The sequence below is a fragment of the Rhamphochromis longiceps genome, linkage group LG10 (assembly GCF_057381845.1).
Source record: "Rhamphochromis longiceps isolate RC_006_pf linkage group LG10, R_longiceps_female_GT1.1, whole genome shotgun sequence".
In the NCBI taxonomy this organism is placed as follows: domain Eukaryota; kingdom Metazoa; phylum Chordata; class Actinopteri; order Cichliformes; family Cichlidae; genus Rhamphochromis; species Rhamphochromis longiceps.
The window spans coordinates 27,373,036-27,506,805 of NC_140566.1; the positions used below are offsets into that span (position 1 = coordinate 27,373,036).

The following is a 133,770-nucleotide window of genomic DNA, read 5'->3' on the forward strand; positions in this document are numbered from 1 at the left end:
TTTACTTAAGCTTAAAAATATATTTTGTTCACCCCCCAAAAAATTCACAAATCTCTGTTGAGTCCCAAACTTAACTCTATGCAACCCAATCAAGCTTAAGTGCAAAGCTACTACCACAAAGGCCCATTTTGAGCCACAAAGACCCATTTTTTCCAGCTGTACAAGCAGCAGCAGGGAACTACACTACCTGACCAATAAATAAATAAATAAATGAATAAATAAATTATCTGGAACTCTATGTGTCCCAAAATGAGGTCAACTAACTGCCTCCTTCCCCCCCCCCCCCTTTCTCCTGGTCTGTCACTTTAACCCTCAACACACTTTCTTCACTACAAAAGCAGTAAATTCTTTAAAGATTTAAACGTTGTTTTTTTTTAAAGTAAGGTCTTATATTGCCATGAATACAAAAACAGCATACTGTCTTATTGAATCACACTGCTGTATTAATCCCCCAGCTACAAACAGTCCCCAACAAATGCACCATTTAGTCCTGCTGGAGTAATGTTTTCCAAAACTCCAGAGCGCAGCTGTTTTAGGAAAATTATTGAACCTAATAAGCCTGGAGTACAGACATAATGGGGAAATCTCAGTGCACCAAGAAAGAAACGAACATATTTTGATGCCAGAAGAAAATCAGAACATTACCATAATGCTGATTCTTTATCTCTACATTACATTACTCTGTGAAAGGGCTAAATTGTAGTGATAAGCCTCAAGATTTATTAGAATCCTGCTGTTTTTGTTCTCAAAGTCTTTTTTTTTTTTTTTTTTAAGCCTGAAAATCTGCTGCACACTACCTGCTCTGCACCAAACAGAAATGCAGCAAAAGAGCCCAACTTTGTGGAACAGCAAACCCAAAACAGAGCTAAAAGAGACGAGCTGGCCACAAAAGTGTGTCCAAAGTAATGACAGTGGGGGTCCATAAGAGTAGGATGAGTTAACCATTTGCCAACAACCTCATCATATTAATGAAAAAAAGGCAATGAGATGTCAAAATTGCATTCTCAACATACTTTTATAAAAATTTTACAGGTTTAAGATTATTTCATAAGCCCATGACTTTCCAGTATACAATTGGTTTGTAGCTCAGCCAGTAATCAGGAGCTCCAAAAACATTACACCAACACCTCAAGCCTGAACTTTTGATCCAATGCATGATGGATCCATGCTTTCATGTTTTTCACACAAGTCCTTGCTGTTTCTTTTTAACATTTTACATACCTGAATAACAAAACTACATAACTGTTCTGAAGTGGAGGCCAAGTTGATTAACTTCCAGGAGGAAACATCACATTTATTTTTCTCATAACAGCAGTCATATACTGGGAAAAATATAGTCTTTCTTAATTCACTTCCCACACATTAAAAGCCTCGTAATTTGACATAGAAAGATGTGAGAACCAGAGAAAGACGAAAACAAAGCGTCTTCAAAGGAAATTACAAAAACGTTTCTGTGTCCATTTAAATAGGAGTCTCCACATTACATCTGCCCTCCTCCCTCTTTCTTCTGTTTGGGCTTCTTCTTCTTCTTGGCTGCTTTGCTCTCAGACTCCGTTTTACTCTTTTTGGCTGGGTTGGGCTGTGATGCTGTCGCGCCACCATTGGGTCGTTTCTGTTTATTTTTCTTGTCTTGCTTCTTTTTGCCTTGTCCTTTCTCCGTCCCTGGTTTATCTGTGGAGGCCGTGTTGCCTGCTGCCGGCTCCAAAACAGGCTTATTGCGCTTCTTACGTTTTTTGGTTTCTGGCAGAAAACCCTTCTTCTTTGCGGGGCCCGACTCTTGTTCTGTCTCCTTCTCAGGCTTCGTTTTTTCAGCTTTAGGTTTCCTGCAACACACACAAGGTCAACATGACAGATTTTATTTTTAAAAAACAACTGCTGTGGTCAAGAAATAATTTGTTTATGTAAATAAAGTGCTGTATGAATCTACGGTTAAATGTGACTCGTTGTTTAAACTGTCGTCAGCAGGACTAGAAAAGCACTACATAAACACACATTAAGTATGCTAATGAATTTATGGAGTGCAACATTCGGCATCTTTCTTTAAGACACCTTGAGGTGTGGGCTGGAGTACCCAGGGATCGAACCACTGATCCTCCGATTTGCAGTCAAACTGCTCTACCTCCTGAGCATCGTAATCAAAGCACCGAAAACTGAATCATCAATCAATTTGAAACTCTATTAAAACACAGATTAACTACCCCAAACCTAAAACTTCAGAACAGTTTGTCCTTTAAATGTCCTTTACTCAGTATGTGAGGATTATGGAACTGAGGCAGGAACTTCTAATGGACATGAACAAAATTCAGAACAATCTAATCCAAAGAACGAGAAGACACTTAACATTCGTCCTTGATAAAATGCTGCTACTACTAACACTTCAAAATCCTTCCTAGTTATGACTTCCCATTTATTTTTACATTTTATTCTAGCAGAAATTACAGCAAGTCATTTATACCTGCAGCACACAAAAGAAAGGCTCAACTTCTTTGTCCTAGATTGGATCTTTGGATATTAAATACCATCACAGGCTGGCTTTTTTACATCCAGAAAAACCCGAGGAGATATAGAACAGATGGAGGTTTATTTAATCAATACTGGATATTCCCTTTGAGCAAAAAGTAAAAAAAAAGAAAAAAAGTGGATACTTGGCTCAAGGTGTAGAAAAGAATAGTGTCTTATCGCTCAGTCAGGAAATAGTGTTTCTATTACTCAGTCAAAGGGTTTCATAATGGCAGAGAGAAATGCGTATGCTCATCATCTGAAAGTGGAAAAGTGATTTCTCTCTCCCCGTCTCTGTGTAAAAGTGTTTTGTTCTTTCCTTTTTTTTCCAATAATGCTGGTCATTCTCATTTTTTATGCTATCAAATAAAACATTTGTAACTTCAAATGCCTTTAAAGACATTTGAAAATAGAGCTTTAAATCACATCAAACGATACTGGGGTATATTAATAAATGAATATGAGTTTTTACTTTACCATCTTTTCCAATCTGGGCATTTGAACTGAATATCAATCTTATACAGACTCAGAAATTTAGATTGTGGATGGCTAGCAACATGATCCATTTATTTCAGTGTTATTTGCTGTGCTTACTATTCAGCAGCAGTGGCTGCTGGCTGATAGAAGGAGAGCTAACATAGCTTGGAGGAAGCATACCACACTGCTTTCCTTATCCTGCTGTCTTAAGTGTAAAGCGACTTGTTTCATGTCTGCTCCACTCCACACAATAAGGAAGAGAACTACTGCAACCATGATTAAGAGCAGAATGCAGGAGATACTCAGGAGTCAAGATACATTTGGTGAATAATAATGCATACATGCATGCATGCATTATTTTTACACTTTCATGCATTTATCTCCCAACAGAGATAGTAGGTGGGGGGGTCACATCAGGAAGAGCATCTGGTGCAAATTCAGTGTCAAATCAAACATGCAGAGCTACCCGCTGTGACGACCATTTGTGAATAATGGAGTAGCTGAAAGCCGCTTTGACTTTTGTTTTAAAGTCAGGAAAGCAACTGTTATTTGAGCCTTTATTTGATGCCGGATCAGTACTCGGTCATCGGTAGATAAGCTGAGCTATCAATATGAGGATCCAAATTGAAAAAGTTGGATCCCCGAAACTTTAAAGTAATCAGCATATGAAAGGAAACGATGGTTTGCAGAAAGGTTTTGTGAGGTTACAGTCAGCTAGACCTTCAAACACCAAAATGTTATCAGTTCATCTTAAACAAGGGAAGATTTTTGCCATTTATCAACAAGACGACCCATAAATCAGAACTCCTATAATCAGTGCAGAAGCAAAATCATCGCAAGGATGTCCATCATTAAAAAAAAATCTCTGCCACTGAATGAATCTGTGCTGTTTAATACGTGTCAGTATTACAGGTTGAGAAAGTCTGCAAACATTAAAAAACTCCAGAAATACGACTTAGTGCACCGATCTTTCCCACTGAGTCCTTCTTGGGGGTTGGCAGCTATTAAGTAAAAGCCTGAGGATTACAATATGCACCCAAGCATGGTGTGATTTATACTTGTGAGCTCCTGGCACCCATGCGTAGCATTTAACAGAAGAAACGAGGATCGAGAACATACCCTTACATTGAGCTTCATTAATACGAGTTAAAATAAGCGACCCCTGGCACCAAACTGGTGTGTGTGGGCGAGGAAATCTGATTACTCACTTGCTGCACGGACACAAGGACTTTGCACAAACCTGATTTCTTCCTTTAATCTGATTTCTGCACAAGAATCACCTCTATAGCTCTTCATTTCAGAGATGCCGAAATAACTCACGTTACTCCAAAGTGTTTCATCACAGCCCAGTAGGTGTCTTCCAGCTTGCCGGTCTTCTTGAAAGCAATCACGCTGGTCAGGGACTGCAGGACCTGCTGGAGGGGCTCCAAATCCACAGACAGCTTCTACACATAGCATGCAACAGAGTCAGAAACTGGAAACACTTTACCTGCTTCTTCTCATCTCAACACTCCATGCAAACCTACCTGCTGGTGAACGTGCTTGACTATAAACTGGCAGAGCTCCAGAGTTTTCACCGCCTTCTCCTTCACCACCTTGCTCTCAGCATGACCAACTTGTCGAAGACTCTAGAAAGATGATGATAATGGGATTAGACTCATGTCCATGTTGGCCTTAACGCCTGATCCTGCTGTTTTCATTTGCTTCTGATTTGACAGCTTGGCCCATTATGTAACTACTGTTTATGGCCGCTGATTTAAACCTCTTGGTAGGTGAAGATGAACCTAATCAGTCAGCATTATCTTAACCATGTCTCCTGTGTTTATTTAAAACATGAGCTAATCACATATATACACTATACTCTGGGACCTTTTTCCTTTCAGATAATGATGAATGAAGGGGCTGCTCACAATCAGAGCGGTGTACCTGAGAGGACCATTTTATATTAGATCCACTCTCTTGGATCCAATAGTGGGAAAAAAAAACCCCAGTCTGAAAGTGAGTATTTGGCTCACTTGCACATGGCTTCAGTATTTGAACTCCAGCCATGATTAATAGGAGTATCTACCATTATATAGGGCAGAAATAGAGGGGAAAACATAATAGCTCCACTTTAAGTTCTCTCTTTAGTTTCTCAACTCTAAACTGTCTTTTTATTCCATTTCTGCCACAACAAAACACAGTACAGACTATAGAAACCAACTGCATCTCAAACCTCCCCCCACCTCCCCCTTAGAGTACCAGATGAAGGATATAAACATAATCAGACGTCATCGAGTAATATATAAAAATAAGTGGTCATTTTGTTGCAAACCTCACGTACAATAACGACATTATGGTTGCGTGTTAATAATAGCCGCTGCAATACCTCCAACAAAGGATATAAATGGTAGGATATAATTTCCCAGCAGATCGTCTAATGGTGAATCTGATCTTTTCTAAATGAATATGACACATAACGTCTCTAATGGCCAAATGTTAGAGACAAAGAGTCCTTTTCATCTAGAAAGAAAACAGAGAAGACATCACATTCATAACACGCTCACAGTAAGAGAGATATCTAATGGGATCTATGTAGCTTTGTACATAGCCAACATATGTAACAGTGCAGCTCTGGCCCATCTGCATTCGTCACACGTAGCATCCAGGTCTATCTGCATTTCTGATAACCTGACCAATAAAGACCATGTGCAACCTTAAACTCCATTACTGCGTGTCAAAGGCATGCTGAAGACGTATATATCCTCTTTATGACTTTTTTTTTTTTTGCCAAATTGAATCTGGGATGTTTTCCCCAGTTTCCTATTTAATTTAAAGATACTACACTGGTGAGCTGTGCATTGAATAAACGATACATTCTGCTCAAGATTTTCTTTGAGTCCATCTGGCCTTTAAAAATCAGATCTATAACTGACATCTGAGGACATAAAGGGAATCAATCTGAATTAGATGAAACAACTCGAAAACATTTTGACCTGACTTCATCTGGACAGCTGCTTTCTGTGGCACTGAACACTTCTGCTACACTCAGTCTGGCTACATGTCACTGCCTATCCCTTCATACAGATGGAGGTGGAACTGGAAGGTGAGCGGGGACCTTCTCATGCTACCAGTTAGGGCTGGGCCATATTATAACATGGTAATACCGGTACAATGTTAGGCAACGATAAGAAAATGGAATATCGCGATAGAATGTGGGTAAAAGGCGAGTGCCAGTGCCTTCGTTTTCATACGCACACGGCCGAAAAAGCATGACGGCAACGGAGAATGAGAAGGGAGAAAGCGGATCATTGAGTGAAACTGATGAACCAGAATTAGTTTGTAAAAATGGTGCCACTTCAGTGATGTGAAATTGGAATTTGTCCGTCAGACACATTTTTTTGTAGAACATGCAAGGGGGCCGTCATTATTGCCGTATTTGTCGGACTAAGGCGCTCATAAATCTCGGAGTAATCTGGGTCCTAAACTCCCAAAGTCAAACGAACACTGCAGCATCACTGACAGTTAAAAAAAATTGTCTAAATTCTTTCATCTTTAATAAAACGATCAGCATTGCTGCTTTACCAGGTGTAACTATGAAGTTTAACATCCAGGCATCCATAAAAACAGAATTTATTACACTTAAAGGAGTTAGAAGCTAGCAGGAAGTTAGCTCGCTAATTTCGCTAGTTACCTAAGTATGATATAGCATGTTCTGACTGAGAGATTTCTGAAAAAATTCAAACGTACAGCTCTGCTATCACTTCCAACATAAATGAAGACAGGAAACTAAACAGCAGTGACGTTTGTAAGGTTAGTGAAGTTGGGCTAGCTGGTTTATAATGATGTGCTACGTGATCGCTAGCGACACAGCTATGTTAGCATAACATTAGCACAGTGAAGCTGGAGGATGAGCGCTAATATTTTTCCACTCGATGAAAGTTAACGTGAGAGTTTCTGGTGGTTAGGGACAAATGCAATCACATGTCAGGATGCTACAAACGGACCAAACTTCAGTTAGGAAAACAACTGAGATAATCCATCCACAATACGAGGTTAGTCATTAATATACTGCACCAACACAGGAATAGAGCAGCTGCGAGAGAATTCAGCATTAATGAATCAATGGTAGGGAAGTGGAGGAAGCTCAGGTTTCGGCTTTCCCCATATTCCAAAAGTGCTTCGTCTCTTTGCTATTACTGCCGCCCGGCATAATTTGCAGACGATGTTGTTTGTAGCCGCTGCAATGCTTTCGACCAAAACAGGCGCAGCTTGATGATGACACCATCAACATGCTCTATCGCGGTAGAGCGGTATAGTCAAAATCTCTACCGTTGGCCAAATTTATATCGTTTCTACCGTATACCGTTTATACCGCCCACCCCTATTTAAAACACATTATAATGTAAATGTAAACAGCTAAAAGGACATTTTAATGTTTGCTCCAGTACTTTACTATCTATCAAAATAAAAGCCTCCAAGAACAGATTGCAGAGGTTTTTAATTTAATAGACACTTATATTTGAGTACAACTATATCATGTTCCATTACATATTACCATAAATGTTTAAACATTACTTATAAATATTAAAACAGAGGAACAGCTGAGTTGGATAAATGAAAGCCTACACCTGCATTTTTGAAATATTGTTATTATATGATAAATAATTCTTGATGGAAGAGAAAAGCTAGGATTTATGTGCAATTTCTTTGAAAACACTTTTTTTCACGACTAAGTTTCTAAAGTAGTACAGCTGGTCGTGTCGTTTGGTCTGGGAGGAAAAAGACAGGAGGTGGGGTTATTTGCAGAAGACCTGCAGAAGCATGCAATTAGGCATGTCTTCACCCTCCACTCTCTGGAGGACACACAGAGGACAGCGAGAAGAGCAGCGGCTCTAATCATCATTTATCACAGGACGATGCAATCTCATAAACCTTCTGGAATAATATAATAAAAATGCGAACAAGCCTGAAGCATGCTGGTGTATGAATGCCTCTACTTACAGTGAGGACATGATGTGCAGCTATGGCCTCATGCTGCTATACTCAAGGAAAAATGACTTTCAATCAGTTCCACAAGCAGAGGTTTACAGAATTTAAATGAGGGAAAAGGCCTGCCATCGGGTTCAGTGTCTTGCCTGGGGAGGCTTTGTCATGTGAGGGGCAGAAGATCAAATCGCTATCTGTGCGATTAGTGGATAACTCGCTCTACCACCTGAGCACTGGCTATAATGCAGAGGTGTGTTGACTCACCGCTGCCAGCTGACCTTTGACCTTCTCGCAGAGCTCGGTCCACTGAGGGCCGCTCAGCTGCTGCTGAACCTCCCTGCTTTGCATCGCCCGCAACACCAACACACACGCTTGACCCTGAACACACACACACACACACACACACACACACACACACACAAAATGAAGCAAGTAAGACAAAGAATTTAAAGTTAAATTGAGCACTTTAATCAAAAATTAGCATTTATGATTTTTTATAATGTGTCCATGGAATAAAAGGCAGCTCAGACACAATGCTAACAGAAAAATCTCACCTCATCTCATTTCGAGATAAGAATAAACATGCTGAAATGTTTTTTAGTTTATTTTAAATGTGTCAGACGCCACAGAAACACATTTCTGAGAAATGTATTATTCACAAGGCTGGTTATCTAGATCATACTCACAAACTCTTTCTTCGGGCAAAGTTACTTAAATTCCAGGATCTGGTTAATTACAATACATCCATAATTTTGTATAAAGCTTTTACTAAACTTTTACCGGCAAATTTACAAACTAGATTTGAAATTCGAAAAAAGGTTTATAATGTGAGAGGCTTTGGAGAATTCAAATTACCCAGAACTCAAACAACCCGTAAAGGCTTTTGTGTGTCTGTATGTGGTGTGAAAATCTGGAACAGTCTGAGTTTACAACTGAAACAATGCAAAAATATTCATAGATTTAAATTTCTCTACAAACAGTTGGTCTGGTCACAGTATACTCAATGATGGTTTTTAGTGTGCTCTATAATGTCTGTCCTCTTACCATTGCTGGTATGGATTCCAAAATAAAATAAAAAATAAAAAAGTGTGCGTATGTATGTACATATATGTACTTGTGTGTGTAGATATATATGTATGTATATGTATGTGTGTTTGTTACTTGTAGTTATTATTGCCTGTTACCTGTGGTAATGCAATTTATAATTTATATATTCTGTATTCAGTTATGAAGGCTCTAATTGTTGTTTGCGAGCTGCCGCTTAGATGCTTGTATGTGCCCGGGGCTGTTGATGGGTCTGTATGCAATGATGGGCGTAGCTGCGGGAAGTTTATTGTTTTTTTTGTTGATGAGTGAGTATAGGGGTGGGATTTAATAAGTTTTCTTCGTCCCACTCCTTTTTCAGGCAATTTTTGTTTTGTGTATTTTATGTTCAATATAGGTATTTGTTGTGCCTGAAAATGAACAAATAAACGAATGAATGAAATGAAAACAGGAGTGGACAAAGGTGTGTAAATGGGAAAAATTGCCAGCAAATAACATTAAGTCTGAGGTTGTTGTTTTTTGGTTTGTTTGTTTTTTTAATCTCTTAGGATGCAGACAGTAAGTTGATGAACAAAAGCAGATTGCTGTTGTGTTTCTCTTTCGATTACTTTGTTATTGTTGTTCTAAAAAAAATGTGTTAATGGAAAAAAAAACATTTTGACATGACAAATAAGTAAAATGCATAAATTTGGATGATGGCTCAGTTGCTTGAATTTTTTTCCTGTTGGAAAATGACTGCAAGTACTTTGCGGCAACCAACTGGTCATCAAAGGTCAAGCGTGCAACACCGTCAACTTCTGGGGGACAAATTTGGATTGCAGGGCGACTGCGCTGGTTGCTTGGTGGGAGATAATCTGTCTCCAAACAATTGCAGTCTGATGCAGACAGACTGGTGAAGTTTAACAAAATAACTTTCAATTCAGTTCAACTGTTTTTAAATAGTGCCAAATCAGATCAACAGTTGCCTCAAGGGGCTTTATATTGCAAGGTAGAGACCCTAAAATCATACTGAGAGACCCCCCTTGGAGCAACAACTTGTCGACAGTGGGAAGGAAAAAGTCCCTTTTAACAGGAAGAAACCTCCGTCAGAAGCGGGCTCAGGGACGGGCGGCCATCTGCCGTGATCGGTTGGGGGTAAAAGACAGAACACGGGACAAAAAAAACAAAAAAAACATGCAGCTAATTTCTCACATAACTGCTGGCGTCTCATATAAATGCAGACAGATTGACTGATTGATGGCAGCATGTTGGCAGTCTCCACTGATGAGTGCAACTTGTCTGCAGTGAGTCCGTTTGCAATAGGGGCCTGACTCAACTGGTTGCCAGCTGATTGTATTCTGGATATATTCCTATATAAAAGTAAGGTTACGCTTATGTCATTTTCTAGTTAAATCACTGTTTTACAGCTACGTTGTCACTATACTTCTCTTATCCTTAAAGGAAACTCTTTAAAGGATAACTCTGGTGATACTCTAGGAGCAAAACCAGCAATACATTTATTATAAAGCAAGTAAACCCTATATGGTATAGAGTCTGTCGGTGTATTAAAATGATTTGTGATGTCACATGCTTGTTAATGTGCATGGACATGCTGTCCTGCTGCTGTAAATACTTAGTAGAGTGATAAATGTAAATTAATGCTTGCCAAAAAAGTGCAGTTTGCTCCCAGCTGTTTCAGTCTTTATTTATTATAAATATTTGTGAGCTATTTTTTAGTTTTATATCTCATTAAAGGAGGAAAAGCAGGGAGCTACTAAAAACAGTTGACTTTATTGCTTTTATGGAATCTGTTGACAATATAATAAATACAGAATATCACCAGTGCTATGTTTTAATATTGAAACACCATATGGTACAATAAGTCAAGGATCCAAACTCATGAACAGGTCTACTTATTCAGAGTGACACACCAACCGAGGACTGGGCATCACAGCTTTATTTGAAACTTTACTCTAGCAGACAGCACCATATGAGCCATATGTGCTCTAATTGTTTAACTTGCTCATGTGGGAGTTTTCCCAAAGTGAAGATGATCTTAAGTTCTCAATCAGTTAGTAAATGATATCATCTTTCAGTTTTATTCCCATGGCATGATGGGAGAAGAGAACTCTTTCATGTTTGTCATTTAGGATTAGGCTGCTTAACTGTTCCTATAGTAAACAACAAAAACAAAAAACAAAACAAACAAAATTGGGGGGTTTAAAACTTTTTACCTGCTGATGTTCTCTGACTCCAGATGTGATGTTCTGCACTGCTGTGTCCAACAGTTTCACGCATAAAACCTGCAAATAACACACAGGTGTCAGTTACTGCTTCAGAGGCGAGCGGCTGCACTCGGACGGAGGTGTGCGTTTTTACTCACGGGGAATCTGACGAATAAGTCGATGAACATCTGAGCAGTGAGTGGGCTCTTCCTCCGGCTCATGAAGGAGCACAGAGCATCTCTGAAGATAGTGGAGACCCGATCCACGTCGACATTACCCATGAACTTCAGCTGCACACATCAAATAGCAAACAGCAGACATCGGGGTTCAGATGCTAATTTAAAGCAAAAAGAACAAGCCTAAATAATAAAATTAGTCATGGCTGGATTCCAGTTAGCCATTTGTGTTTTTACTGGGAAAGCATGCGATTATTCAAGTAGACGATCGCTGCTACTCGTGCTACTACAAACACTTTCTAGTACAGGGTTGGAGCTCCTTTTGCTTTGAGCACTGCTTTAATTCTTCATGGCGTAGATCAAACAAGGTGCTGGAAACATTACATTTTAGTCGTTTTGATATGAGAGCATCACACAGTTGTTCAATATTTGTCAGCCGAGTACAGTGAACTCACTGAGTTCAAGAAACAAGTTTGAAATTAATGCTGCATCAGAAATCCAGACTCATCAGACCAGGCAACTTTTTTCTAATCTTTGATTGCCTAATTTAGGTAAGGCAGTGCGAATATTAGCCTCAGTTAGCAGCTGAAGAGAGAAGCTCCTGGTGTGGTCTTCTGCTGCAGTATCAGAGATGCTCTTCTGCATATCTAGGTTGTAACGAGTGGTTATTTGAGTTACAGCTGCCTTACTATCAGCTTGAAGTACTCTGGCCATTTCCCCCTGATCTATTGACATAAATAAGGCAATCAATAAGATGGGTATGTGGGAAAATCCCAGCAGATCAGCAGTTTGTGGAATACTCATACCCACAATGATGCCACATTCAAAGTCACTTAAACTGCCTTTCTCCCCCCCCACTCTGATCCTAGCAGTTGTCCAGGTGCATCTAATGAAAAGCAGTCAACTGTTTCATGTAGCCACTTGCCGCCAGACACCTCTCTCCATTACAGGAATTTGTATGCAAGCAAGACTTAAAGACATGACAGCACGACTAACTGAAGCAGCTTTGCAGTACTTTGATCTTGATTATGAGCAGCTGTGCGTAGGCTGCCTACTTGAATATGAGTAACTACATTGTGCACAGGTCTGTGGAGGGAAATCTGCAAGAAAAGAAATCTGCCAGTGCTACCGCGGCTAACATTAGCCACACTCAGCAAAATAATATTTGTTTAATAAAAAATGTGATTAATGGCTTCAATTAAGACTATTTTCTGAGTGCTTTAGAAAAGGTGATTAGTTAGTAGTTAGTTAGTTAGTAGGTAATTAATTTCTTTTCTTAATTAGTTGCTAAGAACAACTATAATTTTCACTTTGGGTATAAATGTGAGGAAAAAGTTGTGAGGTGAAAAATGTGGTGTATAAAATGATGTCAGAAAAAAAAAAATCAAAACACAGAGAACAGAGAACAGAGGTGCCCCCCCCCCGAGTTCTGAGCGCTGAGGATGTTAGAATTAGGACCAGCAGTATTTCAGTGTACAGGCACAAACAAACAGAAACACACTTTCATTTGCATGTTTTAACAGATATTTGCACATCATTTAGATTGAAACTTGACTACTGTCGTGTCTGCTTGAATATTTGAAGAGAGAAGAGCCATTATTTAAAATAAAAGGCAAAAAAACCCCAAACAGATTAACGGTAACACTATTTGTGGAAAAAGAACATCCACTCACTGGTGTGGAGGCGTGAAGAGACAGATATGTCAAAACTGGGACAAACAAATCCCAAACTGTCTGCTGGAACAGAAGCTTATTTAAGGAATCTTTGTCAATACACTTTTAATAACAAGTCTTATGAAAACATCTGACAGCAGCAGCATCACGCAACGCTGGCGACGTGCATGGAACATCTGGTGAATGCCCCCCACCACCACACCACCACCAATCAGCCTGTCATTAAACTGAGGATTCACAGGACTCATTTCATTATTAACAGATCATTTTCTTAATTAAAATCAATATAGACAAGTTGTTTGGATTTAACTTATTGTTATCAAGCAGTCACTGATTTCATGATGTCATCGCTACAGTTAGCACAGACAGCGCTGGCATTAATATTGGCTTTCTGTAGGGCTCATGTTCGTGCTTTTCTCCTGCTGGGTATTAGCTCTCTTGGGATAATTAAGGCTTGACTGCACAACCAAAACAGGAAGAAGAAAAGTGCTTTCGTCTTCTCTGTAGCTATCAGTAGATTCCCTAAGGTAGCTGAAATAATGGATGGTAGAATAAAAGCAGTAACTGTGGAAGTGGCAAGAGGAAAGAGTGCCCCACTGGCCGAGAAAGCAAGTAAAAAATGGAGAATCGAGGAAACTGAAAGTAACTCAAAACTTGACCACAGACGGGCAAACAAGTAGAAGAAGAAAACTTTCTACATTAATGCTAACTTTAGTACATCCTAAATAGTAATGGCTGGTATGGCTTATTTACAGTAAAATTAAAACTGAACTGGTAAAAACTGCCATGAAAATCACAGGAAACAAATGTTTCCAGACAACATAGGAACAAAAATTGTCATTCATCAGGCGCATAAAATGGTTAATGATCCCTCCTGTATCCTTTTTCACGGCACGAGCTATTACCCTCAGGGAAACAGTACAAAGCAAGCAGCTATAAAACAAACCGCTATAAGCTCTCTTTCCTCCCAGCATCTATTGCACTTTTAAATAGGACTTAGCCCAATTTAAAAGCTCTGGAGCCACATCATCGTGTAATCGAATGTTTGCTGGTGTCATATTATGGGATTTATTGTGGGAATGCTGCTATGTTTAGCACTGTTTGTCCAAAAAAAAATTTTCCCACGTGGGAAAATAAAGTTTATTCTTATCTTCTTATCTTAAAAGTTGAGAAAAACAGAAAATACTAAGAAGTGAGTAAGGACAAAAGTTCGTTCAAGGACGAGAGAATAATCTGGTCAAAAGGGGGCCGAGTTATCCAGGACACTCCTCTAACCCAGTAAAGTCCAGAAACAGACCTGGAATCTGGTGCACAGCTGAGCACAACATGAGAGAAAACATAAGAACAGTACCTGCCTGTTGTGTAAATGTTTAATTACCATCTGTCTACTGACCAACTGTGTGACCTACAAGCAAAAAAAAAAAAAAGAAAAAAGAAAGCCTGTCCTGTCCTTTATGTGACTTGTTTTGGGTAAAACTGGAAGAAAAAACACAAAAAAACAAAACGTACACATTCTGATCTAGACAGGCAACCCCCTGCAAGCAGGTAAACATGATGGCTGAAATTAGTGTGTGTGTCTGTGTACTTGTGTGTGAACATACGTCGGCCTGCTCCTCTGTGGTCTCAGCAGGAGGGGCTCCTCGCAGCACTTTCACCACATACAGAGAAGCACTGCAGGGAGAAAACAACACACTTAAGGCAAAAATAACTCTTCTCACACATTTAGAAATACGGTAGTGTCACATCATCTTCTCTTCAGCTCCGTAAAAAAACATCACTGCTGTACCTGAAGTAGTAAAGGGAGACTGAGGAGTCAGACAGCTTCTGGGATTTGGTGACCAGCTTCTCCAGCAGGTCATGGAGCTCCCCCTGTCTGTCACCGGCAGTCCTGCAGTAAACCTTGGACCTGCACAGGTGGTTCCTATAAAAACAGAGACATCAAACACTCAGGAGGACCTCAGGGGAAGCTGTCATTACTCATCCATTCATCCACTTTCTTAACAGCTTATCTGACTTACAGTTGTGGTCAGAAGTTTACACGTACTCGTCATGGGCATGAACGTCATGGCAATTTTTTCCCCTTTGAACTGTTTTTATTTTTTATTCAGATGATTGTGCAGCCTACATCTTTAATGACTTCGAAAACAACAGGGAATTTGAATTTAATATGATTAATTTGGTCAAACTTATACATACACCCAGAAATATGTGGTTCAATGTCCCTTTGATGAGAGGTGCGCATCAACCAGATGCACCTTTGTCGGTTTCCTGGCTTTGTGGCCGAGTTGACAAAACCAGTGAAGGCTGTTCGAGAAACTTAATGTTGGCCTGCTTTATTTATTCCAAAACCAGTTTTAATGTGTTTTTGGGTGCACTGCCTTGTTGGAACACACAAATGTGTTCGAGTTTCAACCCAGCTGTTCATTTGAGGTGAAACTGAATTTTAAGGTACCGCTAGTCCTCCTTCATTACTCCACCATTCCAGTAACACTGGCAGCAAAACAGCCACAGAGCAGACCTACACCATGCTTGGTACAGTGGTAGATTTCTAAAGCCTCACCTTTACTCCTCCAAAGATATCTCTTGTCATTTTGGCCAAACAGCTCGATCTTTATCTCATCTGACCATAAAACATTTCCTGGGTCGTTCCTGAACATCCTAACCAATTTCCTCTCATCTGAGGATGATGCAGTTTGGATCTTCTTCCATATGTTGGCAAATTGGTGAAACATAAGAATAACTTGTACTTAATCTACAGTTTAAAAAAAAGGCTCCAGAAGACCTACCCAACTTCTGTAAATCCACATATCTCCTTAGATCACTTTCCCATCTGAGTATTGGTCAATCCAATGAGTGCTGTAACTGCAGTTTTGCAGGAGGGCTCGAGCAGCCATGTCAGTTCAGAACAGGGTTCAAAGACAAACACACAGAGGGCTGAAACCCTGACTGACCTGAACTTAGTACTTAGATTCAAAGACATGAGCTTGGGCCATGTTAAAATCTATCACCTTGTCTTTTAGATACAAGCTGGGTACCTGAAACCTTCAACCTACTACTTAGCAGGGTAGGGTAAGAAGTGGATGTATGCACACCCTATTAATTCTGTGTGTGGTGGTGGGTTTGGAAGCCATCTGAAACCCCAGAGCAATAAAGTAAATTTTATTAATTTGAGAAAATCTGTTTTGTCTAATTCAGCAGATTAAATTGAAATTTACCCCACTGATGTTCATAAAGTCTGTTATTGTAAAATTGTTCCTCCAAACTGATTTGCTCTGCCCACTTCAGAGATCTAATACAGTTAGAGAAACTAAACGTTCAAAAGCAGCAATAGCCACTGTTGAAAGAACATAAGCTATTATCCTCTGAAATTCCTGCCATCTATGGATTTATAAATTGTCTCTCAGTTTCTCCAAATACACTCAAATCACCAGCTTTGAACTTGAAATTTTACAAATTGCAATAAATAAAATGAAGTAATACAAGCAAAAGTGTTTTGTAGTTGATCTCCAGTGGATAAAAACGCTGACGTGAACATTTCAAATTAAACATGAGACATAAATCGCAACACCAAAGATTTAAAATTAATTATGACACTAACAGTCAGCTCAGTCCACAGCTCACATGTGTTTACCTGAATATGTCTGCTGTCCGGCGCAGGAAGTCCTGCTCCTGCTGGTCACTGCCGGAGCTCATTCCTCGCTCGATAATGGCGAGCAGAGGCTCAACCAAGCCGAGGACGAGAGGGCTGCCAGCCTGCCGCGCCACAAACACTTCAATCAGGTCCAACACCTACAAGAGCAAAACAATGGGATGAGAAAGGTCTGTATTTTACTTCTCGCCATCTCTCCTCTTAGTGTCATGCTGTGCTGGGTTAAAGATGTGTTTGACAGGACTGAGCTTAAGCTACCTTGATCTTAAACTCTCTGACCAGCGTCTTCTCCTTTTGTAGTTTTGTCTTCTCATCCTTCTTGGCCTGGAGCTTTTTCTTCTGCTCTGAGAACAGCGCTGACAGACTCTTATCCAGCTCCATCATGGCTTCATCATCCAGATCTTCATCACTGCTGGCATCCTCCACTGTGGCCTGAATATGAAGTACAACTGTGTTACTTTGACATTGAAGCACTGAATTATAGCTCTAGCCTGAGGTCTCTGAGGTGAAACATCTTCTGTTAGGCTCCACCTAAACTTAAATTATTCTAGCTGAGCTTCAAACACATGTAGTAAAATTAATAAATGGAACTGGGAGGGAGGTGGGTTGCAAAGAGGCTTGCAGTTATGCTGCAACTGAAGTCGGGCTAAAAGAGCTTAAACAGCAGACAAAATACAGAATACTTGCTCAGTTTTTATTGCATCTTTCTAAAAATTAGCTGTTAAACAAGTTACTGGTGACGTTCTGTTGCAATTTTATCTTCCTGCTTTAGGCTAAAGGATGACGATGGCATTACAAAATACAGCCCAAAATGTGGTGCTGAGGAATACAATCTCGTCATCCTAATCTCTAATGAAGAGAGAGGTGGACTAATGACAAGATGTATGATGAATATTAATTTGCAGGATTTTGCTTTTTTGTAGATTTCATGCCGGCACTGTGGACGATGCTGACTTAACGGCTGTGAAATTTTAATTTTGGTCACGTTTTCTATTTACGCACATAAAATTTGCTCCCAGGATGACAAAGATTAATGCACTTAATGACCACGGTGTCTTTACACAGAACACTTTGGTGAATCCTAATGAACACTGCTGCTGTGATGAGCCTCTGCTCGGCCTTAGTGGGCTCTTTGTATTAAAAGTTCATTTGAAATCGGAGCGGACAAGCTGAAAAGCCTGACCACCCACCAGAGCATTCTTCTGCTGGAGGACCTTCATGAGCTCCATGCGGAAGTTCTGGTCCACTGGTTCCTCGTCCATCTTCTCATCTTCCCCTTCCTCCTCCTCCATTGCTTCATCTTCAGAGTCGTCATCCTCGTCGTCGTCGTCATCATCATCATCATCATCATCATCAGATTCATCAGATTTGTCATCCTGAAAAAAACAAAAAAAAAAAACAACTGAATAACTAAAATAAACAACATTTTGTGTCTAAAAGAATAAACTGTAACCGTAAAGATAGAAACAATCGGCATGTGAAAGATAAATAATTTATGTTTGAGTAGAATTCAGTGCATAAGACAGAAAAAGGTTGATAACAGAAAATGCGTTTGACAACAACTGACCTCCATCTCCTCATCATCTTCCTCGTCATCCTCCTCATTTGTTTTCTTCTTTTGTGTTGCGTTTGAGTCATCTTCGACAACCACAGCGGCGTCCTCTTCGTCATCCTTCTCTGGGTCTAAAACCTACACAAAATGTTGTTGTTACAAATAACACCGACTTTGTGCGGAAATCGCTGATGCATTCCTTTTTTGGCTGTTTGGCAAAATTAAGCAGGAAACTCATTATTTTAGGCAGATTTTACAAAAAATAAAAATAAAAAATTGCCGTGGCTAACCAACACATTACTCTTCACACAGGCTGTTTACCTGCAACCAAAGCCTCCACAGGTCAATAGCACAGGTGCAAAACAATCGTAAACAAAAAGCGTCCAATACCAGAAATCTGTTGTGTTTATAGATAAAGGCATAAAATAAATTTGCTCCATGGCTTTACTTCTTCAGGTCTGTGTAATCAAAGCCGAAAATAGATATCTGGCCTAAAATTAGAATAACATTGCTTATCTAGTTCTCTACGTAGCTATTACATAAATAAATAGCTACAGTTAAATAGCTGTTTGAAAATGGTTCCACAGAAAAGGCGTGAAAACACACTAACTTCATCGCAAACACATGTTTTGATTTGGGGGTTTTATGAGCAAACTAATAACAGTAGAAAGCTGCAATCTGGCAGTTTTCCTATTAAGATGTGTATCACCACCCTGGAAATTTTTTTTCAGGGGAATTGGAGATGGTCAGATTGGAAGCATTTGCTCAGTTAATGTGGGATGAACCAAAAGTGTCATCAGGAAACCCTGAAAAACGCAGAAACCCCACAGCACTCTTGGTGTATCTTTGTCACATGACAAAGAAGTGGCCATATTTAGGTCATGTGATGAAAGAAGAACAGAAAAAAAACTTAACTAATAAAAGGCTCTGGTTAAAGTTACATTACACTGATAACCTGACTTATGTTAATTTCATGAGTGTCTACAGGGAATCCCGATAATGACCCCATATGTTACTTACATCTAAGATGGCGGTGAGGGCGGCTGCAGTAACGTGGGGGCAGATGGAGGAGAAGACCGTCTTGCACACCTGTCTGATATGTCTGCTCTGCTGGGAGAGCAGCGACAACAAGATGTCCACCATCACCTCCACCCACTCGGGCTCCTCCTGTTCTGTGGCTGCATTTCAAAACATCCAACACATTCATACACTTAAAAGCAGCACTCGCTTATTCATTCTCTGGCTTCCTAAGAGAAAGCACAATAAGCTAAGAACACAAAATTCTTTTAATTTTAATTGGAATAAGCCGATTATTAAGAAATTCTGCAGAAGGTGAACAAAATTATGCCGAATAATCTGCTTTTAGCTTCGCTTTTGGTCTCCACCAACTGCATGGACATTTCTACAGGGAGTATGAATTAATTTAGTTGATTAATTTGATCAAAAACGGGAGTAATTACTGATACTTAAATACGGAAGTTCAGTCTTACCTTAAAAAAAAGGTACAGCTTACAGACCGTCAAATATGACGCTAAAATATGTTTGGATTTCTAGGTTGTTCTGCTCACTTTCATTTTCTGTGAGGCATATTTCAAAAGTTTGGGCATAGCGAGGTTGTCTGTGTCCTGCTGCTTCGAGTGTAGGAAGCAGTGGGAAGGTAAGCACAGACATGAAAACAATGTTGACCTTCTCATAACTCCTGGCATTGCCAAAAATGCTCAAGCATTTCTTTATATATATGAAAAGAGATGTGCTTCGTGATGCTGCTGCTTTTTATCACAAGGCCTGACCTTCTTTTTTCTTTTTCTTTTTGGCCTTCTTCTCCTGAGCCTTCTCCATACAGCTCTGCAGGTCTTTCATGATGTCCAGCAGCTCCTCAGGGGCCTTTGGGAAGAAAAGTGTTACTACGCTGCTCTTATTCAGCTAATTTAGGTTTAATGTGTACAAATAACCAACTGTAAACAAGCTGATGGATGCTGTACCTTGAAGAGGTGCATGCCAACCAATAGGAAGAGCTGCTGGAACGCGCTGCTCTCTGCTGTTTGGCTTTTCTTTGCCTTCTTCTTCAGGTTTGCCACAGACTCCAGCATGCTGGAAGAAAACAAATCAAAAATGGCACAGGTGAATAAGCAAAACTCCTTTAAATGTAAAGATTACATCATATTCCAGCTTCCCTACCTGTCCCAGGCTTGTCTCTGCTCAGGGCTGAAGGGCTGGCTGCTCTGGACGTGTTTTGGCTGGTTAAGCAGGGCTTGCGCGTACTGAACCAGGTGGTAGATCCACATGGTGCCGTCAGCCGTCACACCCAGAACCCGCTTTTGGCTGACAGCTGCACCTTCGGTTGCGTCCTCAGTGAGCGGCATGTGGTGCATGGACAGGAGAAGTCTGGGTAGCGGAAAAACAGAAGACAGCTGAATGACAGCTCAATTTTTCTTGAAGAAAAAGATCAGAGAAATAAAGTACAGCCATCAGCGGGTGATATTTAAAAGCTGCAGAGAAAATGTCAATTCTCACCCGAAGGAAGAATTAACGAGCACGGCTCTGGTTTTATCGTCGATTGGGACAGAAAGCTTCGTCTTTGTCTCCGAGATGTCGGCCGAGGCCTTCTTGGCGCTGAAGAAAGCATGGAAAAAGACAAACCTGGGGAAAAAAAACAAAGAAACACTAGTGAATAACCTCCTCTTCATCAAACAAAGAACTTCACAGCGCTCAAACAAGTCTTACCTGGCCACATCCATGATGAGATCCTCTTGCTTCTTCACCTGGTGGTTGTCAATGATGGAGGCGAGCCGGGAAACAATCCACTTCCTCAGGCGGAATACAGATTCCTCCTTCCTGAGGAAAGATAATCAACAAGTTGCATTCATCCACTTTCCGTGCCTCTTTTGCCCTGTTCAGCACACATTCTCTGCACGATCTAGCAAAAACAACAGCAGATGCACTCACTGATCTTGTCCTCCCTTGCTGTCCTTCTTCTTGTGAGTACTGATGTCCAGCAGCTTGTCCAGCTGAGGCTGCAGGAATATGTCCTTAAGCCATTCCACATAGCCCTGCAGAGCTGCAGGCTGAAGGTGCTGCACCACCTTCCACACCGACGGCACCACGGGGTAGCCTCTGTTGGTGAGGGAGGAGAAACCCACCATCACTGCCAGCTGTTTGTCTGAGTCCCGACAGCCTTCCAAGAAGTCCGACACAAAGACGTCCATCTCAGGGGCCAGCTTGAAGCGGTCCGGTTTCTAAGAGTGAGAAAAGATGGAAGCGGACCTACATTAGCTTTAATATGTGTGAGCACGGCTTTAACATGGTGACTTGGCACTGATTCTGCAGGAAAGAAACCCTCATCAACAAGCTGGAAGTGATACAGTGCTTTACAAACCAGTGATATTGCTGCTTGGTGTCAACTAAAGTAAAATGATCACATGACCTCTGTGTTTGGTGAAAGACTGTAGGTCATTTGCTGGGAAATTTTCACTTTATGAATTATAGGCATGGCACATTTTACTACACAAATTACTACAAGTACAGTAACACTAGGCTCATTTTAGCAGGTCTTGTAGCAGAAAGCATTGCAAGCAATCTCCTCTAGTGTGCAGATTTTATTAGCTCGTCCCATTAGATGACATTGAAGAGTGGAAGCTGTTCTTTATAGTCAAGTCTAGACGGTGGCACTGACCTGAGCAGACACTACGTGTTCCCCATAGTTCATCATCACCTCTCCAGACAAGACGTCCTTCAGCTGGGCTGTGGACAGCAGAGGGAGGGTGCTGCCCAGCAGACGGAAGCTCATGTAACTGGACACAGATGGGAAAGCAGCAGAAGGGCTGAGCACAATGACATAATAAACAGGACAAATCAAAGAAAAAAGAAGAGTAAATCCTGCAGAAACAGGTGTGCTCTCTCTCCACCTCTGTCAAGTGTTACTAAAGCAAAGCAGCAAAGTGAGCACTAAACACAGCGACAATATAGTGTCAGATTTGCTGTTGCAGATTAAATCCTACACCCTCCTGCTCCAAGTTTGACTTTAAAATCAACACAAACTGCTGAGTTATTAATTTTCATGCTAAATTCCTGACATGAAGATGTCTGCACTTACGTCTGATACAGGATAACGAAGTCAGTGGTATTAAAAAAGTGCTGTTTCATCTAGTGCAGCACTCAGTTGTCTACCACAGTTAGTTCACATCTGATAAAACCATTTCCAGTGAGCATAACAATATTTAATTACTTCATTTTAAAGGGCTAACTGTTCACCGGGCTGCAGGCTCCCTCTAAAGCTGACAGGACTCACTGAGTTGGCCCCGGCTGTTCCTTTAACATGCCATCGGTGATGGCTTTATTCCAGAAGAGCTCAAAGCTGTCTTCCTTCAGAGAGAGCTTCAGGAGGTCCAGGACCACTGCTGGGAGGATGCGCTCCTTCTTCACAGCGAGGGCTGCCGTCTTCAACACTTCTGTTATTCTGCCAGACATCAGATTAGACAGTTCAGTCAGAAGCTGCTGATTAGCAGACCCAGAAGGGGAAAGTGGTGCATAATTATAGGATGCACTTACAGTAGTGTAGCCAGCACAGAGCAGTGCAAGCTAAAATGAACATTCAGATCAGCAGCAGAAGATGTGCGTGTTTGTGAAAGCTTCTTACTTGGGTATGTTGTCAGCGTTGATGATGGTGGAGGAGCCCAGCAACTTCTTCAGTTTCTTGGGTTTGAGGGTTTGTGGGAAGCGCTGCAGAGCTACCAGCAGCAGCTGCAGCTGCTCCGGAGTCCTGAAAGCAGATTCCAGGTCAGTCTGCAGGGCTCCCATGAGGACCTCCTCAAACACCTCCTCAGGGACCTGATGGACAGGATGACATACACTAGAGTCAGAAAACCCCTGAAAATAGTTGAAAAACACTATTTTTGTAGCAGTAACTAGGCTGCAGCTGTCACCTCAGCGAGGATGTCCATCATGGTCTTGGTGGGTAGGTCCTTCAGGTGTTGTTTGTGCTGACTGAGGCTCTGCAGGAGCTGCACACATCCCAACACCACCTGCGGCTCCTGCACAGAAACAAGACAGAGAGCTCAGAGACCACAACGTATTTGACAGAGCATCAGCTGTCCTGGATCTCCTCTGTCACCTGGATCTTAAATCTCTCGTGAAATTTACAACCGCACAAAGATCTGAAAGTGATGATGATGACACGATTGGTATCCCTTAAATATTTGCAGGCATCCTCAGTATATTGTCTCAGGCACATTCTCCTCTTTAATGCAGCAAAATTTTTTCCAAGTATGCTAAAAATGTGAGAAAACTTACCTTAGAGAGGCGGTTGGACTGGTGAAGGGCAAGAACACCAAACACGTTTCCAAACATAGCATTTCTGGAAAATTTCTGAAAGACAAAAGATGAAACAAGTTCAAAGATTGCATTCATCGATTTTGGTGCTAAAAGAGACCAAACACCCAAAACTCACCTTTTTAGCTCCTTGCAAGTTGTGCTTTTCTTTGATTCTGTTGAGTATACTCTGCAGGGAGACATCTTCAAAGGCACTCAAAACCTAAAAATAAGGGAAACTTTACTGCTTAGCTCAGTTATTATAGAGCACTTTCCTAACACTAGCAGCAAAACAGCATTTGTACACACTTCAAAACCCACATTAGGACCAATATATTCAGTTCAATACTCATCTTAAAATAAGGCAAAACTAGCACTTTAAATTGCATGACGCTGTACAGAAGGTGATACACAAATAAAGGGAGACTGTCCATGCTAGACAGAAAGCAAAGGATGATTCATTCAGGAGGTATGTCCATGTTTGACAAGGGGGAAAAACAAATTCCAGTGTACGTAATGACACCCTGGAAACTTCTGGCTACCACCCTAATTTAAGATGAATATAAAGCGGGGCTTTACAGCTGACTGGTTAGCTTTTAACATGATCACATCTACTCCTTAGACTTTTGAATTTGCTCTTTAATGAAGAGTAACAGCAACACATCTTGACCACTTTATTAGGTATATGTGTACATGCTGATGTCATAACCTATTGCTATACAAAGCTTATAGTGACACTTTTGTACGTACAAAAATGTGCCAAAAAAAAGGTGTGTATAAGTCTTTTACACACAAATCATCGCTTCTCTCTCTTTGTCTCTATCTTCTTTGTCTTCTTCATCTGCTTCTGTGACTTCTGTGACATTTGCCTCTTTCTCCTCATCTTCATCTTTGACATCTAAAGGTCATCACGGCAGATCATCTGAACATCCCCCCAGCATCTTCCTCTGTCGTGCCAACGCTCTGCAATGTCTTCCTTATCTACACATCATCATAAACCTGCTCTCTGGTCTTCCTCTTTTCCTCCTGGCTGGCAGCTCCGTATTAAACATCTGTTATCCTTCCTCTCTACATCTCTAAACCAACCTCAGCGTCACCCCTCTAACTCTTTAACATCTTTGAGATCAAAGCAGCTAAAAGCATCTACTCCCAGAAGCTGGAAGAACGGCTCTCAGCCAACGACCCTGCGTCAGTGTGGAGGGGCCTGCAGGAAATCACCAGCTACAGACGCCCCCCACCCACTATTGAAGCAAACAAAGACCTGGCCAACGAGTTAAACACTTTCTATTGCAGGTTTGAGACGGACAGACTCCCACCCCCCACCCTCCCCTCCCCAGGGACATTGCTTCAGACATTGACCCCCAACACACCTTCCACCTCTCCCCCTTCACCCTGCCCCTCCCCAATCAAGACTCAACTACCACCCCCACCCTCCCCAATCCAGACTCAACGACCACCACCACCCTCTCCAATCCAGACTCAACGACCTCCACCACACCTTTCACCCCCCTTTCCTCCTCCAGGAAACTCAGAATACACACTCAGGATGTGAGCCGACTATTCCAGAAACAGAAGCCCAGGAAAGCCCCCGGACCAGACGGCGTCTCTCCCTCCTGCCTCAAAACCTGTGCTGAACAGCTGGCTCCCATCTTTACTCGCATCTTCAACAGATCCCTGGAGCTGTGTGAAGTTCCCTCCTGCTTCAAACGCTCCACCATCATCCCTGTTCCCAAGAAACCCACCATCACAGGACTGAATGACTACAGACCTGTCGCCTTGACGTCTGTGGTCATGAAATCCTTCGAACGACTGGTGTTAGCCCATCTGAAAGACATTACAGGCCACCAGCTGGACCCTCTGCAGTTTGCCTACCGGGCAAACAGGTCGGTGGATGATGCAGTGAACATGGGGCTGCATTACATCCTGCAACACCTTGACCGCCCGGGAACTTATGCCAGGGTCCTGTTTGTGGACTTTAGTTCGGCTTTTAACACCATTGTGCCTGAACTTCTTTCCTCCAAACTCTCCCAGCTCAGCGTGTCACCAGCTACCTGTCAGTGGATCACCAGCTTCCTGACAGACAGAAAGCAACAAGTGAGGCTGGGGGAGATCACCTCTGAAACCCGGTCCCTCAGTATTGGTGCCCCTCAAGGATGTGTCCTCTCACCACTACTGTTCTCCCTCTACACTAACGACTGCACCTCCAAGAACTCGGCTGTCAAACTCCTAAAGTTTGCAGATGACACCACTGTCATTGGCCTCATTCAAGATGGTGATGAGTCTGCATACCGGCAGGAAGTTGAGCGGCTGGTACTCTGGTGCAGTCAGCACAATCTGGAGCTGAACACTCTTAAGACTGTAGAGATGACAGTGGACTTCAGGAGACATCCCTCAACTCTGCTCCCCCTCACCATATCAGACAGCCCTGTGTCAACTGTGAAGACCTTCAAGTTCCTGGGTACAACCATCTCCCAGGACCTGAAGTGGGAGACCAACATCAACTCCATCCTCAAAAAGACCCAGCAGAGGATGTACTTCCTGAGACAACTGGGGAAGTACAGTCTTCCACAGGAGCTGCTGATCCAGTTCTACACTGCGGTCATTGAGTCTGTCCTGTGCTCCTCCATCACAGTCTGGTATGGAGCAGCCACTAAACAGGACAGGAGCAGACTGCAGCGGACTGTACGGGCAGCAGAAAGGATCATCGGCACCCCCCTGCCCTCCATCCAGGATCTGTACCTCTCAAGAACCAGGAAACGGGCAGGGAAAATCATCGCAGACCCCTCACACCCTGCACACAGACTTTTTGATCTGCTGCCCTCTGGCAGACGGTACAGAAGCCTGCAGACAAGGACCACCCGACACAGGAACAGTTTCTTTCCCCTCGCCATCTCCCTTCTTAACAGTTGACCTGTCACACTGCTCCCACTGCCAGACTGCAGCTGCACCTTATGTACATTTTGTAGTATTCATTCCACCTCATTCATTTCTGTATTTTATGTATATAAGTTTAGATTCGTTATTTATAGTTGGTTTACACAGCTTTGTGTATGTATGTGTAATGTGTATATATAGACACTTGTGTGTGTGTGGGTGTGTGTGTGAGATTTACATTGCTGTGCTTGAGAGCCACCATCTACCGAAACCAAATTCCCTGTATGTGTCTGCACATATACTTGGCCAATAAACACGATTCTGATTCTGATTCTGATCTTTGGTTCTGCCACCTCCAACTCAGCTTCCTATTGTTTTGTCAGTCAAAGTCTCCAAACTATACATCATAGCAGGTCTCACAACCATCTCTTAGTACATAAAAGCCACATCCAGGAATTTTTATCACTTATGAAGATAAATAAAGAGGATTTTTGTTATTAAAAGTAGTGTTGAACTCCTGCACTGTGTTTATTACCCCCAACCCTGAAACAAAGAGATGTGGCTGAAGCTGTGGATGTGTGCGCAGAGGCAGGGCTGCAGACAAAGATAGATGGGGATAAACTCCACTCACCTGCCCCAGAGCGAGGCTGAACCCAGGTCTCGCAGTCTCCCGTGTGTGAGCCAGTCCATCCACCAGCCTTTTAAAGGTGTATTCCAACTCATCCTCCTGCAAAACATGAAGAAAGATGATTTAAAACTTTGAAACTACAGACACTTTAACACTGTGTGGAATCATATATATGCTGGAATATACTTATACAAGAAATACTACATACTAAACCTCAGACATTTTTATAAGTGCACTCTTTATGCTTCATCCTTGACCCTTGACAGTAAAATACTTTACTGTGCTTTACAGTATTTCTGCTTGCAGTACGGTAAGAAAAGGTTTACTATATTTTTAAGTAATTTTATTTAATGTTTTGATTCTTATACTGTATACAAGGTATTTTAACAAGTTTTGATAAAGTAGGTAGTTACGGTAATAGTGCCTTATGTTAATAATATAGGCCTGAAACTGTTATATGAGTATTTAAATTCTTGATACTTGAAATACTTCAGTGTGCCAATGACATCCTGTATGATATCCAGTCATATAATCAGTTACATATGAAAACATCTCCACCTCTCCATACGACACTATGTGTACAACTACTACTTCTAAAACTACTAGTGGAAAACTTCTGAGGAGTACATGTGCAGCGGGACCACGGTCCGTCTCTCAGTGACACCGATCGCAGTCTGCCTCACCTTGTTGTTGGTTTTTAGGTACTGTATCAGGTTTTCCACCGCCTTCAGTCGGACCTCTTGATCCGGTTTGGCCAGGTCCCAGAAGAAGTCGAGGAAGACCCGGTTCTGCTGCAGGTTACCGGCGGGCCGGAGCGGTTCCGCCGCCTTCACTGAGAGCTCCACCATCTCTACAGACATCTGTTCCAAATGCCACCACCACCTCAACTCATGTTGCTGCAGGGGGAACACGTGCCTCACTCACGGAAACTACATCCGGGTCAACTCACCAGCCATGTTTTTTTTTTTAAGAAGAAAAAACTTTATTGAGCGAGTCACAGAAGGGAATATATAATATAATATAATATAATATAATATAATATAATATAATATAATATAATATAGTTAAAAGAGTTGTTAGAAAATGAGCATATATAGCCACATATTCAAATAATAATAATAATAAATAATAAAAATGTATCAATGCATTTATTTATTGAATTACATTTAATTAATATCATAAAACATGTTTTTGTTACCATGAGCCTTGTTTTAAGATTTATTTCATCCAAATGGTTAAAATAAATGGTGACTTTTTTCATTTGATTTTCCTTGATTTGTCCATCCATTACATTTTCACTAGAATTGGAACATTTTATTTTAATTTAACATTGCACTTTGTGTGCCTTTGTTTGAATATAAAAAATTCACTTTATATTTTCAATCTTTCATATTTATATTTTCAGTGTGAGTAACAAAACAATTTCCCTCTGGGATCAATAAAGTATTCTGAATCTGTTCTCCACCCTATAAATGACTTATAATTTTTTATATAAACTACTCAAGCCACGCATTACACTGGATCACCCCGTTTTTCTGATTAATATAACAGGCCCATGTCTTGGTCTGAAAGACTGGAAAATAACTGATTAATGTTGTTTAAGGGAATATTATTTATTTTTTTGGTGTTGTTTTACAAAATATTCATTCTGACAGTCTTAAAAAAATACCAAAAAGGGCACAGAGATTCAGAATGTCTTCTATTAAAGCTACAAAAATTAATCCAGACTGCACAATTGAATTAAGATACTTAAGGCCTTATTTTATACCCAAATCCTCATACACAAGCACACTGTAATCAAATATATGCCTTTATTCAAAACAAGTTACAAATTCTGCAAATCCTGAGGATTATTTTGATATGCTTTAACTTTCTGGGGATTATAGGACGCTCCAGACTTCCCCGCTACAACTCTGTTTGTGAGGATCAAATACACCTTCAGTGGGCTGCTAGGATGGACTGAGGAATAAGCTAGTTTTTCTTCCCCAGTTTCAGTGACTTTGAAGGTTATTTTTATCACTCTGACAGATCCGAAGAGGTGGTTTCACCTGTGTTTTCAAGATGCCGGACATCTTGCTCACACTTCTTTCAGTTAGTTGTACTTAAAAGGCACCTCACAATTTACGTTCTGCTCTGAAGTCAAATCCTCTTATGGTATTTGCACTGAATTGTACACCCATGTGAGAGTGCACAGGTGTCAACTGAGGCCTAATTTTTAACTCTCAATAGCAATGCCATTAGATAAAGCTTTAAGGATTTCAAAGAGGAGATTTCCAAAGATTTACTTTGGCTGTAATAAGCAGAAAAGGAATTTTACTGCAGCGCCACCCTCTGGGAAAATATTACACTTTTAACTTTTTTCACAGCAGAAATTTTGACCTACCACAGTAGGAAAAGCAAAGGTGGACATTAACATTAGTTTGTGTTCAAAGTTTCACAGTGAGTCAGCACAGACAACACCTGGACTTGGAAATGAAGCACCCAAACCGACAGTGGCCATTAGATGTTAAAGGGACTGTTAATCTGTTCCTTTTTCCACATAGTGACTCTGAAGAACTATGAGACCAATTTCACAAACTATGACAAATCAAACACAATCACAGCACATCACACTCAGAAGTCCAAATGTCTCAAATCAAACGAAGCACTTCCATAAAAAGATACCTTTTATTAAACTGCATGCAAATCTCATCTTCACAGTCCAGATCATTAAGAGGCAGAGGTGACTATGCAAACAAATGATTAGCAGAGTCTGACACTGTCACATTCAGAGTGTGATTTCCTGTTATTTCTGTTTAGTTGGAGGGGGCAGCGAGCACAGCGTCCAGGGCACTCTGAGCCTCTTTGATCTGCTGCTGCAGTCTCTGCTTCATGGCCTCGTTCTGAGCCTTCCTCAGCATGTCCTGCATGTCTTTGATGGCAGCCCGGTAGCCCGGAGCATTGTGAAACACTCGGATAGCCTTGTCGCCACTGCACACCAAGAAGCGTCCGTTAATGTCAAACCTAAGGTCCGTGATCTCCATGCTGTGGACGCCGTGCATCTCCTCCTCCAGCTTTCCGCTGGCAGCATCGTACATGGCCACGTTGCAGCCATCGCTGACGGCCACCACCCGGCCGTCTGGAGACAAGGCCACCCGGCTGCCTTCAGACGAGCTGCAGGGAACGGTTTTCAGGAGGTAGGGATCCTGCTGCTTTTTGTACTCCACGTCCGTGTTCCATAGCTTCCACGTGCCGTCTTTGGAGACGCTCACCATCCTGAAAAATGAAAAGAAAGTATTACTGCTTAACACAGCAGGCTTCTTTACTCTCACCTTAACGTTTATATGCCATTTTATGTTGTCTCAGCTTATAAACAACCATTTATTTTCCATCTCAAATATTGCAGCGTATTACCTGCGAGAGTCGTTGGAAAAGGCAAATGCGTGGACTCCAGCAGAGTGGCCCTTCAGGTCAAAGGCTCGCACCACCTCTCTGAAGTCTCCTCCTTTGCCGAAGCAAACCTCCCACACCTTCACATCAGGAGTGAAGCCGCAGGACGCGACAAACCTGAGCGAATAGATGAAGCAGGATCAGAGCTCCCAAAGAGTGACACGCAATTCAAACACTTATTTTTATTTCGATTTTTATTTTACTGAATGGAATTTAAAAGTAAAAACAATATGAAGAAATCATCTTACATGTGGGAAAATTACTTTTCAGACCTTTACTTTTCTCAACAACAGTTTAAAGCAGAAGAACCTACAGCTCTTACTGTAAAACATCGCTTATAGACACTTTTTCTGTTTTAATGTCATGAAACAGTAAAACAATAAACTTACAGAGTAGATGTATATCATTTCTAAGCTTTCAAGTGTAAGCTGTGCAGTAAATAAGGAGTGGGACTGACCTGCCACACGGGGAGATGGCAGCATAAGAATTGGTTATCTGGTTCGTGTTGATAGAGGCCAGCACCTCTCCTTTCAGGTCCCAGATGTTGATACAGGTGTCGGTGGAGGCACTCATGATAAACTTGCCTGTGGGTGAGAAACACAATATCAGCCCCATAAACTGGTGACAAATACTGAAAAATCAATAAATCAATAAATCAATAAATAAGGTTTTAACAGATATTCCCTTTTTTGACAGCTTTCTTCTCATGTGAAACTAGAGTCAACTTTTGTTGCTTGTTGGTGGGTCGATTTTTTTCTTAAAACAGTTAGGCTGTCAAGAGGCTGACTAACCCAAAGACTGGACAAATAATCAGAGAGATGGAGCAGATGAATAAAAGAAACATTGAAATGAATTTACTGATTGTTAAATACTAAACCACAAATGGTTTCACACACTTTCAAAAACCCAGCTGGTGATAAAAACAAACCCAGCTGTGTTAACTGCGTTACTAGCCGATACTATAAGTAAAAACTTTTAAGTTATTTCGGCATTCTGTACCTGTCTCTGCGATGCCAATGTTGAGGATGGTGGCCTTGTGCTTCTGTGGGAAGTCCTCGGGAGCAGCTTTGAAGCTCATGGAGCCGTCATCCTTCTTTGTCATTTTGAAGATTCGTATGCAGTCTCCGTTGGCCAACCAGGTGATAAACGCCCTGTAGAGAAAAGGAGAAAATCAGTGAAGATTTTCTGAAGATTACCTCACCATAACTCTGGTTGTGTATAATACTTTGAAAAGGTATTGGTCCACTTACTGATTACTTTTCTTCATATTTTACATGCTTACATGTTTCAGATCATCAAACAAGTTACTTCACAAGTCTTTTCTAAACCTCTTTGACCTGGTTTATGTTAAACTTACACTAGCTCTTGTGTACAATTCACTTTCCTTAGGAAAGAGAAGAAATGCTTTATGTCAGTAAGTGTAGTTAAAGACCTGGAGTCAGGGCTAAACCGGACCAGCGTAGCGTGATCCAGCTCCACATTGGCTCTCAGACACTTGTGCTCGCGGTCCAGGAAGTCCTTGGTGCTCCAGATCCGAACAGTGCGGTCGTCAGCACAGGACGCCAGGTACTTCCCGTTACTGCTAAAATCGAGGCACGTCACATTTCCACTGTGGCCCTAAAAGGCACATGGAAACAAGTACACACATGCTGAAAAATGGCTATGGAGAGGGTGCAAGTGAAACCTTGTTAAATTATTTCAGAACAGCTCACTGAGCTGAGCGGCATCTAGACCAAAACAAAAGCAAGGCTTTTAACTCGCATAACCTACAGTGACTTAAAACAAACCAAACTCCGGTCTCTTATGAAAACTCTTCCTTGTCCTCTGAGGCTTTTACAATGTGTGTGTTTGATGATTGTTTCAGTTTACCTTCAGAGAGGCTGCCAGCAGCGGATGGCTGAAAGTGTGTTGTGTAGGTTTATCCTTGCGGCCACGCTGCTTCTCCTGCTTCTGCTTCTTGGATTGGGAACCCTTCACAGCACTGGCTTCAGCTGGAAGACACACAGGAAAAACATGACCATTGATGCCCACTAAGACTATTTTAAAAGGATATATACAAACTATTACTCAGATGGCTGTATATCAGGAGAATAAGCAGTTCTACTAATTGGAGCTTTGCTGCTTTGATCACTGGCTGCCTCAGTCTGCATGCCAAAGTATCCTTGGGGAAGATAGTGAACCCCAAGTTGCTCTCCAATGGGCTCATAGAGCATAAATATTAGGTAGTAAGTAGTTAGGCACAGGAAAAAAGTGCTTGTGTTAATAAGTCTTGTAGTACAAAGCACTTACAAAACAGAACCAGTCCATTTATAATGCTATATGTTTAGCATTATATAGATAATAACATATCATATAGAATTTGTAATTTTGCACAATTTCTAACATAAATATAAACAAAATACACGTACTCATTTTGTTTTTTAGGTTTCCATTTTATTTCTTTACTTTTTATTATAAGTTTTTCTATTATCATTATTTAATTAAGTTGTGTGGTTTGTGTGGTTGGTCTTCTGTAATTTTACTAACAATATAAGTGTATCTAACTTTAATAAGCAGTCTAACAATAACAATGTACTCTTGTGAGCTGCTATGAATCCGTTATCTCTGGGGAAAAATCATTGATGGAAAGCTCTTGTTTATGGATCTTCTTCAACAAGCCTGCACATTAGCATGTATGTCAAAGCCCAGTCATAAGGAAAAGGCTAAGAACATAAAAAAAAGTTTTATTTCCACACATTTCATTTTAGAATAAACCATTGGTTATGCTATTTCTGAACATGATCTGGGTGTTATGAAGCATTAACAAACAGCTAAAAGATAATTGATGTGTAATTTTCCAATCCTTGGTATCATGACAACCCCCCCAAAAAAAAAAAAAACAAACAAACTCTGGAAATCAGGGAATTAGCTCTGGGAGGTTTTCTATTCACTGCATGCAATGTTAACAGAATGTGGAAAAACACTCTCAGCATGATTATTATAGTGAACTAAAATTAAATTAAAAGCCAAGAAAATTGTGGAAATAAGCTATACGACTGAAAACTAAGAAAATGAAAAAGTAACCAAAATAATTTTTTTTTAAAAACGAATTACTTAACTTCCTCCTTTAGTATAAAGACATACACATTAGGTTAACTGGTGACTCTTAATTGGCCATAGGTGTAAATGTGAGTATGGGCAGTTGTCGGTCTCTAAATTAACCCAGCAACAGAGTGGCAACCTGTCTGGGATAAGTGGAAGAAAATGGATGGATGTGATGGATAAAAATCTAAACTAAAACATCCAAAATAACTCAAACTATCCTCAAAAGAAAAACAAAATTCAAAATGAAACACAAACAAAACCTATTTAGACAACACAAAACTATAATAAGTTACTATTAAAGTGATTAACTCCAAGGTTATAAAAATTATGCCCAGGATTATTACTGTATTATTATTCAATTATAAATCCTATTACCTGGAGAAAAAATAATAGTCTAACTACGTCTTTATTAGTCCAAAATTTAATTTAATGTAAATTCTTCTTCAAACATAGTTAAACAGACTCAACATCAGATGAATGTGCTAACCTTCCTCTGTTTTATAACTTTTAAGTACTATCTTTATACAGTGAGCTATTCTACTTTACGCTGTAAAGCGCTTTGGGGTCCTTAGGGACTAAGTAAAGCGCTATACAAATACAAGCCATTTACCATTTACATGTACAGGAGTGTTGTCATTAACTAATGTTACGTGCTACAGATACCGATTTGAACCTTTGTCATCAATGAAGCGTTAAAAAACAGGCAGTGACTCGACAGAAAGCAGTGCACCCATTGGTCTGTTAATGTGACAGTGACAGCCACTCAAAAGTTACCGTAGCTTGTACTTCTAGCTCTGAGTTCGTGTTAATATCGTTGGCACGGAGCTCTTTTGTTGAATGAATCGATTACTGAGTAAGTGAGTGAGTGAATGAATGAATGAATGAATGAATGAATGAATGAATGAATGAATGCAGTATGACTGACTTGCCGCCTTCTCCACAGTCTCCCCCTTCTCCAGCTAGCTAGAGTTACGTTAGCCTGAGTGGCTCTTACCGGCAAACTCCGCTGCCTGCTCCGTTTCCTCTCTTATTTCTTCTTTCCGTCTGCCCACCGCTAACGCAACCAGAATAACCAGTGCACCCAGTAACAAAGTTAACGCGGCCAGAGCAGCTATCTCCATGTTGACACCCTTCTGCCACGTATTTTGCAACGCTAACGTCTCCTAAACTAACCCCGCACGACTGGGGCACCGCGCGTGCGTCCTAATAGCACGCTTCATCTAAGGCTGCGTTCAGTTTACGACTGCAAATAGTAAATACGAGAATCCCCCGTCCCCAAACATTTCCGTGAAACATATACAGTTTATTTTAAATGTATAAACATTCCGTTTCCATTCAGTTTGGCTTGCATGATTTTAACATGACGTTAAAAGACAACTTAATCTCTTAGATTATTCGTTTTCGTTTTTTTCTTAGTTTTAATGGCGTTACCTATCGTAACTGCCACAATTTTCACATTTCCTGTTCTGCGTGTAGTCATGAATGCAGCACAATCCGGGTATCAAATCGTCTCTAATGCCACCTAGCGGACTGGCGTGTGTGGAATGTTTGAAAACTTTTCAGGAAAAAGGTTGGAGCCATGCTTCCACGATGTTTACACCAAAATTTATATCCTACCATCTGAGTATTTCTGTAAAAATCAAGACTCACCAGACCAGGCAAATTTTTTTCCAGTTTTTTACTGTCCGTTTTCTGCGATCCCGCGTGAAGAGTATCCTGTGTCCTTTTCTGAGCTGACAGGAGTGGCACTGATTGTGGGGTGTCTGCTGCTTTAGCTCACCTACTTCAAGGTTTAACATGCTGTGCATTCAGAGATGCTCCTCTGCATTCCTGTGTTTGTAACAAGTAATTAAATGAGTTTTTGGATCAGTTCAAAGTTGTCAGGCATTTTCACCTTTCAAAGTTTCTTAAATTACCCATCCCCATGCTGAGTTGAACTTCATTTTGACCATGTCTACAAGCCTAAATAAATGTGATTTAGATATTTGCATCAAGTATACCTGAAATATTTAAAGTAAAAGCATGTATTCTTCAGGAAAGTAGCCATTTACTGTTCCGTGGCAAGTGGTAATACTTCCAAATATGCTTTAAAACGCAGTGTGATTATTTTCTGAGAAGAAAAAGAAGTTTGGACTTATATCTAGTCTAACGTTATATTGAATCTGATTTCAACTCCAGCTTTCTTGAAATTAAATCACTTAAATTTATTGGGACTAACTCGTAGACACAGTGCCCAGTAAAACACTACTTAGATCTCTCAGAGTATGTTGGATATTAATTCTTGACATTCTTGTTCTGTAAGCAGCATGTCATTAACAAAGCATTTTTCCAATGTGTTTCATGTTTTTGGCAGGGGAGAAACCCGAATTCAGAAGAGAAACCCACAGAAGCTTGGAGAAAAAAAAAAATCCAGACTCCATAAAGAATCACTTTCCCTTCTTGCTCTGCTGTTCATCCACCATGTGTAGCAAACCCCTCTTTAAGGGGCTCTTCTGATTGGATGCCCCTCACAAAGAGAGGTGTTAAGGATTACTCCTCTCATAAACATCATACAACCAGAAGTAGTAGAAGAAGAAGAAAAAAAAAAAAACTATCAGAAACTGTGCGTTTGGAGAAGTTTGACGCCTGACAGGGTTTACTTGTTCATAAAGTGAACAAATTACTCAAAACTCTGGCCAAGTTTAATACGAGGATCCACTATTGTAACAGTATATACATGACAGAAAATAAGAACAATCATAACAGGTCCTCTTTAACTTCCTGCAACATTACTAAGCAATACTTGTATATCCACTACAAAAACAGCATACTGCTAATACACAGTATGAAGTATAGCCTCCACATCTTGGGAAGAAAATTTGGCGATCTTTAAAGGTTTAATGTGGAACATCCACAACTCACATTTTTATTTATTCAAATTTGACCATCCAAATAAAAAAAATTTAAAAAAAAAAAAAAAGAAGAAAAAAGAAGAAACAAAGACAGACCCCCCCCCAAAAAAAACAAACACAAAACCCAACTGGTAACGGCTCACTTTTCACAATAAGAGGTGATTATTACTGAGAACAGAGATCATTTGAATAAAACAGCTGACATCAACTGCTTTACTGTCCATGTTTGCTGCATGCTCAAAAACAAAAATAATAATAAAAACAAAAACGAAACAAAAAAAATCCCTGTATCGCTGTGAGAGATCCAATAGAACAGACTGTAATTTTAGTAAATCTGACATAAGGTAGCAGTGACATTTCTGAAGTGGGGATGTGTTGCTGTGCAGATATTTAAAAACTCACCATTTATCACAGTTACATGTGCATTAACAGCAGGTAGGCTGAAGGTAAAATGTAACTGATTCTAGCAGATTTGTTACGTTTCAGTGAATTAACAAGGATTCAGTGCCTGGGCGCAAAGAGAGGTAGTCTGGCACAACAAACACACACACAAGCACACTCTCATCTCAAGATTCTTTTCACAGGGAACAAGCTGAAGAGTTGGCTTTGGTTTGTCAGCGCTAGTCGAGTACTCATCCTACTCACATACTGACCTGCTAATTCAATCAGTTGGCAATCACTATCAAAAAAGGCCATCCACAGGAGGACTCTGGGAATGCTTGCAATGACAAAGAGTACGAAACAAGAACACAAGGGTCTGCACAAACTACGTTAAGACATTTACTAAGTCACCCTTTTAAGTGCAGAAACACATTATTCATTTACAGGGTCAGAGAGCCAATTAAAAAAATAATTTAAATGCAAACTTTACATTTACACTGCAGTGTTGTGTACCTTATCTGAATTGACTGTGCATTTCATCCCATTCAGACTCAGTCAGAGAATGTATTCAAATATCCAGGTAACATACAAACCAGCGAGCGTTTCACGTAAAAAAATAAATGTCTGAGCCGCAGCTCCACCTTTAGCTCGACTCAACTTTCTCCTTAAGACGAACCAATGGGAGTGTCCGTGTATGGTAAAAGGAAAAAGAACTTTGGATATGCTTATGTTCAGCATCTATCAAATAGTCTTTTCTCTTTCAAGTATAGTACATAATTGTGGTTTCTCTCTCCTTACTGCTGCATTCCCTCACTGGGTCATGGACTCAGTAGGCTAATGTGCTCTATCTAACTCGTCTGCAAACTTCGGGCCAGCACAACCCACTGGAGGAGGAGAGGGAGGAAGCAGAGGGCATGGTGGTAGCCTGATGGGGTGGGATGTTGGGCTTAGAACAGAGCAATGTTAGCCAGGTTAGCCATAGCAGCAACAGCTGGAGTCCTTCCGAATGCGTTGTTGGAACGACGTGGCAGGCTACTTCTTCCTGTTGTGTTGTCGCCTCGCCTGCAGCCTCTGCCGTGCTCCGGATGTTTTCGATCCAGCTCCGATTGAGAAGGAAGGAGTTGCTGGAGATCCTAAACAAAATAAAAAATATATGGATATGTAACAATTTCTGCTACAAAGTATCCAGTTCTTAACAGTGGCATCAAATTTTCAAACTTCAAAACTGCCTCTTAATTTCATCTAAATTAGGATCAATATCAGGTCTGACAAGGAATTCTTATAGTGAGGCAACATGCTTTTAAGTATTTGGCTCCAATAAAAATTCCCATAAGCTTGCCTCAAGCCCACCTTTAATAACAGAACCCATGTGTTTCCACTTCGGCCTCACAGCAGTAGATAAACAGGCTAAATCCCACTACATTGCAATGCATAATGCTACAGTGTAGCATCCTATTACCAACAGAAGAGGTATAGAGTAATTTAACAAATTTATCAATAAAACTTTGTGATGGTGCTGCACTCTCACTAAATAAAATCAGAAGACTAATTTGTTTAAATCACTGGGTTACAGCTCCTTGAGAGCAACCATCGTTTAAACATCTAGCCACACATCCCTACTAAAGCCCCAGCTGGGCATCACCTCTAAAAAAAAAAAAAAAGAAAGAAAAAAAGAAAAAGAAAATTGATGCCTCACCAAACTGAACAGCATTGAAGCCTTGGAGTGGAGTTCCAGGACTTCCAAAGGGAATTGGACCTCCAGCAGCACTCTGGCCAAAAGATGGTGTTGACGTTCCTGCAGGGAAAACAGCATGCAACTTCAAACACCCAACACCTAAAACTCTGATAGACCAACATAGTAACCTAACCACAGAAATCTTTCTGTCAGTGTGTGGCACAGTAGGAAACCAGCACTCACACATAAGTGCAACCATACAGCGATGTAAACAAACAAAAATGCAGCCCACCCTCCCCACTACTGAGACCCGTTAATTCAACTACTGGTTATGTTTCACATACCAATCATTTCAATTAATTTACTATCATTTACTGGTAATCAAAACTAAAATTATTTTAAGATATTCGCAACAGACAAAATTAGTGTAGTGGTTAACATCTTTGCCTAACACGAGAAAGATCCCTGACTTGAGACCAGGAGGAGACACAAAAAGGTCACCCGGAGTAAAATCTGTGCCAAATCAAATGTCTGGTGTGATAAAAACCCTTTCAAGCAAGGGAACAGCCAAAAGAAATAGCTAGCCAACATTACATTCATTGCTTGAACCGCTCTACAGGTGGGCTTAAGACATAAACAAGCAAAACAACAACAGTCTTAATTCCTTACCAAAAGCTGGTTTGTCTGTAGCAGCAGCCCCAAAGTTGAAGCTTCCCATCTGTGGTGCAGGATTATTGGAAACTGGTGTTCCAAACTGAGGGCACGGCATTCCAGAGCCAAAGTTAAATCCACCGGATGCTGGCTGAGCTGGTCCAGAGGGAGCCGGCTGAGGAGCTGCACTGCCAAATCCGAAGGTGGGTGTGGAGGAGCTCTGAGCCTGGGTTGCTGCACCGAAACTTGGTGGAGCTGAGGGTGCAGCTGAGGGAGCGGCAGTGCCACCGAAAGCAAAACCAGCAGTGCTGGCTCCAAATGCTGGTTTAGCTGGGGTACCAAAAGTGGCTGCTGTGGTGGTAGGAGTTGCCCCAAAGTTGAAAGGAGCTGGGGCAGGGTTAGAAGCAGGTGTGGATGACGCTCCGCTGCCTCCAAAAGTGAATGGCTTTGGCGCTGCTGCTGTGGAGCCAAAGGTTGTCTGAGCTGCTGGGGCTTCAAAAGATGACTTTCCAAAGTTGCAGGTTGACTGTGTGGTAGCAGGAGCAGCAGTGGAAACTGTGTTGCCCATGGCAAAGCCTCCAAATGAAGCAGTGGTTGTGTTCTGATTGGGTGCTGTCTGGCCAAATGTAAATACTTTCTGGCTGGCAGCCTGAGCATCTGGCTGTGTGGCACCAAATGCAAAGGTACCCTGGCTGGAGGTTGTGGTTGAAGCAGTAGCAGGTCCTGGAGCTGGGGCCGTGGCTGCTGCTGTAGTAGTGGTAGCAGTTCCAAACTGAATTGTGCCGACAGCATTCTGAGCCTGATTCAAAGCTGAGTTGGTGGTACTTGTTGTAGATGTTGTGTTCCAGTTTCCAAATAGGGATTTCATAGCTGGCTGTGGAGCAGGCTGTGAAGTGGGAAGGGAGCCTGTGGATGTGCCAGCTGTGGTGGTTGAGCCAGAAAACAGAGATGGGCCAGCTGTGTTGCTGCTTGTTGATCCACCAAATACTGAGGCTGTACTGGTTGTGCTTGAAATTGTAGAGGCTGCCTTTGCACTTGCAAGGGATGGAGGCTGTCCAAAGCCAGTAGCCGCAGTGGCATCTCCAAAGATGGGTTTGAAATTCTGGACAGGTGGTTTGCTTTCTGAAGCTGATGTAGCTGAAGTGGTGGTGGCGGTTACAGCAAAGATGGGCTTAAAGCCTGAAGCCATTAGTGGGTTGGTGTTACTGACTGATGCAGAGCTGCTGGCTGGGGCTGCAGTAACAGCAGTTGAGTTAGATGTTGAGGAAGCAGAGGAGGCGCTGACCTGACTAGCCACCCCAAATAGGCTTGCCATAGGTGGGGTGCTGCTGGCAGCCTGGGAGACCTGACCCAGCAGGACCTGAGCAAAGGCGGAGGACTGCTGCACAGACGCAGAGGAGGACTGGGAGACTGCAGGGATTTGTGGGGAAGCCACTGTTGTTGATGCCTTTAGGATTGAAACACTGGGTTGTGCGGGTGTGGTTGATACAGACACTAAGGGCACATTGGGAGGAAAAAAACATGAGTGTACAGAACAAAGAAATTAAAGGTAGTCAAAATTAAATCAAGTGAAGAGCAGTTGTACCTGAACTTGCACTGGTAGCGGATGTGGGAGAAGGAGCACTAGCTTTCTTCAAAGCCTCCAGCAGTGGGTTGGGGGCTGCAGGCACTGTACCGGCACTGCTCACTGGATTGGGATCCAGGTTAATGACTGGGGTGGCAGAGCTAGATGTGGGCAAGGGAGCTGCCAGAAGGCTGCTCAAGGTTGTGGTGGAAGTTGTAGCAGTAGCAGTAGAGCCAGCAGAGGGGGCAGGCAGGGTGGAAGTGGTGGCTGAGGGGGAGACAGTCTTCTCAGGCTCTGGAGCTAAAAGAAAGAAGAGGGTCACAGACATGCTAGGGCTTTTTCCTCCATTTTGGTTGAAACACATTTATGTAGATTGACTTCTTTCACAATGGCTCTATAGTAATATAGATATATTTTATGTACATTTTATACATATCTCCATGCGATTTTTCTATACACATTTCTGTACATTGTTACCTGTATATGCGGACTTCAGTTGCTTATGTATAAACGACCACTTTGTGTCTTTGTTTTATATTCCCCTTACTATAAGAGCTGTGTAACAACAAAATTTCTCATCCGTGGGATAATAAAGGTTTATTCTTTTCTATTCTATAAATATTTTTTCTGGTGTTTAAATCTTTACATGTGAATGAAGGGTTAACAGATTGAACTGAATGCAACTTACCAGGTGTCTCCAGGACCTTCTGTATCTTACTTATACCAGCCTTTTTCTCCTCATCTAGATCTTTAACAGTAACTGTATAACCCAGTTCAGGAGGTGGGGGCTGCAAGGAAGCACAAGGAGAGACTAAAAGCACTGTAATGGCTAAGCATGAGAACAGAGGTTTCTAATGAGACTGCAGTAATCCTTACCAGAGAAATGTGATCATCCCGGTTGCTGGACACCAGTTGAATCTTCCTTTTTCTTTTCCCACTACCACCAGAGTCTGACGAAGTATTGAGTTGGACCTTGGGCAATGGAGCCAGTTTGACTGGAACATCATCATACAAGGCACAATAAATAGAAAGCAATTTAATGTCTCTGAAGGTTTTTTTCTTTTAAGTCAACTGCATTCATGTTAAATTTTTGGGGCACACGGATTGAACACTGCACAAATCCCAACTTGTTGTTCGTTCATTCAGACCCACTGAATGAATGAACATTTGCCACAAGAAGAAAAAAAACAAAAACAAAAAAAACCAAAAAAAAAACCAACAGCCTTTCTTGGGATGTTTCTGGAAACCATTTTCTTAAACCGAGTAATGAGGGGTCAAACTGGCTAATCAATTTCTCTAAAAGTAAAGAAGCAATCTGAATTAAGCACAATTGCAATGATAATGTTCAAACGCATGAGTTTGAGTCCCATTTGAAAACTCTGATAATATTCTTCAACAGTCTTAAGAGTTAACTTAACAGTAGAGGGCCACTAAGATAAACCCCATGCTGGAAAATGGGTCTTTAGGGTACAAGTGAATGAATTTCTGGGATAAGGAATGACTTTGTGTAAATAAAGTCTAACTAGCATTACCTATGATCACTTCCCAGCAAATTAGCTCTATGGATTTTTAATTAGTAGTAGAACTTTTCAGTCAGTGTTGCATAAATCTAAATAATCTGCTGCACAGAGCTGCATTTCTAGGACAGATGAATCCCTACACAACACAGCTACTCAAGGTATGACACTCACAAGAGACAAGTGTGTTGTCCATAGACGTGTGATCTGACTTTGCAGAGGATGCTGAGCTGGGAGACTGCGTGTCGTCCTCTCTGGAAATGAAACTTAAGGTTACAATCCGCAATACTGGATTAAATGTCAACAACTGATCAGAAGCCTAACAGAGACACACCTGGGTCTTTTTGAGATGCCCTCTGGAGTCTGACAGCGAGATGATCCAGGGCTGGACAGAGGGGAGCTGGGTGCTGACGGCTTCTTCCACTGTGAAGGGAAAACAAGATTTAGAGTGTCATAGCTCCACTGTTTCCTCTAGAATCCTGTGCGTCCTTTAATGCAGCAGAGAAGAGTTACCTGGTTGAGACCCAATGAAGAGCTGTAGGAACTCTGGATGGCATTTCTCCTGGTGCCCGGGGTTCCTCTTGGAGCATGAGCTCCACTGCCAGAGCTGATTGAGGATGTCCGAGACCTCTTCATAATGGACTCCTCAGTCAGTGAGGTCATCCCTCTTTTCAGACTTCCTGGCCTGGGAAAAGGAAAGTATTTCTCTTAATGCACAGGTAGCACCACACTATACTTCACCCTGCACCACAGGCTTTCATAAGACATGATCTAACTGTATGAAAAGTTTAACTTACTTAGGAACCAGCTGTGACGGCGTGCCATTGGGCAAAAGGGGTTCAAAAGCAGAGTGTGCACTTCCACCGCTGTCATTACGTCTTAGGAAGTAAAAAATTAATTAAAAAATAAAATGGAAAAAACCAACAACCATTTATTATTTTGAAATATAACAATAGAGAAAACTAGAGCAGGGCGATATGACCAAAAATATTTATCACGATATACATTTGAAAATTTGCGATAACGATATAACTGATGATATAATTGACACTAGACAAAATACTTTACAATTCCACAACTTTATTAGTGCAAAAAACCCATCAATGTATTTTCACTTAAACAAGCAGCTGTTTTTTATGTGCATTAAAGTTTAATAAAAATGTAACAGTGCAAATTCCTTGCTGACAGTTTAATCAAAAGGCATTTCCAGTGGAAACTGGCCGACATATCATCAGCATAACCATGTATAATATCCACAAAACTTAAAAAGAGGTTATACACACACAATACGGTAATATTATGTTGAAGCACAGTACGTATCACTCCGCGAGGCGCCTGCCTAACATAGCCGTAATGCTCCGACAATCAATCAAGCGGTGCGGGTTCGTAGCTTAGTCGTACTAAAACATTTGACAGATTTTCGAGCGCCGTGTACGACATAAAATCGTTTCGAGGTCAGTAAACACAACCAGAATTCATACACAAGGCACACGGGATTATAAGGGGCACTGTCGATTTTCAGAAAAATCAAAGGATTGATTTTAAGTGTGCCGTATTTTCCAAACAACACGGTGATGACGACGGCCCGCTAACATGCTCTACCAAAAATAGTGCTTTGTTGTGTATCTGACGGACGAAAGCTAAACCAGTTCCACACCACTAAGGTTGCAGCATTTTTACAAACCAATTCTGGTTCATCCGTTTCATTCAACGATCCACTTTCGCTCTTCTCATTCTGCCTCGTCGCCGTTGTGCGTATGTAAACAAAGGCACTACGCACGCGTGTTTTACCCATATTCTATCGTGATATTTCATTTTCCTATCGTTGCCCAAAATTACACCGGTATTACCGTGAACGGTATGATATAGCCCAGCCCTAGAGAAAACCTATGTAAAATGTGCTGTGTTAAGTGTTAGTGATATTTCCAATTTTCTTGGCATCCAGTAACTCAAAACTGCATTTGAGCTTCGGTAATGTATTTATAGAAGACTTTAAGGCCACATTTGTACGTGTGATCTGTATCTATTCAAATTACTGGGGGAAAAAGGGAAGAAATGAATACAGCATTATAATGCAGATGTTATATGCATTCATAAGAATGCAAGGCCCCATGTGGGAGTGTATATTTTGTTGGAACATTACATTAGAAGAGTGAGCTTTCCAAGTGCACCACAAATGGACTGGGAAATGGTGTTAATAGGAAAAAGCTATTCATCCATTCTGTTTGCAGCTGTCCGTAAAGCTAAGAGACCGAGACAACTAAAAGCATCAACAGGCTGTTTTTCTGTAGCCTTGCTAATAACCACACTATGCATTACCTACAGACCAAGAAGGTTTAAACAAAACACATGATACTTTTTATGTCTTAGGTTTGCTGTGCGAGTATAGGAAGTCCTTTTTTTTCCAGTCTATTTTTTTAATTTATTTCAGTTGAAATGTTTTTATACCTACTTTTAGTTTACTATAATAACCTTACAGCTATCAGACAAAAAAAAAAAAAAAAAGTGTCACCAAGCTACATAAAAAGGCAAAAATATAAAGCTTGTCAGCATTCATGTGCTGCCTCGTACCTTCTTTTGCTTTTCTGCTCAGTTGTAAAGCTCCTGTCCTCGTCGTCCACTTCTCTCTTGCGGCTTTCCTTCAGCACCTTGAGGACACTCTCTCTGGAGCACGGATCGGCAGGCGCTCTGGGGAGAACGGCATAACTCAAATGGTCCATGCTGAAACAAAAGAAAGGTAAACAGCCATTACAAAAGTTTTATCAAAAGGGTTTTGACATTAATCTCTTAAAACAGGTTATGTTAGAGTTTAAAGAGATCTGACTCAAGCTGATGATCTAGACTGAAACACTGTAATGCATAGATCGCACAGAGACCTGGGGGAGCTGTGGTCAGGCCTGGCGATCTTCACTGTGACAGGGCTGAGGGCAGCCGGGGAATTGCGAGGGCTGAGGATGTTTTTCTTTCTGAAACCGTCCCATTTGACGGGAGGAAGGATTCCCACTGACGAGACACCCGGCTGCTGCAGGGGGTAGTGGCGCTGGGGTGTGATGGTGAACCTGCTCGCTGCTCCCGGTGTCTCCCTGCAGGACAGAACAATTAGAGGCCAAGGCAAAATGAAGGGTCTGAAAGTCTGCTTTTCGTAATCCCACAAATGGCCATAATAGATTTTTCTGGGAAAACCCAAACATATAATACTCACTAATATTACAGAAAACGTGAACTTTTGTTCCTGTCTCTGATATTTCATGTTAAATACCATTCGTCAGTCTCTATAATGGTTGGGGCGATAGCGGAAATAAATCCGATTGTCAGGTAAAAGTCTAATGCTTTCTAAATACATTACTACATTGCCAATACAGCAAACCTGCTAAATATGCTTTTCAGTACTAAAGTAATTTATATGGCCAACAATTCAAGTTTTCTGTCATAACTGTTCACAGATTGGAAATGCCGGTACTATATTAGTAGTAAATTACTGTAATGAGAAACTCTTGCACATGACATAACCTGTACAGATATATACGCATAGGGTTGCAGTAACGTGTAGCACATTTGGATAGCTGTGTGGAGCTACAGAGATCGCTCTGACGACTCGAAGGTTAGTCATTAAAAACCGCCAAGCTGCACCTTTAACCTTTTGAATTCCAACAACTTAACCGCCTCCATTCAAAAAGACCGGGCTGTATTACGCCGGTAAAACCGAGATGTGATTGATTTGATTTTAGCCTGAACATACCCAGCAAATGAAAGCCTTCTGTTTGGAGTATAGACGGCGTGGTTGGGTCTGGCCAGCTTTTCCCGGAGCTGCTCTCGGGGATTTCTCACAGCTCTCCGCCTCCCCGAGTCGGCGGTTGGGCTCTCCGGTTTCCCGATGTAACTCCCCATGAGAAAATCCCGGGGGCTAAAAAGAAAAGACTCGCTTGATAAGGATTCCTTTCGATAAACTCCGCTTTCAGCGAGTCTTTGACTTAAGTGTCCCTCTGATTCCCGGAGCTCGGCTCTGTTGTTGCCGCTGCTCTTCGCTCTCCCCCGTGCGGGTACCGAGACGCCGGTCGCCTCCCAGCCCCACAGCCAGCGCCGCAGTACGGCCGGAACGTTTAGCCCACCCCGAGGATTCGGGCCTAACCTGGCGGGAAGCGGTTCTCCGCTATGATAATAACAGACAATACAACAAACTGCAAGAATTAAGGTCACATAAAGAAAAGTGGGAATATAATAAAAAGCGAGAATAACTAGGCCTAGAGCAGAGAGAAGCAATAAATGTTTTTCTCTAGGAGACATGGCGGCAACGCGCCGCCGGAGGACTCTCATATCCCATCATGCTGTTCTTCCGACATTACTTCTTGGATTTATATTTGTATTCACGCGCATTAGCGCCATCTACCGAGGTGGGGCTGTAAAACGCCGCCAGTGTTACTGCTCATTAAATTAATCTTCCTTTTGCTGAACCTTGGACAAATGTAATGTAAACTCTTGTGTAAAATATATGTATGATTATTATTTTTATTTTTTGCATATTGGTCACACTTAAATGTTTCAGATCATCAATTCAATTTTAATATTAATTTAATTTATTTAGGACAGTGCATGTTAATGAACATAAATGTAAAAAAAATTACATGAATGTAAACATACCAGATTATAGCCAAGGGCTAATTTCCATCTGTTGTCCATAAAACATAAAGACAAAGTTAACTGGAGTAAACATAGCATGCAGTTTGTGAAGGGGATCCTGATAATAGTTTGGGAATGGTCAGAGAGGAGTCTTTCCAGGGTCTGACGTGGAAAGTCAGCGCCACAGGTCTGTAATCCCGGGGGCCGCTGTGACGTCTTCCACTCTGCGGGCTCAGATTCACCATGAACAGTTAATGAAAGACTCCTCAAAGCTGGGGGCACAGGCCTTGAGGACAAGGGGACTCACCCTGTCTGGTCGAGCAGACTTGCCTGAGTGGAGTCTTCTCTGTTCTCTTTGAACCTGGTCACGATCGAAAACGATAGGTGTGGGAGGGGTGTCAGGATTTTCTCAAGATTTTATGGTGCAACGTGTAGAGAGAAAGAGAGTGAGTGGCTTGGCAGTGGATTGCAGGCTAACTACAGGTAGGTCAGTGGGGGGGGGGGCATTTACTGCAGTGTCAAATCTGTTGAAAACAAATCCAACTCATGGGATCTGCCCTCACCGAGGTGCTGAGTCTGTAACTGGGCTATGACAGAGTGCTAATGTCAAATGCAGCAGTGGGGTTAGCAGAGGGAGGAACATAAACAGCCACCAAGATTACATGGGTAAAATCCCTGGGCAAATAATCCGGCCTGAGTCCAACAGCGCACAGTTCAAAAATCACCAAACAACGGTGGACCTTTAAATTTAGATTTGCCATGCTACTCTTCTATTCACCTAGACAAGACCACAGACAAGTGACAGTGAGAGCAGGACATATGAAGCAATGTTGGTGAATCATTAGTAAAGAGGAACTGAGGGCAGCTATGAATAGGATGAAAGTGGAAAGCCGGATGGTCCAGATGACAACCTGTAGAGGTATGGAGATGTCTAGTAGAGCGAGCAATGGACTTTTTGACCAGACTGTTTAACAGAGAATGCCTGGATGAGGTCAGGTACCCGGGGTCAGCCATCCAAACCAATGGAGAGGGGACAAGAAAGGTGAAAAAAAGAGTGCATGCAAGGTAGAATAGGTGGAGGCCGGTGTTAGGGGTGATTTGTGACAGAAGGATAGCAGCTGGAGTAAAGGGTAAGATTTACAAGATGGTAGTGAGACCTGCTATGATATATGGCTTGGAGCTGGTGTCACTGAGAAAAAGATAGGAGGCTGAACTGGAAGTGAGACAGCTGAAGATGTTAAACATTTTCATTGGGAGTGAGCAGAATGACAGGATTAGAAATGAGAATATCAGGGGGGCTGAGCAGTTTGGAGACAAAGTTAGAGGCAAGTCTGAGATGATTTGGACAAATGCAGAAGAAGGGATAGTAGATATAGTGGACAAAGGATGCTGAAAATGAGGAAGCGCACAGAGAAAATGCATGCATAGGGATTGGTGTGACAGAAAAGGATGCTATGGATAGGGTGAGATGGAGGATCCACTATGGTGCCCCCTAAAAGGAACAACTAAAAGATGAAGAACAAAAAAAGAGGATAAATTTTATTTTACTTGATTTGAAATAAATCAGACACCATGTTATGTCAAAACATACAACAAGGAAAACAACAGAAATTATGGCCTCCCTGAGATTTATATTCATTAATATGATTGTCATTACTTCAGAGAATGTCACAGCTGGTGTACAAAAAGAGGTATGAAAGCCATGTTTGTCTTTAAAATTTAATAGATCATTGAAAATTACTCAGTTCACCTACTTACATAGCAAAATAATTAACTTTCCACATCAAGAAAGTAGATAAAATTACTACAACTGCAGATTCCTAGTTTCCACAAATAAGACCTGTTTTCAGTTTCTAAAATATAGATTCCTCATCCTTTGCATGGCTTCTGTTTCTTGCACTGAGTGGAGACATTTCGACTTCAAAGGTTTTGTCAAACGCACTGCAGTCCACAAGGAATGCTCCTTTTTCCAGGGAAATGCACGAAGCAAATCGGTGACCCCACAGAATCTCATCCTGTGTGTAGGATGTCCTTGCCTGGCATGTCATACCTGCAGAAAAGCATCAGCGGGTTAGGAACCGGTCACTTTATTGGAAAAAGATCCAACAGATTTTATCAGGACATAACTTTATTGTGTGCAAGTTTACATGAAAGCACATCTTTTTCTCTGCATTTATGCACTTTAGCCAGCACTGAGCCATAAGAATAAAGTTTTTTTTATAAACACAAATTTATTAATATTTTAGATGGTGAACAGTAACAGTAACCTTTTTCTTAGTTGGTTTCAGTTTGCCAACCACTCAAACAATGGCAAAAAAACTACCACAAAGCAGCTTTATGAAGATCTATGCTACTGTACGTGTTACTGTAACATCACAAAACAACCAGTAAACATCACAACAAGCAATAAAATCCCAGTTTAATAATAACACACATACTTAGCTCTTTTCAAAAATGACAAACAAGCAAAGTTGTAAACGTAGCTGTATCCATATTAAACAGCACAAGCACCACATTTCTACAAACCTGATGCCTCCACAATGCCTTCCAGGATAACGATAATCTCCAGTGTCTCCCTCTTCAAGCGCTTGGCCCCCACCTCCCAGAAGGGACTACTGTCATTGATGATATGGGCAATGGTTTGGGGCTCTACCAGGAGAAGCCTGTCTCCTCCAGTGTCATAGCCCAGATTGATCTCTGTCTGCTCCAGTGGGATGAACTCTCCCTCCTTGGTCTGCCTGGATTTGATCAGCTTGGCTCGGATCTTGGCGTCCACCATGTGGCTCTCTCGAAGGTCACCTATGCGGAAGAGCAAGCAAAGCTTCTCGTCACGCTCGCAGATGACGCAGTGTTTGCTGAAGATCAGTGTCTGGGCCCTCTGCTGTGGTCGGGAGATTTTAACGAACATACAGCCCACCATCACGGCATCGATAATGGAGCCGGTGATGGACTGGACCATCAGGAGCACCACACCCTCAGGACAATTAGCTGTTACCCTCCTGGTGCCGTACCCAATAGTCCTCTGGGTCTCCAGAGATAGCAGCAGGGCTGCGAGGTAGCTGTCCACATTTTCAAAGCATGCCTGCCACTGGGAGTCGTGGGCGTGTGCAATGTCGTCACGTAGCCAAGCATCTAAGAAGTAGATTGCACCAAAGGACATCCATGTGAGGATGTAACAGGCAGTGAAGACGAGAAGGAACCAGAGATATTTAAGATCTACTAATGTGGTGAAAATATCTGAAATGAAGCGACTCTTGTCTTTAATGTGTCCCAGATTAACCCTGCACTTGCCGTCCTTGGTGACGTAACGCTGGCGCTGATTGTTGGTAGTGACACATAGAGGCTGCTCGTCTCCCAGCAGCTTGCAGCGCCTCCTGAAGCTCTTTGCACTGTGCCACTTCTCTGTTGGAGAGAGAGCAATGTTGCCCCTGAAGGTTGATTGCCATTGAGAGCTCAAACGTTTAAAGTGTTTGTTACGATGCATGTGCAGAGATTTCAAAGTGTCTTCTACTGATTCTAGAGGAGTTTCTTGGATGACGTCCTGTTGATGAACCTCATGCTCAGCTGGAGCGAACACCTGAGAGGAACTCTCAGGTGGACACTGAGGCCCCTCTTGGGATGGTGGGGGTGACGAGCAGTTAGTGATCATCATGGATCAAAGTGAATTTATCTGCAACCTGAAATTGCAGAAAATATTACATAATATTCACAATATTCCAAAAATATTGCAGAAAAATGTGGATATGGATGATGTGATGTGGCCAACAATGATTCAACATTGCACACAGTTCATGCTTTATTGTCGGGGAGAGTTAGTGTACACAGAACAGAGTGGCTGAGTAAACCAATGGCTCTAGTCGTGTAGACGTTCAGAAACCAAACCAAGCATCATAGTGAAAAAGAAAGGTAATATGTGTGACTTCAGACATGACATGGTTGTTGGCTGAAACCAAACTTCCATTCTAAAGTAATTTAAATTAATTTAAAACAACAATCAAAATAATAAATCTGGTTCTTGTCATCCTTTTACTGAATAGAGAGAACACGACTCAGTCAAACTATTTATAATTATTTTATTTAATCATCTTCCGGAAGAGAGAGACATGCACAGCCCAAAGCCATTTTGCAGATCTCTAGCGTTAGAAACCAAAAATGGTTTGTATTATTTTGGTCCTTTACACGTCACACATAGTTTCGATAAAAACAACTCCTTCTGTGTTACTTAGTTCCTACTTAGTTCTGTCTGGTTTCCTGTATATGCCTCTGCAGCTCTGCACTAAACTTCCTGTTTTTCAGTCTGGCTGAGCACTTGGTTTATGAGTCAAAGCTGGCCTTGCTTTACAGGCCTTTATTATTAAAATACATAAAACAATATAATCTAAAAAAAAGGACTAAGAACATATATTTATTCTTTAACTATGTATTTACTTAGTCATGCTGCCAGGTCATCCTCTATTTATATTCAGGTGATTCACGAGGTTACCTCAGATTCAGATCAGCATAACAGCAGGTTTCATCTGTCTGAAGTGGGCTGATCAGTCACCGCTGCAACTTGTTGCACATGCAGGGATTGTCCTAATCCTTAAAATTAATCTGAACTACACCAAAGAATACAAAGGATTTGAAAAGATTACCAACTGTATTTGCCTGAAGGCTTAAATCTAGAAAGTAGTGTCCAGATGTGGCCAAAATTCATCTTGACTACATGTGTGCCCATCTGTGTAATACATTTACAGCTATCAAGCAACATGAGTCAGGGAGACAGGATTTTACTACAAGGAAACATTCGAAAACAAATAACAACTTACAATCTTAAATCTTTCTAGCCCATTTATGCTTTAGAGTTGCTTAAGGATTTTGAGCAACTAGTAGCTGTTTGTAGATGAGGGTGTCGCATATCTCACGTGTTGTATTGATAATATAAAACACCTAGCAAGATTTTTGTTTTAAAAATAAGCATCAGCCATATGTGATAATTGTCAAATAAGATGTAGTCTATAAATAAAAAGTAAACTATTATAAAATATAGTAGTTTATATAGTTTAACAATGATAAAAAAAAAATACTGTGTTACAATAGCCAGTTACAATCAATATAATTTAATATGAAGCTTAATTATGAACTCAGTCCAGACATTTTGTAAGGTGCAAGAGTATAAACAAATATGGTGGAAATACAGATTGATATTCAATTAGTATTATCTTCTACAACTTTGTAACTTTAGAGGTTTTATATAAACAATAGTCATTTCCATACATGTTGAACTGCTGTGGATGGGTTTTAGTCTTTTTTTTCTTCCTTTTTTGTTTCATTTTCAATGTAACCAGTCCTTGTGATGTTTTTTGTAACTATATTTACAATACGTTAATACTTAGTCAAAAAATATTTTGAGTAAAAAAAAATTACATTGCCAAATATTCCATGTTATGCTAAGCTGACCTGATTGGGGCACTCAGACTGACTGCTACTCCAGGCAACGAAAACCTGAAGTAAGTCGACAAGTACAGTATGCATGTATTTTTAAATTTTTAATGAGTTATTTCCAGGATATTCATTGGAAAGTAGAATATGTAGTGCAGTTCAATCAATAAGGGTACTGGCAGAAAATAATTCACCCACATTAGACTGTTTTTTTTGTTGTTGGTTTTGACAGGTAATCTTTGATGTTTCCCTCAATTTTCACTTTTTTTTTTTTTTACATTTTCCATATCCAATCAATCAGTTAACCAAATTAATCCAAATGTATCATTATGAATAAAAATTAATTTAATTTAGATTCCTGTGAAAACAAGCATTACATAAATACCACACAACAGTGTATCTGTGTTTTCTATTGCTTAAAATACAGGACAAGTAACTGAGTAAGTTTAGATAAAGAAAGCAAAGACAGTATTAATGTCTTATAGATTGAGTTCACATGTTCAGATTTATTTACTGAAAACGTGAAAACCCCACATACCTCTGCAAAGCATGTCTTAAGATGAACGCTGCTGCTGGTATAATGTAACTTCCTTCAGCTCATCGGGGTAATCAAATGGAGGAGGAGAGAGTTTAGAGTGAAGAGCTGCTGCTGTGGAAATATGCAGCTGTTTGTCTCCTCCCCCTCAATCGTTCAGAGCACAAACACTGACAATGTTTTTTCATTCTTACAGTCTGCTTTCACAAACCTAATATGATTCACGGTGCATTCAAAAGCCTGCAACAGTTTTTGGAACATTTCAGCCCAGATACTCTCACCCTAGTCAGATAATTTAATCAGCCCTGAACATAATAAAACCTGGGTGTATACAGTTTTCTTTAACTTTTGTAAAGCGATTTGTTGAAATGATGCTGGAAAAAGTTCCACAAAAGCATGGACACTTAAGGCTGTTTTATAGGTCATCTATCAGTGGTGGCAGCTGTAAATGAAACACAGACCCGACCGAATACAATACAGGGATCAAATTAACGAATGGAACTTACAAAAATAAGCTGCTACTATATTCTCTGCATACTGAGCATTATGAAGTTGTATGATGGCAAGACCCATCACCAAGAACACTCATCATTTCTATTCATCAAGAACAGCCTGGACAAGGTCTCGAAAAAATTGAGCGTTTCGGTTTATTTGGATAAGTTATATCAGAACACACAGACACACATGGAAAAATTCAGTTTCACTGCTCAAACAAGATAATTTGCAATACTAAGTGCAAGGTCCAGAGCAGGTCTTTCACAACATAATGGTCCTTTAGAGGCGCTTAGGTTCAAACAAATAAACTCCTGAAATCACATCAGTAAGTTTGATTAATGAAGTGCAGCAAAGTTACCCTGAATACAGCATCATGTGTCAATGGAGGGCAAGGTTCTGGTTACACCTCAGGGGGCTGGGGAGTAATAAATCCCCAGTGACAACACCTCAACCATTTATGTGATGAGCTGTTCAGCCTGTATACATGTAAATGTTTATATTTTATGCAAATAACAGAAAATAGAAATGAATAAAGGCAAAGAGTCCTTATTTCCACAGTGGAAAAGTGCTGTAGTATCTTGTTGGGATTTTTTCTCTTTCCAAGAATCTATTTGATTTTGGCCAAAGCTGCAGCTCTCCTCTCCGTATTCTGAAACAAAGCTCGGACCAGATTCTTCACCTCCGAACTCGAGAACTCCAAAGCCAGCGGACCTTTACTGTCAGCCCACCTATGGAGACGAATCAGAGACAAGTCAGACAGCCACACAAAAGAAAAGAGATATAGTAAGATACTTAGATCTTCCAGTCAAAGACTATTAATGGTCCCACAAAGTCATTTTAAGACCAGGGGGGATAAATCCTTTAGAACTGTGGCCCCCTCCAGCTTTAAGAAGCAGCTGAAGACTCATTTATTCAGACTGGTTTAACTAGTTTTAGGCAGTATGATGTTTTATGTATGCTGTTATACATATTATGGCTATGTTCACACTGCAGGCGAAAGCGCATCAAATCCGACTTTTTTGACCCTATGTGACCCATATCCGATCATGGTATGACAGTGTGAACAGCACAAATCCGATATTTTCAAATCCGATCTGGGTCACTTTTGTATGTGGTACTGAATCAGATACATATCCGATGTTTCAGAAAGCGACTGCTGTTTGAACGGTGAAGGCGCATTAAATCCGTCTTTTACGTCACTGACACAAGACAGACGCCAATTATCAGCGCCGGAGAAGCGCCCGATAAGACATCGCGAACGCTTCCTGGCTATCAGGTGAAACTGCTGGGAAGACAACGTTGGAGAAACGTGACCATTTTATTTGTACTGCATAATCTGCAGATTCTGACAAAAATCTGCAACTATCCTTTGAAGCACCGCTCCTCTAAAACAGCAATAACGATAATTATTAGGTTATCTACATTATTATGTAAATAACAAAATAGCTTAAAGCAAAAAATTGGGAAACGTAAAGTCTTTATATTAAGGGCCATCAGTCAAACAATACTGTTTGCTCTGGTCTAAACAGAGCGCGTTGTGTGTGACATCTTCTTTTGCGCATGCGGGCCGCTTTGAGCGTTCACACTAGAGCGCGTTTGCTGTCGCATTTTATTTGTAGTGTGAACGAGCAGACAAAAAAATCGGATTTGATCAAAAAATCGGAATTGAGCATCAAGACCTGCAGTGTAAACGTAGCCTATGTTTTTATCTTCTGTGCTTTTTTTTTTTTTTTTTTAATGCCAGTTTTTAATGCAAAGCACTCTGTGGATTATTTTCCTCCCCCCATGACAGGTACTGGATAAATAAATACATAAATAAATAAATATGCATGCATGTAAAAGCAGACTTATAAAAATTTATCAATGGAGAAATATCACTGTAAATTCCTACATACTAACTTTTCTTTTATAGCTATAAAAATATAACACCGTCACACTTACAAACAAGCCATTAATTTAAAGGCTGAATGGATTAAAAGTAATGACAAGCCACTGTTACACCACACCTTTATGTTATTTTCTGTGTTGTGAAGTTTCTTTCTTACCTGTCAACAATCTCCTGCAGATTGGCCTGCAGCACGATGACGAGCTCCTTGAAGGTGCCCCACTTCTTCACATAGAGGGGCACTTCCTCCTGATATTTCTTATTCTTCTTTTCCTCAGCCAGAGGGATAAAGACCAGCGGGCCTTCATCAATTATAGTTTGGCACAAAGTCTGGAGATGGTTCCCATCCTCAGAGGAAATGTCCTATAGTGACAAATACAATCCTTATTAAAGATTAAATATGTCAACTCCGAGCATGTAACACAGCATCCTAGTATTAGAACCTGAATTTCATATTTCATCAACCAAAGACAACATCTTATTAGGGCTTTATTATGACAAATGTTTATTTGCTTGATTCGTCAACTTTAATTTCAGTAACGCAAACCTCTAGCATCATGACTTTGGCAGTAACTTCTGTGATGGCTGTGTTGAGGAGGGTGCCCATGGCTTTACAATAGATGCTGACCGGAAGGACATCCTGCCAGACTGTACCCAACTGCTTCAACTGATGAATAACCTGCAATCAAACAAAAAGATGAGTGGAGCATGAGTAAAAAGCACTGCACAGCCTAAAGGGTGAAAATGGACTAACATGTATGTAGTGCTTTCCTAGTCTTACTGACCACTCAAAGGACTTTGAATGGATATTTACATTATACTCATTAACTATTTAATAAGGATATCAATTAAGAAAGCATTTCAGCTGCCCCTCGTGTGGCTCTGATGGAATTGATCCCCCCATTTAGACACCCCCATTTACCACAGTCTTTGAAAAGCCTTATTGGAAGGTGTAACTTAACCTCATACGCCTCTTTTCCACTAGCACCTATCTGGCTCAACTCGACTCTTAGTGTTTTCTATCAGTTGGTACTACCTGGCACCGGGTACTTTTTAGTACCACTCGGCCAGGGTTCCAAGCACCCAAGAGTCGAGCCGAATGGCTCTCTTTTTCCTTAAGCCAAAGACCCAGCAGCAGACATTCCTCAGTGTCCTCCATTGTTGTGTTGCATTTGTGTCACATACAAATAATGTCACGGGCCTCCTTGCTCTAATGACCCCAGCTACACTGAGGTTATACTCAATTATAGTTCTTAAACTACAAAACCGAGTTTAGTCGAGTAAGAACAAGTGGAAAAGAGGCCTGATCATGATATACTTCTATTCAAACCTTCTTCTAACAACAGTGCTAACCACCACATCAGCTTGGTGCCCAAACTCTTTTTCTATAATGAGCATTTCTCCCCACTCACCTGCCGTACTGCTTTGCTAGCTGCAGTGTAGTTATCTTCATCATCCAGGTTGCAGAAATTGTGAGCAGTGGAAAGTCGCTCCAGCAGTTCAGCTCTCTGAACATTCAGCTGGGCTAAGAAGCATTGGGCACCTGCAAGAAAAAGAACAAAAAGGGATAAATGTTTTTGGAGAGATAAGTGTGCTCATATTTCAAAGCAAACTGTAGATTGAATGTTGGTCCTTGGTAGGAAACTTTTGCCCCGATTTTGCCATAAAGCCCCTTTCTCTCTTTGGTCCAGCGTGACAGAAACTTGAAATCAAATCTTGAGTATCTGAATCATTAATAATTTGCATCTGGCAACAACAGAGGGCAGTTCATAGTACGACAATTCATGACAGAATGCTTACCCAGTTTCCTGAATCCTGGCACCATGTCAACAAAAGTTGCGACGCCCTCGCTGAGAGGCTGCGGCAGGTGGTTTCTGAAATGGTGACCCAGGGTGAGTAGATGATGGGCCAGGTACATGCAGTTGTTGTGCTGGATGGCAGCTAGGTGAGGAAATTTGAGCAGGTTTTCCCTGAGTAACAGAGAAACAACAGTTACTCATTTACATTTTCGCAATACATGTACTGCTTTTGTCCGTCACATGTTATGTGATGGAAACAGCCTTACTTGTGGTACGTTGGCACAACATCGTAGAACAGCTGGAAAATGTTTCTCACAGTGAAGAAGAGCTGCAAAGCACTGCAAAGAAGAACAGAACAGTTTTCAAATTGAGTGCGTAAAGAATCAACCTTCCCCGTGCAGTGTAAAGTCTATATATAAATAAAAGGATATTTTGACCTATTTTGGACAGAGGTATTGAAATCACTTTGAAACTGCAACAGCTAAGGGACAGTATTAGATTTCTCATTTTAGAAAAGCACAGAAGGATTATTATCAGGACTCAAGCATACATCAACACAAAACACAGTGAGCTCTCTCAGAACTGTAACAGACCTTTGTGTTGAGCTCCCAACAGCTTCACACAGAGTGTCGAGTGCCAGCTCCATCAGCTGCTGCACTGACTCACTGATGCGACAGGCTGGCAGCCTCAGACTCCACGCAGACAGCTGCTTTGAGTTCTCCATTGTCACCTCCTCCTTTAAGCTCTCTGGCTTGACCTTGCTCTCTGAACTTGGAGCTGGCAGCTTGGGGAGGCGAAGTTTTGAGTCTGGTGTGATCTATTACATAAAGTTTGTAAGAAGGAAATAATTTGCAGCAGGGGTAATTACAAGCGTAATCACACATGCATGTAATTTTGTACAACTCCAGTGGAATAGTTATTTAAATACATCTTCACACAACAGTTTTTGTAGCATATTTAGGAGGTGGCCTGATGAAAACCATTTAATGATTTTTACACAAAGATCTTAAAAGGATAAGGAAAACTTCACAATATTAGCTAAAAATACAACATAATTCATTTTTTGACATTCTGTGGAATGTTTTTCACATTATGATAAGAGAACACTCAGACACTCAGCCTCACATACTTTGACTGTGTTATGCATCTTTGAGGTCATGAGTTTACGGGCTGCTACAATGACGTCCTTGCACTTCTTGCTGGCAAAATGACAGTTAACATCTCTGGCATATTTGAGCAGGTCTGTGGAATCACCCTGCAGATACTCCATCTCCTTTAGAGACTTCTCGAACTCCTCTGTTTCCTTTATCACCTTCAACACAAAAAGAGAACAAATACATAGTAAAAATGTAGTTGCGTGTATTATAATATTATTATACTAGACAAAGAGCTGTTAGGTCCATACAGTGTTGTATTTCTCCAGCTGGCTGCTGTTGGTGGGGATGGAGTGCACCAAGCACTCATGTATGATGGTGTGGGACATTTCCTCCCAAATCAGCTCCCCCAAGATAGCGGACAACTTTTTATCACCAATCGACACGTCTGGAAAATAATAAACAAGTGACTTGCCTCTTCAACAAGACTCAGATGCAATATTTCAGGTTAGCATGGATAATTTCTCCTCATATTCAGTCTGTCATTGCTTTCTATGTAATGACCCCAAAAGATGTAAAACCCAGTATGTATTTTACAACCAGTACGTGCAGCCATACTGTACCTAGGAGGTGTGAATGAAGCGTCTTGAGCACCAGCAGCAGCTTGTTGTAGACCTTTGAAGGTGCGCATCGCTCCTCGTCGCTCTCCTCCAAACACTGCAGGGCCAGCGTGGTTCCCTCACCCTGCTGCTCAGTCACTCTCACAGACAGAGACGCGTACATCACCAACGGCTTCAACATGTTCTTCAAAAGCACCTGACCTGAATATCAACAGAAAGCATAAGTGAGCGGGGTTCTGACCTCAGGTACATTGTGCTTCAGAGCTAAATAGATTAACCTGGCTGACTCACTTGAGAAACATCTTTAACAAAGAAAATTATGTTATAAAAATTGCAGCGCTGTACCACAAATATGGTATAGAACAGTCACACATTTATCATAAATATTTTAAATGAAATAAAGTACATACAAGGTATTATACACATTTTAAAAGAACACAAAAGTACTGCTGCTTTATGGCGGTGCTGCTTCTTCTTACTGAAGAGTTTGATCTTGTGCTGAAGGTCTCCCTGGATGGCCAGAGCTTGCAGGACAGAGCTCAGTAGTGTAGGTGGTTTCAGTTCGCCATCCTTACTGCAAGCATTGCTCAGTTTCAGCTCCACCTTCAAGAAAGACATCTCCCCTGCAGGCTCTGGGAACACACACCCAAAAGCTACAGCTCAAGTATACTTTAAGATTATCTTATAAAATCTAACTAATGTGTTCAAGCCTGTTGGGCACAATCGTGGATAACGTTCTCACCTGGAAAAAGGTGAGAGCTAGTTAGCAATAGAGCTTGGCTTGTTTATTTAGCACATGAAATGTGGAAAAGAGCTCACACAAAGAGTGGTACCCTGTTCTTTCAGGATGTCTTACCCTTTGTGGATGGTAACTTCCAGATGACGAGGCGCTTCCATTCATCTCCCAGGTGGTAAATGAGGTTCTCTCTCTGCACTGTCAACTCAGAGCTGAGAGCACTGAGGAGCGGCAGCTCAGAAGTCTTCCAGCGCTTCAGTGATCCCACACTTTTCCTTGCCTTCAATAAAAATATGACCCATGAAGTAGTCTGTTTATGTCCACTCAGCTACCGAGAGAAAGCATCTTACACAGGCAACAGGACAACAACTGTGGAACAGTAACCAGGTCACTTTAGGGAAACAGTTCCCCTCTTCTTCATTTAAAAGAGTCACATGTACGCAGGAGGCATTCCAGCCATCTTTTTCAGTCTATTTAACACAGTTGTCTGGGGTTCTCTTTTTGTATAACTGAACAGCATTGTTAGTGCAGCGTATCTGGTCACAGTAACTGACACACACACACACAGACCCCAAAGGAACTAAAAAAAATCTTTTAACAATGGCCCATTTTATCATGGTATTTGTGTGATTGTATTTGTTCTGCCTCATCTTTACTGACACAGTCATGCCTTTTGTTTTTCAGCTGTACTTCACTTAGCTTAAAGCCACTGTATAGGCTCACTGGGGTGAATTGCACATTGGATTAGATATGTCACAAAAATGCCATTGAGTGAAAAGGCCAAACATAGCTAACTCTGTTTGAATTAACTACAAACAGCATACAACACTGACTGGCAGTGCTTTGTTCTTTTTTGGAACAGCTTTTATTATAATCACATTTATTTCAGATATATTGTAAGTGAACTTTCTGAGGAAGCAGGCAAATATGATCAAGTCATTACACCAGTTTTCAGTCACCCTCTGCTTTTTTCACCTCCACATTTTGTATCACTAAATATTTTAACTTGTTTGTGAAACATTAAAACAAATTTCTGTTTATCAAAATGAAAGGAAATGAAAGAACTTGTTAAGTAAGGTAACACAGACTTATTACCTTAACAGTAAGTAGAATAAATTAAATAGTACTGGACTGATGGTTAATGATTGCCTTGCCTTTCTAGTAAGTTGAGCACTCAAAAAGTCTCAGAAGCTCACATTTATCTATGCTTAAGCACTTTCTAACATTCACACGCACATTCAAACTCCAATGGATGTTATTCACAACTCAAGGTTTGGGATCTCGCTCAAGGACACTTTGGCATGCGAACCGGAGGAGTCCGCGACTGAACCTCTAACCTGCTTTACCACCTAACCTGGGGCTCATGTGTGCAGTCACCTTAAAAAGAAATTTCTGAGGCAGATAAATGCTGGTTTAGCGCTGAGTATTGTTTAAAGTAACCTAAGGCTGTGTGGACATGAATGAAGCAGCTCTTACTCTTTCCAGCCGGTTGGCAGCATCCACATACTTCTTCTCCAGTAAAGCCTTGTTGAATTCTTCCATTGCACTGTGAAACTGAGTCACACGGCAGATACATCAGTCACAGAAACATCTATACCGCCTTAAAAACAAACAAACAAACAAACAAACAAAAACCACACACACGCACACAAAAAACAGGATCTTTGCTAATAAAACACTTTGTCAAGTGACAGAGAAGCTGGCCAGTTCACCCTATTTTTCAGGATAATTTACAATCATAACTCATTGTTATTATTTTTATCATTATTGTTGTTGTTGTTGTTGTTGTTGTTGTTATTATATGAAAATACATTAAAAACAAAAACACTACATAGAAAAACAGAACACACAAATTCTCAAAAAATATAAACACAAAACATACAAGAGAATTAAAAACGAACATACATGCAATTAAAAACCGATAAGAGATGATTAAAGGATCACGAAAAGAACACAAACGAGAGAAGAAGAGACGCTATCACATCAAAGCAAATAATTAAAAATGTGTTTTCTGAAGTTTCATGAGGAAAAATTGATTTTGCAAGTCTCAGCTCGTCATGCAGGATTGTTCCATGCCAAGGGGTCCTATTACATTTAAGTGATGCTAAAACTAGTAAGAATATGAACTTCTGCATTTTGAAACAGTTGGTGTGCTTTTCCCTTTATATTTAAAAAAAACAAAACAAAACAAGAACAGTAGTAAAGTATCCTAGAGCAATAGAGACCTTTATTATGGGAGCTGTTTGGAGAAAGGACTGGTTGGAAGCATCCATGCAATTATTTGACTTTAATATAAAAACTCAAGAATAGTGTACCTCTTTTAGGTGTCCAAGCATTGTTATGATGACGGTATTTTTCTCCAGCTGTTGCTTCAGCTTTGTATATTCAGCCACGGCTACATGGACGTTCTGCACCTACGTCCACATCAACAAATACTTTAAAAGCATGCTACTAAGTTATACCACAAGAAAAACCTACTTCATGAAACAGAATGAGACCTGGTTCAACTTTCACTTTAAACAATTTCATACATACTTCATTCTCAATGCAGTTTTTTAGAGTGTCCATTTCTTTGGAGACTGCATCAACCTGTAACATCAGCTCCTCTGATGACTGGAGACTGGGCAGGAAATCGTTGTATCGCTTATTTATCATGTCGCACACCTCTTCCTGGAGAAAAGACATAAAGACAAACGAGTCTTTTATTTCATATTAATAATTATGAGACAACCATTTAACTTTTACTCATCTATAACCTGCTGAATAAGCTCAGATAGCACATTTTTGAAGTTTCTTAACGATTACAATTATTTGTGTGTTGTTGAAAATAAGCCTAAGGCTTAGTGTGTAGTGTAACTCCTATCAAAACACACAACAGTTGATATAAATACACTATGGTGGAAATCATGCAAAACCCAAATAAGAGCAGTTAATTTAATGCGGCAGACAAACGTGGAAGAAGGCTGTCAGAGCTGGCTAAAACTTTAACAGGTGTCCTGAAATCCTGTTAACTACAGCCTATTTATTACTATAAGTAAAGATATTAGACCTAAAAAAAAAATTTAAAAAAAGATCAGCTGGCGATAACTAGTCACCTGGTGTTTGTATCACCTACGATGCCCAGCCAGAAACATTAAGCCTGTTTAACCACGGCACGGCAACTCACATCATTCATTATAAGATCTGCATCAGACCAAAAGTCGTCTCTAAATCTAGAGAAAGCATAACTTATTTCTTAAGCTTACACACCTCCTCCCGTTGTACAGTAATATTTACAAGCCACGTAACCTAGGTGTCAGTACTGAGTCTGTACCACAGATAGCTTAGTCCAAATCTTGCTAAACAAACGAAGTTAACTCGCTTTGAGCTTTACTGACAGTCTGCATGTATTATCAGATTTTCTGGTTAATTTCTACATGCAGCTGAGTGTAACTTCAGGTAGTAAAGTTAAAGCAATGACGGGGACCTAACCGTAAACCCGCTAACAGCTAAGAGTTGGTTCAAACTTTGCGTAGCGCGACGTTAGCTGATGCTATGACGCTAGTCGGTGGTTACCTTTGTGTCCTCCACTTTTCGCGACATCTTGCTTATTTTGCCAGACAGATCCTCCTTCTCCAGTTTGCCAGAGCTGGCTAGAACTTCAGTCACAAACGACGCCATGCTTTTTAGTAACGTTATATTGTCCTAGCAAAACTGTGACAGGTCAGCACAACAGCAGCAGCTCAGGACCCGCCGACCGCTCTGATTGGTCCTCACTGTCGTCTTTGATTACGCCTGCAAACTGCTGCGAGATCAAACCACTACTGCCCCCAGGTGTTCCCGCAGGGTAGATGTAAATATTTTGGAAAAAAAGAGAAGAAGCTGACGCAAAAAGACAGTCATAAAAAAATCTTGTTAGTCTTTCATAATTTTTAATTTTATTAAACTTTTTAAACGGTTTTAAACAATTTTAATTGTTTAAAATATATATAAAATACACACAAAAATACTGTCTGAAGCTCAAATTTTCTGGTTTATATGTGGAAATTTTGACTCGATTTTAACTTTATTTTATCCATGTCTTGTTTTCTTTTTCATTTACCTTTGGTCAATGAGCTGGTTTCAGTTTTTGTGCAAATGTACTGTTTATAAAGTTGGGGGATCCTGCAGTCAGGTGAGACTGAAAAAGTCACTTGGATGAGTGACGAAACGTTTCTCCTATTGTAAACGCTACGTCCAGATCAACAATTGTTTTGTTTCTTTAATTACCCTGCAAATTTTATTTGATTAACTTACTTATCTTAATGGTTAAATTTCATATACATAAATCCAAATTTTCTAACGCAAAACCATACTTTCAATGCTTTTTAAATAAAACCAAACTATATGTTAAAACTATACAACTTTCCCAAAATATAAAAGCTTTTAAAACCATAAACTAATGCTTCTTGTTAAATATTATGTGATTTTGTTTCTTGACTGTATCTATTTGTTTTTACACTAAACCCCCTGACATTATGTTTTGTTCATTTATATATTTACTTTGTGTTTTGTCAATAAAGTCTATTAAAAAACAAACAAACAAACAAAAAAAAACGTCCAGATGACCAGACTCAACGCTTTGGAGCTTTGGTCAATGGGTGGCGATAATGCTGCTGTAATCTGGTGTTCAAACCGCAAAAAACTAGAAGAAGAAGAACATCGTTTATCTCTATGGCAACGACAACTACCAATTTGCCTCGCTTTGTCCACAAGTGTTTCGATTTATATTTTTATACACATATATACATTTTTTTACTGCTTACATTTACACCTTTGACTAATGTCTTTCTTTACGAAATGAAAGTATCTGCACAAAGGCGTATGTGTGTGCTAACTGCAGCTAATAAAAAGTGCTACGTGAGGAGCTAACATCTCACCGCTAAATAGTCATGACAGATTGCTGGAACACAGACACCGGAGAAGCTGTCTATCGGTCCCGGGATGCTATCAAAAACTTGAAAATAAAGTAAGTAGCCTATGGTTGTATTAGATCGTATTTTATACGAGTATCGAAGGACAACTCATAAAGAAAATGAGTATTACTGAGACCGAGATGAGACATTTTTGAGCTGTTTTTTTCACCAAACTATTCCACTACTTTCACTGTTTTAAGGAAAGAATGTGAAGATTAGAAATCTACGTCTACAAACATATGTGTTAACGCCAAGACACGTTGTTTCCACGCTTTATTTCCATTTGTTCACATCCTTTAGGGTGCGCATAGAGAGAGTGACCTCCACATCAGCTCTCACACAGCATCTCCAGCAGCAGTTTCTGTCCCGGCAAGACAGAGGAGCAATTGAACTGGAAACACTGTCATCACAAGGCCAGACAGGTAAAATTACATTGAGAAACTACTTATTTTTTGCTTGGTTAGTGTTGAGTCGACGTTTGATTTCCGGCTTTCCAGCTTGGTTTTAAAATTTATGTTCAAGCTGTGATCATTTGCAGGCCTTGAAGTTTACTGAGGATGTTGCATGAGTTATTATGGCTACATAGCTCAAACCTCTAGCCAGTTTAAAGCTGGTATAAAGGTGGACTTTGCATGAAATAAAAAAGAGTGCTACATTTAAATTGGCAGTTAGTCACCCTGAGTAAACTTTAATACTACAGCCTTTTCTGCACCAGTCCAAGCTGTCCTACAATACTTCCAACTACCCCGTTAAGCCTTCAAGCTTAGCCCATAAATAACAACACAACATTATTATCATTCTTTCTGTGTTTCAATGTCACTTGCTGAACAGTCCTTGGTGTTGAAAATGATCAGTCATCTTTCCTCATTTTCTCTTTCCTGTCCTCTTGTTCTTAAATTCTGAGAACAAAGTTCTCTTATTTTTCCTCAGAAACTGGCTGTACCTGCAAAAAAGTATAACTGAATAGTATTCCAACCATAACTTAATTCACATTCTGCATGTATTATTAACATAAGTTGTCTGGAAGCAACCTCAGGCTGCAGCACCTGAAAAATTGACATAATTGATACAATTTCTTCATTAAAGCCTCTATTATAATTAATTATTTATTAATGGTGTTCTGAACTGGGGCGTGGCACTTGTATTTGCCCATATTAGGATGGCTCTTTCCTTTGAGGCTTATTTTAATATCTTGGCATTTATGCTACTCTGACATCAGGTGATAATGAAGAGGAGCTAGTGGTTGGCTGGCAGGAGAAATTCTTCAGTCAGGTAGAATTTTGAATATTTAACATCCTACTCTCACTGCAAATTATATTGAAAACAATTGAAATGTTTACTATTTAAAACTGGACACTGGACATTATTACTTTACATTTCTGTGACTGTCTGTAATTCCAGTATGAAATGGAGCTGTTCCAGAACGAAGCAGCATGTCAGACCCCTCTGGACCGTCAGTACCACACAGAAGTCAAAGCCCTCAACAGGGGCAAGGGTCGACGCAATCGCAGAATTTTCACATACACCGATCATGACCGCTACACCAGCTGCCTTCCAGTACATCAGCTGGTAGGTTGCACTGTATTCTCACTGTATTTGTCCAACACGACAAGCATATTTGCAGAGGTATTCCAAAAGTAATGTTTTTTTTTTTATAAATATATTTAAATGGGACACACTAAAGGCTAGATTTGGACCAAAAACATGTTGTAGGTTTAGAAGCAGTTACAGTATTTATCACCTATGAGTGTATCCCTTTATCATGTGACCAAATGGACGTGTTTACTGTAAAGGCTTTTTGCAGTCCTCTGTGTGTTGTGCTTGGTATTTGTGGCATAGTGCAGTCTGGCTATCCTTAAAAACCTTACACAGATCTATCAAGTAAAGTTTTGTGGATTATCATGTCTCATAAGACATGCCTGCCAGCAAAGTTCAAAAGCAATCCTTTTAACCACTCATTTAGTGGCCGCATTAGGCCCTATCATGATTGTTGTTGAACTTTTTGTGCCCAATAATGGCCATAATTTCAAATTTGCAGGGAACATGCAACACATTAAATATAAAAATGTAGTGCAGTGTATCCAAAGTGCAGGTGTACCTATCTTTAAGGTGTATTTTTAGTACAAGGACGTATAGAGTACATCATGCAGTTCATAATGCAGTTCATAGTGCAAATGAATGATACATCCATATAGTTTCAGTGCATAATGGTGCATAATTGCTCATACTTACTGAACAGGTGATGTTGAGGGTGGGAGAGGTTAGTGATGATGATGCTGGCAGCCTTCCTCATGATTCTGGTGGCATATTGTGATGATATGGAGGGCAAACTGCAACCAGTGTTCTTGAAGGCTCTCCATAATACTTTTCAAGCTGCTGTTTGTCCTGACTGTTTTACCGTACCTGTCAGGATGGAGAAAGTAAGCATGCTGTCTGTGATGGCTCTGCTCACAGTACTTTCCCTGACAGTTTTTTTTTTTTTGATAACTCTGATAGTTTGACAACTTATTTGCTACACATGGTCTAGACTTTTCTCTCCAAAAGCAACCAGCTTTGCAGATTTCTAATTTTTATTTATTTGTGCAAAATAAATCTAAGACCCCAAACTGTGCAGTTCCAGCTTCTCTAACTGTGTTTGTGTGTTTCTTGTGACCTTGTGGCCCTCGCAGCAGCATGCTACTGACATATTTACCACCAAATCCAACCCAACCTTCCTGGCTGAGAGGATGGCCAGTGTGAGACACAGACGTCAAGAAAGACGCACCATGTGGGTGAAACTATGTTTTCAGATTGATTAAAAACCTACATTGTCTTTCCTCATTACATTCTGTGTATTATTTTCTATTCATCTTCCTGTCTAAATCCATTATAATCCACCTAATGATTCTTTTCCTAATGAAAGTCAAGACATAAAAATAGGATATAATCCTAACTCTAGGTATAAACATGTAAAAAGTAATGCTATATTATTGGCTGGCATGCTTTGCAGGGATTCCAGTGTCCCAAAGTCAAAAATCATCAACTGGGAGCCAACAGAGGAGTTTGTGAGGAACAGGCATGTGGTCAATAATGTCATGCAGACCATGCACATCATGGGGGACCTGGGCGCCAGTGGAAGGTAAGGGAGTCGGCTTTGTTCACACTTTTGATCTCTCATAAAAAATGCAGAAAAAGTTAGTCTTCATTTATTAGGCTTCACTTTCTTAGAACATGTAGTCTGTACTCTGTGTTGGTGACTTTGCTGTCTCTCAGATCAGAGAAATCCATTACCATTAGTATCCATTAGTATGCAGTGTAGGCCCTGCTTGTTTTAGCTTTTCGAGGGGCAGCTTGTCTTGCAGCACAAAGTGAAGGAGTTAGGAAAACTTTCAGTCTATCAGGCATTTTTCTTCTTGTTCTCCTATTACTAGGGTTGATTTATTCAGTGTTTCTTATGTGATTTTTCTGTTTGTGTTTTTTGTTTCCTCAGGCTGGGCCAGAAAGAAAATGAATGTTTGCTGGCAACTATAAAAACCGATGGCTGTGGAACAGTGATTGTAAAACCTGATTTTAACAAAGGCAAAGAGCCCTACAGGCAAGTCTTCAGCATCAGTGGAGATGCGTAGCTCAAGTTCTCACTGATAAATTATTATTATGTTTGATACTAACTGAAAAGACAGCAAAAGATCATGTCAGAAGGTGATGAATTAAATGCAAAGCTGGTGTGATGTTTGTATTGTTGTGCAGGATTGTAACAGAGGGGGAGAGGAGAGAAGTCTGGCGTCTCACTGTTGAGAATGTATCGGCATGTATGAAACCTGAGGACAAGGTCAGGGAGCAGAACATGTACAAAGATGTGAGTTCATCTTCATGCTTATTTTTTCAGGCTTCAGAAAAAGTATAGTCAAATAACAGGTCTAATCACACAAATACATCTACCTTTCTCTCTTTGTAGCTGTACATAAGGCACAAGGAGTACTTAAATAGCCTCGTGGGACAGGACTTTGAAATGGTAAGACACCTAAGGTCAAAGGATATAGTCACAAATTGTCTTTGTTCTTACAAGATTTTATTCCTGTAGCCTCCTCTAGGTATTCTGCGTTACATGACGAATGGAGAGATAGGTGAGTAGAAATACTGTGCCCATTTTTACAGATACTTTAGGAAACTAACAGACTTCATCATTCAAATGTCCTTTTTTTGTTCTTCTCTCTGCCCAGTCTCAGCTCAAGGCTTTGAATATGATAACTTGTACATCCACTTCTTTATGGAACTGCCCAACAGTGAGTCACATGTGATACTTCCAGTATGCAGATGCACTGTGCACTTTATAATGAATTCATTGCATTTAATTTGCCAATTCAGCCTATATTATTATTATTATTATTATTATTATTATTATTATTATTATTATTATTTAAGATTGGTCCAGCCGGCCATTCCAGTCTATGTCAGGGGTTACCCAGACCTGTCGGACTAAAACATTAGGGAAGGTGTGTATTGAAAAGAACTATTTGTTCAATATATTGACAGCATGGCTGTTTGATGAGATATGTTAAACTCTGTATGTTCTTTCGGCTAACAGGAAAACGTAGCTTTCTTTAGCTACCCCTTCCACTTCGAGGCTTTCTACATGACCGAAAAAGAGAGTGACCGTTAGTATCAGTAACAGATAATTGTCTTTAGGTGATTCACTGTTTTAAAAGGTTAAACTGACACAAGTTTCTTGTTTCTAATTTCAGACTCAGTCCCACAGTGGCCAGTGCTCTACTTCAAGGTTCTTTCACTGGACTCCTGGCAGCGTTATCGAACTGAAGGCTATGGCTATCTGCTGTTTCCTGCTATGCCTGGTATGCTATGTGTACTGGAAAACTGATGGATTGAAATTAGGGGAAAAAATATATATTGATAATTTCTCATATTCTAAGATTACACATTCAGAATAAACGGAAGTCCCAAACCCAGTTCAGTTAATTTACCCTATATTATAAATAAGCATGCCCTATGTATGTAGCATTTTTGCTTAGAAATGACTAAAATGAATAATCTTTGGTTAAGATGTCCTGTTCATCAAATTTAATCAGCCAAATGTTGGAGCTTAAGTTAACATTTAGAAAATATATTTTTCCAATTATTAAAATTTTGCATTTTAAAATTTTTATTTCAGATAAAAATGTTTTGATTAGTTATAAAAATCACAACTTTTTATTGTCCTGCATTATATGTTTTGTCTGCATTTATGTGTGTGCACGCCAGGTAAACACACGATGACATGTCACACATGGAGACCCCTTCAGATGGGGACGGTTTCTGCACTCAGGCGCTTCTTTATTGGAGGTTCTCCAGAGCTTGAGGACCACAGCTACGTCAGAATACCAGGGACATTCAAGGTGGGGTCAAAACTCTGCAGAGGCTATATGGATCTGACAAATGTTTACACATAATTTAAGTGTATGTTTTTTCTGTTTTGCTTAAAGAGGATTAGATTTAAAGATTTTTATTTTTTTTATTTGTTTTTATGAATAAAAGATTGCAGAACTTAACAGCTGCTTAAAATGCCACACTGGATTATAAAGAAAATACTTAAACTTTAATTAGGATGTTTGCCTATTCAAATCATATTCTAATTCTTGATTTAATAATTAAATTATTTACATAATACAATTAATAAACCCAGTAGGCTTACTGCATTACTTAATTAAACAGGGAATGACTTATTTGTTAAACTACAATCTGTTAAACATTTAAATGTACCGTACAACAGCTTAACATAAGTTCTGGTTACAGCAATGTGTGCATACATGAGACCTTACAAATGCAGTGGATAAATTTAACTCCTGGTACAATTATGAAGGCATTCTTTAACCTTCTAGTTTTATATACATGTTTTATGTTATGTTAAATATGATCATTTTTGTTTTATTTTATTTTTTAATATGTCTGTATGTCTGTGTGTGGCTGCAGGGGGAGAGGCTCAGTCGCTTTGGCTTCTGCACTGAAACCACAGGAAGTGTCACTTTTAATCTCAACTGTATTCAGCAAGCCAGGTAAGTAAAGCCTGGCTTCAAAAAAGTAGCCATGCATAGAGTGCCTAAAAAATTTATTACACCACCACCCAATGTAAGGTTTATGCCACAGCTGCCCTAAATGAACAGTATTGGTAATTACCAAGATCTTTTCTAATGTTTTGTAATGGTTAACCACCAATTTACGTGAGCTATTTAATTGAAATTGAAATTGAAAATAGTAAAGAACACTATTATTGTTGTTAGTATTATTATTATTATTATTATTATTATTATTATTATTATTATTATTATTATTATTATTATTATTATTATTAATGAATGAAATGAAAACACGAATTCCAGTCTAATAAAAAGGAATTTGATTTTTAGTTTTAAACAAGTGTTTGACTGATTTCTAAAATATTTGTTTTCTTGTTTTTATGACAAGTAGTCTAATAAACTTGTTAAGTATTGTACCTAACATTTAATAGAAATACATGTACTACTTATATGGTTGGTATGCTCTACATTATCTGCATTGTTATAGATTATCACATTTCTTCAGTGGCTAGACTTTATTCGTTTCAACACAGCAGCAAATCTACAACTTCACAACTGTCTCCTATTTCACAGTCCCAAAATACACTGTAATTTTATTTTTATGTTAGTGCAGGTGTTGAAAATATAAACCTCTGTTTGTGTGCATTCAGATGATCATCAGTGATAACATGAAATATTTTAATTTCATGTGCAGGGCCTTTGTTGATACCGCCATGTTGAAGAAGAGGAGACAGAGAGTTTTTGACCAGCTGGGAGGATTTAGTCAGCAAGGAGCTGTTTGCACCATCCTGGGTAAGAAGTCTGGATTTTCAGGACCCACTGAGCTTAGGCTATTAGTTTGAAAGCTAAACCCTGTGGGAGATCAACTCGCTGAGATACAAGTTTCTTTCAGCTCTTCAGCCTGACATATGTGAGATATGGATGGATTGGTTATAGCTTGGTTTGTTTTCTGAGCTACAAAATGTAGCGTATTATTTCAGACCAGTTATATGTAAAATCAAGAAAACAGTTAACCTTTTTTTTCTTTGTTATTTCTGTTTGTATTCGTTATAAATTGCTATGTAAGCCTTCTCTGTATGTGTGTAGTATTCGACTGGTACTTTCTTCCTTTTGCAGAGGCCTTTCAGAGGGCCAGGAAAAAGATGCAAGAAGCCCGAAAAAGTCTTCCACAAGACCTGATCAGCAGCGCTTCCCAGCTACAAATCGAATCCTCTGCTTAAGTCTGAAAAATGGAGTAGGGCTGTTACTGTTATTTTTGGAAGTTTAGATTATAGATTATCACTGGCTGTGATATAAGTGCGTTTTTCTCACAAAGAGGAAAACCATGTCTGAATGTTTTAATCTTTGTATTTATGGCTAACATAGTGGATGGTGTACTAATAAAGTTACAATATGAGTGAAGCTGGTAGTTAATAGAGAGCAGAGCCATTATACCTGCTGTGTATGGTTGTACCTGGTAATGCATTTTTTTTTTTTTTTTTTTTAAAGTCACTGTTTATATTTGATTTCAATAAAGGGTCCGATTGTTGGCGTTAACTGAGGCTTTTAAAAACTTGTGAATATAAAGTAATGTTTTGAAAGTTTGGTTTTATATTTTCTGTTGGTTACTTCAAATCTCAATGTAGTTGCCATATTTGTTGTAATATAAACATTTTATATCAACTATTACAATTATCTTTAAATACTTAAAAAAAACATCTAAATCTTTTTTCTTCGTGCACTATATTTTATATTTGGTATATGATATTTAGGGGCATTCATACAGTAGTTTAAAGCTGTTCACACAGTCTAGATTGTTTGCTTCTTCCACTGAAGCACAGGTTTTGCTTAATGCAGTTCAGCATCTTAATAGATGACTTAAATTCAATAGGATTTCACGCTTTCATTACTCAACCTTAGTTATCTGTAAGCTTTAGATCAGGGGTTGGAAACAAGCAGGACAGCAGCCCTCGAGGCCTGGAGTTCGACACCTGCGCTTGAGATAGTGGAATTAGGGCTGCCACAAACGATTATTTTGATAGTCGACTAGTCACCGATTCTTTTTGCGATTAGTCGACTAATCAAATCCATTGAAGTAAAACGTACAGCTTATTGCACCAGCAGCATCTGCTCTTATATAACTATCATTAGCTTACAGCTTTAAGTGTTTAAGGTCTGTGCTAACTAAAAATAAAGACAAAATGATAGTTTATTAAATTTTAATGAAATTTGCAGATTGTTTCGGTGAAGTTTAATAAACTCCTTGCTAGGGGTGGGTTTTTATAATCGATTCATTGATTAAAATCGATTATGGCTTGGATAACGTAAAATCGATTAATTAAAATCCTGAATCGATTTTTTAATATAAATTTATTTTGCCCGAAATGCCAGAATCTCTGGTGACATCTCACAAAATTTCAAGAACCACCAAACAGCTAAGACAGTAAATGAGAGCAGGAACACGGATTCTGCACAAAGACTTAAACACACAGCACGACCCGCGGATCAGAATCATTTAGATGTCGCCTTTCTCACCCGACAGCACGGACACGGTCGGGGCTGAAAGCCGACAGCTCACTGATTCTGATAGAAAAAGTAAATATTTTAGATAATGTTGACAAATGTAAGACAATCCTAAATAAGTGGTTACAAAGAGACATAACAATTTTTGGAAGAATATTATTAACCAAAATGGATAGTTTATCTAGATTTATATATCCAGCTTACTCTCTATCAATATCGAATAAAGTTATTAAAACAATTAATAGCTTGAATTTTAATTTTATTTGGAGAAATAAGTGCCATTATATATCTAAAGATGATTTGGTTAAACCATACATTGAAGGCGGTGGAAACGCAATTGATTTTGACATAATGAATGGTGTTTTGAAACTTAAATGGTTAAAATCCTTCCTAAATAATCCACACTCCATTTGGTTTTTTATACCAAGTAAGGTCTTTAACACACTAGGGGGTATCGACTTTCTCCTAAAGTGTGACTTTGAAATTACTAAGCTACCTGCTAAACTCTCTGAATTCCATAAACAGGTCCTTCTTTATTGGAAAATGTTATTTAAACATAATTTCACTCCACATAATAGCCCAATTTTGAACAATAGATATATACTGATGAACAGAAAATCTATTTTTATTCAAGATTGGTTATCAAAAGGTGTTTGGGCAATTGCCCATTTTGTAGATGAGGAAGGACATGTTCTAGGACATCAAGATTTTTGCCAAAAGTTTAATATCCAATGTTCTAAAAGTAAATTTAATCGGGTTATAAAATCCATTCCATTGTCACTTAAAAACATAATTGTAAATGATATAATATATTCTGACATCTCCCCCAAGTTAAGGCAATTATATATAGATGGTATTCGATTTTGTGATGTTAAATGCAACAATAAGTTTCTTAGATCTTCATTAAGGAGTCTTTATTCTCCAAATTTACTTAGACGTAATTACATATTAAAAGATTTCCAAAGGGAAGAAATTGAAAAAATAAGAACTGATTATATCACCTTCCCTATCCCTCCTAAAGGGAAAGAAGTCCAATTTAAAATCTTGAATAAAATTTACCCGACAAATAGACTCCTTAGTGATAGATTCAAAATAGAAACGGGTAATTGTGTATTTTGTGAAACAGAAGAGGAGGATTTGGACCATCTATTCTTTTTGTGCAATTTTATACAAATATTTTGGTTGGATTTTCATACCTGGCTTTATTCCAGTGGGATTCAAATTACCCCATTTACCTTAAATATGATAATGTTTGGAGTGTTTTTGAAAGAAAAGAAAGCTAATTATGGTGTTAATGTGTTATTAATCTTGTGTAAGTATTTTATACATAAATGTCGCTTTTTTAAGATTAAACCAACACTGGCTCACTGGAAAAACGACCTAAACCTGTTGGTTAAATCTTTGACTTTAGTTAAAAAGAAAAAGGCTGCTTTTTTTGTTTCCTTTGTAGAAGATTTTGATTTAGTGAGTTAATAATCTGTTAATTTATGTGACCCCATCTTTATATTTTATTTTCACTATATATGAAAGTTGCTAATATGTAAGAAATGTTTATTCTCTGAATCTGTAATATATGGTGCATTTTGTTTGTATGTTTATATTACTAATAAAAGAAAAAAAAAACATGTAGTGCTGCCATCTTCTGTTTCAGTCCGTTATTACACTCTTAAATCCTACTACTTATTCCTGCGTCTTTTGGGATCTTACAAAGCTTCAAACGACGTGTCGACTATTAAATTAGTCGTCTACGATTTTAATAGTCGACATAATCGTGGCAGCCCTAAGTGGAATTGTAAAATCTCCTTCGAGCCGGAGTTGAACCAGCGACCTAAGGATTCCTGTTCCCATACACCTACAGTCCTCCGCTCTACCAACTGAGCTATCGAAGGGATCACATGTACAGTGTCTGGTTTGTTGGACCATCGGATACATGGGACCTGACAGAGTCTGTTTTGCAAGAATTCCATGTTTCAAGGACTTGAACATAACAAAACTGTATCTGTCTGATTCTACATGTTCCTTCATGCCTGAGGCACTGAACAGATTTCACATCAACATGAGTATCCTTCCTTTTTCCAACTCTTGGGCTGCGTTCAGACCCAGGGGAGTACTTTGCAGCTCCTGATTTGAAACTGCTTTGAAAAAGCCAGGACTGTACAGTGAAGGTGAAACGCTGATGTTATGGAATTCTTTTCCTGGCTGTGAGGACACGGCGAAATCCCTACCAAGAGTTCCCTCCAGTGTTGCATTCATGATCATAGGAAACCGTGCCGTCATATAGAGTCATTTATTATGTAATGTAAATTTCCCCTTTAAATACTAAAGTTTACACTGATTTATATTTGCCTGTGAATCCAATTACAAAAAAATATATAAACCCTACCGACCGATTTGTACACATGACCTCGAAACCGTGTGGTGTCATTGCCGTTAGTGGTTTCCTGGATTTGCATATACATTTTATATAATACATCATTTATATTCGCAGATCTTAACTATACAAACATCTACTAACAGCCGTTATAAAATCAACCAAATGTGTTCGCTGCAACAACGCATCCTGGTATTCTTTACCTCAGGAGGGAAGTTGTCCAGTTTCCGATGAGTGTGAACGCACCATCGTTATCCTGGTTCTCCATCTTCCTCCAAACAGACGAAGGAGCACCCTGCGTCTGACACCCAGTGGAATATTTTTCTCTTCTCACGTATACTCAGCAAGGTATGGGCGATATTATACAATACAGGACCTTCTTTTAACCTTGCTGTCATTGTGGTGTGATTTTGTATCGACTGTATTTTTGCAGGGCTGCTCATCGTTTAGCTACCGTAAAGGCAGCTCCTGGAAACTGGGCCGCTGCTCACGTTTCTATTTTGACTCCAGATTTAACATAACGAAATCTTGTCATATCGGACTGTAAACCCAGGTTGATGTTAGAAGTTGTCTGTGTTTGGAGTTTGTTGTTAATATTTGTGGTATCGCAGGAGGGAGCGGATGTATTTAGCATTTAGCTAACGCTAGCTAAGTGGAAGTGCTGTGCCTCCCGGTTAATTAAAGCTAACCTGATGTTTGTTGAGAGGTCAAACGTCGTCACACCCAGAAACACAGAGCAGTTAATGTCACCGTTAGATTAGAGTAGGTTCTTCTTCACCATACAGATGAAGAAAATGGCTAATGCCGGCTAAAGTAAAGGTTTAATTGTTTAAGATGTAACGCTAAGTACGTTTTCTTCAATGTAATAGCATGTTTTAGCTAGGGCTGTACAGATACATAAATGTGTGGTCATAGGTTTACATACAGTCATTATGGACATCGATATCATATGTTTGTGCTTTTAATGATTGCTCCGAACTTCGAATTCTTTTCCAGGTTTGCATGATTGTAGAGCTTACATCATTAATAACTCTGCAAAAGTTTGAAATTATGTTGGATTTTCTCTCATCCATACAGATTCAAATATATACATAAACCCCCATTAATATTTGGTTAAGTGTCCCTTAGTAAGTTGTATCTTCCCCAGATGCTTTTGCTAGCGATCAACAGCCATAATTCTTGACCACTCTTCTCGTCAGAATTGGTAAATAAATCTACCACCGCCGTGCTTTACAGCTGCCACTCTGTTCTTAGATTTGATAGCCCTGCCATTATTCCTCCAAACATATCTCTTGTCACTGTGGTCAAATAGCTCAATCGTTGTCTCATCTGACCATAAAACCTTTCTACAGAAGGCATTTTGCTTGACTATGTTTCAAATTGCAGTTGAGCTTGAAGCAAGGGAGCAGGTGAAAGAGAGCCTGGAGAGGCAGAGATATGCTCTAGTGGCACTGACAAAAAAGATGGAAGGCCAAGCTGGAGCTGTCAAAGCACAATATGCTCAGACCACACTGGACAGGATTAGAAATGAGTACAGAGGGACAGCACAGGTTGAGTAGTTTGGAGACAAAGTTACAGAGGCAAGGCTGAGATGGTTTGGACATGTGCAGAGGAGGGATAGTGGAAATACCAGACAAACAATGTTGAATAGGAAACTGCCAGACAGGAGGAAAAGAGGAAGACTGCAAAGAAAATAAAAATAATAAAATTCATGCATTTAACGAAGGAGGGCATGCAGAGGGTTGGCGTGACAGAGGAGGATGCAAGGGATAGGATGGCAGATGATCCTTTGTGGTGACCCCTAAAGGAATCATCTGAAAGAAGAAGAAAGGGGAATGAATAATAACAAAAACAAATTAAACATAATAAAATTGCATTCTGTACTTCCCTAGTGTGGTGCATTATGATAAAATTAAGTTGCCTATTTCAGAGTTTACTAGAACTTCATATACTCTGTAAAACAGTTGGGGGTGTATAATTCAGACATAAATGGTTCTCCTAACCTGTGCCAAACCCAGGATCCTCCATTACAATTCCTGAAAATAAAGCCATATTAATGAATCCAGACTATGCGATTACAGTGCTCTGTAGTCCACTGGTTGTGTTTAACACCACTCCAGCTAATATTTGGTATTTTGCTTGGGGCTCATAAGCTTTCATTTCCACAACGGATTTTGCTCAGTTATTTATTGAAAGGGGTGTTCTCCATACTTGTAGTGTAACCTTGTATATTTGTAAGGCAGTTATTCATACATTCATTTAGAAACTAAACACATCAGGTTGGTCTGTCATAGAAGAAACCTGTAACATTTTTAGATTGGTTACTGGCTGTTGCAGTGTACTATGTTGGAGGCAAACCTGATGACTGAATTTCATTGAACTACTTTGTGGCTTGTCACCACGCCACTTAGTCATATGGCAGCCTCACTGAATGATTATGTAATATTTTTTTAAATGTATATATCTATTTATTTTTTTTACAGAACTAAGGACCACAATCATGACGGACTCCAAATATTTCACAACAAACAAAAAAGGTGAGTATGATAGAGAAATTGTTTTTGTTCATGTAGGCATGTTAGAGATTGGAAATCTATGGCAGTGTATATATAAACAGTACTGCCGTCAACTCTTCATCTGATTCATCTTTCAGGGGAGATCTTTGAACTGAAGGCAGAGCTGAACAATGAGAAGAAGGAGAAGAGGAAAGAGGCAGTGAAGAAGGTCATTGCTGCCATGACTGTTGGCAAAGATGTCAGGTACACTGCATTTATGACATGCGCCACACAGGTCTATAATTATAACAGTGTGATAAGATAAGCAAATCAAAGTGACGTGGCGTCTGTGATTTCTCAGTTGCATTATGTGTTGGCACCGAATATCTTAAACAAGAAGAAAATTGTGTTGTGCTTACTGACCAACAGACAATTGGATTAAAGTCCTTCACTCTCCTAAGTAATTCAGCTGCTGATATTTAACTCTGAGTTTTGCTTTTGGAAAGCTGATTAGTCTCATCCTCAGTAGACTGATGTGTGGTCATTGTTTCCGGCTCTGCTTTTGTTTCCGCTGCTCTCTGCCAACTCCCAGGATATGTTCCTGGAACTGTCAGTGCTGCTAAGAGAGTAATAGTAAATAAAAGTCTCAGTATTGTTCAGGGGGCTCACTGCTTTGCTATTGATTGCCATCGGTCAAGGAAATCAGTCATTGCAAATTAAGAGAACACAGTAGCAGAGATTAAAAAATAGGAGAGAGCAGTTGCTAAGGTACTTGGAGCTCTGGCCATTTTCACTCTTTTTATATATCTGACTAGTAGCCTCAGAAATCAGGAGGTAAAAGTGTGAATGAAAGGATGTTTTTATTACTTTCAGGCTATTCAGACATCGTTATTGATGATCACTTTGCACACAGTGTTTTTTCACAGTGTGCTAAAGCTTTACAGACATTAATTAGTCATACTACAGTTGTATGATATGTCCGTTAAGCCGATTTGTACTGATGTGAGTTCAGGACAGTTACTCATGCAGTAAATTCACAGCTAGTGTGAGAGAACATGAAAGTGTCGCAACATTGTCTAGTACTCCTTTTTGAAGTCAATTTGCTTTGCTCTCAGTTCTTTGTTCCCAGATGTAGTCAACTGCATGCAGACTGACAACCTGGAGCTGAAGAAGTTGGTGTACCTCTACTTGATGAACTACGCCAAGAGCCAGCCTGATATGGCTATAATGGCCGTTAACAGCTTCGTCAAGGCAAGACAGAGAATGAACTGTTGATTAACGGCATCCTACACTAATCTGCACTAAGGCAGTTAAATCTAAAAATACTTTTTATTGTTTTCCTGCTACCATAGTTTGTCCATGCTGTTGCACAGGATCGATCAATGGGTTTCCTACATGCCAATAGGGATTAAGATTTTTGTACAGTTTTCAGATGTGTCTTGCACACAAGCTCATGATTTGCTCCAAATTACAAAGTGAGTTAGTTTTTTAACTTTGACGCCCATTGTACCTATGTAAAATCTTTCTTCGCCTATTCCTTAGGACTGTGAGGACCCCAATCCTCTGATCAGGGCTCTTGCCGTCCGCACCATGGGTTGCATTCGGGTGGACAAGATCACAGAGTACTTGTGTGAGCCACTGAGAAAGTGCTTGAAGGATGAGGACCCATATGTGAGGAAGACTGCAGCTGTTTGTGTAGCTAAACTTCATGACATCAATGCCCAGATGGTGGAGGACCAGGGCTTCCTGGACTCCCTGAGAGATCTTATTGCTGACTCCAATCCCATGGTAGGTCTCAGTACTTTACACCTCTATCTGTATCTTTCCCAAAGTTGTGTTAGTGCTTTAAAAATGCTGTTAGTTTCCTTTGGATTACTATTAAAGAATAATTAAGTTAATATAGAGTTAATTATTGTTGAAATCATTATTGTTTCATATCTTGCATTTTAGGTTGTGGCCAATGCAGTTGCTGCGTTATCAGAGATCAGTGAGTCTCACCCCAACAGCAACCTGCTGGACCTCAATCCACAGAATATCAACAAGCTGCTGACGGCCCTCAACGAGTGCACAGAGTGGGGACAGACCTTCATCCTGGACTGCCTGTCCAACTACAACCCCAAGGATGAGCGTGAGGCTCAAAGGTAGCAGTCCTGTCAACTTTTACTTAAAACTACACCATTTGTGATATTAATCAGAGTTAGAAAAATCCTTTTAAGACCAGAGATAAGCCCAGCATTATCACTACATGACACCACTGAAAATGATGAGATTTCTGCTTCTTCTCCTCAAAGCATCTGTGAGCGTGTCACCCCCCGGCTGTCTCATGCCAACTCAGCGGTGGTGCTGTCAGCTGTGAAGGTACTGATGAAGTTCTTGGAGCTGCTGCCCAAGGATTCTGACTACTACAACACATTGCTGAAGAAGTTATCTCCCCCACTGGTCACCTTGCTCTCCGGGGAGCCAGAGGTCCAGTATGTGGCTCTGAGGAACATCAACCTCATCGTCCAGAAGAGGTATATTGTCAGAAAGGACAGAGAAAGGTTTCAAGTTGAGCTGCTGGGTTTAATATTAACTCTAAAAATATTTTTAATATATAGATTTTGAAATTTGGTTATTTCCTTATTGTAATTTCTTCATATTTTACTGTGTTTGTTTGTTTACACACTCTTATGACAAGCAATTGGAAGCTGGGAAAGACAGATTTCTATTTTTGTTCTCACCACCTTTTAATGTATATTTTTTGTGTGTACACACTGAACTGAACCTTAGCACACACACAGGATAAACCTTCTTGTCTAGCAGCTTAAGGGCTATAGCAGGCAATATTACTCTATGACTGACACTTACATGCTTAGTTGCCTGCTACTTGAAAAGCATTAAATCCCTTCTTGGGATTTTTCTTTTGGACTAGGTGCCACACTATAATGTGTCATGTATTGATTTTGTGCAGGCCTGAGATCCTGAAGCAGGAGATCAAGGTGTTCTTTGTCAAATACAATGACCCCATCTATGTGAAACTGGAGAAACTGGACATCATGATCCGTTTGGCTTCTCAGGCTAACATTGCCCAGGTACTTCACAGAAAACAAGACTAAAAGTATATTGTAGCAATTAATTGTTCGAAAATCTTTAACATTATTTATAGAAAGTAGTTTTAAAATGATTCACTTCTGTTCTGTGATTTGCAGGTTTTGGCTGAATTGAAGGAGTATGCCACAGAGGTAGATGTGGACTTTGTGCGTAAAGCTGTACGAGCCATCGGACGCTGTGCCATCAAAGTTGAGGTGAGAATTATGGGCCCAGTGAGCTAAAATAATGATGTGTCATTAGTAATTTAAAACTCTTTTCTGGTAGTAAAGGTGACAGATGTTTCTGTCCTGTTTCCCTTCAGCAATCGGCAGAGCGCTGTGTCAGCACTCTGCTGGACCTGATCCAGACTAAGGTCAACTATGTGGTTCAGGAGGCTATTGTGGTCATCAGGGACATCTTCCGCAAGTACCCCAACAAGTAGGTTTCTCATTGAATGCGTGAAAAGTGTTTATCGAGTAACTATCCAGTGCTCTATATAAACCTTTTTAAAAAATTGATGGACTGTGTAGCTCACATGTGTACATGTCATTTCATGTGATGTGTAGTGTGTAGTCCGATTCTTACTTTAGAGATATGGTGTTCTTTAGGTATGAAAGCATCATTGCCACACTCTGTGAGAACCTGGATTCCTTGGATGAGCCTGACGCTCGAGCTGCCATGATCTGGATTGTTGGCGAGTATGCTGAGCGGATTGACAACGCTGATGAGTTGCTGGAGAGCTTCCTTGAGGGCTTCCATGATGAGAGCACTCAGGTAAGTTTATTTAAAAAAAAAAAATACTCATGTAAAATAAAATACACAGATTACGATACAATATACGAGAGCAGCATTACATATTTCAGAAAGGCTAGTCTTGCTTACAAAAAAACATTGAGTTGAATTTTAACAGTTTATCTAGAATAATAAAATGTTTTCATGTATTTTATCATTTTGACTTTTTTAACAATGTCAACAATGTTCCTATGATTTGTAATTATATTGTGTATTGTTATGAATTAAATAAGAAAGGTTTCAATAATCTTATAAGATAAGATAAGATAAGATAACCTTTATTAGTCCCACACGTGGGAAATTTGTTTTGTCACAGCAGGAGTGGACAGTGCAAAAGTTATGACGCAAAAATTAGAATACAATAAGAATAAATACAGTACACAGCTGTACAGAATAGAATAAAATAATATACTATATACAGTAGAATAAAATAGAATAAAAATGTACAATAAGATAAAAATAGAATACGAATGCTATATACAACTGAGTAAAAATACAACGATGCCAGAAAAGATTATTGCACTTAGTCTTATTGCACATGTGTGGATGTGTGTGTTTGTTCAGTTAAAGTCTTTGTTGTGGAGTCTGACAGCAGTGGGGAGGAAAGACCTGCGAAATCTCTCCGTCCCACACCGTGGGTACCGCAGTCTCCCACTGAAGAAGCTGCTCAGTGCTGTCACAGTCTGCTGCATGGGGTGGGAGACGTTGTCCAACAGGGATGACAGCTTAGCCGCCATTCTCCTGTCACTCACCACCTTGCATGTAAAACACAGCCATATTCCAATGGTGTGTGTGTGCTCGGACTTGCAGGTCCAGCTTACCCTGTTGACCGCCATTGTCAAGCTGTTCCTTAAGAAGCCATCAGAGACTCAGGAGCTGGTGCAGCAAGTCCTCAGCTTGGCCACTCAAGTGAGTCGTATATTTTATTCTGAAGAGGCTTTGCATGATTTTGATGACTTGTTCGGTTTCCCTCTCTCTGAGAAGTGTTTCTTTCTCTAACATATATGAAAGTATTATTCTCAGATATGTAGCTTTCTTAGCTGCCACTTTTGTAACGACTTGTGAAACTGTGGTCCTCACAATCTTCTGGTATGTGATTTCTGCCTATGTTGAGTATAACTTGCACAACGTGTTGACCTCCTATGCAGGACTCTGACAATCCTGACCTGCGTGACAGAGGCTACATTTATTGGCGCCTGTTGTCCACTGACCCCGTAACCGCTAAAGAGGTGGTGTTGTCAGAGAAACCCCTAATCTCAGAGGAGACCGACCTAATAGAGCCCACCCTACTGGATGAGCTTATATGCCACATTGGTTCCCTGGCCTCTGTGTATCACAAGCCCCCCAGCGCCTTTGTGGAGGGAAGCCATGGAATCCACCGGAAGCACCTTCCTGTTCAGCACAGCAGGTCAGACACTGTTTTCAGTGCCATACCAGTTCTACACAATGTCATGTCAGCTGCTTTTACCAGCTGTTGTTCTGGGTGCCGGACGCTGTCATGCAAAACTTTTATTGCTTTCACTACTAGTCCATTGTACTAATACATAGAGCTCATACTTTAATATATGGCTTTTTGGACATGATGGCCTGAAAGATCAGTGTAATAAAACGGTTGAATTTTTGAAATTCTTGAAAGGAGCTTAACTTTAATAATCACACTGGCGTAAACTGATTATATTCAGATATTTCATATTGGTCGCACTTTGCTTTGCTTCCATTTTCCATATATAAGAGGAAGTATTTATCCCTTCAGCAGTTCAGTTCTGTTGCATGGAAAATTTGCAAATTGGCCAGGAAGGTCAGTTCATGAAAATGTGTCATATGTCGAAATTGTGAGATAAAATTACACAACCTGTAATTGTTGAGGAGTAGATTTTGCTTGATCCCTGGTGTTTATAAGCAGAAACACTATAGTGGCTATCGTTGTACTTGTACCACTTCATAATTTCCAGGAATGTGCCCGTATTGATCTGTTTGACAACAAGCAGCTGAGTCTAAAGTCTAAACTGTTAAAATTAGTGCTACTTAAAAAAAAAAAAAAAGTAATTGGTGTGAGTGGTTTGATGTTTTTAAGATAAAGACAGAGTTTCTTATTCATCCAGCAGTTTAAAATGCAGTCTTCTGGTTTCAAAGCATTTGGTTTGGTTTCAAGAAAATGTTGGATAATACTTATTAATGTGATATTGTATGTTGTATATGTGAGCTGAGAACTGTTCAATTTGTTAATCATAGCTCAGTTTATGCTTTAAACTAGTTTCGAAAACAGGACATTGCCCAACTCTTAAGATATTGCCTCATGCCCCACTGATGTTGAAGAGTCAGGCAAAATCTTGTGTGAAAGAAGAATCTACAACAGGAAGCTGTGGACTTGAGGACTTTTAGATGAATTTCCGTTGAAGTGGATGTACTGTATTTGTCCCAGTTTAATAAGGAAATGTATTTACATAATGGAAACAAGTTTTATGATATAAAAAATTTGACATTTCTGTTCCAACACAGTGCTGTAGCACAAGGCCCTCTTTAGCAGTGTGCTTGTTTGCTGCTAGTTTAGCTCACAAGGTGAGATGGAAATCTCATGCAGCAGCCTGGACCCAATGGCCCTTTACTGCTCATCTTTGCCCACCTGCCTTCTTGTCTACTCTCCAGTAAATCTACTAAATGCAATAAAAACCTCCCCCAAATATAATGTTTAACTTCCTAGGACCTGGCGTCCACATATGTGGACATCACATTTTGGGTTATTTCGACCAAAATACTTAATTTTGCTCTACAAGGGACTGACATCCACCTACAAGGACAATATACTGCCACTGTTCTATCAAAATTTTAAACAAATATCCTCATATGTGGCTCTCATTTTTCTAAAAAACAAAAATCAGGTAAAAAACAAAACAAGAACTGGTAATTCTTTTGTTTTTACATTCATTGGGTCCCAATATGCCCAAATATCAAAGTTAAATTAAAAATGCATGCCTTAGGAGGTTAAAGAAAGTTGTTGCCGTGCTTCATAACTAAAGATTCTACTATTTTGCATTCTTTCATAATTTTCCAGTGATCTGTGATACTTTTGGAGCTCTTAGGATTTGAGTTTCCAAGTACATTTCATTTACCAGTCTACTGTTTTGCCTTACGACAGCATCGACACAGGTGAGAGCCCAGTGAGCGGTGGGCCAGCAGCAGCCATGGACCAGCCACATGTCATTCCCAGTCAGGGTGACCTGTTGGGTGATCTGCTGAACCTGGACCTGGGTCCTCCAGTCAATGTGCCCCAGGTCTCCTCCATGCAGATGGGTGCGGTGGACCTTCTGGGAGGAGGCCTTGACAGTTTGGTGAGCATGAGCATATTTATGCACACTTACTTTACTAAATTTAGGTAAAGATCCACTGAGCGATTGCACTTAATTGTCATTGCAGCAATGGGTCTTACGTGTTTGGCACGTTGTATGGAATAATAATAGACGTTTATACTGTTTTCAAGCTTTGACTCCCATTAGATCCTTCTATAGTTTACCAGTGCTGGTTACGTGATGCTACCTAGTGGTTATCACCATTCATTTTAATGACTCTTTCATCACATTAAGGAGGAAAGAGGCTGTGCAGGCAGTTGTAAAACATCTGGAAAGCTGAAATTTTCCCAAAAGAAATGGGTATATGATGAAAAGTTAGTTTTTCTTTGTTCCTCCTTAGGATTGTTATAGTTGAAGAAGACCTGTTCAGATCTTGTACCTGCTGACACCATTTTCTTTTCTACTGGGTTTTATGTGTTCATGCAAGTGCGCTTGTGATAAAAAGTAACTGTTATGCTCATATGCTGTATCTTGCTGTAACACAAATTTAAAATGTTTTAATACCGTAACATTGGCTCATAAACATGTTACTAGGTATTTGTCTTCTATTACCACTTCTCCGAGCTGCCGGAATATCTGGATTTCTTCATAATCTCCTTGCAGAGTGATTTTTTTTTTTAATGTCTAACCTACAATGCAGAGATTAATATTTCCCAGAAAGTGAGGGCTCCTCTTGATGGGTTATGGTTGCTAAGAAAGTCTCTGTCTCTGTCTTTGTGTCTTTGGTCTGTCGATAATGTTTGGATGCTGTCTTTGGTGGCCTCTCCTCTCTCCTGTAGCTGGGGGGAGACCTGGGCGGAGGTGTTGGGGGAAGTCCAGCAGTAAGTCAAGCCCTTCTGTTTGGCCGTCTGCATGCTGCATGCTTCCTGAATTTAACCCACCACACTCGTCTTACTCACGCATTTTTCAACAAGATGACCACACGGATGTTTTGAATGTTTTAGCCCATTTAAGTCTTTGATGGGACACACAAAGGCATACAGGGGCAAACTGAAAGCCTTCTCCTTCTGTCAGACATCAGGATGAATACATCACTTAGTTCTCTTTCTCACTTCCTGTTAAGACCTTCCTTAAATATTCATAGTGTGGGAATGCAGTAGACATTATATTTATGGTCATTTTTGGGGGTGGGGGGGTGGTGGTGACATGGCCACTGACACCATTTATAGGCTTTAAAGAAAGGAAGAGGTCATTGTGTAGTAATGAGGACGCAACAGATTTTACTGTGTTGTAGAGCCAATCATAGACTAGAAACCTCTTTTCTAAATCCTTTGTAATTTTTTGGGCAACCAATAATTACAACCACCTTATGAAAATAGTAGATTTTCATATTTTCCATCAATATCACTTTCAATATATCAATATATCATAATTTTTTCCATCAATTTGAACATATAAAAATATACACAGAACTGATATATTTGTTTATGCCCTCTTTTCCATACTCTTGTATGATTTTATACATTGTAAGAGGCTTAGTTAATATGATGTTAATTTGGACTTCTAATGTATTTTTTCAAATAATATTTTTTATAACAAATGGGCTCAAACAGGCAAAACAAAATTTTTACTCTTTTAAATTAATCTCACATTTGATTTTTTTGATTTGGCTAATCGTGATTTTGATGTGATTGAAATCTTGTTTTTGTTTTTTTTCTTCATAATCACAAAGACCAAATCAGTTGTTCTGGTCTAAGATTTTATTTTCTGTGTGACCCGTTTAGTAGATTTTAGTAAATTTCTCAAGTCTTCTGCGATACTTCATAAAATTATACTTTATTAGATTGTGTTTTGTGTGTGTTTTTGTTGTGATTTTTGTTGCAGGTGGGACAAAATTTTATCCCGTCATCAGTCCCCAACACTTTTGCTCCTTCACCTACACCTGCACCTCCTGCCACCAGCAGTGGCCTCAACGACTTATTTGAGCTTTCCACAGGCATGGCCATCACCACAGGAGGCTATGCAGTCCCCAAAGCAGTGAGTTCACGCAACTTTTTCTTGGAAGGTGTAACGTAAGTAAAACACTGTCTGTGTTATTGACTGCAGTTGTACTTTTTACCAGGTATGGCTTCCTGCAGTGAAAGCTAAAGGGCTCGAGATCTCTGGAACATTCTCTCGCCGTCAGGGTCACATGTACATGGACATGACTTTCACCAACAAAGCCCTACAACACATGACCGACTTTGCTATCCAGTTTAACAAGAACAGGTCAGTGATCTGACTCAACAGGAATGTCATGTCATTGCTTATTGCACTCTTTCAAAAACGTTTTAAAACTAACTTTAATATTAATATATGTTTCTGCAGTTTTGGGGTGATCCCCACCAGTCCTCTGCCCGTTCATACTCCACTGATGCCCAATCAGAGTATTGAGATCTCTTTGCCTCTTAACACCATTGGGCCAGTTATGAAGATGGACCCTCTCAATAATCTTCAGGTACAGCAGCACACAGTGGCCACACATTTTATCAGCAGTGGAACACATTTAAAGACCTGGCCAGGGACAGGTGTCTTGCTCTTTCTGTCTCTCTGAAATGTGTGTTTTGTTTTGTTTGGTTTTTTTTAATTATTATTTAGTGTGACATGGCCATTAGTTCAGAAATAATTTCTCAGCATCTTGCAAAAAATGAAAATTCCAGGGTGTTTGCACTCAGTACAAGAATTGGAAACTGAGAAAAACAGCTAGCCCTCATAAAATATATTTTAGAAACTGATGTTTAGTTTACAGTTTTAACCTGATTGAATGCAAATGTTGGTATATTGGTTGTTATACTCAAGATGTCAAACTTACCATGTTCTCTTGTCTTTCCTATAGGTGGCTGTAAAGAACAGCATTGATGTGTTCTACTTCAGCGTACTCATCCCTCTCAATGTATTCTTTGTTGAGGATGGAAAAATGGGTAAAATTCTTAAAACCTTTTAAAACAGCAACAACAGTGTGGTACTATTCCTTAAATGGCTAATTATATTCCTCACAGCTATTGAAGCTTGACAAACATTGCTGTTACTTGGGAAATGTATATTCAGTCTGCTTTTGGGCTGTAAAAGTATGTTATAGGCAACTGAAACCTACCTTATTGTGAAGTGTAATTTCTATGGAATGAAAAGAATTCCTTCATCTCTAATAATAGATCTGAATAGAATCAAACAAAACAGTAAATCATTTAAAGGGCTTTGAATTATCAATGTCAGTGGTTTGAAACATCCAACACTTTCTACATCACTGCTGTCGGATATTTTGTTTTTTCTTCTTCAGAGCGACAGGTGTTCCTGGCTACTTGGAAAGACATCCCAAATGAGAATGAGCTACAGTATCAGATAAAGGACTGCCACCTTAATGCAGGTAGACAAATTTGTCAAAAATCTCATGAGCATGTTAAATTATTTTTACCTGCTTGTTTATTGTTTTCTTTCTCGTCCTCATAACTTGGCTCTATACTTCTTTATTTGGTAGTTTCTCTAACATATCAAAATATTAGACAATGCTTTTACTCGTGCAAAATATGGCAAATGGCACAATGATGCATTTTTGAAGTAGTTTTTCTTTGTTTCAATGATTGAATACAATTTAAGCTAACCATATCATCAGCGTGGTTGCATTAAATATATAGATGACTGATTAACACATTCTCAGCTCAGTGTTTAAAAACCTCTGTTATTTTTAAGACATCAAAAATACTCCAACTTATCCAAAAAGCCTTATTTCTCTCTGTTTTCTTTCTCCACCCGCATGCTTATCTTTGGATACTCTTTCTTTTTAACCAATGCTGAACATCTCCTTTCCTTTAAAAAAGTTCACAATATTTTTGCCACTATAATCCTAGCATTCTGATAGCTAAAAGTTGACCAAAGCAGTACTACTTTCAGAATATCTGTCCAGCTTTACTGACATCTAAAGGTTGAAGTTGATTAAAATCCTCACAAACCTAGTTTACCCTTTGCCAGTAGTGGACTTTGTATTAGCCCATGCATACATTAGTGTGAGTTCCTTAAAGTGATTATGGTTCCAGTAGTGATAGCACCCTCTTGTGTGTGTGTTTTTATGTGAGTGAGGTGTAATCATAATCTGAGAAACCTTCCGGTCTTGCAGACACAGTTTCAGGGAAGCTGCAGAATAACAATATCTACACCATTGCCAAGAGAAATGTAGAAGGCCAAGACATGCTCTACCAGTCCCTGAAGCTAACCAATGGCATCTGGATCCTGGCTGAGCTCCGCATTCAACCTGGCAACCCCAACTACACGGTATAGCATCACAAGATTTACATTTTGACGCGCTGTTCTGGGTTTTAAAAAGTAATGAGGAAAGTTTCACCTTCGCTTACAAAGATTTTCTTGTTTTAGCTGACCACCAGTTAAAAGTTCAAAGTAACTATAAATACAGTGAAAATCAGTAAGTCATGGTATAGAATATAGTGAATCCAGAAAATAACCAGTATTTATTTATTTATTTTAACTTATACTACTCGAAAAGCAGCTAATGATTTTCAAATAATTACCGGTTATTTGTGTTAATGAGCTGATCATTTCAGTTGTGGACAAAAAGTGAGAATGCTGTAATAAAATGGTAAGGGAATACAATTACACAGCACTACCCTTCAGTAGGGGAAGCACGCTACAATATTCGTACAAGATCCTGACCCACATCCTGACCTTCCTTGTACATAGCACAAATCCTCAAAGTAAAATGGGAAAAGCACTGTCAATAACATCCCTCGTTCCAGTTTTACTCCTTTATTCCTCAGTTGGTCAGTATAAGCAGTGTAAACAGAGCTGTGATTGAGCATCTTTATAAATGTGTGAGTGAGTGCGTCTCCCTTTATAACTCTGCTCTCCTTTTGTCCACAGCTCTCTCTGAAGTGTCGGGCTCCAGAAGTGTCTCAGTACGTCTACCAGATGTACGATTCTGTGCTGAAGAATTGACGCACTTCACCACTTGTCGACTCTGCTTCATCCTGACAACAAACCGCAGTGTTTTTTTTGTTTTGTTTTGTTTTTTTTATTTTATTTTTTTGTATGTGCAGCTGACTGCCAAAACAAGAGAATCCAAACAGTAAAAGATGGATACTAAGCAATTTTGGAGATTGTGTTTTTCCTCAAAGTGATCAACAGGGTAAATGTGAGATGAGACAAAGGGTATTGGGAGTGATTATCAAGCGTACTGTTGACATTTCCTTTATTTTGGCAGTTGAAAGCATCATTAAAATCCTCTTAATTCTACCCCCTATTTTTACATCTCAGTGAAAACCATTCCATCCTTAACATTACGTCTTATTGTTGTGAAGATGTGATTAATGATGAAATTGTCCTGAGTGGGGACTTGCTTTGTTCAGCTCGCACTTCTTTTAATTTAGATCCACTTTTGACGCTTTCTTTGCTTCAGTTGTACCTCCAGAGTCACAGCAGTATTCTGTTGTTTTGAGACCAGAAACATCTGTCTGACTGCTTCTGCCACATCTGGTGGGATCACTTACAATTTGTGCAATTTGTTTAGAAACAAATGTCAACTTTTCTCCCCTTACTGTGAAGCATTGTACACTAATTGAGAAACTTAGCGATAAGTTAGCAACCCTGTAATTGCAAAATCTAGGCATTTCATTGTTTCCTTATGCCATTTATGGTCTTTCTGGCAGAGGCGTTTACAACCATCCGGTCTTCACAAAGCTCTAAATCCTTTTAATGACACTCCACCTTATCCTTTTCTTGTTAAAGCGTTCGTAAGCAGTTCGCTGTGCTGGTTCTGATATTAAACAACTTCAGTATAACATTTTATGAAGTGCTCTTCAAAAATTAAATAAATCCATAAGCAAAGGAAAAGTTACACTGTTTAGTCTTCTGATGAGCAGGTGGCATAAAGGACATTGATGGGTTTAAATTCTTAAAGTTTTACAACCACTACAAAAGCAAGAGCAGCCAATTTTGTGTTCACACTCCAGTGCCACTCTGTTTCCGGTTATTTGCTTGACACGATTTTTTTTTTTTTTCTTCTCCTCCTCCTCTTTTCTGAAACGGTCCCATTTACTGCAGCCACACTTTTCACAACTATATTTTCATTCCTATTTATTGTGCATCTACCTCTCTGTGTTTTCTTTTCACAGGTGTTATTGTTGCATTAGTTTCATTTCCTTGATGTGCTTTACATGTCATTTGAATGCCAGTGTTTTTATTTTTTATTTTCTTGGGGGGATTTTCATGTAATGCTAAACTGTGGGAAATCCGCCAAGTCAGATTCACAGGACCACACATTTACAAAAATGAATTGCCAAGTTTATTTTTATTACTCTCAAAAGAATCCTTATAAAGTTGGCATAGTGTGAGCTATATGAACATTAGAGTACATATACCCAAACCCCCAGAGTTGTACTGTAGGCCAGTAATGGTGTAGTAAGAAAATGTTTAGTAACTATGTATAAAAATGAAGCAAAAATGCTTTCTCCCTATCCCAGTGTGTCAGTTGTGTTGGTGACGTACATGAGATGAGAACATTAATGTGCCTGCATGAGCTCGCTGTCATTTTACCCTTTCTTAATTTCAGCTGTGGATTTCCTCAAGTCTGAAATTCTGCTCCTAACCTACGTTTCATTGTAGATCCCATTAGTTTTTTATTTGTTTGTTTTTTTTCTAAACACAGCATCGTCTTAAACACACTCCTGCAAATAGAAATGTTTCCAGCAGCACAGAATGTGGGCCGAGGTCGGTCACGGCATCTTATGAAATGGAAAAGTTTGTGTCATTGCTGTAAGCTTGTTGTAAATGATTTGTTACTGTCACAGTACCACATCTTGTGTCAATAAATCGTCAAATCCTTGGTGGTGGTGCATGGTTGTTGTTTTTTTATTTTTATTTGTGTGTTTTGTAAGTCATGTGCAGCACAGCAGACCTGAAAAAGGGGGTGAGTGGTACAGAGGACTGCAGGTGGAAGATAAAGGGTATCCTTTCGTTACCTTTCATCTCCATGTTGAGGAAGTTGCTTTGGCTTTCTGTTTATCAGAAACATGAGAGCAAAGAGGGCTGCAGCTCTACCGTGCTGTGGATTCTTGCTAAGAGACTTAATCACACTCAAAAGTCTCCCAGAATTAAATAGTTGCCCCAAAGTACACTATTATTAACCTTTACCTACATGACCGGTTGCAGCAGATAGCCCCCCTCCCTCAGCCTTCCTGTTAAAAGGATGTTTTTCCTTCCCACTGTTGCCAAACTGCTTTCTCATGTGGGGTCATATGATTGTTAGATTCTCTACCTATTGTATGATCTGCTGTACAATATAAAACGCCTTCACGCGACTGTTGTTGTGATTTGGGGCTATTTTAATAAAGTTGAATTAAATTCACCTTGGAAATATCAAAACAGCTTCCTAACAAAACTTAATTGCAATGGCGTGTAATACCATTTCATAGTATAGCTGTACTCCTTTGAGTGATCAGTTGGAAAAGCAAAGACTTCTCTGTGTGTTGGAAGAAGACATGTTTCCTCCCACTTTACTCTAGTTTTCAGTCAGAAAGTAGGGCCAAGTCCTTAGGTCAAAAAAGACTGATCTACATTAAAGGTCGCTGACATTAAACTCCCACCGTCCTATAATCAAGTATACATTTGAGGGACACTGTAGGTGTATGGGAAATATCAAAACAGCTTCCTGTACTCCCTTTGACTTGATAAGGTGAAGGGTTCTAAGTCAGTAGCTATAGGTGCCCATGCAGTGTAACACACAGCGAACATAAGACATGTTCCAGACAGGTTAGGACAATTTTCAGAGAAAAAGTTGGGTGCAATCCCATGGTCCAACAGCGTTGGATCTACCAACAGTAAGGTAAGTGACATTCAAAAAAACACAGTCCTATGCTCTAGTATCAATTTCTCAAAATTGCTCCCTGTACTCCCCTGCGTCTGAACGCAGCCCAAGAGTTGGAAAAAGGAAGGATACTCATGTTGATGTGAAATATGTTCAGTGCCTCAGGCATGAAGGAACATGTAGAGTCAGACAGATACAGTTTTGTTATGTTCAAGTCCTTGCAACATGGAATTCTTGCAAAACACAGACTCTGTTAGGTCCCATGTATCCGATGGTCCAACAAACCAGACACTGCACATGTGAGCCCTTCGATAGCTCAGTTGGTAGAGCGGAGGACTGTAGGTGTATGGGAACAGGAATCCTTAGGTCGCTGGTTCAACTCCGGCTCGGAGGAGATTTTACAATACCTTCTGTCTGTTCTGATTGAACGCAGCTAAAAACGAAAAAATTGATTGCAATGGCGTGTAATACCATTTCATAGTATAGCTGTACTCCTTTGAGTGATCAGTTGGAAAAGCAAAGACTTCTCTGTGTGTTGGAAGAAGACATGTTTCCTCCCACTTTACTCTAGTTTTCAGTCAGAAAGTAGGGCCAAGTCCTTAGGTCAAAAAAGACTGATCTACATTAAAGGTCGCTGACATTAAACTCCCACCGTCCTACAATCAAGTATACATTTGAGGGACACTGTAGGTGTATGGGAAATATCAAAACAGCTTCCTGTACTCCCTTTGACTTGATAAGGTGAAGGGTTCTAAGTCAGTAGCTATAGGTGCCCATGCAGTGTAACACACAGCGAACATAAGACATGTTCCAGACAGGTTAGGACAATTTTCAGAGAAAAAGTTGGGTGCAATCCCATGGTCCAACAGCGTTGGATCTACCAACAGTAAGGTAAGTGACATTCAAAAAAACACAGTCCTATGCTCTAGTATCAATTTCTCAAAATTGCTCCCTGTACTCCCCTGCGTCTGAACGCAGCCCAAGAGTTGGAAAAAGGAAGGATACTCATGTTGATGTGAAATATGTTCAGTGCCTCAGGCATGAAGGAACATGTAGAGTCAGACAGATACAGTTTTGTTATGTTCAAGTCCTTGCAACATGGAATTCTTGCAAAACACAGACTCTGTTAGGTCCCATGTATCCGATGGTCCAACAAACCAGACACTGCACATGTGATCCCTTCGATAGCTCAGTTGGTAGAGCGGAGGACTGTAGGTGTATGGGAACAGGAATCCTTAGGTCGCTGGTTCAACTCCGGCTCGCAGGAGATTTTACAAAACCTTCTGTCTGTTCTGATTGAACGCAGCTAAAAACGAAAAAATTGATTGCAATGGCGTGTAATACCATTTCATAGTATAGCTGTACTCCTTTGAGTGATCAGTTGGAAAAGCAAAGACTTCTCTGTGTGTTGGAAGAAGACATGTTTCCTCCCACTTTACTCTAGTTTTCAGTCAGAAAGTAGGGCCAAGTCCTTAGGTCAAAAAAGACTGATCTACATTAAAGGTCGCTGACATTAAACTCCCACCGTCCTACAATCAAGTATACATTTGAGGGACACTGTAGGTGTATGGGAAATATCAAAACAGCTTCCTGTACTCCCTTTGACTTGATAAGGTGAAGGGTTCTAAGTCAGTAGCTATAGGTGCCCATGCAGTGTAACACACAGCGAACATAAGACATGTTCCAGACAGGTTAGGACAATTTTCAGAGAAAAAGTTGGGTGCAATCCCATGGTCCAACAGCGTTGGATCTACCAACAGTAAGGTAAGTGACATTCAAAAAAACACAGTCCTATGCTCTAGTATCAATTTCTCAAAATTGCTCCCTGTACTCCCCTGCGTCTGAACGCAGCCCAAGAGTTGGAAAAAGGAAGGATACTCATGTTGATGTGAAATATGTTCAGTGCCTCAGGCATGAAGGAACATGTAGAGTCAGACAGATACAGTTTTGTTATGTTCAAGTCCTTGCAACATGGAATTCTTGCAAAACACAGACTCTGTTAGGTCCCATGTATCCGATGGTCCAACAAACCAGACACTGCACATGTGATCCCTTCGATAGCTCAGTTGGTAGAGCGGAGGACTGTAGGTGTATGGGAACAGGAATCCTTAGGTCGCTGGTTCAACTCCGGCTCGGAGGAGATTTTACAAAACCTTCTGTCTGTTCTGATTGAACGCAGCTAAAAACGAAAAAATTGATTGCAATGGCGTGTAATACCATTTCATAGTATAGCTGTACTCCTTTGAGTGATCAGTTGGAAAAGCAAAGACTTCTCTGTGTGTTGGAAGAAGACATGTTTCCTCCCACTTTACTCTAGTTTTCAGTCAGAAAGTAGGGCCAAGTCCTTAGGTCAAAAAAGACTGATCTACATTAAAGGTCGCTGACATTAAACTCCCACCGTCCTATAATCAAGTATACATTTGAGGGACACTGTAGGTGTATGGGAAATATCAAAACAGCTTCCTGTACTCCCTTTGACTTGATAAGGTGAAGGGTTCTAAGTCAGTAGCTATAGGTGCCCATGCAGTGTAACACACAGCGAACATAAGACATGTTCCAGACAGGTTAGGACAATTTTCAGAGAAAAAGTTGGGTGCAATCCCATGGTCCAACAGCGTTGGATCTACCAACAGTAAGGTAAGTGACATTCAAAAAAACACAGTCCTATGCTCTAGTATCAATTTCTCAAAATTGCTCCCTGTACTCCCCTGCGTCTGAACGCAGCCCAAGAGTTGGAAAAAGGAAGGATACTCATGTTGATGTGAAATATGTTCAGTGCCTCAGGCATGAAGGAACATGTAGAGTCAGACAGATACAGTTTTGTTATGTTCAAGTCCTTGCAACATGGAATTCTTGCAAAACACAGACTCTGTTAGGTCCCATGTATCCGATGGTCCAACAAACCAGACACTGCACATGTGAGCCCTTCGATAGCTCAGTTGGTAGAGCGGAGGACTGTAGGTGTATGGGAACAGGAATCCTTAGGTCGCTGGTTCAACTCCGGCTCGGAGGAGATTTTACAATACCTTCTGTCTGTTCTGATTGAACGCAGCTAAAAACGAAAAAATTGATTGCAATGGCGTGTAATACCATTTCATAGTATAGCTGTACTCCTTTGAGTGATCAGTTGGAAAAGCAAAGACTTCTCTGTGTGTTGGAAGAAGACATGTTTCCTCCCACTTTACTCTAGTTTTCAGTCAGAAAGTAGGGCCAAGTCCTTAGGTCAAAAAAGACTGATCTACATTAAAGGTCGCTGACATTAAACTCCCACCGTCCTACAATCAAGTATACATTTGAGGGACACTGTAGGTGTATGGGAAATATCAAAACAGCTTCCTGTACTCCCTTTGACTTGATAAGGTGAAGGGTTCTAAGTCAGTAGCTATAGGTGCCCATGCAGTGTAACACACAGCGAACATAAGACATGTTCCAGACAGGTTAGGACAATTTTCAGAGAAAAAGTTGGGTGCAATCCCATGGTCCAACAGCGTTGGATCTACCAACAGTAAGGTAAGTGACATTCAAAAAAACACAGTCCTATGCTCTAGTATCAATTTCTCAAAATTGCTCCCTGTACTCCCCTGCGTCTGAACGCAGCCCAAGAGTTGGAAAAAGGAAGGATACTCATGTTGATGTGAAATATGTTCAGTGCCTCAGGCATGAAGGAACATGTAGAGTCAGACAGATACAGTTTTGTTATGTTCAAGTCCTTGCAACATGGAATTCTTGCAAAACACAGACTCTGTTAGGTCCCATGTATCCGATGGTCCAACAAACCAGACACTGCACATGTGATCCCTTCGATAGCTCAGTTGGTAGAGCGGAGGACTGTAGGTGTATGGGAACAGGAATCCTTAGGTCGCTGGTTCAACTCCGGCTCGGAGGAGATTTTACAATACCTTCTGTCTGTTCTGATTGAACGCAGCTAAAAACGAAAAAATTGATTGCAATGGCGTGTAATACCATTTCATAGTATAGCTGTACTCCTTTGAGTGATCAGTTGGAAAAGCAAAGACTTCTCTGTGTGTTGGAAGAAGACATGTTTCCTCCCACTTTACTCTAGTTTTCAGTCAGAAAGTAGGGCCAAGTCCTTAGGTCAAAAAAGACTGATCTACATTAAAGGTCGCTGACATTAAACTCCCACCGTCCTACAATCAAGTATACATTTGAGGGACACTGTAGGTGTATGGGAAATATCAAAACAGCTTCCTGTACTCCCTTTGACTTGATAAGGTGAAGGGTTCTAAGTCAGTAGCTATAGGTGCCCATGCAGTGTAACACACAGCGAACATAAGACATGTTCCAGACAGGTTAGGACAATTTTCAGAGAAAAAGTTGGGTGCAATCCCATGGTCCAACAGCGTTGGATCTACCAACAGTAAGGTAAGTGACATTCAAAAAAACACAGTCCTATGCTCTAGTATCAATTTCTCAAAATTGCTCCCTGTACTCCCCTGCGTCTGAACGCAGCCCAAGAGTTGGAAAAAGGAAGGATACTCATGTTGATGTGAAATATGTTCAGTGCCTCAGGCATGAAGGAACATGTAGAGTCAGACAGATACAGTTTTGTTATGTTCAAGTCCTTGCAACATGGAATTCTTGCAAAACACAGACTCTGTTAGGTCCCATGTATCCGATGGTCCAACAAACCAGACACTGCACATGTGATCCCTTCGATAGCTCAGTTGGTAGAGCGGAGGACTGTAGGTGTATGGGAACAGGAATCCTTAGGTCGCTGGTTCAACTCCGGCTCGGAGGAGATTTTACAATACCTTCTGTCTGTTCTGATTGAACGCAGCTAAAAACGAAAAAATTGATTGCAATGGCGTGTAATACCATTTCATAGTATAGCTGTACTCCTTTGAGTGATCAGTTGGAAAAGCAAAGACTTCTCTGTGTGTTGGAAGAAGACATGTTTCCTCCCACTTTACTCTAGTTTTCAGTCAGAAAGTAGGGCCAAGTCCTTAGGTCAAAAAAGACTGATCTACATTAAAGGTCGCTGACATTAAACTCCCACCGTCCTACAATCAAGTATACATTTGAGGGACACTGTAGGTGTATGGGAAATATCAAAACAGCTTCCTGTACTCCCTTTGACTTGATAAGGTGAAGGGTTCTAAGTCAGTAGCTATAGGTGCCCATGCAGTGTAACACACAGCGAACATAAGACATGTTCCAGACAGGTTAGGACAATTTTCAGAGAAAAAGTTGGGTGCAATCCCATGGTCCAACAGCGTTGGATCTACCAACAGTAAGGTAAGTGACATTCAAAAAAACACAGTCCTATGCTCTAGTATCAATTTCTCAAAATTGCTCCCTGTACTCCCCTGCGTCTGAACGCAGCCCAAGAGTTGGAAAAAGGAAGGATACTCATGTTGATGTGAAATATGTTCAGTGCCTCAGGCATGAAGGAACATGTAGAGTCAGACAGATACAGTTTTGTTATGTTCAAGTCCTTGCAACATGGAATTCTTGCAAAACACAGACTCTGTTAGGTCCCATGTATCCGATGGTCCAACAAACCAGACACTGCACATGTGAGCCCTTCGATAGCTCAGTTGGTAGAGCGGAGGACTGTAGGTGTATGGGAACAGGAATCCTTAGGTCGCTGGTTCAACTCCGGCTCGGAGGAGATTTTACAAAACCTTCTGTCTGTTCTGATTGAACGCAGCTAAAAACGAAAAAATTGATTGCAATGGCGTGTAATACCATTTCATAGTATAGCTGTACTCCTTTGAGTGATCAGTTGGAAAAGCAAAGACTTCTCTGTGTGTTGGAAGAAGACATGTTTCCTCCCACTTTACTCTAGTTTTCAGTCAGAAAGTAGGGCCAAGTCCTTAGGTCAAAAAAGACTGATCTACATTAAAGGTCGCTGACATTAAACTCCCACCGTCCTACAATCAAGTATACATTTGAGGGACACTGTAGGTGTATGGGAAATATCAAAACAGCTTCCTGTACTCCCTTTGACTTGATAAGGTGAAGGGTTCTAAGTCAGTAGCTATAGGTGCCCATGCAGTGTAACACACAGCGAACATAAGACATGTTCCAGACAGGTTAGGACAATTTTCAGAGAAAAAGTTGGGTGCAATCCCATGGTCCAACAGCGTTGGATCTACCAACAGTAAGGTAAGTGACATTCAAAAAAACACAGTCCTATGCTCTAGTATCAATTTCTCAAAATTGCTCCCTGTACTCCCCTGCGTCTGAACGCAGCCCAAGAGTTGGAAAAAGGAAGGATACTCATGTTGATGTGAAATATGTTCAGTGCCTCAGGCATGAAGGAACATGTAGAGTCAGACAGATACAGTTTTGTTATGTTCAAGTCCTTGCAACATGGAATTCTTGCAAAACACAGACTCTGTTAGGTCCCATGTATCCGATGGTCCAACAAACCAGACACTGCACATGTGAGCCCTTCGATAGCTCAGTTGGTAGAGCGGAGGACTGTAGGTGTATGGGAACAGGAATCCTTAGGTCGCTGGTTCAACTCCGGCTCGGAGGAGATTTTACAATACCTTCTGTCTGTTCTGATTGAACGCAGCTAAAAACGAAAAAATTGATTGCAATGGCGTGTAATACCATTTCATAGTATAGCTGTACTCCTTTGAGTGATCAGTTGGAAAAGCAAAGACTTCTCTGTGTGTTGGAAGAAGACATGTTTCCTCCCACTTTACTCTAGTTTTCAGTCAGAAAGTAGGGCCAAGTCCTTAGGTCAAAAAAGACTGATCTACATTAAAGGTCGCTGACATTAAACTCCCACCGTCCTACAATCAAGTATACATTTGAGGGACACTGTAGGTGTATGGGAAATATCAAAACAGCTTCCTGTACTCCCTTTGACTTGATAAGGTGAAGGGTTCTAAGTCAGTAGCTATAGGTGCCCATGCAGTGTAACACACAGCGAACATAAGACATGTTCCAGACAGGTTAGGACAATTTTCAGAGAAAAAGTTGGGTGCAATCCCATGGTCCAACAGCGTTGGATCTACCAACAGTAAGGTAAGTGACATTCAAAAAAACACAGTCCTATGCTCTAGTATCAATTTCTCAAAATTGCTCCCTGTACTCCCCTGCGTCTGAACGCAGCCCAAGAGTTGGAAAAAGGAAGGATACTCATGTTGATGTGAAATATGTTCAGTGCCTCAGGCATGAAGGAACATGTAGAGTCAGACAGATACAGTTTTGTTATGTTCAAGTCCTTGCAACATGGAATTCTTGCAAAACACAGACTCTGTTAGGTCCCATGTATCCGATGGTCCAACAAACCAGACACTGCACATGTGAGCCCTTCGATAGCTCAGTTGGTAGAGCGGAGGACTGTAGGTGTATGGGAACAGGAATCCTTAGGTCGCTGGTTCAACTCCGGCTCGGAGGAGATTTTACAATACCTTCTGTCTGTTCTGATTGAACGCAGCTAAAAACGAAAAAATTGATTGCAATGGCGTGTAATACCATTTCATAGTATAGCTGTACTCCTTTGAGTGATCAGTTGGAAAAGCAAAGACTTCTCTGTGTGTTGGAAGAAGACATGTTTCCTCCCACTTTACTCTAGTTTTCAGTCAGAAAGTAGGGCCAAGTCCTTAGGTCAAAAAAGACTGATCTACATTAAAGGTCGCTGACATTAAACTCCCACCGTCCTACAATCAAGTATACATTTGAGGGACACTGTAGGTGTATGGGAAATATCAAAACAGCTTCCTGTACTCCCTTTGACTTGATAAGGTGAAGGGTTCTAAGTCAGTAGCTATAGGTGCCCATGCAGTGTAACACACAGCGAACATAAGACATGTTCCAGACAGGTTAGGACAATTTTCAGAGAAAAAGTTGGGTGCAATCCCATGGTCCAACAGCGTTGGATCTACCAACAGTAAGGTAAGTGACATTCAAAAAAACACAGTCCTATGCTCTAGTATCAATTTCTCAAAATTGCTCCCTGTACTCCCCTGCGTCTGAACGCAGCCCAAGAGTTGGAAAAAGGAAGGATACTCATGTTGATGTGAAATATGTTCAGTGCCTCAGGCATGAAGGAACATGTAGAGTCAGACAGATACAGTTTTGTTATGTTCAAGTCCTTGCAACATGGAATTCTTGCAAAACACAGACTCTGTTAGGTCCCATGTATCCGATGGTCCAACAAACCAGACACTGCACATGTGATCCCTTCGATAGCTCAGTTGGTAGAGCGGAGGACTGTAGGTGTATGGGAACAGGAATCCTTAGGTCGCTGGTTCAACTCCGGCTCGGAGGAGATTTTACAATACCTTCTGTCTGTTCTGATTGAACGCAGCTAAAAACGAAAAAATTGATTGCAATGGCGTGTAATACCATTTCATAGTATAGCTGTACTCCTTTGAGTGATCAGTTGGAAAAGCAAAGACTTCTCTGTGTGTTGGAAGAAGACATGTTTCCTCCCACTTTACTCTAGTTTTCAGTCAGAAAGTAGGGCCAAGTCCTTAGGTCAAAAAAGACTGATCTACATTAAAGGTCGCTGACATTAAACTCCCACCGTCCTACAATCAAGTATACATTTGAGGGACACTGTAGGTGTATGGGAAATATCAAAACAGCTTCCTGTACTCCCTTTGACTTGATAAGGTGAAGGGTTCTAAGTCAGTAGCTATAGGTGCCCATGCAGTGTAACACACAGCGAACATAAGACATGTTCCAGACAGGTTAGGACAATTTTCAGAGAAAAAGTTGGGTGCAATCCCATGGTCCAACAGCGTTGGATCTACCAACAGTAAGGTAAGTGACATTCAAAAAAACACAGTCCTATGCTCTAGTATCAATTTCTCAAAATTGCTCCCTGTACTCCCCTGCGTCTGAACGCAGCCCAAGAGTTGGAAAAAGGAAGGATACTCATGTTGATGTGAAATATGTTCAGTGCCTCAGGCATGAAGGAACATGTAGAGTCAGACAGATACAGTTTTGTTATGTTCAAGTCCTTGCAACATGGAATTCTTGCAAAACACAGACTCTGTTAGGTCCCATGTATCCGATGGTCCAACAAACCAGACACTGCACATGTGATCCCTTCGATAGCTCAGTTGGTAGAGCGGAGGACTGTAGGTGTATGGGAACAGGAATCCTTAGGTCGCTGGTTCAACTCCGGCTCGGAGGAGATTTTACAATACCTTCTGTCTGTTCTGATTGAACGCAGCTAAAAACGAAAAAATTGATTGCAATGGCGTGTAATACCATTTCATAGTATAGCTGTACTCCTTTGAGTGATCAGTTGGAAAAGCAAAGACTTCTCTGTGTGTTGGAAGAAGACATGTTTCCTCCCACTTTACTCTAGTTTTCAGTCAGAAAGTAGGGCCAAGTCCTTAGGTCAAAAAAGACTGATCTACATTAAAGGTCGCTGACATTAAACTCCCACCGTCCTACAATCAAGTATACATTTGAGGGACACTGTAGGTGTATGGGAAATATCAAAACAGCTTCCTGTACTCCCTTTGACTTGATAAGGTGAAGGGTTCTAAGTCAGTAGCTATAGGTGCCCATGCAGTGTAACACACAGCGAACATAAGACATGTTCCAGACAGGTTAGGACAATTTTCAGAGAAAAAGTTGGGTGCAATCCCATGGTCCAACAGCGTTGGATCTACCAACAGTAAGGTAAGTGACATTCAAAAAAACACAGTCCTATGCTCTAGTATCAATTTCTCAAAATTGCTCCCTGTACTCCCCTGCGTCTGAACGCAGCCCAAGAGTTGGAAAAAGGAAGGATACTCATGTTGATGTGAAATATGTTCAGTGCCTCAGGCATGAAGGAACATGTAGAGTCAGACAGATACAGTTTTGTTATGTTCAAGTCCTTGCAACATGGAATTCTTGCAAAACACAGACTCTGTTAGGTCCCATGTATCCGATGGTCCAACAAACCAGACACTGCACATGTGATCCCTTCGATAGCTCAGTTGGTAGAGCGGAGGACTGTAGGTGTATGGGAACAGGAATCCTTAGGTCGCTGGTTCAACTCCGGCTCGGAGGAGATTTTACAATACCTTCTGTCTGTTCTGATTGAACGCAGCTAAAAACGAAAAAATGGATTGCAATGGCGTGTAATACCATTTCATAGTATAGCTGTACTCCTTTGAGTGATCAGTTGGAAAAGCAAAGACTTCTCTGTGTGTTGGAAGAAGACATGTTTCCTCCCACTTTACTCTAGTTTTCAGTCAGAAAGTAGGGCCAAGTCCTTAGGTCAAAAAAGACTGATCTACATTAAAGGTCGCTGACATTAAACTCCCACCGTCCTACAATCAAGTATACATTTGAGGGACACTGTAGGTGTATGGGAAATATCAAAACAGCTTCCTGTACTCCCTTTGACTTGATAAGGTGAAGGGTTCTAAGTCAGTAGCTATAGGTGCCCATGCAGTGTAACACACAGCGAACATAAGACATGTTCCAGACAGGTTAGGACAATTTTCAGAGAAAAAGTTGGGTGCAATCCCATGGTCCAACAGCGTTGGATCTACCAACAGTAAGGTAAGTGACATTCAAAAAAACACAGTCCTATGCTCTAGTATCAATTTCTCAAAATTGCTCCCTGTACTCCCCTGCGTCTGAACGCAGCCCAAGAGTTGGAAAAAGGAAGGATACTCATGTTGATGTGAAATATGTTCAGTGCCTCAGGCATGAAGGAACATGTAGAGTCAGACAGATACAGTTTTGTTATGTTCAAGTCCTTGCAACATGGAATTCTTGCAAAACACAGACTCTGTTAGGTCCCATGTATCCGATGGTCCAACAAACCAGACACTGCACATGTGATCCCTTCGATAGCTCAGTTGGTAGAGCGGAGGACTGTAGGTGTATGGGAACAGGAATCCTTAGGTCGCTGGTTCAACTCTGGCTCGGAGGAGATTTTACAAAACCTTCTGTCTGTTCTGATTGAACGCAGCTAAAAACGAAAAAATTGATTGCAATGGCGTGTAATACCATTTCATAGTATAGCTGTACTCCTTTGAGTGATCAGTTGGAAAAGCAAAGACTTCTCTGTGTGTTGGAAGAAGACATGTTTCCTCCCACTTTACTCTAGTTTTCAGTCAGAAAGTAGGGCCAAGTCCTTAGGTCAAAAAAGACTGATCTACATTAAAGGTCGCTGACATTAAACTCCCACCGTCCTACAATCAAGTATACATTTGAGGGACACTGTAGGTGTATGGGAAATATCAAAACAGCTTCCTGTACTCCCTTTGACTTGATAAGGTGAAGGGTTCTAAGTCAGTAGCTATAGGTGCCCATGCAGTGTAACACACAGCGAACATAAGGCATGTTCCAGACAGGTTAGGACAATTTTCAGAGAAAAAGTTGGGTGCAATCCCATGGTCCAACAGCGTTGGATCTACCAACAGTAAGGTAAGTGACATTCAAAAAAACACAGTCCTATGCTCTAGTATCAATTTCTCAAAATTGCTCCCTGTACTCCCCTGCGTCTGAACGCAGCCCAAGAGTTGGAAAAAGGAAGGATACTCATGTTGATGTGAAATATGTTCAGTGCCTCAGGCATGAAGGAACATGTAGAGTCAGACAGATACAGTTTTGTTATGTTCAAGTCCTTGCAACATGGAATTCTTGCAAAACACAGACTCTGTTAGGTCCCATGTATCCGATGGTCCAACAAACCAGACACTGCACATGTGATCCCTTCGATAGCTCAGTTGGTAGAGCGGAGGACTGTAGGTGTATGGGAACAGGAATCCTTAGGTCGCTGGTTCAACTCTGGCTCGGAGGAGATTTTACAATACCTTCTGTCTGTTCTGATTGAACGCAGCTAAAAACGAAAAAATTGATTGCAATGGCGTGTAATACCATTTCATAGTATAGCTGTACTCCTTTGAGTGATCAGTTGGAAAAGCAAAGACTTCTCTGTGTGTTGGAAGAAGACATGTTTCCTCCCACTTTACTCTAGTTTTCAGTCAGAAAGTAGGGCCAAGTCCTTAGGTCAAAAAAGACTGATCTACATTAAAGTTCGCTGACATTAAACTCCCACCGTCCTATAATCAAGTATACATTTGAGGGACACTGTAGGTGTATGGGAAATATCAAAACAGCTTCCTGTACTCCCTTTGACTTGATAAGGTGAAGGGTTCTAAGTCAGTAGCTATAGGTGCCCATGCAGTGTAACACACAGCGAACATAAGACATGTTCCAGACAGGTTAGGACAATTTTCAGAGAAAAAGTTGGGTGCAATCCCATGGTCCAACAGCGTTGGATCTACCAACAGTAAGGTAAGTGACATTCAAAAAAACACAGTCCTATGCTCTAGTATCAATTTCTCAAAATTGCTCCCTGTACTCCCCTGCGTCTGAACGCAGCCCAAGAGTTGGAAAAAGGAAGGATACTCATGTTGATGTGAAATATGTTCAGTGCCTCAGGCATGAAGGAACATGTAGAGTCAGACAGATACAGTTTTGTTATGTTCAAGTCCTTGCAACATGGAATTCTTGCAAAACACAGACTCTGTTAGGTCCCATGTATCCGATGGTCCAACAAACCAGACACTGCACATGTGATCCCTTCGATAGCTCAGTTGGTAGAGCGGAGGACTGTAGGTGTATGGGAACAGGAATCCTTAGGTCGCTGGTTCAACTCCGGCTCGGAGGAGATTTTACAATACCTTCTGTCTGTTCTGATTGAACGCAGCTAAAAACGAAAAAATTGATTGCAATGGCGTGTAATACCATTTCATAGTATAGCTGTACTCCTTTGAGTGATCAGTTGGAAAAGCAAAGACTTCTCTGTGTGTTGGAAGAAGACATGTTTCCTCCCACTTTACTCTAGTTTTCAGTCAGAAAGTAGGGCCAAGTCCTTAGGTCAAAAAAGACTGATCTACATTAAAGGTCGCTGACATTAAACTCCCACCGTCCTATAATCAAGTATACATTTGAGGGACACTGTAGGTGTATGGGAAATATCAAAACAGCTTCCTGTACTCCCTTTGACTTGATAAGGTGAAGGGTTCTAAGTCAGTAGCTATAGGTGCCCATGCAGTGTAACACACAGCGAACATAAGACATGTTCCAGACAGGTTAGGACAATTTTCAGAGAAAAAGTTGGGTGCAATCCCATGGTCCAACAGCGTTGGATCTACCAACAGTAAGGTAAGTGACATTCAAAAAAACACAGTCCTATGCTCTAGTATCAATTTCTCAAAATTGCTCCCTGTACTCCCCTGCGTCTGAACGCAGCCCAAGAGTTGGAAAAAGGAAGGATACTCATGTTGATGTGAAATATGTTCAGTGCCTCAGGCATGAAGGAACATGTAGAGTCAGACAGATACAGTTTTGTTATGTTCAAGTCCTTGCAACATGGAATTCTTGCAAAACACAGACTCTGTTAGGTCCCATGTATCCGATGGTCCAACAAACCAGACACTGCACATGTGATCCCTTCGATAGCTCAGTTGGTAGAGCGGAGGACTGTAGGTGTATGGGAACAGGAATCCTTAGGTCGCTGGTTCAACTCCGGCTCGGAGGAGATTTTACAATACCTTCTGTCTGTTCTGATTGAACGCAGCTAAAAACGAAAAAATTGATTGCAATGGCGTGTAATACCATTTCATAGTATAGCTGTACTCCTTTGAGTGATCAGTTGGAAAAGCAAAGACTTCTCTGTGTGTTGGAAGAAGACATGTTTCCTCCCACTTTACTCTAGTTTTCAGTCAGAAAGTAGGGCCAAGTCCTTAGGTCAAAAAAGACTGATCTACATTAAAGGTCGCTGACATTAAACTCCCACCGTCCTACAATCAAGTATACATTTGAGGGACACTGTAGGTGTATGGGAAATATCAAAACAGCTTCCTGTACTCCCTTTGACTTGATAAGGTGAAGGGTTCTAAGTCAGTAGCTATAGGTGCCCATGCAGTGTAACACACAGCGAACATAAGACATGTTCCAGACAGGTTAGGACAATTTTCAGAGAAAAAGTTGGGTGCAATCCCATGGTCCAACAGCGTTGGATCTACCAACAGTAAGGTAAGTGACATTCAAAAAAACACAGTCCTATGCTCTAGTATCAATTTCTCAAAATTGCTCCCTGTACTCCCCTGCGTCTGAACGCAGCCCAAGAGTTGGAAAAAGGAAGGATACTCATGTTGATGTGAAATATGTTCAGTGCCTCAGGCATGAAGGAACATGTAGAGTCAGACAGATACAGTTTTGTTATGTTCAAGTCCTTGCAACATGGAATTCTTGCAAAACACAGACTCTGTTAGGTCCCATGTATCCGATGGTCCAACAAACCAGACACTGCACATGTGATCCCTTCGATAGCTCAGTTGGTAGAGCGGAGGACTGTAGGTGTATGGGAACAGGAATCCTTAGGCCGCTGGTTCAACTCCGGCTCGGAGGAGATTTTACAAAACCTTCTGTCTGTTCTGATTGAACGCAGCTAAAAACGAAAAAATTGATTGCAATGGCGTGTAATACCATTTCATAGTATAGCTGTACTCCTTTGAGTGATCAGTTGGAAAAGCAAAGACTTCTCTGTGTGTTGGAAGAAGACATGTTTCCTCCCACTTTACTCTAGTTTTCAGTCAGAAAGTAGGGCCAAGTCCTTAGGTCAAAAAAGACTGATCTACATTAAAGGTCGCTGACATTAAACTCCCACCGTCCTACAATCAAGTATACATTTGAGGGACACTGTAGGTGTATGGGAAATATCAAAACAGCTTCCTGTACTCCCTTTGACTTGATAAGGTGAAGGGTTCTAAGTCAGTAGCTATAGGTGCCCATGCAGTGTAACACACAGCGAACATAAGACATGTTCCAGACAGGTTAGGACAATTTTCAGAGAAAAAGTTGGGTGCAATCCCATGGTCCAACAGCGTTGGATCTACCAACAGTAAGGTAAGTGACATTCAAAAAAACACAGTCCTATGCTCTAGTATCAATTTCTCAAAATTGCTCCCTGTACTCCCCTGCGTCTGAACGCAGCCCAAGAGTTGGAAAAAGGAAGGATACTCATGTTGATGTGAAATATGTTCAGTGCCTCAGGCATGAAGGAACATGTAGAGTCAGACAGATACAGTTTTGTTATGTTCAAGTCCTTGCAACATGGAATTCTTGCAAAACACAGACTCTGTTAGGTCCCATGTATCCGATGGTCCAACAAACCAGACACTGCACATGTGAGCCCTTCGATAGCTCAGTTGGTAGAGCGGAGGACTGTAGGTGTATGGGAACAGGAATCCTTAGGTCGCTGGTTCAACTCCGGCTCGGAGGAGATTTTACAATACCTTCTGTCTGTTCTGATTGAACGCAGCTAAAAACGAAAAAATTGATTGCAATGGCGTGTAATACCATTTCATAGTATAGCTGTACTCCTTTGAGTGATCAGTTGGAAAAGCAAAGACTTCTCTGTGTGTTGGAAGAAGACATGTTTCCTCCCACTTTACTCTAGTTTTCAGTCAGAAAGTAGGGCCAAGTCCTTAGGTCAAAAAAGACTGATCTACATTAAAGGTCGCTGACATTAAACTCCCACCGTCCTATAATCAAGTATACATTTGAGGGACACTGTAGGTGTATGGGAAATATCAAAACAGCTTCCTGTACTCCCTTTGACTTGATAAGGTGAAGGGTTCTAAGTCAGTAGCTATAGGTGCCCATGCAGTGTAACACACAGCGAACATAAGACATGTTCCAGACAGGTTAGGACAATTTTCAGAGAAAAAGTTGGGTGCAATCCCATGGTCCAACAGCGTTGGATCTACCAACAGTAAGGTAAGTGACATTCAAAAAAACACAGTCCTATGCTCTAGTATCAATTTCTCAAAATTGCTCCCTGTACTCCCCTGCGTCTGAACGCAGCCCAAGAGTTGGAAAAAGGAAGGATACTCATGTTGATGTGAAATATGTTCAGTGCCTCAGGCATGAAGGAACATGTAGAGTCAGACAGATACAGTTTTGTTATGTTCAAGTCCTTGCAACATGGAATTCTTGCAAAACACAGACTCTGTTAGGTCCCATGTATCCGATGGTCCAACAAACCAGACACTGCACATGTGAGCCCTTCGATAGCTCAGTTGGTAGAGCGGAGGACTGTAGGTGTATGGGAACAGGAATCCTTAGGTCGCTGGTTCAACTCCGGCTCGGAGGAGATTTTACAATACCTTCTGTCTGTTCTGATTGAACGCAGCTAAAAACGAAAAAATTGATTGCAATGGCGTGTAATACCATTTCATAGTATAGCTGTACTCCTTTGAGTGATCAGTTGGAAAAGCAAAGACTTCTCTGTGTGTTGGAAGAAGACATGTTTCCTCCCACTTTACTCTAGTTTTCAGTCAGAAAGTAGGGCCAAGTCCTTAGGTCAAAAAAGACTGATCTACATTAAAGGTCGCTGACATTAAACTCCCACCGTCCTACAATCAAGTATACATTTGAGGGACACTGTAGGTGTATGGGAAATATCAAAACAGCTTCCTGTACTCCCTTTGACTTGATAAGGTGAAGGGTTCTAAGTCAGTAGCTATAGGTGCCCATGCAGTGTAACACACAGCGAACATAAGACATGTTCCAGACAGGTTAGGACAATTTTCAGAGAAAAAGTTGGGTGCAATCCCATGGTCCAACAGCGTTGGATCTACCAACAGTAAGGTAAGTGACATTCAAAAAAACACAGTCCTATGCTCTAGTATCAATTTCTCAAAATTGCTCCCTGTACTCCCCTGCGTCTGAACGCAGCCCAAGAGTTGGAAAAAGGAAGGATACTCATGTTGATGTGAAATATGTTCAGTGCCTCAGGCATGAAGGAACATGTAGAGTCAGACAGATACAGTTTTGTTATGTTCAAGTCCTTGCAACATGGAATTCTTGCAAAACACAGACTCTGTTAGGTCCCATGTATCCGATGGTCCAACAAACCAGACACTGCACATGTGATCCCTTCGATAGCTCAGTTGGTAGAGCGGAGGACTGTAGGTGTATGGGAACAGGAATCCTTAGGTCGCTGGTTCAACTCCGGCTCGGAGGAGATTTTACAATACCTTCTGTCTGTTCTGATTGAACGCAGCTAAAAACGAAAAAATTGATTGCAATGGCGTGTAATACCATTTCATAGTATAGCTGTACTCCTTTGAGTGATCAGTTGGAAAAGCAAAGACTTCTCTGTGTGTTGGAAGAAGACATGTTTCCTCCCACTTTACTCTAGTTTTCAGTCAGAAAGTAGGGCCAAGTCCTTAGGTCAAAAAAGACTGATCTACATTAAAGGTCGCTGACATTAAACTCCCACCGTCCTACAATCAAGTATACATTTGAGGGACACTGTAGGTGTATGGGAAATATCAAAACAGCTTCCTGTACTCCCTTTGACTTGATAAGGTGAAGGGTTCTAAGTCAGTAGCTATAGGTGCCCATGCAGTGTAACACACAGCGAACATAAGACATGTTCCAGACAGGTTAGGACAATTTTCAGAGAAAAAGTTGGGTGCAATCCCATGGTCCAACAGCGTTGGATCTACCAACAGTAAGGTAAGTGACATTCAAAAAAACACAGTCCTATGCTCTAGTATCAATTTCTCAAAATTGCTCCCTGTACTCCCCTGCGTCTGAACGCAGCCCAAGAGTTGGAAAAAGGAAGGATACTCATGTTGATGTGAAATATGTTCAGTGCCTCAGGCATGAAGGAACATGTAGAGTCAGACAGATACAGTTTTGTTATGTTCAAGTCCTTGCAACATGGAATTCTTGCAAAACACAGACTCTGTTAGGTCCCATGTATCCGATGGTCCAACAAACCAGACACTGCACATGTGATCCCTTCGATAGCTCAGTTGGTAGAGCGGAGGACTGTAGGTGTATGGGAACAGGAATCCTTAGGTCGCTGGTTCAACTCCGGCTCGGAGGAGATTTTACAATACCTTCTGTCTGTTCTGATTGAACGCAGCTAAAAACGAAAAAATTGATTGCAATGGCGTGTAATACCATTTCATAGTATAGCTGTACTCCTTTGAGTGATCAGTTGGAAAAGCAAAGACTTCTCTGTGTGTTGGAAGAAGACATGTTTCCTCCCACTTTACTCTAGTTTTCAGTCAGAAAGTAGGGCCAAGTCCTTAGGTCAAAAAAGACTGATCTACATTAAAGGTCGCTGACATTAAACTCCCACCGTCCTACAATCAAGTATACATTTGAGGGACACTGTAGGTGTATGGGAAATATCAAAACAGCTTCCTGTACTCCCTTTGACTTGATAAGGTGAAGGGTTCTAAGTCAGTAGCTATAGGTGCCCATGCAGTGTAACACACAGCGAACATAAGACATGTTCCAGACAGGTTAGGACAATTTTCAGAGAAAAAGTTGGGTGCAATCCCATGGTCCAACAGCGTTGGATCTACCAACAGTAAGGTAAGTGACATTCAAAAAAACACAGTCCTATGCTCTAGTATCAATTTCTCAAAATTGCTCCCTGTACTCCCCTGCGTCTGAACGCAGCCCAAGAGTTGGAAAAAGGAAGGATACTCATGTTGATGTGAAATATGTTCAGTGCCTCAGGCATGAAGGAACATGTAGAGTCAGACAGATACAGTTTTGTTATGTTCAAGTCCTTGCAACATGGAATTCTTGCAAAACACAGACTCTGTTAGGTCCCATGTATCCGATGGTCCAACAAACCAGACACTGCACATGTGATCCCTTCGATAGCTCAGTTGGTAGAGCGGAGGACTGTAGGTGTATGGGAACAGGAATCCTTAGGTCGCTGGTTCAACTCCGGCTCGGAGGAGATTTTACAATACCTTCTGTCTGTTCTGATTGAACGCAGCTAAAAACGAAAAAATTGATTGCAATGGCGTGTAATACCATTTCATAGTATAGCTGTACTCCTTTGAGTGATCAGTTGGAAAAGCAAAGACTTCTCTGTGTGTTGGAAGAAGACATGTTTCCTCCCACTTTACTCTAGTTTTCAGTCAGAAAGTAGGGCCAAGTCCTTAGGTCAAAAAAGACTGATCTACATTAAAGGTCGCTGACATTAAACTCCCACCGTCCTACAATCAAGTATACATTTGAGGGACACTGTAGGTGTATGGGAAATATCAAAACAGCTTCCTGTACTCCCTTTGACTTGATAAGGTGAAGGGTTCTAAGTCAGTAGCTATAGGTGCCCATGCAGTGTAACACACAGCGAACATAAGACATGTTCCAGACAGGTTAGGACAATTTTCAGAGAAAAAGTTGGGTGCAATCCCATGGTCCAACAGCGTTGGATCTACCAACAGTAAGGTAAGTGACATTCAAAAAAACACAGTCCTATGCTCTAGTATCAATTTCTCAAAATTGCTCCCTGTACTCCCCTGCGTCTGAACGCAGCCCAAGAGTTGGAAAAAGGAAGGATACTCATGTTGATGTGAAATATGTTCAGTGCCTCAGGCATGAAGGAACATGTAGAGTCAGACAGATACAGTTTTGTTATGTTCAAGTCCTTGCAACATGGAATTCTTGCAAAACACAGACTCTGTTAGGTCCCATGTATCCGATGGTCCAACAAACCAGACACTGCACATGTGATCCCTTCGATAGCTCAGTTGGTAGAGCGGAGGACTGTAGGTGTATGGGAACAGGAATCCTTAGGCCGCTGGTTCAACTCCGGCTCGGAGGAGATTTTACAAAACCTTCTGTCTGTTCTGATTGAACGCAGCTAAAAACGAAAAAATTGATTGCAATGGCGTGTAATACCATTTCATAGTATAGCTGTACTCCTTTGAGTGATCAGTTGGAAAAGCAAAGACTTCTCTGTGTGTTGGAAGAAGACATGTTTCCTCCCACTTTACTCTAGTTTTCAGTCAGAAAGTAGGGCCAAGTCCTTAGGTCAAAAAAGACTGATCTACATTAAAGGTCGCTGACATTAAACTCCCACCGTCCTACAATCAAGTATACATTTGAGGGACACTGTAGGTGTATGGGAAATATCAAAACAGCTTCCTGTACTCCCTTTGACTTGATAAGGTGAAGGGTTCTAAGTCAGTAGCTATAGGTGCCCATGCAGTGTAACACACAGCGAACATAAGACATGTTCCAGACAGGTTAGGACAATTTTCAGAGAAAAAGTTGGGTGCAATCCCATGGTCCAACAGCGTTGGATCTACCAACAGTAAGGTAAGTGACATTCAAAAAAACACAGTCCTATGCTCTAGTATCAATTTCTCAAAATTGCTCCCTGTACTCCCCTGCGTCTGAACGCAGCCCAAGAGTTGGAAAAAGGAAGGATACTCATGTTGATGTGAAATATGTTCAGTGCCTCAGGCATGAAGGAACATGTAGAGTCAGACAGATACAGTTTTGTTATGTTCAAGTCCTTGCAACATGGAATTCTTGCAAAACACAGACTCTGTTAGGTCCCATGTATCCGATGGTCCAACAAACCAGACACTGCACATGTGAGCCCTTCGATAGCTCAGTTGGTAGAGCGGAGGACTGTAGGTGTATGGGAACAGGAATCCTTAGGTCGCTGGTTCAACTCCGGCTCGGAGGAGATTTTACAATACCTTCTGTCTGTTCTGATTGAACGCAGCTAAAAACGAAAAAATTGATTGCAATGGCGTGTAATACCATTTCATAGTATAGCTGTACTCCTTTGAGTGATCAGTTGGAAAAGCAAAGACTTCTCTGTGTGTTGGAAGAAGACATGTTTCCTCCCACTTTACTCTAGTTTTCAGTCAGAAAGTAGGGCCAAGTCCTTAGGTCAAAAAAGACTGATCTACATTAAAGGTCGCTGACATTAAACTCCCACCGTCCTATAATCAAGTATACATTTGAGGGACACTGTAGGTGTATGGGAAATATCAAAACAGCTTCCTGTACTCCCTTTGACTTGATAAGGTGAAGGGTTCTAAGTCAGTAGCTATAGGTGCCCATGCAGTGTAACACACAGCGAACATAAGACATGTTCCAGACAGGTTAGGACAATTTTCAGAGAAAAAGTTGGGTGCAATCCCATGGTCCAACAGCGTTGGATCTACCAACAGTAAGGTAAGTGACATTCAAAAAAACACAGTCCTATGCTCTAGTATCAATTTCTCAAAATTGCTCCCTGTACTCCCCTGCGTCTGAACGCAGCCCAAGAGTTGGAAAAAGGAAGGATACTCATGTTGATGTGAAATATGTTCAGTGCCTCAGGCATGAAGGAACATGTAGAGTCAGACAGATACAGTTTTGTTATGTTCAAGTCCTTGCAACATGGAATTCTTGCAAAACACAGACTCTGTTAGGTCCCATGTATCCGATGGTCCAACAAACCAGACACTGCACATGTGAGCCCTTCGATAGCTCAGTTGGTAGAGCGGAGGACTGTAGGTGTATGGGAACAGGAATCCTTAGGTCGCTGGTTCAACTCCGGCTCGGAGGAGATTTTACAATACCTTCTGTCTGTTCTGATTGAACGCAGCTAAAAACGAAAAAATTGATTGCAATGGCGTGTAATACCATTTCATAGTATAGCTGTACTCCTTTGAGTGATCAGTTGGAAAAGCAAAGACTTCTCTGTGTGTTGGAAGAAGACATGTTTCCTCCCACTTTACTCTAGTTTTCAGTCAGAAAGTAGGGCCAAGTCCTTAGGTCAAAAAAGACTGATCTACATTAAAGGTCGCTGACATTAAACTCCCACCGTCCTATAATCAAGTATACATTTGAGGGACACTGTAGGTGTATGGGAAATATCAAAACAGCTTCCTGTACTCCCTTTGACTTGATAAGGTGAAGGGTTCTAAGTCAGTAGCTATAGGTGCCCATGCAGTGTAACACACAGCGAACATAAGACATGTTCCAGACAGGTTAGGACAATTTTCAGAGAAAAAGTTGGGTGCAATCCCATGGTCCAACAGCGTTGGATCTACCAACAGTAAGGTAAGTGACATTCAAAAAAACACAGTCCTATGCTCTAGTATCAATTTCTCAAAATTGCTCCCTGTACTCCCCTGCGTCTGAACGCAGCCCAAGAGTTGGAAAAAGGAAGGATACTCATGTTGATGTGAAATATGTTCAGTGCCTCAGGCATGAAGGAACATGTAGAGTCAGACAGATACAGTTTTGTTATGTTCAAGTCCTTGCAACATGGAATTCTTGCAAAACACAGACTCTGTTAGGTCCCATGTATCCGATGGTCCAACAAACCAGACACTGCACATGTGAGCCCTTCGATAGCTCAGTTGGTAGAGCGGAGGACTGTAGATGTATGGGAACAGGAATCCTTAGGTTGCTGGTTCAACTCCGGCTCAGAGGAGATTTTACAATACCTTCTGTCTGTTCTGATTGAACGCAGCTAAAAACGAAAAAATTGATTGCAATGGCGTGTAATACCATTTCATAGTATAGCTGTACTCCTTTGAGTGATCAGTTGGAAAAGCAAAGACTTCTCTGTGTGTTGGAAGAAGACATGTTTCCTCCCACTTTACTCTAGTTTTCAGTCAGAAAGTAGGGCCAAGTCCTTAGGTCAAAAAAGACTGATCTACATTAAAGGTCGCTGACATTAAACTCCCACCGTCCTACAATCAAGTATACATTTGAGGGACACTGTAGGTGTATGGGAAATATCAAAACAGCTTCCTGTACTCCCTTTGACTTGATAAGGTGAAGGGTTCTAAGTCAGTAGCTATAGGTGCCCATGCAGTGTAACACACAGCGAACATAAGACATGTTCCAGACAGGTTAGGACAATTTTCAGAGAAAAAGTTGGGTGCAATCCCATGGTCCAACAGCGTTGGATCTACCAACAGTAAGGTAAGTGACATTCAAAAAAACACAGTCCTATGCTCTAGTATCAATTTCTCAAAATTGCTCCCTGTACTCCCCTGCGTCTGAACGCAGCCCAAGAGTTGGAAAAAGGAAGGATACTCATGTTGATGTGAAATATGTTCAGTGCCTCAGGCATGAAGGAACATGTAGAGTCAGACAGATACAGTTTTGTTATGTTCAAGTCCTTGCAACATGGAATTCTTGCAAAACACAGACTCTGTTAGGTCCCATGTATCCGATGGTCCAACAAACCAGACACTGCACATGTGATCCCTTCGATAGCTCAGTTGGTAGAGCGGAGGACTGTAGGTGTATGGGAACAGGAATCCTTAGGTCGCTGGTTCAACTCCGGCTCGGAGGAGATTTTACAATACCTTCTGTCTGTTCTGATTGAACGCAGCTAAAAACGAAAAAATTGATTGCAATGGCGTGTAATACCATTTCATAGTATAGCTGTACTCCTTTGAGTGATCAGTTGGAAAAGCAAAGACTTCTCTGTGTGTTGGAAGAAGACATGTTTCCTCCCACTTTACTCTAGTTTTCAGTCAGAAAGTAGGGCCAAGTCCTTAGGTCAAAAAAGACTGATCTACATTAAAGGTCGCTGACATTAAACTCCCACCGTCCTATAATCAAGTATACATTTGAGGGACACTGTAGGTGTATGGGAAATATCAAAACAGCTTCCTGTACTCCCTTTGACTTGATAAGGTGAAGGGTTCTAAGTCAGTAGCTATAGGTGCCCATGCAGTGTAACACACAGCGAACATAAGACATGTTCCAGACAGGTTAGGACAATTTTCAGAGAAAAAGTTGGGTGCAATCCCATGGTCCAACAGCGTTGGATCTACCAACAGTAAGGTAAGTGACATTCAAAAAAACACAGTCCTATGCTCTAGTATCAATTTCTCAAAATTGCTCCCTGTACTCCCCTGCGTCTGAACGCAGCCCAAGAGTTGGAAAAAGGAAGGATACTCATGTTGATGTGAAATATGTTCAGTGCCTCAGGCATGAAGGAACATGTAGAGTCAGACAGATACAGTTTTGTTATGTTCAAGTCCTTGCAACATGGAATTCTTGCAAAACACAGACTCTGTTAGGTCCCATGTATCCGATGGTCCAACAAACCAGACACTGCACATGTGATCCCTTCGATAGCTCAGTTGGTAGAGCGGAGGACTGTAGGTGTATGGGAACAGGAATCCTTAGGTCGCTGGTTCAACTCCGGCTCGGAGGAGATTTTACAATACCTTCTGTCTGTTCTGATTGAACGCAGCTAAAAACGAAAAAATTGATTGCAATGGCGTGTAATACCATTTCATAGTATAGCTGTACTCCTTTGAGTGATCAGTTGGAAAAGCAAAGACTTCTCTGTGTGTTGGAAGAAGACATGTTTCCTCCCACTTTACTCTAGTTTTCAGTCAGAAAGTAGGGCCAAGTCCTTAGGTCAAAAAAGACTGATCTACATTAAAGGTCGCTGACATTAAACTCCCACCGTCCTACAATCAAGTATACATTTGAGGGACACTGTAGGTGTATGGGAAATATCAAAACAGCTTCCTGTACTCCCTTTGACTTGATAAGGTGAAGGGTTCTAAGTCAGTAGCTATAGGTGCCCATGCAGTGTAACACACAGCGAACATAAGACATGTTCCAGACAGGTTAGGACAATTTTCAGAGAAAAAGTTGGGTGCAATCCCATGGTCCAACAGCGTTGGATCTACCAACAGTAAGGTAAGTGACATTCAAAAAAACACAGTCCTATGCTCTAGTATCAATTTCTCAAAATTGCTCCCTGTACTCCCCTGCGTCTGAACGCAGCCCAAGAGTTGGAAAAAGGAAGGATACTCATGTTGATGTGAAATATGTTCAGTGCCTCAGGCATGAAGGAACATGTAGAGTCAGACAGATACAGTTTTGTTATGTTCAAGTCCTTGCAACATGGAATTCTTGCAAAACACAGACTCTGTTAGGTCCCATGTATCCGATGGTCCAACAAACCAGACACTGCACATGTGAGCCCTTCGATAGCTCAGTTGGTAGAGCGGAGGACTGTAGGTGTATGGGAACAGGAATCCTTAGGTCGCTGGTTCAACTCCGGCTCGGAGGAGATTTTACAATACCTTCTGTCTGTTCTGATTGAACGCAGCTAAAAACGAAAAAATTGATTGCAATGGCGTGTAATACCATTTCATAGTATAGCTGTACTCCTTTGAGTGATCAGTTGGAAAAGCAAAGACTTCTCTGTGTGTTGGAAGAAGACATGTTTCCTCCCACTTTACTCTAGTTTTCAGTCAGAAAGTAGGGCCAAGTCCTTAGGTCAAAAAAGACTGATCTACATTAAAGGTCGCTGACATTAAACTCCCACCGTCCTATAATCAAGTATACATTTGAGGGACACTGTAGGTGTATGGGAAATATCAAAACAGCTTCCTGTACTCCCTTTGACTTGATAAGGTGAAGGGTTCTAAGTCAGTAGCTATAGGTGCCCATGCAGTGTAACACACAGCGAACATAAGACATGTTCCAGACAGGTTAGGACAATTTTCAGAGAAAAAGTTGGGTGCAATCCCATGGTCCAACAGCGTTGGATCTACCAACAGTAAGGTAAGTGACATTCAAAAAAACACAGTCCTATGCTCTAGTATCATTTTCTCAAAATTGCTCCCTGTACTCCCCTGCGTCTGAACGCAGCCCAAGAGTTGGAAAAAGGAAGGATACTCATGTTGATGTGAAATATGTTCAGTGCCTCAGGCATGAAGGAACATGTAGAGTCAGACAGATACAGTTTTGTTATGTTCAAGTCCTTGCAACATGGAATTCTTGCAAAACACAGACTCTGTTAGGTCCCATGTATCCGATGGTCCAACAAACCAGACACTGCACATGTGATCCCTTCGATAGCTCAGTTGGTAGAGCGGAGGACTGTAGGTGTATGGGAACAGGAATCCTTAGGTCGCTGGTTCAACTCCGGCTCGGAGGACATTTTACAAAACCTTCTGTCTGTTCTGATTGAACGCAGCTAAAAACGAAAAAATTGATTGCAATGGCGTGTAATACCATTTCATAGTATAGCTGTACTCCTTTGAGTGATCAGTTGGAAAAGCAAAGACTTCTCTGTGTGTTGGAAGAAGACATGTTTCCTCCCACTTTACTCTAGTTTTCAGTCAGAAAGTAGGGCCAAGTCCTTAGGTCAAAAAAGACTGATCTACATTAAAGGTCGCTGACATTAAACTCCCACCGTCCTACAATCAAGTATACATTTGAGGGACACTGTAGGTGTATGGGAAATATCAAAACAGCTTCCTGTACTCCCTTTGACTTGATAAGGTGAAGGGTTCTAAGTCAGTAGCTATAGGTGCCCATGCAGTGTAACACACAGCGAACATAAGACATGTTCCAGACAGGTTAGGACAATTTTCAGAGAAAAAGTTGGGTGCAATCCCATGGTCCAACAGCGTTGGATCTACCAACAGTAAGGTAAGTGACATTCAAAAAAACACAGTCCTATGCTCTAGTATCAATTTCTCAAAATTGCTCCCTGTACTCCCCTGCGTCTGAACGCAGCCCAAGAGTTGGAAAAAGGAAGGATACTCATGTTGATGTGAAATATGTTCAGTGCCTCAGGCATGAAGGAACATGTAGAGTCAGACAGATACAGTTTTGTTATGTTCAAGTCCTTGCAACATGGAATTCTTGCAAAACACAGACTCTGTTAGGTCCCATGTATCCGATGGTCCAACAAACCAGACACTGCACATGTGATCCCTTCGATAGCTCAGTTGGTAGAGCGGAGGACTGTAGGTGTATGGGAACAGGAATCCTTAGGTCGCTGGTTCAACTCCGGCTCGGAGGAGATTTTACAATACCTTCTGTCTGTTCTGATTGAACGCAGCTAAAAACGAAAAAATTGATTGCAATGGCGTGTAATACCATTTCATAGTATAGCTGTACTCCTTTGAGTGATCAGTTGGAAAAGCAAAGACTTCTCTGTGTGTTGGAAGAAGACATGTTTCCTCCCACTTTACTCTAGTTTTCAGTCAGAAAGTAGGGCCAAGTCCTTAGGTCAAAAAAGACTGATCTACATTAAAGGTCGCTGACATTAAACTCCCACCGTCCTATAATCAAGTATACATTTGAGGGACACTGTAGGTGTATGGGAAATATCAAAACAGCTTCCTGTACTCCCTTTGACTTGATAAGGTGAAGGGTTCTAAGTCAGTAGCTATAGGTGCCCATGCAGTGTAACACACAGCGAACATAAGACATGTTCCAGACAGGTTAGGACAATTTTCAGAGAAAAAGTTGGGTGCAATCCCATGGTCCAACAGCGTTGGATCTACCAACAGTAAGGTAAGTGACATTCAAAAAAACACAGTCCTATGCTCTAGTATCAATTTCTCAAAATTGCTCCCTGTACTCCCCTGCGTCTGAACGCAGCCCAAGAGTTGGAAAAAGGAAGGATACTCATGTTGATGTGAAATATGTTCAGTGCCTCAGGCATGAAGGAACATGTAGAGTCAGACAGATACAGTTTTGTTATGTTCAAGTCCTTGCAACATGGAATTCTTGCAAAACACAGACTCTGTTAGGTCCCATGTATCCGATGGTCCAACAAACCAGACACTGCACATGTAAGCCCTTCGATAGCTCAGTTGGTAGAGCGGAGGACTGTAGGTGTATGGGAACAGGAATCCTTAGGTCGCTAGTTCAACTCCGGCTCGGAGGAAATTTTACAATACCTTCTGTCTGTTCTGATTGAACGCAGCTAAAAACGAAAAAATTGATTGCAATGGCGTGTAATACCATTTCATAGTATAGCTGTACTCCTTTGAGTGATCAGTTGGAAAAGCAAAGACTTCTCTGTGTGTTGGAAGAAGACATGTTTCCTCCCACTTTACTCTAGTTTTCAGTCAGAAAGTAGGGCCAAGTCCTTAGGTCAAAAAAGACTGATCTACATTAAAGGTCGCTGACATTAAACTCCCACCGTCCTACAATCAAGTATACATTTGAGGGACACTGTAGGTGTATGGGAAATATCAAAACAGCTTCCTGTACTCCCTTTGACTTGATAAGGTGAAGGGTTCTAAGTCAGTAGCTATAGGTGCCCATGCAGTGTAACACACAGCGAACATAAGACATGTTCCAGACAGGTTAGGACAATTTTCAGAGAAAAAGTTGGGTGCAATCCCATGGTCCAACAGCGTTGGATCTACCAACAGTAAGGTAAGTGACATTCAAAAAAACACAGTCCTATGCTCTAGTATCAATTTCTCAAAATTGCTCCCTGTACTCCCCTGCGTCTGAACGCAGCCCAAGAGTTGGAAAAAGGAAGGATACTCATGTTGATGTGAAATATGTTCAGTGCCTCAGGCATGAAGGAACATGTAGAGTCAGACAGATACAGTTTTGTTATGTTCAAGTCCTTGCAACATGGAATTCTTGCAAAACACAGACTCTGTTAGGTCCCATGTATCCGATGGTCCAACAAACCAGACACTGCACATGTGATCCCTTCGATAGCTCAGTTGGTAGAGCGGAGGACTGTAGGTGTATGGGAACAGGAATCCTTAGGTCGCTGGTTCAACTCCGGCTCGGAGGAGATTTTACAATACCTTCTGTCTGTTCTGATTGAACGCAGCTAAAAACGAAAAAATTGATTGCAATGGCGTGTAATACCATTTCATAGTATAGCTGTACTCCTTTGAGTGATCAGTTGGAAAAGCAAAGACTTCTCTGTGTGTTGGAAGAAGACATGTTTCCTCCCACTTTACTCTAGTTTTCAGTCAGAAAGTAGGGCCAAGTCCTTAGGTCAAAAAAGACTGATCTACATTAAAGGTCGCTGACATTAAACTCCCACCGTCCTATAATCAAGTATACATTTGAGGGACACTGTAGGTGTATGGGAAATATCAAAACAGCTTCCTGTACTCCCTTTGACTTGATAAGGTGAAGGGTTCTAAGTCAGTAGCTATAGGTGCCCATGCAGTGTAACACACAGCGAACATAAGACATGTTCCAGACAGGTTAGGACAATTTTCAGAGAAAAAGTTGGGTGCAATCCCATGGTCCAACAGCGTTGGATCTACCAACAGTAAGGTAAGTGACATTCAAAAAAACACAGTCCTATGCTCTAGTATCATTTTCTCAAAATTGCTCCCTGTACTCCCCTGCGTCTGAACGCAGCCCAAGAGTTGGAAAAAGGAAGGATACTCATGTTGATGTGAAATATGTTCAGTGCCTCAGGCATGAAGGAACATGTAGAGTCAGACAGATACAGTTTTGTTATGTTCAAGTCCTTGCAACATGGAATTCTTGCAAAACACAGACTCTGTTAGGTCCCATGTATCCGATGGTCCAACAAACCAGACACTGCACATGTGATCCCTTCGATAGCTCAGTTGGTAGAGCGGAGGACTGTAGGTGTATGGGAACAGGAATCCTTAGGTCGCTGGTTCAACTCCGGCTCGGAGGACATTTTACAAAACCTTCTGTCTGTTCTGATTGAACGCAGCTAAAAACGAAAAAATTGATTGCAATGGCGTGTAATACCATTTCATAGTATAGCTGTACTCCTTTGAGTGATCAGTTGGAAAAGCAAAGACTTCTCTGTGTGTTGGAAGAAGACATGTTTCCTCCCACTTTACTCTAGTTTTCAGTCAGAAAGTAGGGCCAAGTCCTTAGGTCAAAAAAGACTGATCTACATTAAAGGTCGCTGACATTAAACTCCCACCGTCCTACAATCAAGTATACATTTGAGGGACACTGTAGGTGTATGGGAAATATCAAAACAGCTTCCTGTACTCCCTTTGACTTGATAAGGTGAAGGGTTCTAAGTCAGTAGCTATAGGTGCCCATGCAGTGTAACACACAGCGAACATAAGACATGTTCCAGACAGGTTAGGACAATTTTCAGAGAAAAAGTTGGGTGCAATCCCATGGTCCAACAGCGTTGGATCTACCAACAGTAAGGTAAGTGACATTCAAAAAAACACAGTCCTATGCTCTAGTATCAATTTCTCAAAATTGCTCCCTGTACTCCCCTGCGTCTGAACGCAGCCCAAGAGTTGGAAAAAGGAAGGATACTCATGTTGATGTGAAATATGTTCAGTGCCTCAGGCATGAAGGAACATGTAGAGTCAGACAGATACAGTTTTGTTATGTTCAAGTCCTTGCAACATGGAATTCTTGCAAAACACAGACTCTGTTAGGTCCCATGTATCCGATGGTCCAACAAACCAGACACTGCACATGTGATCCCTTCGATAGCTCAGTTGGTAGAGCGGAGGACTGTAGGTGTATGGGAACAGGAATCCTTAGGTCGCTGGTTCAACTCCGGCTCGGAGGAGATTTTACAATACCTTCTGTCTGTTCTGATTGAACGCAGCTAAAAACGAAAAAATTGATTGCAATGGCGTGTAATACCATTTCATAGTATAGCTGTACTCCTTTGAGTGATCAGTTGGAAAAGCAAAGACTTCTCTGTGTGTTGGAAGAAGACATGTTTCCTCCCACTTTACTCTAGTTTTCAGTCAGAAAGTAGGGCCAAGTCCTTAGGTCAAAAAAGACTGATCTACATTAAAGGTCGCTGACATTAAACTCCCACCGTCCTATAATCAAGTATACATTTGAGGGACACTGTAGGTGTATGGGAAATATCAAAACAGCTTCCTGTACTCCCTTTGACTTGATAAGGTGAAGGGTTCTAAGTCAGTAGCTATAGGTGCCCATGCAGTGTAACACACAGCGAACATAAGACATGTTCCAGACAGGTTAGGACAATTTTCAGAGAAAAAGTTGGGTGCAATCCCATGGTCCAACAGCGTTGGATCTACCAACAGTAAGGTAAGTGACATTCAAAAAAACACAGTCCTATGCTCTAGTATCAATTTCTCAAAATTGCTCCCTGTACTCCCCTGCGTCTGAACGCAGCCCAAGAGTTGGAAAAAGGAAGGATACTCATGTTGATGTGAAATATGTTCAGTGCCTCAGGCATGAAGGAACATGTAGAGTCAGACAGATACAGTTTTGTTATGTTCAAGTCCTTGCAACATGGAATTCTTGCAAAACACAGACTCTGTTAGGTCCCATGTATCCGATGGTCCAACAAACCAGACACTGCACATGTAAGCCCTTCGATAGCTCAGTTGGTAGAGCGGAGGACTGTAGGTGTATGGGAACAGGAATCCTTAGGTCGCTAGTTCAACTCCGGCTCGGAGGAAATTTTACAATACCTTCTGTCTGTTCTGATTGAACGCAGCTAAAAACGAAAAAATTGATTGCAATGGCGTGTAATACCATTTCATAGTATAGCTGTACTCCTTTGAGTGATCAGTTGGAAAAGCAAAGACTTCTCTGTGTGTTGGAAGAAGACATGTTTCCTCCCACTTTACTCTAGTTTTCAGTCAGAAAGTAGGGCCAAGTCCTTAGGTCAAAAAAGACTGATCTACATTAAAGGTCGCTGACATTAAACTCCCACCGTCCTACAATCAAGTATACATTTGAGGGACACTGTAGGTGTATGGGAAATATCAAAACAGCTTCCTGTACTCCCTTTGACTTGATAAGGTGAAGGGTTCTAAGTCAGTAGCTATAGGTGCCCATGCAGTGTAACACACAGCGAACATAAGACATGTTCCAGACAGGTTAGGACAATTTTCAGAGAAAAAGTTGGGTGCAATCCCATGGTCCAACAGCGTTGGATCTACCAACAGTAAGGTAAGTGACATTCAAAAAAACACAGTCCTATGCTCTAGTATCAATTTCTCAAAATTGCTCCCTGTACTCCCCTGCGTCTGAACGCAGCCCAAGAGTTGGAAAAAGGAAGGATACTCATGTTGATGTGAAATATGTTCAGTGCCTCAGGCATGAAGGAACATGTAGAGTCAGACAGATACAGTTTTGTTATGTTCAAGTCCTTGCAACATGGAATTCTTGCAAAACACAGACTCTGTTAGGTCCCATGTATCCGATGGTCCAACAAACCAGACACTGCACATGTGATCCCTTCGATAGCTCAGTTGGTAGAGCGGAGGACTGTAGGTGTATGGGAACAGGAATCCTTAGGTCGCTGGTTCAACTCCGGCTCGGAGGAGATTTTACAATACCTTCTGTCTGTTCTGATTGAACGCAGCTAAAAACGAAAAAATTGATTGCAATGGCGTGTAATACCATTTCATAGTATAGCTGTACTCCTTTGAGTGATCAGTTGGAAAAGCAAAGACTTCTCTGTGTGTTGGAAGAAGACATGTTTCCTCCCACTTTACTCTAGTTTTCAGTCAGAAAGTAGGGCCAAGTCCTTAGGTCAAAAAAGACTGATCTACATTAAAGGTCGCTGACATTAAACTCCCACCGTCCTACAATCAAGTATACATTTGAGGGACACTGTAGGTGTATGGGAAATATCAAAACAGCTTCCTGTACTCCCTTTGACTTGATAAGGTGAAGGGTTCTAAGTCAGTAGCTATAGGTGCCCATGCAGTGTAACACACAGCGAACATAAGACATGTTCCAGACAGGTTAGGACAATTTTCAGAGAAAAAGTTGGGTGCAATCCCATGGTCCAACAGCGTTGGATCTACCAACAGTAAGGTAAGTGACATTCAAAAAAACACAGTCCTATGCTCTAGTATCAATTTCTCAAAATTGCTCCCTGTACTCCCCTGCGTCTGAACGCAGCCCAAGAGTTGGAAAAAGGAAGGATACTCATGTTGATGTGAAATATGTTCAGTGCCTCAGGCATGAAGGAACATGTAGAGTCAGACAGATACAGTTTTGTTATGTTCAAGTCCTTGCAACATGGAATTCTTGCAAAACACAGACTCTGTTAGGTCCCATGTATCCGATGGTCCAACAAACCAGACACTGCACATGTGAGCCCTTCGATAGCTCAGTTGGTAGAGCGGAGGACTGTAGGTGTATGGGAACAGGAATCCTTAGGTCGCTGGTTCAACTCCGGCTCGGAGGAGATTTTACAATACCTTCTGTCTGTTCTGATTGAACGCAGCTAAAAACGAAAAAATTGATTGCAATGGCGTGTAATACCATTTCATAGTATAGCTGTACTCCTTTGAGTGATCAGTTGGAAAAGCAAAGACTTCTCTGTGTGTTGGAAGAAGACATGTTTCCTCCCACTTTACTCTAGTTTTCAGTCAGAAAGTAGGGCCAAGTCCTTAGGTCAAAAAAGACTGATCTACATTAAAGGTCGCTGACATTAAACTCCCACCGTCCTATAATCAAGTATACATTTGAGGGACACTGTAGGTGTATGGGAAATATCAAAACAGCTTCCTGTACTCCCTTTGACTTGATAAGGTGAAGGGTTCTAAGTCAGTAGCTATAGGTGCCCATGCAGTGTAACACACAGCGAACATAAGACATGTTCCAGACAGGTTAGGACAATTTTCAGAGAAAAAGTTGGGTGCAATCCCATGGTCCAACAGCGTTGGATCTACCAACAGTAAGGTAAGTGACATTCAAAAAAACACAGTCCTATGCTCTAGTATCAATTTCTCAAAATTGCTCCCTGTACTCCCCTGCGTCTGAACGCAGCCCAAGAGTTGGAAAAAGGAAGGATACTCATGTTGATGTGAAATATGTTCAGTGCCTCAGGCATGAAGGAACATGTAGAGTCAGACAGATACAGTTTTGTTATGTTCAAGTCCTTGCAACATGGAATTCTTGCAAAACACAGACTCTGTTAGGTCCCATGTATCCGATGGTCCAACAAACCAGACACTGCACATGTGATCCCTTTGATAGCTCAGTTGGTAGAGCGGAGGACTGTAGGTGTATGGGAACAGGAATCCTTAGGTCGCTGGTTCAACTCCGGCTCGGAGGAGATTTTACAAAACCTTCTGTCTGTTCTGATTGAACGCAGCTAAAAACGAAAAAATTGATTGCAATGGCGTGTAATACCATTTCATAGTATAGCTGTACTCCTTTGAGTGATCAGTTGGAAAAGCAAAGACTTCTCTGTGTGTTGGAAGAAGACATGTTTCCTCCCACTTTACTCTAGTTTTCAGTCAGAAAGTAGGGCCAAGTCCTTAGGTCAAAAAAGACTGATCTACATTAAAGGTCGCTGACATTAAACTCCCACCGTCCTACAATCAAGTATACATTTGAGGGACACTGTAGGTGTATGGGAAATATCAAAACAGCTTCCTGTACTCCCTTTGACTTGATAAGGTGAAGGGTTCTAAGTCAGTAGCTATAGGTGCCCATGCAGTGTAACACACAGCGAACATAAGACATGTTCCAGACAGGTTAGGACAATTTTCAGAGAAAAAGTTGGGTGCAATCCCATGGTCCAACAGCGTTGGATCTACCAACAGTAAGGTAAGTGACATTCAAAAAAACACAGTCCTATGCTCTAGTATCAATTTCTCAAAATTGCTCCCTGTACTCCCCTGCGTCTGAACGCAGCCCAAGAGTTGGAAAAAGGAAGGATACTCATGTTGATGTGAAATATGTTCAGTGCCTCAGGCATGAAGGAACATGTAGAGTCAGACAGATACAGTTTTGTTATGTTCAAGTCCTTGCAACATGGAATTCTTGCAAAACACAGACTCTGTTAGGTCCCATGTATCCGATGGTCCAACAAACCAGACACTGCACATGTGATCCCTTCGATAGCTCAGTTGGTAGAGCGGAGGACTGTAGGTGTATGGGAACAGGAATCCTTAGGTCGCTGGTTCAACTCCGGCTCGGAGGAGATTTTACAATACCTTCTGTCTGTTCTGATTGAACGCAGCTAAAAACGAAAAAATTGATTGCAATGGCGTGTAATACCATTTCATAGTATAGCTGTACTCCTTTGAGTGATCAGTTGGAAAAGCAAAGACTTCTCTGTGTGTTGGAAGAAGACATGTTTCCTCCCACTTTACTCTAGTTTTCAGTCAGAAAGTAGGGCCAAGTCCTTAGGTCAAAAAAGACTGATCTACATTAAAGGTCGCTGACATTAAACTCCCACCGTCCTACAATCAAGTATACATTTGAGGGACACTGTAGGTGTATGGGAAATATCAAAACAGCTTCCTGTACTCCCTTTGACTTGATAAGGTGAAGGGTTCTAAGTCAGTAGCTATAGGTGCCCATGCAGTGTAACACACAGCGAACATAAGACATGTTCCAGACAGGTTAGGACAATTTTCAGAGAAAAAGTTGGGTGCAATCCCATGGTCCAACAGCGTTGGATCTACCAACAGTAAGGTAAGTGACATTCAAAAAAACACAGTCCTATGCTCTAGTATCAATTTCTCAAAATTGCTCCCTGTACTCCCCTGCGTCTGAACGCAGCCCAAGAGTTGGAAAAAGGAAGGATACTCATGTTGATGTGAAATATGTTCAGTGCCTCAGGCATGAAGGAACATGTAGAGTCAGACAGATACAGTTTTGTTATGTTCAAGTCCTTGCAACATGGAATTCTTGCAAAACACAGACTCTGTTAGGTCCCATGTATCCGATGGTCCAACAAACCAGACACTGCACATGTGATCCCTTCGATAGCTCAGTTGGTAGAGCGGAGGACTGTAGGTGTATGGGAACAGGAATCCTTAGGTCGCTGGTTCAACTCCGGCTCGGAGGAGATTTTACAATACCTTCTGTCTGTTCTGATTGAACGCAGCTAAAAATGAAAAAATTGATTGCAATGGCGTGTAATACCATTTCATAGTATAGCTGTACTCCTTTGAGTGATCAGTTGGAAAAGCAAAGACTTCTCTGTGTGTTGGAAGAAGACATGTTTCCTCCCACTTTACTCTAGTTTTCAGTCAGAAAGTAGGGCCAAGTCCTTAGGTCAAAAAAGACTGATCTACATTAAAGGTCGCTGACATTAAACTCCCACCGTCCTACAATCAAGTATACATTTGAGGGACACTGTAGGTGTATGGGAAATATCAAAACAGCTTCCTGTACTCCCTTTGACTTGATAAGGTGAAGGGTTCTAAGTCAGTAGCTATAGGTGCCCATGCAGTGTAACACACAGCGAACATAAGACATGTTCCAGACAGGTTAGGACAATTTTCAGAGAAAAAGTTGGGTGCAATCCCATGGTCCAACAGCATTGGATCTACCAACAGTAAGGTAAGTGACATTCAAAAAAACACAGTCCTATGCTCTAGTATCAATTTCTCAAAATTGCTCCCTGTACTCCCCTGCGTCTGAACGCAGCCCAAGAGTTGGAAAAAGGAAGGATACTCATGTTGATGTGAAATATGTTCAGTGCCTCAGGCATGAAGGAACATGTAGAGTCAGACAGATACAGTTTTGTTATGTTCAAGTCCTTGCAACATGGAATTCTTGCAAAACACAGACTCTGTTAGGTCCCATGTATCCGATGGTCCAACAAACCAGACACTGCACATGTGATCCCTTCGATAGCTCAGTTGGTAGAGCGGAGGACTGTAGGTGTATGGGAACAGGAATCCTTAGGTCGCTGGTTCAACTCCGGCTCGGAGGAGATTTTACAATACCTTCTGTCTGTTCTGATTGAACGCAGCTAAAAACGAAAAAATTGATTGCAATGGCGTGTAATACCATTTCATAGTATAGCTGTACTCCTTTGAGTGATCAGTTGGAAAAGCAAAGACTTCTCTGTGTGTTGGAAGAAGACATGTTTCCTCCCACTTTACTCTAGTTTTCAGTCAGAAAGTAGGGCCAAGTCCTTAGGTCAAAAAAGACTGATCTACATTAAAGGTCGCTGACATTAAACTCCCACCGTCCTATAATCAAGTATACATTTGAGGGACACTGTAGGTGTATGGGAAATATCAAAACAGCTTCCTGTACTCCCTTTGACTTGATAAGGTGAAGGGTTCTAAGTCAGTAGCTATAGGTGCCCATGCAGTGTAACACACAGCGAACATAAGACATGTTCCAGACAGGTTAGGACAATTTTCAGAGAAAAAGTTGGGTGCAATCCCATGGTCCAACAGCGTTGGATCTACCAACAGTAAGGTAAGTGACATTCAAAAAAACACAGTCCTATGCTCTAGTATCAATTTCTCAAAATTGCTCCCTGTACTCCCCTGCGTCTGAACGCAGCCCAAGAGTTGGAAAAAGGAAGGATACTCATGTTGATGTGAAATATGTTCAGTGCCTCAGGCATGAAGGAACATGTAGAGTCAGACAGATACAGTTTTGTTATGTTCAAGTCCTTGCAACATGGAATTCTTGCAAAACACAGACTCTGTTAGGTCCCATGTATCCGATGGTCCAACAAACCAGACACTGCACATGTAAGCCCTTCGATAGCTCAGTTGGTAGAGCGGAGGACTGTAGGTGTATGGGAACAGGAATCCTTAGGTCGCTAGTTCAACTCCGGCTCGGAGGAAATTTTACAATACCTTCTGTCTGTTCTGATTGAACGCAGCTAAAAACGAAAAAATTGATTGCAATGGCGTGTAATACCATTTCATAGTATAGCTGTACTCCTTTGAGTGATCAGTTGGAAAAGCAAAGACTTCTCTGTGTGTTGGAAGAAGACATGTTTCCTCCCACTTTACTCTAGTTTTCAGTCAGAAAGTAGGGCCAAGTCCTTAGGTCAAAAAAGACTGATCTACATTAAAGGTCGCTGACATTAAACTCCCACCGTCCTACAATCAAGTATACATTTGAGGGACACTGTAGGTGTATGGGAAATATCAAAACAGCTTCCTGTACTCCCTTTGACTTGATAAGGTGAAGGGTTCTAAGTCAGTAGCTATAGGTGCCCATGCAGTGTAACACACAGCGAACATAAGACATGTTCCAGACAGGTTAGGACAATTTTCAGAGAAAAAGTTGGGTGCAATCCCATGGTCCAACAGCGTTGGATCTACCAACAGTAAGGTAAGTGACATTCAAAAAAACACAGTCCTATGCTCTAGTATCAATTTCTCAAAATTGCTCCCTGTACTCCCCTGCGTCTGAACGCAGCCCAAGAGTTGGAAAAAGGAAGGATACTCATGTTGATGTGAAATATGTTCAGTGCCTCAGGCATGAAGGAACATGTAGAGTCAGACAGATACAGTTTTGTTATGTTCAAGTCCTTGCAACATGGAATTCTTGCAAAACACACTCTGTTAGGTCCCATGTATCCGATGGTCCAACAAACCAGACACTGCACATGTGATCCCTTCGATAGCTCAGTTGGTAGAGCGGAGGACTGTAGGTGTATGGGAACAGGAATCCTTAGGTCGCTGGTTCAACTCTGGCTCGGAGGAGATTTTACAAAACCTTCTGTCTGTTCTGATTGAACGCAGCTAAAAACGAAAAAATTGATTGCAATGGCGTGTAATACCATTTCATAGTATAGCTGTACTCCTTTGAGTGATCAGTTGGAAAAGCAAAGACTTCTCTGTGTGTTGGAAGAAGACATGTTTCCTCCCACTTTACTCTAGTTTTCAGTCAGAAAGTAGGGCCAAGTCCTTAGGTCAAAAAAGACTGATCTACATTAAAGGTCGCTGACATTAAACTCCCACCGTCCTACAATCAAGTATACATTTGAGGGACACTGTAGGTGTATGGGAAATATCAAAACAGCTTCCTGTACTCCCTTTGACTTGATAAGGTGAAGGGTTCTAAGTCAGTGCCCATGCAGTGTAACACACAGCGAACATAAGACATGTTCCAGACAGGTTAGGACAATTTTCAGAGAAAAAGTTGGGTGCAATCCCATGGTCCAACAGCGTTGGATCTACCAACAGTAAGGTAAGTGACATTCAAAAAAACACAGTCCTATGCTCTAGTATCAATTTCTCAAAATTGCTCCCTGTACTCCCCTGCGTCTGAACGCAGCCCAAGAGTTGGAAAAAGGAAGGATACTCATGTTGATGTGAAATATGTTCAGTGCCTCAGGCATGAAGGAACATGTAGAGTCAGACAGATACAGTTTTGTTATGTTCAAGTCCTTGCAACATGGAATTCTTGCAAAACACAGACTCTGTTAGGTCCCATGTATCCGATGGTCCAACAAACCAGACACTGCACATGTGATCCCTTCGATAGCTCAGTTGGTAGAGCGGAGGACTGTAGGTGTATGGGAACAGGAATCCTTAGGTCGCTGGTTCAACTCCGGCTCGGAGGAGATTTTACAATACCTTCTGTCTGTTCTGATTGAACGCAGCTAAAAACGAAAAAATTGATTGCAATGGCGTGTAATACCATTTCATAGTATAGCTGTACTCCTTTGAGTGATCAGTTGGAAAAGCAAAGACTTCTCTGTGTGTTGGAAGAAGACATGTTTCCTCCCACTTTACTCTAGTTTTCAGTCAGAAAGTAGGGCCAAGTCCTTAGGTCAAAAAAGACTGATCTACATTAAAGGTCGCTGACATTAAACTCCCACCGTCCTACAATCAAGTATACATTTGAGGGACACTGTAGGTGTATGGGAAATATCAAAACAGCTTCCTGTACTCCCTTTGACTTGATAAGGTGAAGGGTTCTAAGTCAGTAGCTATAGGTGCCCATGCAGTGTAACACACAGCGAACATAAGACATGTTCCAGACAGGTTAGGACAATTTTCAGAGAAAAAGTTGGGTGCAATCCCATGGTCCAACAGCGTTGGATCTACCAACAGTAAGGTAAGTGACATTCAAAAAAACACAGTCCTATGCTCTAGTATCAATTTCTCAAAATTGCTCCCTGTACTCCCCTGCGTCTGAACGCAGCCCAAGAGTTGGAAAAAGGAAGGATACTCATGTTGATGTGAAATATGTTCAGTGCCTCAGGCATGAAGGAACATGTAGAGTCAGACAGATACAGTTTTGTTATGTTCAAGTCCTTGCAACATGGAATTCTTGCAAAACACAGACTCTGTTAGGTCCCATGTATCCGATGGTCCAACAAACCAGACACTGCACATGTGATCCCTTCGATAGCTCAGTTGGTAGAGCGGAGGACTGTAGGTGTATGGGAACAGGAATCCTTAGGTCGCTGGTTCAACTCCGGCTCGGAGGAGATTTTACAATACCTTCTGTCTGTTCTGATTGAACGCAGCTAAAAACGAAAAAATTGATTGCAATGGCGTGTAATACCATTTCATAGTATAGCTGTACTCCTTTGAGTGATCAGTTGGAAAAGCAAAGACTTCTCTGTGTGTTGGAAGAAGACATGTTTCCTCCCACTTTACTCTAGTTTTCAGTCAGAAAGTAGGGCCAAGTCCTTAGGTCAAAAAAGACTGATCTACATTAAAGGTCGCTAACATTAAACTCCCACCGTCCTACAATCAAGTATACATTTGAGGGACACTGTAGGTGTATGGGAAATATCAAAACAGCTTCCTGTACTCCCTTTGACTTGATAAGGTGAAGGGTTCTAAGTCAGTGCCCATGCAGTGTAACACACAGCGAACATAAGACATGTTCCAGACAGGTTAGGACAATTTTCAGAGAAAAAGTTGGGTGCAATCCCATGGTCCAACAGCGTTGGATCTACCAACAGTAAGGTAAGTGACATTCAAAAAAACACAGTCCTATGCTCTAGTATCAATTTCTCAAAATTGCTCCCTGTACTCCCCTGCGTCTGAACGCAGCCCAAGAGTTGGAAAAAGGAAGGATACTCATGTTGATGTGAAATATGTTCAGTGCCTCAGGCATGAAGGAACATGTAGAGTCAGACAGATACAGTTTTGTTATGTTCAAGTCCTTGCAACATGGAATTCTTGCAAAACACAGACTCTGTTAGGTCCCATGTATCCGATGGTCCAACAAACCAGACACTGCACATGTAAGCCCTTCGATAGCTCAGTTGGTAGAGCGGAGGACTGTAGGTGTATGGGAACAGGAATCCTTAGGTCGCTAGTTCAACTCCGGCTCGGAGGAAATTTTACAATACCTTCTGTCTGTTCTGATTGAACGCAGCTAAAAACGAAAAAATTGATTGCAATGGCGTGTAATACCATTTCATAGTATAGCTGTACTCCTTTGAGTGATCAGTTGGAAAAGCAAAGACTTCTCTGTGTGTTGGAAGAAGACATGTTTCCTCCCACTTTACTCTAGTTTTCAGTCAGAAAGTAGGGCCAAGTCCTTAGGTCAAAAAAGACTGATCTACATTAAAGGTCGCTGACATTAAACTCCCACCGTCCTACAATCAAGTATACATTTGAGGGACACTGTAGGTGTATGGGAAATATCAAAACAGCTTCCTGTACTCCCTTTGACTTGATAAGGTGAAGGGTTCTAAGTCAGTAGCTATAGGTGCCCATGCAGTGTAACACACAGCGAACATAAGACATGTTCCAGACAGGTTAGGACAATTTTCAGAGAAAAAG

General features: G+C 40.8%; 7 protein-coding genes and 48 non-coding genes across 56 annotated transcripts; 49 read left to right on the plus strand and 6 right to left on the minus strand.

Annotated features, from left to right (window-relative positions):
• Positions 1-1,398: 1,398 nt before the first annotated feature.
• On the minus strand, positions 1,399-27,959 carry mybbp1a (MYB binding protein (P160) 1a). The gene is made up of 27 exons (XM_085421184.1): positions 27,735-27,959; positions 27,055-27,150; positions 23,689-23,772; positions 23,532-23,606; positions 23,165-23,272; positions 22,879-23,069; positions 22,531-22,698; positions 21,916-22,033; positions 21,189-21,478; positions 20,967-21,077; positions 20,757-20,882; positions 20,421-20,627; positions 20,225-20,333; positions 20,033-20,126; positions 19,263-19,420; positions 18,258-18,380; positions 17,881-18,066; positions 16,949-17,122; positions 16,673-16,830; positions 14,828-14,962; positions 14,643-14,712; positions 11,351-11,482; positions 11,202-11,270; positions 8,209-8,322; positions 4,503-4,604; positions 4,297-4,421; positions 1,399-1,823 (listed from the first exon to the last, which is right to left on the minus strand). Exons 1-27 carry the CDS (start codon positions 27,909-27,911, stop codon positions 1,481-1,483), a joined length of 3,843 nt encoding a protein of 1,280 aa, XP_085277310.1. The 5' UTR covers positions 27,912-27,959; the 3' UTR covers positions 1,399-1,480.
• Positions 27,960-28,848: 889 nt separating this feature from the next.
• On the minus strand, positions 28,849-34,771 carry tbl2 (transducin beta like 2). Its single transcript, XM_085421185.1, has 7 exons — positions 34,559-34,771; positions 32,350-32,471; positions 31,913-32,097; positions 31,480-31,631; positions 30,938-31,064; positions 30,445-30,597; positions 28,849-30,306 (listed from the first exon to the last, which is right to left on the minus strand). The coding sequence occupies exons 1-7, from the start codon at positions 34,683-34,685 to the stop codon at positions 29,847-29,849; spliced, it is 1,326 nt and encodes a 441-aa protein (XP_085277311.1). The 5' UTR covers positions 34,686-34,771; the 3' UTR covers positions 28,849-29,846.
• Positions 34,772-36,414: 1,643 nt separating this feature from the next.
• Positions 36,415-46,596, minus strand: pom121 (POM121 transmembrane nucleoporin). The gene is made up of 13 exons (XM_085421186.1): positions 45,983-46,596; positions 45,120-45,326; positions 44,815-44,964; positions 43,041-43,121; positions 42,757-42,928; positions 42,578-42,666; positions 42,418-42,497; positions 41,603-41,721; positions 41,415-41,514; positions 40,748-41,026; positions 39,181-40,656; positions 38,533-38,631; positions 36,415-37,969 (listed from the first exon to the last, which is right to left on the minus strand). Exons 1-13 carry the CDS (start codon positions 46,555-46,557, stop codon positions 37,869-37,871), a joined length of 3,528 nt encoding a protein of 1,175 aa, XP_085277312.1. The 5' UTR covers positions 46,558-46,596; the 3' UTR covers positions 36,415-37,868.
• Positions 46,597-48,424: 1,828 nt separating this feature from the next.
• LOC146661074 (G protein-activated inward rectifier potassium channel 3-like) lies at positions 48,425-53,286 on the minus strand. Its single transcript, XM_085421188.1, has 3 exons — positions 52,820-53,286; positions 49,387-50,537; positions 48,425-48,910 (listed from the first exon to the last, which is right to left on the minus strand). Exons 2-3 carry the CDS (start codon positions 50,510-50,512, stop codon positions 48,714-48,716), a joined length of 1,323 nt encoding a protein of 440 aa, XP_085277314.1. The 5' UTR covers positions 50,513-50,537; positions 52,820-53,286; the 3' UTR covers positions 48,425-48,713.
• Positions 53,287-53,438: 152 nt separating this feature from the next.
• On the minus strand, positions 53,439-63,195 carry zw10 (zw10 kinetochore protein). The gene is made up of 16 exons (XM_085421187.1): positions 63,001-63,195; positions 61,981-62,115; positions 61,761-61,859; positions 60,922-60,999; positions 59,566-59,725; positions 59,189-59,341; positions 58,713-58,910; positions 58,401-58,537; positions 58,125-58,307; positions 57,589-57,812; positions 57,262-57,333; positions 56,997-57,166; positions 56,609-56,739; positions 55,744-55,875; positions 55,357-55,559; positions 53,439-54,039 (listed from the first exon to the last, which is right to left on the minus strand). Exons 1-16 carry the CDS (start codon positions 63,103-63,105, stop codon positions 53,919-53,921), a joined length of 2,301 nt encoding a protein of 766 aa, XP_085277313.1. The 5' UTR covers positions 63,106-63,195; the 3' UTR covers positions 53,439-53,918.
• A 925-nt stretch (positions 63,196-64,120) lies between these two features.
• mks1 (MKS transition zone complex subunit 1) lies at positions 64,121-72,703 on the plus strand. 2 transcript variants are annotated; one of them, XM_085421190.1, is made up of 18 exons: positions 64,121-64,432; positions 64,680-64,801; positions 65,599-65,651; positions 65,781-65,948; positions 67,052-67,146; positions 67,369-67,497; positions 67,849-67,953; positions 68,106-68,214; positions 68,314-68,370; positions 68,440-68,482; positions 68,579-68,641; positions 68,781-68,851; positions 68,944-69,013; positions 69,101-69,208; positions 69,615-69,748; positions 70,323-70,405; positions 71,121-71,218; positions 71,543-72,703. In XM_085421190.1, exons 1-18 carry the CDS (start codon positions 64,356-64,358, stop codon positions 71,644-71,646), a joined length of 1,689 nt encoding a protein of 562 aa, XP_085277316.1. In that variant the 5' UTR covers positions 64,121-64,355; the 3' UTR covers positions 71,647-72,703. The 2 variants fall into 2 exon arrangements, with proteins under 2 accessions (XP_085277316.1, XP_085277315.1); XM_085421189.1 differs by having other exon boundaries at positions 67,049-67,146; positions 71,543-72,699.
• A 2,025-nt stretch (positions 72,704-74,728) lies between these two features.
• On the minus strand, positions 74,729-74,817 carry trnay-gua (transfer RNA tyrosine (anticodon GUA)). The gene is given in 2 exon segments: positions 74,729-74,764; positions 74,781-74,817. It is a non-coding gene; the product is annotated as a tRNA-Tyr (tRNA).
• A 722-nt stretch (positions 74,818-75,539) lies between these two features.
• Positions 75,540-91,810, plus strand: ap2b1 (adaptor related protein complex 2 subunit beta 1). Its single transcript, XM_085421192.1, has 22 exons — positions 75,540-75,647; positions 77,783-77,836; positions 77,953-78,058; positions 78,910-79,045; positions 79,337-79,582; positions 79,745-79,935; positions 80,086-80,307; positions 80,745-80,865; positions 80,983-81,078; positions 81,186-81,301; positions 81,472-81,637; positions 82,466-82,564; positions 82,804-83,063; positions 84,792-84,984; positions 85,782-85,823; positions 86,827-86,979; positions 87,065-87,210; positions 87,310-87,439; positions 87,818-87,902; positions 88,259-88,345; positions 89,093-89,247; positions 89,851-91,810. Exons 2-22 carry the CDS (start codon positions 77,800-77,802, stop codon positions 89,923-89,925), a joined length of 2,862 nt encoding a protein of 953 aa, XP_085277318.1. The 5' UTR covers positions 75,540-75,647; positions 77,783-77,799; the 3' UTR covers positions 89,926-91,810.
• Positions 91,811-93,096: 1,286 nt separating this feature from the next.
• trnay-gua (transfer RNA tyrosine (anticodon GUA)) lies at positions 93,097-93,185 on the plus strand. Its single transcript is given in 2 exon segments — positions 93,097-93,133; positions 93,150-93,185. It is a non-coding gene; the product is annotated as a tRNA-Tyr (tRNA).
• A 784-nt stretch (positions 93,186-93,969) lies between these two features.
• Positions 93,970-94,058, plus strand: trnay-gua (transfer RNA tyrosine (anticodon GUA)). Its single transcript is given in 2 exon segments — positions 93,970-94,006; positions 94,023-94,058. It is a non-coding gene; the product is annotated as a tRNA-Tyr (tRNA).
• A 784-nt stretch (positions 94,059-94,842) lies between these two features.
• trnay-gua (transfer RNA tyrosine (anticodon GUA)) lies at positions 94,843-94,931 on the plus strand. Its single transcript is given in 2 exon segments — positions 94,843-94,879; positions 94,896-94,931. It is a non-coding gene; the product is annotated as a tRNA-Tyr (tRNA).
• Positions 94,932-95,715: 784 nt separating this feature from the next.
• trnay-gua (transfer RNA tyrosine (anticodon GUA)) lies at positions 95,716-95,804 on the plus strand. Its single transcript is given in 2 exon segments — positions 95,716-95,752; positions 95,769-95,804. It is a non-coding gene; the product is annotated as a tRNA-Tyr (tRNA).
• Positions 95,805-96,588: 784 nt separating this feature from the next.
• trnay-gua (transfer RNA tyrosine (anticodon GUA)) lies at positions 96,589-96,677 on the plus strand. The gene is given in 2 exon segments: positions 96,589-96,625; positions 96,642-96,677. It is a non-coding gene; the product is annotated as a tRNA-Tyr (tRNA).
• Positions 96,678-97,461: 784 nt separating this feature from the next.
• trnay-gua (transfer RNA tyrosine (anticodon GUA)) lies at positions 97,462-97,550 on the plus strand. The gene is given in 2 exon segments: positions 97,462-97,498; positions 97,515-97,550. It is a non-coding gene; the product is annotated as a tRNA-Tyr (tRNA).
• Positions 97,551-98,334: 784 nt separating this feature from the next.
• trnay-gua (transfer RNA tyrosine (anticodon GUA)) lies at positions 98,335-98,423 on the plus strand. The gene is given in 2 exon segments: positions 98,335-98,371; positions 98,388-98,423. It is a non-coding gene; the product is annotated as a tRNA-Tyr (tRNA).
• Positions 98,424-99,207: 784 nt separating this feature from the next.
• trnay-gua (transfer RNA tyrosine (anticodon GUA)) lies at positions 99,208-99,296 on the plus strand. Its single transcript is given in 2 exon segments — positions 99,208-99,244; positions 99,261-99,296. It is a non-coding gene; the product is annotated as a tRNA-Tyr (tRNA).
• Positions 99,297-100,080: 784 nt separating this feature from the next.
• trnay-gua (transfer RNA tyrosine (anticodon GUA)) lies at positions 100,081-100,169 on the plus strand. Its single transcript is given in 2 exon segments — positions 100,081-100,117; positions 100,134-100,169. It is a non-coding gene; the product is annotated as a tRNA-Tyr (tRNA).
• Positions 100,170-100,953: 784 nt separating this feature from the next.
• Positions 100,954-101,042, plus strand: trnay-gua (transfer RNA tyrosine (anticodon GUA)). Its single transcript is given in 2 exon segments — positions 100,954-100,990; positions 101,007-101,042. It is a non-coding gene; the product is annotated as a tRNA-Tyr (tRNA).
• A 784-nt stretch (positions 101,043-101,826) lies between these two features.
• Positions 101,827-101,915, plus strand: trnay-gua (transfer RNA tyrosine (anticodon GUA)). Its single transcript is given in 2 exon segments — positions 101,827-101,863; positions 101,880-101,915. It is a non-coding gene; the product is annotated as a tRNA-Tyr (tRNA).
• A 784-nt stretch (positions 101,916-102,699) lies between these two features.
• Positions 102,700-102,788, plus strand: trnay-gua (transfer RNA tyrosine (anticodon GUA)). Its single transcript is given in 2 exon segments — positions 102,700-102,736; positions 102,753-102,788. It is a non-coding gene; the product is annotated as a tRNA-Tyr (tRNA).
• Positions 102,789-103,572: 784 nt separating this feature from the next.
• On the plus strand, positions 103,573-103,661 carry trnay-gua (transfer RNA tyrosine (anticodon GUA)). Its single transcript is given in 2 exon segments — positions 103,573-103,609; positions 103,626-103,661. It is a non-coding gene; the product is annotated as a tRNA-Tyr (tRNA).
• Positions 103,662-104,445: 784 nt separating this feature from the next.
• On the plus strand, positions 104,446-104,534 carry trnay-gua (transfer RNA tyrosine (anticodon GUA)). Its single transcript is given in 2 exon segments — positions 104,446-104,482; positions 104,499-104,534. It is a non-coding gene; the product is annotated as a tRNA-Tyr (tRNA).
• Positions 104,535-105,318: 784 nt separating this feature from the next.
• Positions 105,319-105,407, plus strand: trnay-gua (transfer RNA tyrosine (anticodon GUA)). Its single transcript is given in 2 exon segments — positions 105,319-105,355; positions 105,372-105,407. It is a non-coding gene; the product is annotated as a tRNA-Tyr (tRNA).
• A 784-nt stretch (positions 105,408-106,191) lies between these two features.
• Positions 106,192-106,280, plus strand: trnay-gua (transfer RNA tyrosine (anticodon GUA)). The gene is given in 2 exon segments: positions 106,192-106,228; positions 106,245-106,280. It is a non-coding gene; the product is annotated as a tRNA-Tyr (tRNA).
• A 784-nt stretch (positions 106,281-107,064) lies between these two features.
• On the plus strand, positions 107,065-107,153 carry trnay-gua (transfer RNA tyrosine (anticodon GUA)). Its single transcript is given in 2 exon segments — positions 107,065-107,101; positions 107,118-107,153. It is a non-coding gene; the product is annotated as a tRNA-Tyr (tRNA).
• A 784-nt stretch (positions 107,154-107,937) lies between these two features.
• Positions 107,938-108,026, plus strand: trnay-gua (transfer RNA tyrosine (anticodon GUA)). Its single transcript is given in 2 exon segments — positions 107,938-107,974; positions 107,991-108,026. It is a non-coding gene; the product is annotated as a tRNA-Tyr (tRNA).
• A 784-nt stretch (positions 108,027-108,810) lies between these two features.
• trnay-gua (transfer RNA tyrosine (anticodon GUA)) lies at positions 108,811-108,899 on the plus strand. Its single transcript is given in 2 exon segments — positions 108,811-108,847; positions 108,864-108,899. It is a non-coding gene; the product is annotated as a tRNA-Tyr (tRNA).
• A 784-nt stretch (positions 108,900-109,683) lies between these two features.
• On the plus strand, positions 109,684-109,772 carry trnay-gua (transfer RNA tyrosine (anticodon GUA)). Its single transcript is given in 2 exon segments — positions 109,684-109,720; positions 109,737-109,772. It is a non-coding gene; the product is annotated as a tRNA-Tyr (tRNA).
• A 784-nt stretch (positions 109,773-110,556) lies between these two features.
• trnay-gua (transfer RNA tyrosine (anticodon GUA)) lies at positions 110,557-110,645 on the plus strand. Its single transcript is given in 2 exon segments — positions 110,557-110,593; positions 110,610-110,645. It is a non-coding gene; the product is annotated as a tRNA-Tyr (tRNA).
• A 784-nt stretch (positions 110,646-111,429) lies between these two features.
• On the plus strand, positions 111,430-111,518 carry trnay-gua (transfer RNA tyrosine (anticodon GUA)). Its single transcript is given in 2 exon segments — positions 111,430-111,466; positions 111,483-111,518. It is a non-coding gene; the product is annotated as a tRNA-Tyr (tRNA).
• Positions 111,519-112,302: 784 nt separating this feature from the next.
• Positions 112,303-112,391, plus strand: trnay-gua (transfer RNA tyrosine (anticodon GUA)). Its single transcript is given in 2 exon segments — positions 112,303-112,339; positions 112,356-112,391. It is a non-coding gene; the product is annotated as a tRNA-Tyr (tRNA).
• Positions 112,392-113,175: 784 nt separating this feature from the next.
• Positions 113,176-113,264, plus strand: trnay-gua (transfer RNA tyrosine (anticodon GUA)). Its single transcript is given in 2 exon segments — positions 113,176-113,212; positions 113,229-113,264. It is a non-coding gene; the product is annotated as a tRNA-Tyr (tRNA).
• Positions 113,265-114,048: 784 nt separating this feature from the next.
• On the plus strand, positions 114,049-114,137 carry trnay-gua (transfer RNA tyrosine (anticodon GUA)). The gene is given in 2 exon segments: positions 114,049-114,085; positions 114,102-114,137. It is a non-coding gene; the product is annotated as a tRNA-Tyr (tRNA).
• Positions 114,138-114,921: 784 nt separating this feature from the next.
• trnay-gua (transfer RNA tyrosine (anticodon GUA)) lies at positions 114,922-115,010 on the plus strand. The gene is given in 2 exon segments: positions 114,922-114,958; positions 114,975-115,010. It is a non-coding gene; the product is annotated as a tRNA-Tyr (tRNA).
• Positions 115,011-115,794: 784 nt separating this feature from the next.
• trnay-gua (transfer RNA tyrosine (anticodon GUA)) lies at positions 115,795-115,883 on the plus strand. The gene is given in 2 exon segments: positions 115,795-115,831; positions 115,848-115,883. It is a non-coding gene; the product is annotated as a tRNA-Tyr (tRNA).
• A 784-nt stretch (positions 115,884-116,667) lies between these two features.
• On the plus strand, positions 116,668-116,756 carry trnay-gua (transfer RNA tyrosine (anticodon GUA)). Its single transcript is given in 2 exon segments — positions 116,668-116,704; positions 116,721-116,756. It is a non-coding gene; the product is annotated as a tRNA-Tyr (tRNA).
• Positions 116,757-117,540: 784 nt separating this feature from the next.
• trnay-gua (transfer RNA tyrosine (anticodon GUA)) lies at positions 117,541-117,629 on the plus strand. The gene is given in 2 exon segments: positions 117,541-117,577; positions 117,594-117,629. It is a non-coding gene; the product is annotated as a tRNA-Tyr (tRNA).
• Positions 117,630-118,413: 784 nt separating this feature from the next.
• On the plus strand, positions 118,414-118,502 carry trnay-gua (transfer RNA tyrosine (anticodon GUA)). Its single transcript is given in 2 exon segments — positions 118,414-118,450; positions 118,467-118,502. It is a non-coding gene; the product is annotated as a tRNA-Tyr (tRNA).
• A 784-nt stretch (positions 118,503-119,286) lies between these two features.
• Positions 119,287-119,375, plus strand: trnay-gua (transfer RNA tyrosine (anticodon GUA)). Its single transcript is given in 2 exon segments — positions 119,287-119,323; positions 119,340-119,375. It is a non-coding gene; the product is annotated as a tRNA-Tyr (tRNA).
• Positions 119,376-120,159: 784 nt separating this feature from the next.
• trnay-gua (transfer RNA tyrosine (anticodon GUA)) lies at positions 120,160-120,248 on the plus strand. The gene is given in 2 exon segments: positions 120,160-120,196; positions 120,213-120,248. It is a non-coding gene; the product is annotated as a tRNA-Tyr (tRNA).
• Positions 120,249-121,032: 784 nt separating this feature from the next.
• Positions 121,033-121,121, plus strand: trnay-gua (transfer RNA tyrosine (anticodon GUA)). Its single transcript is given in 2 exon segments — positions 121,033-121,069; positions 121,086-121,121. It is a non-coding gene; the product is annotated as a tRNA-Tyr (tRNA).
• Positions 121,122-121,905: 784 nt separating this feature from the next.
• Positions 121,906-121,994, plus strand: trnay-gua (transfer RNA tyrosine (anticodon GUA)). The gene is given in 2 exon segments: positions 121,906-121,942; positions 121,959-121,994. It is a non-coding gene; the product is annotated as a tRNA-Tyr (tRNA).
• A 784-nt stretch (positions 121,995-122,778) lies between these two features.
• On the plus strand, positions 122,779-122,867 carry trnay-gua (transfer RNA tyrosine (anticodon GUA)). Its single transcript is given in 2 exon segments — positions 122,779-122,815; positions 122,832-122,867. It is a non-coding gene; the product is annotated as a tRNA-Tyr (tRNA).
• Positions 122,868-123,651: 784 nt separating this feature from the next.
• Positions 123,652-123,740, plus strand: trnay-gua (transfer RNA tyrosine (anticodon GUA)). Its single transcript is given in 2 exon segments — positions 123,652-123,688; positions 123,705-123,740. It is a non-coding gene; the product is annotated as a tRNA-Tyr (tRNA).
• A 784-nt stretch (positions 123,741-124,524) lies between these two features.
• Positions 124,525-124,613, plus strand: trnay-gua (transfer RNA tyrosine (anticodon GUA)). Its single transcript is given in 2 exon segments — positions 124,525-124,561; positions 124,578-124,613. It is a non-coding gene; the product is annotated as a tRNA-Tyr (tRNA).
• Positions 124,614-125,397: 784 nt separating this feature from the next.
• Positions 125,398-125,486, plus strand: trnay-gua (transfer RNA tyrosine (anticodon GUA)). Its single transcript is given in 2 exon segments — positions 125,398-125,434; positions 125,451-125,486. It is a non-coding gene; the product is annotated as a tRNA-Tyr (tRNA).
• A 784-nt stretch (positions 125,487-126,270) lies between these two features.
• Positions 126,271-126,359, plus strand: trnay-gua (transfer RNA tyrosine (anticodon GUA)). The gene is given in 2 exon segments: positions 126,271-126,307; positions 126,324-126,359. It is a non-coding gene; the product is annotated as a tRNA-Tyr (tRNA).
• A 784-nt stretch (positions 126,360-127,143) lies between these two features.
• Positions 127,144-127,232, plus strand: trnay-gua (transfer RNA tyrosine (anticodon GUA)). The gene is given in 2 exon segments: positions 127,144-127,180; positions 127,197-127,232. It is a non-coding gene; the product is annotated as a tRNA-Tyr (tRNA).
• A 784-nt stretch (positions 127,233-128,016) lies between these two features.
• On the plus strand, positions 128,017-128,105 carry trnay-gua (transfer RNA tyrosine (anticodon GUA)). The gene is given in 2 exon segments: positions 128,017-128,053; positions 128,070-128,105. It is a non-coding gene; the product is annotated as a tRNA-Tyr (tRNA).
• Positions 128,106-128,889: 784 nt separating this feature from the next.
• Positions 128,890-128,978, plus strand: trnay-gua (transfer RNA tyrosine (anticodon GUA)). The gene is given in 2 exon segments: positions 128,890-128,926; positions 128,943-128,978. It is a non-coding gene; the product is annotated as a tRNA-Tyr (tRNA).
• A 784-nt stretch (positions 128,979-129,762) lies between these two features.
• On the plus strand, positions 129,763-129,851 carry trnay-gua (transfer RNA tyrosine (anticodon GUA)). Its single transcript is given in 2 exon segments — positions 129,763-129,799; positions 129,816-129,851. It is a non-coding gene; the product is annotated as a tRNA-Tyr (tRNA).
• Positions 129,852-130,633: 782 nt separating this feature from the next.
• Positions 130,634-130,722, plus strand: trnay-gua (transfer RNA tyrosine (anticodon GUA)). Its single transcript is given in 2 exon segments — positions 130,634-130,670; positions 130,687-130,722. It is a non-coding gene; the product is annotated as a tRNA-Tyr (tRNA).
• Positions 130,723-131,496: 774 nt separating this feature from the next.
• trnay-gua (transfer RNA tyrosine (anticodon GUA)) lies at positions 131,497-131,585 on the plus strand. Its single transcript is given in 2 exon segments — positions 131,497-131,533; positions 131,550-131,585. It is a non-coding gene; the product is annotated as a tRNA-Tyr (tRNA).
• A 784-nt stretch (positions 131,586-132,369) lies between these two features.
• Positions 132,370-132,458, plus strand: trnay-gua (transfer RNA tyrosine (anticodon GUA)). The gene is given in 2 exon segments: positions 132,370-132,406; positions 132,423-132,458. It is a non-coding gene; the product is annotated as a tRNA-Tyr (tRNA).
• Positions 132,459-133,232: 774 nt separating this feature from the next.
• trnay-gua (transfer RNA tyrosine (anticodon GUA)) lies at positions 133,233-133,321 on the plus strand. Its single transcript is given in 2 exon segments — positions 133,233-133,269; positions 133,286-133,321. It is a non-coding gene; the product is annotated as a tRNA-Tyr (tRNA).
• The last annotated feature ends 449 nt before the right edge of the window (positions 133,322-133,770 follow it).

Bases quoted from the DNA above. Each gene is read 5' to 3' on its own strand.
- zw10 (XM_085421187.1), bottom strand. From the start codon at position 63,105: ATGGCGTCGTTTGTGACTGAAGTTCTAGCCAGCTCTGGCAAACTGGAG. The intron at 62,116-63,000 runs GTAACCACCGAC...TCTTTTCTCCAG, and splicing joins GAAAAGTGGAGGACACAAAG to GAAGAGGTGTGCGACATGAT. The intron at 59,726-60,921 runs GTAAGAGCTGCT...TTTTTATTGAAG, and splicing joins CTGCCAACCGGCTGGAAAGA to GCAAGGAAAAGTGTGGGATC.
- pom121 (XM_085421186.1), bottom strand. From the start codon at position 46,557: ATGAGAGTCCTCCGGCGGCGCGTTGCCGCCATGTCTCCTAGAGAAAAA. The intron at 42,667-42,756 runs GTAACTCTTCTC...TTCCCTTCACAG, and splicing joins CTTCATTGGGTCTCAACCAG to TGGAAGAAGCCGTCAGCACC. The intron at 40,657-40,747 runs GTACAACTGCTC...ATGTGCCCTTAG, and splicing joins CGCTACCAGTGCAAGTTCAG to TGTCTGTATCAACCACACCC.
- LOC146661074 (XM_085421188.1), bottom strand. From the start codon at position 50,512: ATGATGATCACTAACTGCTCGTCACCCCCACCATCCCAAGAGGGGCCT. The intron at 48,911-49,386 runs GTTTGTAGAAAT...GCTTTTCTGCAG, and splicing joins AGGCATTGTGGAGGCATCAG to GTATGACATGCCAGGCAAGG.
- ap2b1 (XM_085421192.1), top strand. From the start codon at position 77,800: ATGACGGACTCCAAATATTTCACAACAAACAAAAAAG. The intron at 81,079-81,185 runs GTGAGAATTATG...GTTTCCCTTCAG, and splicing joins GCTGTGCCATCAAAGTTGAG to CAATCGGCAGAGCGCTGTGT. The intron at 87,440-87,817 runs GTACAGCAGCAC...TCTTTCCTATAG, and splicing joins ACCCTCTCAATAATCTTCAG to GTGGCTGTAAAGAACAGCAT.
- mybbp1a (XM_085421184.1), bottom strand. From the start codon at position 27,911: ATGTCTGTAGAGATGGTGGAGCTCTCAGTGAAGGCGGCGGAACCGCTC. The intron at 21,078-21,188 runs GTGAGTGCATCT...ATCTTTCCTCAG, and splicing joins AGCAAGGGAGGACAAGATCA to GAAGGAGGAATCTGTATTCC. The intron at 20,628-20,756 runs GTGAGAATTGAC...TCCGCTACCCAG, and splicing joins CTCGTTAATTCTTCCTTCGG to ACTTCTCCTGTCCATGCACC.
- mks1 (XM_085421189.1), top strand. From the start codon at position 64,356: ATGACAGATTGCTGGAACACAGACACCGGAGAAGCTGTCTATCGGTCC. The intron at 67,498-67,848 runs GTAAGGGAGTCG...TTGTTTCCTCAG, and splicing joins GACCTGGGCGCCAGTGGAAG to GCTGGGCCAGAAAGAAAATG. The intron at 68,215-68,313 runs GTGAGTTCATCT...CTCTCTTTGTAG, and splicing joins AGCAGAACATGTACAAAGAT to CTGTACATAAGGCACAAGGA.
- tbl2 (XM_085421185.1), bottom strand. From the start codon at position 34,685: ATGGAGATAGCTGCTCTGGCCGCGTTAACTTTGTTACTGGGTGCACTG. The intron at 31,065-31,479 runs GTACAGAATGCC...TCTCACCCACAG, and splicing joins CATTGGCATCGCAGAGACAG to GCAAGTTTATCATGAGTGCC. The intron at 30,598-30,937 runs GTCAGTCCCACT...CTATTCGCTCAG, and splicing joins GCCATCTCCCCGTGTGGCAG to GTTTGTCGCGTCCTGCGGCT.